The sequence below is a fragment of the Vigna angularis genome, chromosome 10 (genome assembly GCF_016808095.1).
Source record: "Vigna angularis cultivar LongXiaoDou No.4 chromosome 10, ASM1680809v1, whole genome shotgun sequence".
In the NCBI taxonomy this organism is placed as follows: Eukaryota; Viridiplantae; Streptophyta; class Magnoliopsida; order Fabales; family Fabaceae; genus Vigna; species Vigna angularis.
Genome location: NC_068979.1, coordinates 9,510,782 through 9,625,748, shown reverse-complemented (window position 1 = coordinate 9,625,748; position 114,967 = coordinate 9,510,782). Strand labels below are relative to the sequence as shown.

Below are 114,967 nucleotides of genomic sequence, written 5' to 3'. Positions count from 1 at the left end.
AAATTCCCCAAATTTATTTTGATTTCCCTGTAGAGAGAATGGAGCTTTCAGCACAAAGTACAATAACATTTCCCAAACTTGTCCTTTCTTTAATTAATTTCAGCACAAAGTAGAATATCTTTACTTAATTCTTTAATTCTAAATTTAAAAAAATCGAATTCACACACGTTTTTATTGACACGTGTATTTAAATTGCAGTGTCACCAAGCTACGTTCCACACTCATTAACGTCGTTTGATGAATTTGACAAAAAGACTTTATTTGCATCAAATTAACAAAAATAACGACCCAATTGAGACGCCAAAAAAAGCCTGGGACGTATTTCAAATTCTGGACGAAAATAAGGACCAATTGACACATTAAACCAATATATATAAAATAAACTTTTAGAATAGAATATTGTTTTCATACTCTTTTGAATTTTATTTATTTATTTATAATGTTGCTTGCGAAATATTTTATCATCATAGCAAGTACCACTATTGTAATAATTCATTATAAAAATATATGTAGTGTGAATTAAAATAAATAATAACACATAAAGTATTAATTTCACCTTATAATCATGCGATTAAAATATGTATAAAAACACAAATTTAAAAAAAAAGAAACAGTATCATTAAAACTCATTACATTGTTCCTTGAGTCAATTTTTGTTACTTATAGTACTTTTTCAACAGGGATAATATTTGTTCATAACAGCTATTTAAGAATTAACAACACATAATTTGTTTTACAAAAATATTAACAACACTTGAATTTTAAAAGGAAAGGGGTTTATGTGATTGAAGCCATATGAATTACACAATGGATAAAGTGATTGAAATAAACTAAGAATGAAGTGTTTCCACGCCACTTCAAGGTGTTTCAAGATGAGTAAGGATTGAATTGCGAAAAACACATGTTTCTCATTGCGTCATTGGAATCATTATTCGAGATAAGTAAATCTACTATTCATCATGTTACTCACATCTCTTGTGAGATAAGTAATCACCGAAAAATGGAAATGTATCATCACCATGTCACCCATAGCTGCATGAGATAAGTGGAGGATTTGTCACTTGAGCCACTAGTTTAAAATGAAACGCATGCACACATATACTAAAATTCACATTATAATGTTTCAGCATGTATGTTCCAAATTTGAAAAAGAGTACAAATGTAATTCTCTATTTGTAGGAAATTGTAACATCCCAAAATTATACAGTTATCAACTATATAATAGAATAGTCACATGTATTAATATGACAAAACAGTCTTACAATAAAAGAGATAAACTTCGCAGTTGACCGAACGGCCTTACATAAACAAGTAAACTTATGAGCGTTCAAAAACAATAATGACGAACGGTGTACAAAAATAAATACCGAACGTCCAACTATACAACTATAGCAAAAGGCGCTCGTTCTAAAACAGCCGCTAACCTAACTATACTAACAGCTCACCGAACGTCCTACTGTTCGGCCTTCACTTCAACTTCTACAAGATTCTCTTCAGCAATGAAACCTTCTTCAAGCGCTTCTTCCAGAGATGCATCTCCCTCTGCTCACATCCACACGGATGATCATTGCAAGGACAAGACGGACGTACAGATACAAACAACACAAAGGAAACGCAAGGGTAAGCTTATTGAATTTAATCCAAGTAAATCAAGCATTTCATACATATCAAGCACATCAAATAATTATAACACATACATTCAACTCATTCATTAACTCAATCAAATTCCTGATACTAGACTGACTGTCCGGACTGTATGAATTCTGTGTAGCTACGACGTCCGTGCACCCAGGTGGGATAGCTGTAATACTCGTCAGCAGCCACCTGAGGTTAGTCCGTTCTGTCCAAGTTACAGTTATGGACTAAGACCTCCTGCCATTCCCACACATGACATACTCCTCTCTACTTGAGAACGAACACTCACGGAATATCAGGATGACCCGCCAGCTAAGCTTACCACATTCATACTTTACAAATCTCAATTTCCATTCAAGAGTCGTTCCCCCCTAGAACGCTCGTTCAAAAACCACAATCATAATTTCAATTCTTATAATGTTCGCACATCTTAATACTTCCTTTTATTTATATTTTCATTCTTTGTTCCACTTCCATAAAAAAAACGAGCGTCCAATCCTCTTCATAGTGAGGACGAACGTCAAGAGTGAGACCGAAAGATCTTCTTTTCCGAAGGGATAAAGCTGACACTTTTTCATGACGAACGTTATTACAATTTGAATCAGTTAAATGAACTGACTCTAGAACAATTCCACTTATACTTAGAATATTTCACTTGCCAAGGTTTCAGAGTCAATTCAACTAAACGAAGATATAAAAGACGAGTACTAAATGCACTAAGTACAATTTAGTTAGAATAAACCGACTGTCAGTAAATGACCGAACGCGGTACGCGAATTCACTAAGGTTTAGGACGAACGTAATTTAAGTTTTTGGACGAACGCTTATGGGAATTCAGGACGAACGCTATTTCAGCTCGTTGATAAAGAACGAACGTTCGGTATAGGATCGAGCGCTACTTATTACTTACGCTTTGGGACGAGCGTTCGGTATAAGACCGAGTGCCACTTAGGACGTATGCTTTGGGTTGATACCCATCGTTGATTCAAAATCTTAGAAATAGGATTTCATATAAGTTGTAATGATGAAGTTACGTGTTTAACAATATGACTAAGTGTCTGAAGGTGTATTCTCAAGCTTCTCAAATCCTCACACAACACTCAGGATATCTACGTTTGGCCGAACGCTCAAACGTAAAGTTATTTATAAGAGGGCGTTCGTACTCAAATAGAATCCTTTCCAAATGAAAGGGTTCGACTATTTCAAAGAATTTACTGAGAATACCGAACGGTCAAAGACCGTTTCGATAACGAACGTTCATTATCATAGATTTCATATTCAAATTCAACTTACAGTAACACATTTTTCAGTATAAACTTTCATAAATTAAATTACTCATATCATAGTACAATCCATACTTCTCATACATCAACTCATCAACAAAATCATATGCTAAAATCTGATACCATAGATCATAATTAACAAAATTCATAGAACATGCATCCAACACAGTACAACTTCACAGAACAATCATGCAACACAGTATAACTCAAGAATTAAATTTAATAAGCTTCCCTTACCCGGATTCGTACGCAACTTGTCCTAATACGCAAGATTTTGGCTTCGCCCGACTACCGTTTTTCTATCCCCAATAGTCACTTAAGTTCTTCTACTAAATCTACCCAAAAGAAATGCAGAAGAAATTAGCTTATGCCCTTGCATGCAACTGAATCTGGGTTCGCAGTAAATCCAGAAACGAGCATCTAGGTTGGAAAACTTACCGGTTACAGAGCTGGAAGTTGTTCGGTCTAAAATGAAGCTCACGGTGCAGGGGACGTTCCTACGGTGCTGAAACGTGAACGGAGAAAAGGGTGGTAAGTTGCAGAAGAGAGAAGGAGAAAGGTTCTAGAGAGAAGGAGGAGAAATGGAGAATCTGAGTTTGGAAGGGGAGAAGGTGCGCGTGAGAGAGAGTAGGAGATTTTTCTAGAAAATTTACTTTTGTTCAAATCCCACTGTCAGACGGACGAGCGTCCCTCTCGTCGACACCTGTACCCCACCACTGACTTCAGAAGTTTCCAATTTGACAAGTGGCGTACATGCATGGATCGGAGGTGGATTTTTAATGCACTGAACGCGTGGCACGGTGCATTAATGGAAGCAAAGAGGTGATTCAGCACAGTAATAAATGAGACGTGACAATCCCCCTAACTACAAAAATTTTCGTCCTCGAAAATTAAGTCTTACCAGGGAATAGATGAGGGTATAAGTCCTTCATGGCATCTTCCACTTCCCAGGTAGAGTCGTCCGTCTTTTCGTCCCATACAACTTTCACCAAACGAACGTCCTTTCCCTTGTATAACCTGGTGCGAACGTCTTCCACACTAACCGGCTTCATTTCCAGCGTTCGATCTTGACGAAAACGAACGTCCTCTAGCTTCATTACGTGCGAGGGATCTGCTACATATTTCCGGAGTTGAGAAACGTGAAAAACCGGATGAAGGTTGGACAATTGGGGAGGTAAGGCTAGCTCGTATGCTACTGACCCAATCTTCCTTATGATCTGATACGGCCCCATGAACTTGGGAGAAAATTTCTTGGATCACATCGCTCTGCCTACTCCAGTGGTTGGATTCAGTCTCAGAAAAAACGTGATCGTCAGCTTTGAACTATAACGGCCTTCTTCTCTTGTCTGCATATGACTTCTGCCGGCTCCTTGACGTCTTCAGCCTCTCTTGAATTAACTTCACCTTTTCAGTCGTTTGTTGAGTGAGTTCCGGTCCCGTAAATACGTTCTCTCCTTCTTGAAACCAGCAAAGTGGCGTGCGGCATTTACGTCCGTAAAGAGCTTCAAAGGGAGCCATTCCAATGCTGGACTGGAAGCTGTTGTTGTAGGTGAACTCCACTAACGACAATACTTCATCCCAAACGCCCATGTGATCTAGGACACACGTCCTCGAAAATCAAGGCATACTAAAGGGTAAACGGGGTTACTTTGTCCCTGCTTGCAAATCTTCAACTTCTCTCGTAATGTCGTCATTCTTCTCGTTCCAGACCACTCTCACCTATCTGATGGATTTTCTCTTGAAACACTTGGTTGGGGTATCTCCAATACGTACTGGTTGGATCTATACAAATCGGTATCCCTAAATACGAACATCTTCTAGCTCTAGCACATTAGACGAGTCTCCATTATACTTCCAGAGTGGTGATGCGTGAAAACTAGATGATGATTAGTTAATTGAGGAGGCAATGATATCTTCATACACTACTGTCCCAATGCGTCTACGGTCCAAGAACCTTCGATAGCAGCTTCCTAGGACGAACGACTTCTTCCCGCACGCACGTCTTTAGAAGTTCTTCAATGTCAACTGGTTTCAACTATAACGAACGGTTATGTTTGGGTAAGGACTAAATGCTTATGGGAAAAATAGTAATTTACAGGAGAACCCTGAAGTGAGGAACCGGTCGATAACTTTTAAATAAAGAGACATTGGCTTTGAAAGGTTAACCGATCGGTAACATAAATACCGAAAGAGAGAAATTATTATTAGGAAGAGTCACAAGTCTTCCAAGAGGAAAAGAATTAGTATGGAAGTTTATTACTATTGGATTAGAGTGTGAAACAGAGAAATAGAAGAAACAGAGAAACATAGAAACAGAGGAGAGAAAACATAAAAGAATAATCTGGATATCCCGGAATAAATTTATTATCGAAAACCAAGACAAGTATGTATATATATATATATATATATATATATATATATATATATATATAGCTAATCCAAGTAAAGGACATAAATAACGAACGTTAAAGAACGAATGAAACCGAGCAGTCAAAAGACCCTAACGTTCGTTCATATCCGAACGCTTAGAAAGAATAAATTGTTTGGCCACAAACGATTAAACGAAAACCGAACTATTACTCACAAGAAACAAAATGAATAAAATCAAAAGCTGATTCTAACGGACAGTTACTGTTTGAAGAAGTGAGTATAGATAAATTCCCAAGTGAATGAAAAAGAGTATCAACCATCCTAGGTTTAGGCAGAGAATGGATTTCTTGGAGAAAACGAGACTTCATCTCTGACCCCTCGTTGAATCAAAGCAAACATTTGTACAGATATGCGAACGTCAGAATCGATCTATTCATCAAGTCGTTCCTCCAGAATGATAACTGAACAAGTCTTCAACTGGTTGCCCAACTTACTCTTCAATGATTGTATAGAACAAAAATGAATTGGAAAAACTTCTTCCTAAATTACTACTAGATTGCATCCTAAGCAATCCAACCACTTCTCTATTGTAGAGTTGAACAAATCCTTATCATTAAGTTCTCAAACTGATGACTATAAAGTGAAAATTCTTGGTTAATTTACTCTCAGTAATTCTAATAGTATCTTAGCCTTTTGACCGTTCATGAAAGTTGATGATTCTATCGAATGGTTCACTCTCTACTTCCAACTGAGGCCCTTAATGACGTTCATATTCTCACTTATAATATTAATTCCTGAAACTCTCAACGAAACCCAAATTTCGGTTTATCATTGCTTACACCCGCCTTAGTGTTTGCATATTGCTTATCCAGTAATTCATACTTCGAACGATTCTACACCTAACTCTTATTGTTTCTAACATTCCTAGCAATGCTCTCACATGTTTGACTCTGACTCATCCTTCTTGTATACCAAAAAAAACGAGAGTACTATATAATGAAATGTTCGATTCAATTAAACTAGTTCTTGAGTTCCATCCACTCCGCAATTGCTACTTTGCAATAAGTTAATGATGTTAACCTGACATCTGGTATTAGCGCAAAAAGAGATTCAACTTTAGATAGCCTGGGCATCTCTTCCGGAGAACTCTATAATTCAATTGTTTACTATTACCTTTCGGTTACCCCCTTACTACCGAACGATCTAATTTAATAGATACGAACGTCGACACTCTAGTTTTATGGAGTATATCCTAGATTAGTCCATTCTAGTAAACAACACTCCCTAAAATAATAATTAACATCTATTTCACAGGTTAGATATCCAACTAACTCAATTGTTGATACTTTCATCCCTAGATCAAACGACTCCCTTATCACAACAATTTAAAACAATGTACGGCAAGGCCGTTCATACAATAAGTAAGTGTGGTTGTTGAATGTACCTAAACTTGTTGTTCCAGCGCCTGTCATGGCCTAATCCCGACCGATTGTCTGCTCGACCACGCCCCTTGGTTGATTTCTTTCAGCATCTAGAGGCGTCATCACTGCTCGTCCTCCCATATTACACTCGCGTTCTAGATGTCAGTTTCTCCTACAACGAGTGCATAACTTTACTCCCAACAACTTAGGACATGATGATCGGTAGTGTGGTCCTCCACACTGAAAACACTTCACTGCCCCTTGTTGTCCAGACCGATTGGCAGCAACCAACGATTTTGCCTGAGACCCCCTAGAAGTAGATGGTAATCCAGTACGAGCGTAAGGCGTCCTCCTTGTCCTCCTTGAATTAGTAATATTCCTTGAAGATTTGGGTCCTCTCATTACCTGCTGTTGTTGCTTCATGTGTTGCTCCACTTCTGTCACGTTCTTCTCTAATACATTAACTATCTCCACCTCATCAGGGAGACACTTCTCATTGAACTTAGATGGATGATGTTGAAGGAAACTCTCCAAACTCCACTCGGTCCGTTTATTCCCAGAGGAAGTGGATGCTTCGGAAATATTCCTAGTGATTTCTAGGATCTCCACCAGCTGTCTTTGGGTTGCTTCAGAATTGGCACGTGCGGCTTCCAAACTTTGTAAAGCGATCGTAATCTGCTGCACTAATGCAGCGTTCTGCTGTTGAAGCACTTCTATTACTGATTCCAATAGCCTATTGTGATCAGATGCATCACGCTCGGTTGGTTGAGGTTGAGAAGGAGGTATTGGTGCCATTAGTTCTCTAAGAAGCAGAGAAAACAATCATTAGCAAATTTTAAGGAGTTTGAATCATTCATCAAACGGACGTTGAGCACACAACAAAAGCATAGTATGCTCATAACCTACAGTGTTCCTTAAGGAACAAAACTACTCTGATACCAATAATGTAACATCCCAAAATTATACAGTCATCAACTATATAATAGAATACTCACATGTATTAATATGACAAAACAGTCTTACAATAAAAGAGATAAACTTCGCAGTTGACCGAACGGCCTTACATAAACAAGTAAACTTACGAGCGTTCAAAAACAATAATGATGAACGGTATACAAAAATAAATACCGAACGTCCAACTATACAACTATAGCAAAAGGCGCTCGTTCTAAAACAGCCGCTAACCTAACTATACTAACAGCTCACCGAACGTCCTACTGTTCGGCCTTCACTTCAACTTCTACAAGATTCTCTTCAGCAATGAAACCTTCTTCAAGCGCTTCTTCCAGAGATGCATCTCCCTCTGCTCACATCCACACGGATGATCATTGCAAGGACAAGACGGACGTACAGATACAGACAACACAAAGGAAACGCAAGGGTAAGCTTATTGAATTTAATCCAAGTAAATCAAGCATTTCATACATATCAAGCACATCAAATAATTATAACACATACATTCAACTCATTCATTAACTCAATCAAATTCCTGATACTAGACTGACTGTCCGGACTGTATGAATTCTGTGTAGCTACGACGTCCGTGCACCCAGGTGGGATAGCTGTAATACTCGTCAGCAGCCACCTGAGGTTAGTCCGTTCTGTCCAAGTTACAGTTATGGACTAAGACCTCCTGCCATTCCCACACATGACATACTCCTCTCTACTTGAGAACGAACACTCACGGAATATCAGGATGACCCGCCAGCTAAGCTTACCACATTCATACTTTACAAATCTCAATTTCCATTCAAGAGTCGTTCCCCCCTGGAACGCTCGTTCAAAAACCACAATCATAATTTCAATTCTTATAATGTTCGCACATCTTAATACTTCCTTTTATTTATATTTTCATTCTTTGTTCCACTTCCCTAAAAAAAACGAGCGTCCAATCCTCTTCATAGTGAGGACGAACGTCAAGAGTGAGACCGAAAGATCTTCTTTTCCGAAGGGATAAAGCTGACACTTTTTCATGACGAACGTTATTACAATTTGAATCAGTTAAATGAACTGACTCTAGAACAATTCCACTTATACTTAGAATATTTCACTTGCCAAGGTTTCAGAGTCAATTCAACTAAACGAAGATATAAAAGACGAGTACTAAATGCACTAAGTACAATTTAGTTAGAATAAACCGATTGTCAGTAAATGACCGAACGCGGTACGCGAATTCACTAAGGTTTAGGACGAACGTAATTTAAGTTTTTGGACGAACGCTTATGGGAATTCAGGACGAACGCTATTTCAGCTCGTTGATAAAGAACGAACGTTCGGTATAGGATCGAGCGCTACTTATTACTTACGCTTTGGGACGAGCGTTCGGTATAAGACCGAGTGCCACTTAGGACGTATGCTTTGGGTCGATACCCATCGCTGATTCAAAATCTTAGAAATAGGATTTCATATAAGTTGTAATGATGAAGTTACGTGTTTAACAATATGACTAAGTGTCTGAAGGTGTATTCTCAAGCTTCTCAAATCCTCACACAACACTCAGGATATCTACGTTTGGCCGAACGCTCAAACGTAAAGTTATGTATAAGAGGGCGTTCGTACTCAAATAGAATCCTTTCCAAATGAAAGGGTTCGACTATTTCAAAGAATTTACTGAGAATACCGAACGGTCAAAGACCGTTTCGATAACGAACGTTCATTATCATAGATTTCATATTCAAATTCAACTTACAGTAACACATTTTTCAGTATAAACTTTCATAAATTAAATTACTCATATCATAGTACAATCCATACTTCTCATACATCAACTCATCAACAAAATCATATGCTAAAATCTGATACCATAGATCATAATTAACAAAATTCATAGAACATGCATCCAACACAGTACAACTTCACAGAACAATCATGCAACACAGTATAACTCAAGAATTAAATTTAATAAGCTTCCCTTACCCGGATTCGTACGCAACTTGTCCTAATACGCAAGATTTTGGCTTCGCCCGACTACCGTTTTTCTATCCCCAATAGTCACTTAAGTTCTTCTACTAAATCTACCCAAAAGAAATGCAGAAGAAATTAGCTTATGCCCTTGCATGCAACTGAATCTGGGTTCGCAGTAAATCCAGAAACGAGCATCTAGGTTGGAAAACTTACCGGTTACAGAGCTGGAAGTTGTTCGGTCTAAAATGAAGCTCACGGTGCAGGGGACGTTCCTACGGTGCTGAAACGTGAACGGAGAAAAGGGTGGTAAGTTGCAGAAGAGAGAAGGAGAAAGGTTCTAGAGAGAAGGAGGAGAAATGGAGAATCTGAGTTTGGAAGGGGAGAAGGTGCGCGTGAGAGAGAGTGAGAGATTTTTCCAGAAAATTTACTTTTGTTCAAATCCCACTGTCAGACGGACGAGCGTCCCTCTCGTCGACACCTGTACCCCACCACTGACTTCAGAAGTTTCCAATTTGACAAGTGGCGTACATGCATGGATCGGAGGTGGATTTTTAATGCACTGAACGTGTGGCACGGTGCATTAATGGAAGCAAAGAGGTGATTCAGCACAGTAATAAATGAGACGTGACAATAAACTGAATTTATCAAGTAAGCTAATTATCTTTTAATAAAAGATTTAAAGAATAGTACACTACAAGTTATCATTGATACAAAGGTCATGTCATCTTGCTTTAGTGGTATGATAATGTTTGAAGAAATCCAACCAGTTATGAAAAACAATTTCTTTGTCTTTTGACACTTGAATCTTCATCCAACATTTTAGCACCTCAACTATATAAGTCATATAATTCCACACATTTACACCATTGTGTCTATTATCTTAAGATCACGTTCAAGAGATCAAAATCAACACGTGAACCGCAAATAATAACATTTAAATGTCTCTTGATATGCTTATATAAAAAAGATAATTATTTCAACATCTCTTTCACTCAAACTACAAGGTATTGCTTTTAAGCAACCAATTAGATGGTTAATACAATTTACGCACATTACTTAAGTCTCTTATAAACAACATTACATCGCTTAAATGATACTTAACCTAATAAACTTTTAACCATTTAAATTCAGAAATAATGTAAGAAATAAAAGTTTAACTTCCATATATTCATAAACTCCTTTGAAACAACAACAAAAAAGTAGCAAATATGTGTTTTACATAGAAGTTTTAAATTAGATATTATATGGTGTAAATACTTATAGTTGGTTTTTTTTTAAGTACATGTGGTGACATCCATGTCCATCTCCTTCTAGGCATTGGGCTTGGACCTATCTTCTTGGATTTCAATGTGGAAACCAAAAATTATTTCATTTTCCTTTCTCCATCACATGTTATCTACATCCTTTTTGTGTCTTCAAGTGAAACATCAAAATACCCCACTCCATGTGGCCACTGAAAAACAGACCCTCATGTAAATGAAGCATCATTTACATAATTTCTTACAAGGCAATTTGAAAAAGAAAAATTCAAAACGTGCAATTCATGATGATACTTTTATACTCTTGATAAATAAAAGCTGATAAAAGAAAACTCTTGATTAATAAAAAAATTAGAAGAAAAATATGGAAGTACGTAAAGAAAAGCATGACGTGTAGAAAGAAAGAGCCTCACTTTATTAACAAAATTTACTAAATGTACTCTATATATGTTGAAAAAACCCATCTGAAATTAATGCAAGTTGACCCCAAAAATTAAAAAAAAAAAAAACTTACGTGCAAAGAGTCGAAACCTTGATTTAATTGTTTGGTTGGTGTCCTAATGACACACCACCGACTTGATTGAAAGGGCAGAAAAGAGAAGGAAAAACCATAAAGTACAACAATTTCGAAAATTTTGAGTGATTGGTCTTATTTTTGGAGGTTTGGTTCAAAATGGTCCTATCTTTTGAAAAAGTTCAGTAAGCTCTCATATTTTGTTTAAAAATATTCAATTCGATCCTTTTCGTGGATGTGGTTAAAAACATAATGGTGTTGATTCCACTCTGGCCAAATATGAGTGAAATGTTATGTTAGAAGTGAAGTGTGTGTTCTTTTATTAAAATCAAAGAAAATTATAATCTAAAATCCTAACGTTTTAAGAACTCTAAAGTGGAAATTAGAATGAAAAATCCTAAATTGAGAAAAAATCCCAGAGGGATACAAACAAGGCTGCAGGTGATGGGTGTGTCAGTTTTCCCAATCAGCTAGCACACTTATTATCCAGTTGAAGAGTCTTATTCCAGAGCTGAATTCAAATCTGAAGGGTTCAATGTTCGTTTATGTAGATGTGTACCACATATTAGAAGACATGCTCAACAATTACCCAGCATATGGTGTGTATCAGAGGTGACAAAGAAAATGTGCAGGAAGCTAAACTTGGCGTGACATTTTTGAACTAATTAGACCCTTATGTTTTTAATGTGGCAGGTTTTGAGAATGCATGTACATCTTGTTGTTCCATGGCAGGGCGTTTTGGAAGTTTGATTCCGTGTGGTCCGACTTCGAGCATTTGCAGGAACAGATCCAAGTATGTTTTTTGGGACCCTTGGCATCCCACTGATGCTGCAAATGCTATCATCGCAAAGCGCCTCTTAGATGGTGATCATAATGACATTTTTCCAATGAATGTTCGCCAACTCATTCAACGTTTAATCTGATTTTTCTGTTAACGTGAATGTTTGAGGAGGTTTTTGAGATACTCAGATAAACTGGTTTTTGCTGCAGGGTACCCCTGATGCTAGGAAATGTTCAATGTTTCTGGCTCGTGATTAATAGAACATTATTTGATAGTAAAGATGAAAGGAATCATAATTAACATTACTGGTTCATAAATAATATTGTTCTATTTCGAGAAGAAAATAAATTTAACTGATGTTAAAAAATAATTACGACCAACTTTTCAACTTAAAATAAACCTGAAAATAATTGAAAAAAAGGTGTACTGAGTGACATCAATCAAGTTGCTAAGCTCAACCTTATGTATGCTGTTAAATTCTAATTGAATTCAAGCGAATGATGTTCCAATCTTGGTCAAACTGATATCGTGAAGACCAAATTGAAAATACAAGGAGTAAATAAGAGACATAAATATAAAAGAGAAAAAAATTATAATTAAGTCAATACTTTTTAAATAATATTTAAAGTTTTGTAATTGTAAGCAGCCAAAGTACTCCAACAAATTTTAAAACTTCTGTTTTTATTGTAATAAATATTCAAAAAATATTTTGTAACATAAAAAATTTCTTTTTTTTATAAAAATAAACTATCTATAAATTTAGTGAAATACTTTCGCTTCAGAATAAATTAGGAAGATTATGATAATTTCGAAACTGCAACGCATTTCCTTATCAACCTATTGACTAAATAATTTCCTTCACGGGCAATGCCTTCGTTCTCAGGACAACGATTTTGATGCTACAAAATGAAAAAGAGGAGCAATGTTTACAGACAAAGATGGTTTTTGGCCCGCCTACTAAAAAGCAAGCTCATTTTCCACACAATATTATGAAATTTCTTGGTGGGTCCACAATGTTCATCAACAAGAGTAATAGTACTGGAAACTGTTTGGGTGTTTCATCTTAATCTTTGTCACATTATAAAACTCATTGCATACCAAACCAAAACAGAGTCCCTGCTTCAACATTTGATACAATTATATATAGTATCCTCTGATGTTAGAGGGAAAAATCCCCAAGTCATAGGAAAAAATCCCCAATTTAGAGTTTCTGATTCTAATTTCCACTTTAGGGTTCTTAAAACATTAAGGGTTTAGATTGAAATTTTCTTTGATTTTAATAAAAGAGCACACACTTCACTTTACAGTGCCACGTAATTATCCAACATAACAGCTCACTCAGATTTGACCACAGTGGCATCTGCACCGTTATGTTTCTAACGGCGTCCACGAAAAGGACCAGATTGAACATTTTTAAATAAAATATGGGGCCTTACTGAACTTTTTCAAAAGGTATGACCATTTTGAACCAAACCCCCAAAACTAAGGACTAAATGATGTATTAAACCTAGAATGAAAAAAAAAGTTTAATAACCAGTCCCTCAGTTTGTAGGGTGTGTTCAAAGTTGTCCTCCTTTTTTTCAAAAGTTTACAAGCGTCCTATATTTTGCAAAACCAGTTTAAATTGATCATTTTTGCTTACGGCATTAAAAGAGTAACAACAAAGTTGCTCTGCTGGCCAAAATTAAATGACCTGTCCAATTAGTTGGCAAGCTCAACCAATAAGAGACTACCACGTTGATGATGCCCAATTTAACTTGTTAGCCGTTGCTAGGACTCGGGTTCAATCCCCAAATCCTTGGCAACGGCACTAAAAACTTGTTAGCTCAAAAAATACTTGTTGGGCTCGATTTCGGCAAGTGCACCGAATCGTTCAAGTAATAAACCGGTAAGACCGGGTATCGTTTTCCCAAGAGACTCGTAATACTAGAGAATTGTGCGATTAACAACTCATATAGACTCAATAACATAACATCAATATACAGAACAAGTGCAGGAATGTAAATTCATACATAATTACAAGGTTGGACTTTGGTATTGAAGGCACTTGGAAATGAAAAAGACAAGAAATGGTATGAAATGACATTGCTAAGGTTAGTTTTCACCAATGCACTCTTGTGTATGACCGATTTTATCTCCTCTCTATCAATTTACTAAAGTCAATCCACTAAAACACTCTAGCCCTAATTCCTTAGGTGAAAGAGCCTAGGTTTTCCTTATCAAACCCCAATTCCTTGGCAATCTAACAAGCAAAACCCGCATTAAAGAGCTGGGATCTAAGACAACATGTGAATCATCTTCCATTCCTAGAATCAATGACCCACAAGGACTCCTATTTCAGTTCAAGATTTCATCTTACGTTCCCATAATCCATAAAACCCCAAAATCAAGTCATGAACGTTCCCATTACATGCAAGCTTTAAGATTGGAAACAAGAATACTAGCAATTGATAGAAAAGGCATATATATAATCAAATCATTCAACAATTACACAAGGATTCAAAGGCTACAACTAATCCCAAAAAAGATGAATTTGGTTCTCCATTTCCATGGAGAACCCTAAAGCTTACAAACATGGAAGATGGAAGAAGAAGGAGACCCAAAGGAAGAGGAGGAGATGTTCCCACAAGCTCCTCACGCCCTCCATGAGCTCCAGCCGTGAAATTGCGCCTCCAAATGACCAAAGACCCTAACCCCATCGCGTTTCTGGGTTAAGTAAGCTGGATCTGACACATCAGCAAAAGTCGCGCCCAGGCGCCCTCTCAGTCGCGCCCGGGCGTGAGCCTCTCGGAAAAAATCACGCCTGGGCGCCCCATTTCTCACGCCCGGGCGCAAGCTTCTCGCAAAAAGTCGCGCCCGGTCGCCCCTTTTTCACGCCCGGGCGTGACCAGCACACAAAACTGGCACCTGGTCACTTTTCTGTGCAGAAACTGGCCCTGGTGCAGTCGCGCTTGGGCGCCCCTCAGCCAGGGGGGGCTTGGGCCTGACTTTTCAGCACTGCATCATTTTCACTTTTTCTGCAGATCTGCTTGCTTCTAGTGGTTGGTTCAGCCTTAGACATTGTTGGAGAGTCTTCCAAGCTCATTTTTAGCTACAAAATAAGGGATTATTGATGAAAGTACATCAAAGTAGCCAAAAACACAATTATTTAGAAAACAAGACAAAACAAGAGGATTAAGCAAGTTATAAGTAAGAAAGGAGTTGATTTTGCCACTAAAATGATGCTTAAAATATGGTATAATTTAGCATTATCAAAATACCCCCAAACTTACAACTTTGCTTGTCCTCAAGCAAAAGTACTTCTCCTAGCAAACAATTCAATCACAATGGTCTAGCAACTTTAAGCACACTTTCAAACAAATAAATAAAATCAATCATGCTTGCTCAACTTATAAATCACATTCAAGGGAAATATAGTCTTAGCAAGCTAAACTTCAATCATGGTGCTAACAGTTCAAAATCAAAAGATAGATGCAAATGATAGATCAACAAGCATGGCAAGTTGTTTTCAATGAGTGCATGGAACCAATCCTCACCAAAGAAAGTGTTTCACTCAAGCACAATGGTGTATAAGGATGTGTGTCTAACTCTCAAATATCACAATGTTACACAAATCAACTTTGCCTTTTGTTTCAACAATTTCAAACACATTTACAAGCAAGTTACATCACAAGGACTTTGATTGGCTTGTATTGTGGCTGGGCTAAGAAGAAAAATTGGTTTTTCTGGACAACAAAGCACCTTGAGATAAGAGAACAAATAATTTAATTCATGCTATAGCATAGTATCTCTTTTTCTCCAAAATTGAATAAACCACTCTCAACTTATTTCCCAACTCTTTTTTTTTATTGAATTCATTTTTCTTTCTCTTCTTCTTCTTTCTTCTTTTTCTTTCTTTTTAACTCAACTTATTGTTTTTCTCAATGCTCCCCTTTTGACAAGAACTCCCCCAAACTTAAACCATTCTCCTCATCCTAACATATATGTTCATCTCTACTCAAGGTAAGGAGGTTAATGATTTTTCAATAAGCTTAAGGTTTCGGGAATGAGAAAGTTTTTCTTCAAGGTTCAAAGGTTATACATTGGCTTTTAGGTTCAAAATGTAGAAGAGGTGGAAGAACAAGATGGCCTTGATCATTTGTAACATGCAAGTAACTAGTTCAAATAGAGAAACTTAGGCAAAATCAACTGTGATTCCAAAGTAATATCATTCATCAATAAACTCTGAGGCACAACATCTCACAGGTTTACTCAGGGTTCCCGAATTTGATAAACATCATGCCAAGAATATTGATCACAATTAAAACTAAGCATCTATCTCAACAGATACAAGCAACCACAATCTCAGTTCAACAAGCTCAACCACATAATCTCAATCAGATTTTCAAAACAATTCTCATGGATAAAGAGCAAGCATAACAGATTTGTATTCAATTCAAGCATAACTAATGATTCACTCAAATCACCAGACCAATTGCACAAGAACTATCCACTAGGCAAGTCAAAAAGAAATCCAAATTCAAAAACTGAAAGCAAATAAGAACTGGAAATTAAAACTGAAAAACCGATTAAAATGGACTCTTTGCAGCTCCAGCAGTGTAGGAGACTAGCTTCACTTTCATCTGCAACATCTTCCTCCAACAGTAGCTTATACTCCGCAACTGCTCCACCTCCCCCATCAGTAGGGGCCTGGCCCCCAGGCCATGCTACACGAGCAGCAAAATCTTCATTTCATATGGTGCTCAACTCACGCATGCCTCAAAGGTTGGCCACTGGTGGTTTTAAACTCTTTAATTCCTAAGGAAGATCTTATCCTGTAACAAGAAAGCTCAAAGCAAAATTAGTATCCCATAGTCGACAACTGAAGAGAAGAATCCATAAAACAAACTTAAAGAAAGATGCACAAGAAAGCAAAGAAACAAGACAAAGAAATCCAAAACAAACAAAGACAAAAGTACAAGAACAAAGAGGGAAGTCTTAGAATTAAGCTTCCCAAAGGTACAACAACACATAAAGGTATAAAAACACATAAAAAGGAGTGTGTGAAAGAGTGCAAAGCAAGAGAAAACTCAAAATCAATCAACAAAAACAAAAGACAGAACCAGAAATTTTTTGTGCTGGACGCCACTGGTGCAGGTCGCGCTCGGGCGCCCCTCAGCAGGGGGCGCTTGGGCGCCACTCAGTCAAGTTGGTGCAGGATGGCCCTGGTGCAGCTCGCTCCCGGGCGCCCCTCAGCAGGGGGCGCTTGGGCGCCATATCAGTTTTCTGCATAATGCAGATTTCTGCGAAATTGGCCACTCACCGTGTGATTTTTGGTTCTAGACCTTCATTCAATGCACTCACACACCAAACAAGCTAAAACTAACCTAATACACTTATACAAACCACAAAAACAACATCAAAACTCAAAAATCACAACAATGCAAAACTACACAAACATGCAAAACATAAGCCAAGAATGCAAATAACACAAAAATCACACAAACACAAGTAAAATAGGTAATAAAACTGGGTTGCCTCCCAAAAGCGCTTGTTTAACGTCATTAGCTTGACGGATTACTCAATGAAGTGCAAATGTTGATGTTGGTGTTCTCCTTCCACCAACTCTTCTTGAACAACTTTCTAGCCACCAAATCAACTCTCAAAGCTTAATTCTCTTCATCTTAGTCCTTCCACTACCTTGACATCTTTAAATACTCAATCCTCTTGATCAACTTTGGCTTGCTAGGCTTGAGTTCCTTGTCTCTCATCAAAGGGTGGTGGTGACTAGAATTTCTCTTTTCCTTCTCCCTTTCTTCTTCATCTTTCACTTAGCATTTGGAGCATCTTCAAGGGAGGAAGAATTTGGGGCAGCTTGTGATGCTCAACCTAGTTGTCTCCTTGTGTCCTATAATTTCCTTCAAACTCAGGGTCTTCATGATGCTTTTGAGGCTGCAGTCCTCCATGTCTGAACATCTCCCTGCATATACACTTAGACACAACTAGGCTAAAGCCACAAATTAGCCCAAACAAAACTAAAAATCTATTTACAACAAAAGAGTTAGTTATATAAACAAATCAAGTCTACATAAGTTAGAAACCTCACAAAATTCTAGTATTGACACGAGTCCCCGGCAACGGCGCCAAAAACTTGATGATGCCCAATTTAACTTGTTAGCCGTTGCTAGGACTCGGGTTCAATCCCCAAATCCTTGGCAACGGCACTAAAAACTTGTTAGCTCAAAAAATACTTGTTGGGCTCGATTTCGGCAAGTGCACCGAATCGTTCAAGTAATAAACCGGTAAGACCGGGTATCGTTTTCCCAAGAGACTCGTAATACTAGAGAATTGTGCGATTAACAACTCATATAGACTCAATAACATAACATCAATATACAGAACAAGTGCAGGAATGTAAATTCATACATAATTACAAGGTTGGACTTTGGTATTGAAGGCACTTGGAAATGGAAAAGACAAGAAATGGTATGAAATGACATTGCTAAGGTTAGTTTTCACCAATGCACTCTTGTGTATGACCGATTTTATCTCCTCTCTATCAATTTACTAAAGTCAATCCACTAAAACACTCTAGCCCTAATTCCTTAGGTGAAAGAGCCTAGGTTTTCCTTATCAAACCCCAATTCCTTGGCAATCTAACAAGCAAAACCCGCATTAAAGAGCTGGGATCTAAGACAACATGTGAATCATCTTCCATTCCTAGAATCAATGACCCACAAGGACTCCTATTTCAGTTCAAGATTTCATCTTACGTTCCCATAATCCATAAAACCCCAAAATCAAGTCATGAACGTTCCCATTACATGCAAGCTTTAAGATTGGAAACAAGAATACTAGCAATTGATAGAAAAGGCATATATATAATCAAATCATTCAACAATTACACAAGGATTCAAAGGCTACAACTAATCCCAAAAAAGATGAATTTGGTTCTCCATTTCCATGGAGAACCCTAAAGCTTACAAACATGGAAGATGGAAGAAGAAGGAGACCCAAAGGAAGAGGAGGAGATGTTCCCACAAGCTCCTCACGCCCTCCATGAGCTCCAGCCGTGAAATTGCGCCTCCAAATGACCAAAGACCCTAACCCCATCGCGTTTCTGGGTTAAGTAAGCTGGATCTGACACATCAGCAAAAGTCGCGCCCAGGCGCCCTCTCAGTCGCGCCCGGGCGCGAGCCTCTCGGAAAAAATCACGCCTGGGCGCCCCATTTCTCACGCCCGGGCGCAAGCTTCTCGCAAAAAGTCGCGCCCGGTCGCCCCTTTTTCACGCCCGGGCGCGACCAGCACACAAAACTGGCACCTGGTCACTTTTCTGTGCAGAAACTGGCCCTGGTGCAGTCGCGCTTGGGCGCCCCTCAGCCAGGGGGGGCTTGGGCCTGACTTTTCAGCACTGCATCATTTTCACTTTTTCTGCAGATCTGCTTGCTTCTAGTGGTTGGTTCAGCCTTAGACATTGTTGGAGAGTCTTCCAAGCTCATTTTTAGCTACAAAATAAGGGATTATTGATGAAAGTACATCAAAGTAGCCAAAAACACAATTATTTAGAAAACAAGACAAAACAAGAGGATTAAGCAAGTTATAAGTAAGAAAGGAGTTGATTTTGCCACTAAAATGATGCTTAAAATATGGTATAATTTAGCATTATCACACGTGGCAGTCCCTTTTCCACTCAAAAGCTTTATCACACTTCTTCATCTTCTTCAATCACTGTAATCATCTAAAGTGAGGGAGAAAAACCTTTAGAGGGTAAAGACCAGCTTTGAGTTCATGAGATTGTTGTTCTTTGGTTTCTTTGTTGCTTGAATCAAGTGTCGACGCTAATTGAGAAGAAGCATCTAAAGTTTGATGAGCATTTTCGGGGTTATTGGCGTTGTTGTTCTCTGATTCCTTCTTCTCCGCTGTGAAATCCATAATCGCACGCTGCTTCCCAAACCCTAATCATGTTTTCCCCTTTTCCCAAACCTAATCCCCTTTTCCCCTTTTCTCAAACTCTAATCCCTAATCGGACGCGGCTTCAGACATAATTTAATCTATTTTTTATTTATGTTTATTCAATTTTGTTTTACTGGGATAAGAAACCTCACTATCTTCCAATCCTAGTGTCTCACCATTGCCGTAAACCAACATCGCCGCCGTCCCGTGCACCTCTGTTCTCTTCACTACTGCGCCACGCCCCATCTCCACGCCCTTTCGCACGATTTTTATTTGCAGCTCCTGACTTATAAGATGAAGTAGCGGAATTCATATGCTTGGTTTAGCAGATGATGAACAAACCCCTGAACTATTATGTGTATATGAATAATTAAACAGAACAGTGAAAAATGTCTGGTTGTGTTTATCCCTTTTAATAATTTTCTCCCATGTTAGAGAAAAAGGTTCTCAACATTTTCGGTTAGTGATATGTAGAGACCCTACAGTTTACCGACTTCCGGTGTTCTAAACTATTTCATAAATATTTTGGTCAAGAATATATGAATGAAGTTGTATTTGGTAATCTTTTAGTGCTATCAGCATTAGGTTTTATTCATATTTTCATGGATTTTGCAACTTTGAATTGTCTAAAGATAGGGCGTAAATTTAACCTTGGTATATTTTAAAACACAAATTCAGAATTTGATTTGTTCCGGCAAGGTGAGGGTGCAAAGGTAAGAAGAAATGGTGGAGTTTGAGGAAGTGGAGAGAAAAAGTTTGTCCACCAGAGAGAAGAGAAGGAGAAGGAAGGTGTAGAAGAGTGAGAGAAATGCAGATTGAAGAAACTAAGAATGTCACGTAATAAATAAACTCTACAGCTCATTCAGGTTTCGCCACGTAAGCAACTTTGCCGTTAATTTTTTAACGCCGTAAGAAAAAAAGGACTAACGTGCATCATTTTTGCAAAATATAGGACGATTGTGAACTTTTATAAAAAATGAAGACAACTTTGAACACACTCTATAAACTAAGGGACCAAAATAAGTATTAAACAAAAAAATAAAAAGCAAACGAATAAAAAATGAAAATCTCACATTTTTCTTCCTCAAAAGTTATGAAAAGATAAACAATAATCAACCAAAAGTGGTAAGATAAACTTTAATAACTAATTACATTTTATTTTTAAACAAAATTATCTTTAAAAATCACTTGAGAAATTAATTATATATAAAGATAAGTGTGTGTGAGTGTATAGTGCTTACTCATTTATGTTTGTCATTTTTCTTAGTGTATGAATGGGCAAGTACTTTTAGAAGCCTAAATGCTTCAATCAGTCACCCTCCTCCAATTGCGTAATAGCATAACTAATAATATAACTGCTTATAAATTATTTGTATTATATCATATGATTGTTTCATCAACTACAAATTGAATAATCAATTTTTATTTACACATGTGAGATTGCTACCATAAGAACTAAATTAGGGAAGTGAACTGATACGGTATTAATCAAAATAATTAATTTTAATGTTAATCATTTTAGAAATAAAATATGATTACCCACAACTATGTCATAATTAAATCAATGCTAGTAAAAAACTCATTCCAAAATTTATAAATATAAATAAATAAAAAAATAAATGATTTGAATTTATTTAGCATTAATACTTAAACTCTGGATGTTAAATTAACTTTGGTATGATAATGTTTTTTATATGAATGATTTAGAAAAATGATTACAAGATAACTTAAATTTCAAAATAATTTTTGAACTCCACATGATTTGCTTGACATTGGATCGTTAATATCAATCCTACATACATCCCGAAACACGTACCAAACATTTTAGTTTCGAAATAACCGACATATTTGATGTGTCAGTAAAACGATAGTACCTGGACTTTGGCAAAAAATTCGCACGAATCTGTCAAACCCAACTGGTGGTGGAGTTATGTACATTTTATTTGCTCGGCTACTTGTAAAGGGAGAGTAATTTTATCGTACTTGTTTTAATTACCAAACAAAAAGCGTACTGTATTGTTCGTATAAGAAACATTCAAAACTGAAAACTAACACAGTAACCATATAACATCATTTCTTCCACAATCACACAATTAAAGGGTTAACATAATTTCTTCCACAACCACATAATAAAATCTTTGACAAATAATAATCAAGTGGTGTTGCATCGAATAAGAGAAAACATTGCAGAGCTTATATATTTATATAGATTTAAAGAACATAAATAAATATGGATATTATTTTATAAGTTGATTTTTCTAAAATTAAATTAAACTTAAAATTTATTTTTTAATATAGTATTAACATTTCTAAAATCTATCCAACAAAATTTATTTTTTATTGAATCTATTATATTATTTATTATTAAACTATTATTAAATTATCTATTAATACTAGTTTTATATTTAAAAAATATATATTTTGGTGTAAAAAATATTTAAACATCTCACATCAACTATAAATAAAATAGATAATGTGTATGTAAATTTTATCTCATTTTATAAAATTAAAATATACTTAAGAAAAACATTTATATAAAGGGAGTATAACAATCTTTATCTTTACCGAAATCAACCTTACCCAAAACATGATTCAAATCAAAACCAATTTGGCAAAGTATATATCGAATGCTACAAATCATGAGTATCCAATTAAATAAACAACACCTTTTCCTCCAGGAATGTGTTGAGATTATTCCTGCATGATTCATTGTTTGTTGACAATCAATGCAATGCATTGTAAACTTCAAGTAAAACTATCCTCACATGGCTTCAAAGGAATTTTTAATCATTTCCAACACATATATTTTTCTTCTAGTTAGTTGCCAAAAGTTTGCCTTTACCAACAACTTTGGTTGATTTTGATCAATATCATTAGTTTGTTTGATGTGTGTTACAGCAATTTGGACCACTGAATTGCCCTGTAAAGGATCATTGCTCTCAACTTTCTCATGTTTATCTTTATTGCCGAGAGACAAAGACAACCCTAGCTTGGTTGTTGGGTGTAGGGTAACTGCAAAAGATTTCAGTAACTTGTCAATATTTCGTTTTCTGCAATGAAAACAAAAATGCTTAACTGTTTGCAGGTGCAAAATGTAGCTGAAATTGGGTGTCAAATATTCATTGAGTGAACAGTCTCGTGAATGTTATAACTGCATATTAATTGAACTCATTCATTTCTTATCATCTTCTTGCAATATCTAGAAACTCTTGTTTTTCCTACTTTATACAGGCCCTAGCCGGCATACTGATCTTACATGTTTTTTTTTCATGGATATGCTGCTAATACTTTAAGGTTTCACTTGATACTTCTATATTATCACTTGTTAATATGTTTATTGGTGCATGATTTGCACTCTCCAACTATGAATGGGTCCATTTTTGTTTCTTTGTGTTTTCATATATTTGTTTTCTTTTTTGTTTGCTACATAATAAATGTGAATGTGTATGGTTCTGTCATTTATTATTATTGTAATGCAGATTTGGATAGCTTGACATTATTAAGAAAAAGTTAGATTTTCTAACAAGTAGGTGTGTGATTGTCAGAAACATTTAAAATTGTAACTTTAAAAGAAGCTAGATCCAGTGAATTACTAGTGTAACTGGTTATATTTCTAATTATAAGAACTACGTTAGTTTTAATGTATATATATTCATCATTTACTAATTTACTCTTGAATCTTATTGAATAGTTTTGATCAATCCACACTTCACTGATTAACTTTAAAAATTAACAGAAAGGTTATACTCATAAAAATGGTAGTAATAATAATTTTTAATTAAATAATATACTATAATATTTATACTATTAGTGTATGCTAAAGAACACATTTTTAATACACATCTATTAAATTAGGTTATCAAAAGAGATTAATATATCGGTATAAACCTTTGCCAAATATTATAATATAAAAAGTTAATATCGTTGATTCAATTGTTGGACTATAATTCCATATTAATTATCCGTGTCAAAGATATTATTAAAATTAAACAAAAATATTAAAGTGGACAAATAATTTAATACATTTTTTCAAAATGTACAATGTGTCAACTTTGATTTATGTTATAATTTTTTTAGAATAATATAAAATTTATGAAAAATAAACTTTTCAATTTAATTGTGAGTTTAAAAGAAATATGTTTTATGTTGAATAACATTTCATGAAAGCTATGTTGATGGGATCTAATCTTTCTCCCACACATATAGACATATTATGTGTGTGTAAAAAGTTACCTTTTTTTACGGTGTGACTTGATAATATATATATATATATATATATATATATATATATATATATATATATATATATATATATATATATATATATATATATATATATATATATATATATAATACGATTATTTTATTTTAATTACCCAAATTTACTACTTGTTAAATTAAATAATTTACTATTTCATAAAATAGATTACGGTACAAACTTTTATCGAAAGTAATTAAATAACGTGTCGACTTTTATTATTATAATTTTTTAAAATTTTCTAAATCATATTATTTTAGTATGTAAAAAATAAGATTAATTTAAAATATATAAATGAGAAATACCAAATCAAACATAACTTTGACTTAAATTTGATATTTTACTTTTAATATGGTATTAAAACTTAATATAGTATGGAAGTAATTCATAGTTTTATTTTGATTAAGATATTTTAATTTATTTTGACTTTCGTTATTATATTGTTCTTGATTTTTGGACTCCATTCCTTAGGAGAATTGATGGAAATATAATGTGAATTAGAAATAAGATAAACTTATAATATATAAACTATTTTAAATTTATGTTTATGCACGAATTAATGTTGGTTTATATATTTATTAAAAGATAATTAGAAATTGAGAAAAAAAATATTTTTAAGTTTATAATTAAATTTTTGAATAAAATCAACTGTAAAAATAATTTATAATTTAAAAATTAACATATAAAGGATAAAATATTGCAAAAATATAATTGATTCTCTCAAAGTATAAAAGATATACTGAAATATATAAAGTTAACTTGTTAAAAATATTACCATATGAATAGATAAATGTAATATGAATTGTTAGACTCGTCTAATCAATGAAAAACTATGTATTGTTAAACTCGTTTAATGAGTGTGTGGATACATTTATTTAATGTTAATTATTAAATTCGTCTAATTAATATATAAGCTAACTTGCATGATGTATATTGCAAGACTCGTTTAATCATATAATGGATAGAGTCGTCTCATTTGTATTAATTGATTAATTTAATATGGGTATGAATAAACTCGTTTAATGTATTGTTAGATTGTGTAATCAGTGTATGGAAAAACTCATCTAATAGGTGTTATAAAACTCGATTTATCACTGTATAAACACACTCATCTAATATGTATTCTTAAACGCATCTAATTAATGTATCGAATGACTCATCTAAAATGTTTATAATCAATATATGTATAGATTTGACTGATATGTATTATTAGACTTGTATAATATTTTTTTATTTTACTCATTTAATTAATGTGTGAATAAACTCGTATAATATGTTTAAACAGTAAATGAAAAGATTTGTCTTATATTTATTAAGAGACTTGTCTAATTTGTATATAGTAGTATAATAAATATATGAATTACTTATCTAATGTGTATTGTTAAACTTATTTAATCAATAGATCGACAATCTCATCTAATGTGTATATTGTTAGACTTGTATAATGTTTTTTATTATATTTGTCTAGTGTATGTTGTTAGACTTATTTAATCAATATATGTTTAGTATATATTTGTAGACTCAAGCAATGACAATATAAATACACTAGTGATATATTCTAAAACAAATAATGTTAGTTTTTACTCTCTTTTTTTCAATCTTACTAAAGTTTCAATTAAACTTTAGATTTTCAAGTTGAAAATAATAAAAAAGTGAATTTAAACAAGATAAAACATAATTTATAATATTAATAAGTATGATTTTGTTATTACAAATATCTAATTTAAAACATTTGAAATGAATTATTAAGTACAATATTCTAATTTATTTAATTACAAATATAATTATTTAAAATCTTATGTCATTTTCTATGTACATACTAAAAATATGACAAATACTAAATAATAAGATTATTTATGTTATAAATTAAAATAAAAAAAATAAATATAATTTGTTTAAGACAAAAGTGTTAGAATCGCTGCAGCGGAATTGTTAGCGTGGAATAACAAACCAAGAGGGTTTTTAATACGAACGTGTGCCTTTTAATTTCTACTCAATTAAACTTACCAAGCAAATAATAAAGACAAATAAAGAGAGTAAGGTTGAGAGAAATTTGCACAGATGATTTTATCCTGGTTCGGATCTTACCAATCCTACGTCCAGTCGCTTATCTCAAACAAGATAAACCTTTTTTTCTAACACAAAACAATTACAAATTACAATCACAAAGAAACACAATTTGTAAAAGTTTAGAAACCACCTCTCTTGATACCACAAGAGATGAACCTACACCTCCTTTGAGTCTTCACAAAGGATGAACACCTCATCCGAATACTTCACAAAGGATGACTCTCTTCCGAACACCTCCTTAGACACACCAAGGATGAACCGGTTATTTCCTCTGTCACCGTAGCAGCACTTCACCAGCTCCACAGACAAGAGTTTCACAAGCCGAATAAGAGCACACAAGTCTCAATGATTTCTGAGTACTAGAGCACAAGGGAAAAGTTATTTTTGAGATAAAGAGTGAGCCATTTTATAGACTCAGCCTAATACCCTTCCATTCTTCGAAAACGGGCCATCTAACACATTTAATCGATTAACATAAATATTAATCGATTAATAATGAGTACAACGGCTAGTTTTTCAAATCTTAAACCCCCAACGGCTAGTTTTTCAAATCTGAAACCCCCAACGGCTAGTGTTAATTGATTATTCTCAGGAATAATCGATTAACTAATCGATTATTATTAGTTTTAATCGATTATTACAGGGGCAATTGGGTTTTCAGTGTCAGCCTCGTTTTAATCGATTAAAACTGGGTTTAATCGATTAAAACAGCTTGTGGATGATTCTCAACAGTAAATAAATCAAATATAAATTACAAGAATCAACCCTAATACATATTTGAGCACTATTACATCAACTTTGATTATTATAAAAGCTTTATAAAATACAGAGATCTTCAATTTGTCTTTATGGATTTTGACTTGTGCAAATCTGTTCATCATCAAAACTTCATCTTTGATTTTTGCTAACAAAAAGCATTACATTTGAAATTTATTTTATATTATAGTGTAAACTATTTTTTATTATCAATAAAAATATATTATTTTAAGAAATTAAAGTAAAATATTTCTTTTTGAATATTATTTCATTAAATGATCAAGTAATTAGATATCACAAAAGGATAAAATTAAAAATGAAAAAATAGTATAATAAAAAGTTTAATACTATATTATAGTGTGTGTTTTTATAATTGGTTTAGTGTTTGTTGTTAGACTAAGATAATCAATGTACAAGTTTTAACAATTTGAAGTTAAAGTAAACAAAATGAATTAGGTTAATATAAAACTGAATTTATAATATTAAAAAATGAGATTTTTTTTATTACTAAACCTTTGAAATTAACTATTAATTAGTACAATCTTCTAATCCACCTATAACAAATATAATCATTCAAATGGTTAAATATCTTTTTAATCTCCAACCTTTAACGCAAAACTTAAAAAATGAATAGATATAGTCCTTATAATTTAGTTGTATTATTTTTTTACGCGTCAAGTGTCATTTGAGTTGTTTATATTTATTGACATATTCTAACTCAAATGTCAATATTAAAGGCAGTTTAACAAGTAAAAATAATAATATTGTTTGATTAAAATAATTATATCTATTCATTTTCAAAATTAAGGAACTAAAATGTATTAAAGTTTCAATCATAAACTAATTCTAGTTTTACTTTTAACTCTAAAAACTAAAACCATACTTAACCTTTATTTAAAACTTTTTAGGAATTTATATATAGATACATAATTCATGCTATTTTTATTTAAATAATATTAGTTCAATTTTTATATAATAAAAATACAAAGAATATTTAACAATAAAAATATTTATATAATAATTTAATATAACAATGATAAATATATATTTTTTATTAACAATTTGTTTATAAGATAAAACTATTATAAGACAATTTTTTTATATTAAAATGTAATACTTTACACTATTAATAAATCTATATTATTTTTATAAATAATATTATTTTAAGATATATAACTAAAATTTATTTTTTCTAAATTTAATTTTATTATATTACAAAGTAATAAAAAAATCATAAAATCATAAAATTAAAAATTAAAAAATAGTATAAAAAATTAATATATTAAATAAAGTTAATCATTATTGATAACTTATGACTAAACAATTAGAAATCACCAAAGGTAAAATTAAGAATAAAAAAAATATATGATAAAAAAAATTAATACTTTAAATATAAGTATTAATTATGATTAATGTAACATTCCAGTTATACACAGAACGAGATACGACTTATGGCCGAACGGTCTTACATAAATATCAGGGGATTTAAAAAGCACGCTAGCTACTACTACTAGACCGAACGGTATACAAACTATACTAATATCGCACGGTCCTTACAAAAGAAAGGCCAACAACAGACCGAACGCTCTCAAGGTTCGGCCTTCACTTCCGCTGCGTCTTCTAACACTTCTTCTAGCAGCTCTTCTCCTTCTGCTCACATCCACACGGATGATCATTGCAACAGGACAACGACAGGACGCACAACAAAGACAAAAATGATAAATAGGGTAAGCTTATGTAATTTAATTTCTTCTATAACAACATACAACAATAACCACATCATAATTCATACGTCCATGCATGCAAATAACAACCACATGACTCTGACTGTCCGGACTGTATGAATCCTGTGTAGCTACGACGTTTATGCACCCGGGTGATGTAGTAACTGGGATACCCTCAACAGCTGCCACCCGAGGTTAGTCCGTTCCATCCAAATTAACCATAAGGACTAGGACCTCCTGCCATTCCCACACGTGACTTACCCCTCTCTACATGAGAACGAGTAATCATGGAATATCAGGATGAACGCCAGCTAAGCTTTGCCCACATTCATACTTTACAAATCAATAACCACTTTCTGAGATAAATACTCGTTCATAATCAAATATTTCATACACATCACATCTCAATTCTTCTCATACTTAATCATCCATACATTCACATGAAAAGAGATTATACACTTTTATCATAGCCCAAGTACGACTAGAATAACGCTTCTTAGAAACTAACAAGACTGAGCTACTCATCTACTACAATAAACAAACTCCTAAGAGTTCAACCGGACGCCACAAGGCCTAGGCCGAACACCTTTCAAAGACCAACACTAACTTATACTAAGTAATAATACTGACGAGAAATTATGAATTAACAAACGGTATCTAGTTTGAATAAAGACTCTGATTTTAAGCACAATAATACTATATTACAGAAAACAAGACCCAACGCTTGGTTTAAGACCGAGCCCTGTAGAAACCAAACACTATTGAACGAGTTCTGGTCCAAGACCAAATACTTATCAGGAACGAGCACTACTAAGACTGAACGCTTGATCCAAGACCGATCACTAATAAACTCATATAAAGCTGTTTTGGAAGTCTAAAGAAGGACTACACTTAAGTCGAACACTCATTATACATATCTATTATTATAACACGAACTCCACTAATGAAATTCCTTGTAGAAGAAGAACTTAATGTAGACGGACACTTAAAGAGTAACAGAATGGTTAATATGAACTCTAGGTCACAATTTAACTAATCTTATATAGTATTACAAGAAGACTCTTATACTCTATCCTCAAAACATGAGAACTAAGGTAAGACCATGCATTTTCAACAAAACCGAACGCTCGTTAATGACGCTCGACCATGTTAATCCCCTTTGCTCAGAATACTACGGTTCAAATATTAAACGCCATCCCAACTCAGTTCACAGATTTTATCATACGTTCATCCACAAATCCAAACCAGCAGTACAATCATATTTCATACTCATCAAATAATCACACGTATCATGCAAGCATACAAACATTCCACACAACAAGCTAAATTGAATTATATAAGCCTCCCTTACCTCTTAACGTGACCGAACATTCACAGCTTGAACATAATAGTTTACCACCAATCTCTTAGAAGACTACGATCGTGATTTACGAAACTAATCAAATGAAAGACCAGAAAGGCGTTCAAAAAGGGGTTAAGAACCTCATGCAACCGAAATCTGAGTTTGCATGTACCAAAAACCACTCGGCTGAGAGAGATGAACTTACCAGCCTAGAATCCGAAACTGATCGGTTCAAACGGACGCCCTCGACGCCGGAAGAGTAGAAATGGTGCCTTAGTGGTGATCGGAGAAGAGAAAATGAGTGTTTCTTAGAGAGAAGATGAAGAAATCTGGAGAGAAGGAGGAGAAAATGGAAACTCAGAAGGTTGAAGAAGATGGTTGCATGCAGAGAGTGGCGTAAATTTTTGAAACTAAGTTTTACTTCTACCATCCAAAATCGAACGTCCAATCTCCTGCAGCTACCTGTTTTCCACTTTCTGAAATTCTAAACTCTCTTCTCGACACTTGGCTTCCACTCAAATGGGTTTTGGGTGCGTTTTAATGGGATCTAACAATTAATACATTAAAAACATTACATAAAAACTTTTAATCATGATTAAGCGCAGATGTGGATTCCTATATACCCACTCGTGCGATACTTCATTGTGCGATATATATAAGATCCATCTGTATAGATATCATCATCTACATCCAGAAAAGTCGTATGCTTTGTAAGAAGCTTGGACAGTTTAAGAAGATGTTTTGATTGATAAAAAGAATAATCTACTTCAATCGTTATGCCCTTAGGCACGACCATACATAACATAGAAATCACACTCATAAATGGTGGACAATTAACTAGAGTTGGTGCTTAACGAAACTAATCGCAAAAGAGGGGAAATCAGCCACATTAAAATTACCTTATGGGGAGGTCCGTTTGATATCTAAGATTTAAATTTAAAAAAGTAATTATTTATTTATTTTAAAAATTGATAAATTTTTAAAATAACTTTTAGAAATGCCTATGATTATTTAAGTTGATTAAGAAAAACATTATATCAGAAAGAGTTTTTTATATGGCAGTATAAACTGTTTGTATTGTTAATAAATATATATATTATTTTTTAAACAATATTATTTTAAAAAATAAAAGTATAATATATTTTTATAAATTTAATTTTGTTAAATGATATTAGAAATAATAAAGGGATAAAATTAAAAATGCAAAAAATACTATATAAAATAACTAATACTTTAATATCAATTATTCTTTAATAATTTATTAAATGTTCAAGTAATTAAAAATTATAAATGAAAAAAAATAAGAATGAAAAAAATTGTATAGAACAAAGGAGTTAATATTTTAAATAAAAATTATTCTTTTAATAATAAATATACTGAAAATACATTAGATTATTTTTAATGACGATTAAAATGTGTTTAAAGATAACAAAAATTTAAAATAATATTTAAAGTAATCAAACTTAAATAAAGAACTTCCAAAGCTTTTATCTATAAAATCAACACAACTACTTTTTCAAATCACTAAAAGAAGTTATATTCCTTATTTATGTATGTCAAGTAAGTCTCTCGTACTAAAAGAAGAAAAAAGAAGAAGATAAAATTAACAATATTCTTAAAGACAAAATTAATGTACTTTTTACTATTTATTTCAAAACATATTTAATCATAAAAAGATAGGCACCTGATAATTTTTTTTTAAAAGTTGTAAAAGATTTAAAGTTTTAGAGAAGTATTATTTAAAAGAAATAAGAAATAAGAAATAAATTGTTTAAAGTATATTTATAAAAAATTTAAACCTTTTTTTTTCATTCTTCATTTCACTTTAAACCTTTTTTTTCAATTTTACATGTCCTAGAGAGTAGATATGCGTATGGTACTAAGATACAAATATGACAAGTATGTATCAATTTTTACAAATTAATTTCACCTTTAGGATAATATACAAGTTAGTCAGGAGGAAGGCGAATTTTTAATAAAGAATAATATGTGTAATTGATATTGATTTCAAGAAATCACTTGTAACGGTCCAAAAAAGAAATTTAGTATCGGAACAGTTTGTCAATCACTACAAAAAAGAAGATATTATCGAAAGTCAGAAATCTTCGAAAACAGGACATTACCGAAGGTTAGAAGCCCTCGAAAACAACCAAAAATCGTCGGTAAAAGATAATTACAGACGGCTTGTCATTGTTTTTTAAAATGATAAAAGTCACAACAATGCTTATGAAAAAAGTTAAAAATGATTTCACTTTTTTTTTCTATTTTAAAAACGATGACAAAATTTGCAACATTTTCGTTGATTATTCGTATATTTTAACTAAGGCTTCAGATTTAAGTGTTAAGGTGAAAAAACTGTATATGGAACAAAAAAACCTCACCAAAAATAATATTGGTTTATCGCAAATGTGAAATTTATCTCTTTCTATAAAGTGTTTTTTTATGCATGAGTAAAAAATTCAATATCTAATAATAACATGTTTATAAATAACTCAAATTATTTATCTCCAATAAATACAGTTTGTTAATATGCGTTGTTGAAAACTTGCTATAAAAAAAAATACCTATTCAAGTCTTACCATCTAAAAGATAAAAGATGATTAATTTTTCTTTCCAATGAAACAGTGACATCTTGTACTTAGTTTAATGATAAAATAACACACATTTATATTCATTTAAAGATCACAATAATAAAATAATTATAAAAGATTTTTTTTACTTTTAAGAAAAAATAAAAAATAAAAGAAAATAATGTCAAATTAATATAAAAAAGTTATGTATTTTTACTTGTTTTACATAATAAATGCATAACCATAAATAAGTTAAATATTAAATAAAAATTAAAGTATAACAGAAAACAAATAATCAATATTATCTTGAATTTTAAAAATAACGAACAAATAAAAACCATTTATTCTAAACAAAACCAAAAATTGAAAAGTAATGGTGGAGTACACTATCAATAGTTTGTCCACAAAACATACCCCAGAAGCATCCAAATGTTCCAAAATCTTATCCCAAAGACATTGAATTCATGTGCAATGCTCTGAAAGCTCCATGAACAAACAGTACTTATAAATAACAAGTCTCGATAAGAAAAAAAAAACTTAAACAGAATCAGATATTTTTTCAAATATTTTATTTAGAAAAATAATATTAATTTTTTATGTTGTAATATTACAGTAGTATTAATTGTTTTATGGTGTAATATTACACTAAATATTCATCAATATCTATTTAGGAAATATTTATCTGTTAGCATAATTATAATTATAGGATATTGAGTATATTATTGTTTATATTTAAACAATATATCACCAATACAAATTATGAAATTCAATATTATTTTTTATTTTGGTATCAAAGCTTTAAAAAAAAATAATTTTTGATCTATAACTACAACTACTAGGACATTGTTGTCCGTCAGAAAAATGACCTACCTTCTACAATCTTTGTTAAGTTTAACAAAGACAATTATCTACTATGAAAATTTTCAGTATTGTCGGTGATTAAAGGATGTAAATTTTATGACTATATACTAGGGACAATAGAATGTCAAAACCAATTCATTGTTGCAAAGAACATGATAACAATAGAATGTCTACATGTCTCTTAAAGAAATTTGACATAGAAAACCTGGACATCCCAATAATAAAATTCTGAAAAAGGTCTTGAAAGAATGCAATGTGAAAACATCATCTAGTGACTCATTCACATTTTGTGAAGCTTGTCTATTTGGAAAATTGCATATGTTATCTTTCAAAAGCTCTTCTTCACATGCTAATGAAATTTTAGATTTAATTCATATTTATGTTTGGATCCTACTCCAATTTTGTCTTCATTTGAGTTCAAATATTATGTTTATTGTATTGATGATTTTAGTAGGTTCACATGATTTTTTCCCCTTAAAGTAGAAATAAGAAACTTGTGTCTTCACCCTCTTCAAAGTTATGGTTGAAAATCAGTTTAACAGAAAAATTAAAGTCATTTAATGTGATGAAGGTGGTGAATTTAAACATGTCCAAAGGATTACCTCAGAATTAGGAACTATTTTTAGAATATCTTGTCTCTACACTTCTCAACAAAATGACAAGCCTAAGAGAAAACACATACATGTTGTTGAACTTGGCATAACCTTGTTAGCACAAACCAAAATACCCCTACACTACTGGTGGAAAGTCGTCTAAAGTGTTGTTTATCTAATCAATAGACTACCATCATCACTAAATCCAAACAAAAGTCTGTACTCTCTGATTTACAAGAAAGAACCTAACTATAGGAACTTGAAACCTTTTGGTTGTGCTTGTTATACAATAAAAAAAAACTTCAGTTTCATACAACTAGGTGTGTGTTTCTTAGTTATAGTAACTCACACAAAGGATACAAATGCATTAACTTTCATGGGAAAATTTTCATCTCATTAAATGAGAATCACTTCCCCTTTCATGAAGGTTTCATTGATAGAAGAAATTCTTTAAAAGAATTAACTGAACTTATATGTTAATTTTGCTTCCAAATTACTCTGAAGGTACCACTATCAATAATACTTTTAAACCAGAAAACAATACTAAAAGTCATCAAGAAGAAGTCATAAGTGATAGTTCTACCAATAATAATACAAATGAAGGAGATCTTGGTGAATCTTTTATTGACACATCGAGAGAAATTAAAGAAGAAGGTTCAACATCAACAAAGTCAGTAGAGAACAACAGTCAAGCTGAAACTGGAAGCAATTAACCTAACACCAACACCCATTGGATGGTGACCAGAAGCAAAGCTGGAATTTACAAGTCTAAGCAACCATACATTGGATTAACAGATGTTCGTGAAGATTAAAAAGAACTAGAAAATGTCAATGAAGCTTTAATCAAGACATAATGGAAAGAAGCCATGGATGCAAAATTCAAGGCTCTAATGTCTAATCAAACTTGGACATTAATACCATTCAAGGGTCAAGAAAACATCATAGACTCAAAATGGGTCTTCAAAACTAAGTATAAAGCATATGGTTCTATTGAAAGAAAAAAAAGCAAGACTTGTTGCAAGAGGTTTTCAGCAAATAACAAGCATAAACTTTGATGAAACTTTCAGTCCCGTGGTCAAGTCTAGCTCTGTTAGAATCATATTAGCCATTGCAGTACATTTCAATTGGGATGTTAGGCAACTTGACATAAATAATGCCTTCCTAAATGGAAATTTGAAGAAAACAATTTTTATGCATCAACCTGAAGGCTACATAGTCTCGACCAAACCAAATTATATATGTAAATTGTCCAAGGCCATATATGGTTTAAGGCAGGCACCAAGGGCTTGGTTTGATAAACTAAGAGACACACTTTTGAATTGGAGTTTTCAAAACACCAAAAATGATTATTCTTTATTCATTCTTAGAGGTACAAATCATACCACGTTCCTTCTCATTTATGTTGATGATATTATTGTAACAGGAAGCAATTACCAATATTAAGAAACATTCATCAAACAAGTGAATGTTGCTTTCTCACTTAAAGACTTAGGACATGTACACCACTTTTTTGGCATTGAAGTACAAATGAATGACAATGGAATGTACATAAGGCAAATGAAGTACATAAAAGATATTCTGAAGATGTTCAACATTGAGACAATTTCTACCTATCCAACACCCATGGTGGCTGGTAAACAATTTACTATAAAAGGGGAACCAATATGACCAATGCTACTTTGTACTGACAAGTCATAGGTGCATTGCAATGTTTGACCAACACAAAGCCATACATTGCTTTTACAATCAATAAACCTAGTCACTACGTGACCACACCTACCATGGATCATTGACAAGGAATAAAAAGAATACTAAGATATCTTCAAGGCATAATGAGCCTATGTTTGCATATAAAACCTTCAAATGATCTTGATATAATGGGGTATTCTGATGCATATTGGGCAATTAGTACTGATGACAAAAAAATCTATGCTAGGACAATGTATTTCTTGGGGAAGCTCTTGTTTCCTGGTCTTAAAGAAAGCAAAAGGTAGTGTCACGATCAACCACAAAACCAGAATACAGAGTCCTGATTGATCTTGCTGCTAAAATAGCTTGGATAAGATCTTTGTTGACAGAACTAAAACTACAAATGCTCAGGAAACCAATCCTGTGGTGTGATAACCTAAGTGCCAAGTCAATTGTTTCTAATCCAATCATGCACGCACAGTCTAAACACATTAAGATAGATGTGCACCACATACGTGATCATGTCCTACAAAATGAAGTAATTGTGGCCCATGTTCCTATTACTGATCAAATTGAAGACTATTTGACTAAACCTCTCAATCATACAAGATTCAACTTGCTAAAATAAACTTGACATAATCATGTTACCACCAGTTTAATTTAAGAGGAGAGTTAAACAAAATCAAATATTCTATTAAATATCATATCATTTATGACTATTAATTTTGGAGATTTATAATATTAATTTTCTTTTACTTTATAATATTATAATAATTATTGTAATTATTCATCAACATCTACTTAAGAAAGTATTTATTTCTATATTACCATGATGATTAGAGGATCTTATTATAGATTACTGCTTCTATTTAACAATATATAATTAGTGCAAAGGATGCCATTCAATAGCATTCTCTATTAAAAAAAAATTAGAGTTGATACGGAGAGAAAAAAAAGAGAAAAGAAGCTCTCAAGCAGCAACTTTTTGATTGATTATAAGATTACTTTTAGATTTTATTTTCTTAATATCAAACTTTAAACTTCAACAGAGTTTACAATTTTATTTCTAGTTATATATATGTTGACAAATATGAATTATTAAAAAACGAAATAATCATATAAAAGAATCCCTTGTAGCTTTTTACAGATTGTATAAGATTCTTTGAATTTTTAGGACCGTTCTTACTTACTGAGATTAGTGGGGCATTAAGAAAGACAGAGATTTGGTATCCAGCGACTAAATAAAACTAAAAAAACTGTTTCCAATGAACGGTCTCTATACTTTTATCCTCAAATCAGTTTTTTAGCTTCGGACACCGAATGAAGCAAGTGAATTATTTGGTGAAATAACTGATTTTAATTTTCTATTTTGTATGATAAATTTCACCCAAAGTTTATTGCTTTAAAATATACAAGTTGATGGTTTGAATAACTTTATTAAATCAAATATAAGATTGGACCCACAGACGTTTGTGCTGGAAAGTGGAAAGGGGAGTGTGAGAGAAAGAGAAAGCACAAATTTTTGGGTGGCCTCTTCCCGCCGGAGACAGACAGGGACAAAATTTGCACAAAGACTGTGGGTCCCACTTTACCTTGTTCAAATTGCCTATTCATTGTTTCCACATTTTATATTCTCATACGGCAAACAAATTTAAATAAATATTCTTCAAAACATAAAACTAAAATATGCAATGTATAGCTTCACAGGGTAAACAAAAGGCTATTTTTCAGAACATTGATTATTAGCTTGACCAATTTAATGGAAGTTATTGTGTGTTAGCATTAACAACTGCAATGAATATTGAAATTATTACATCTCTGCAATTATATGGCAGGGGGAGTTTTTTGTTTTTATTCTGTCCATGTGTTTTTGCAATGGCATACTTTTTCAAAGGAAATATTTTATAGCTGGGAAAATTTTATAATGAATTTCATTTAAATAAACATTTGGCATTTGTTTATGGAAGCAGAAGAGTTATGGTAAATGTTAAATGATACGAATGTGGCCATGTGGGTTGTGTGTATCTCTCATTCGTGTTTGTCGTCTAATCGTTTGTGTTTTGTTTATGGGAAGGTTGTTTTATGAGTGAAGAAGAAGAAAGTAGAAAGGTGTTCGAGTTCCCAAAAAGCCTTGGTGTTTAATAATGCTCCCGTGACTTTCTCTCACTTCCATTTGTCCATCGGTACAAGCTTCCCTCTCGAATCAAGAACACCCCTTTCTCTCATTTGTAACCAAAATCCACTCTCATTGACTTCACCCCAGATCTCTGTGTCTCTCTCTCTTACCCAACACATCTCATTTAGTTTCGTTGCTGTTGCAAAGGTTAGATTTTCCCGTGTCTTTTGTTTTCAATTCTTTTCCTTTATTATTTGAGTTGGTGAATATATATAGTGAGGTCCTTGGAAGTGCGCAAGCTTCTGACTTTTTCCCATCTTGCACCTGCTGGTTCAATCTTGAAGCATTTCGGTTTCTGGGTTTGACATGTTTTTGCTGTTTGTTGTTTGCTCTCCGTTTTTGAAAAAAAAATCAGGACTGTTCATTCGTTTTGATGGTTTGGTCCGTTTGTGTTTGCTGATTAGTGTGGTTTTAGGCTGCAATTCAGAGGCTTTTTATTGTTGGTTGTGTTGCTATTCCGTGGGAGGTTTTTGGCTCATTAGTTGTCACACATTATCATCTTTTATCTGATTTTATCTCACACTTATGCTTCAGTTTTTATCGCGCAGCAGAGGACATAAAGGGGAACATACTTTGTTGTTTTGACTAGTTTAGCTTTACTTGTCGGCAAGCAAAATGACCATTGACGTGCCACCATCCAGTGCCCACAGTGTTAGAACAAACAGATTTTCCTTTGGTTCTAGCAATGGCAGTGAGGCGACTCCATTACACAACTATGCATCTGTTAGCAATGTTGATGGCTATGATAGTGATGGCTCTAATTTCGCACCACCGTGAGTATCATCTTTTCTTTTGGGTATATATTGGAGATTGCGCAAATAAGTAACTTGGTATTCTATTTGCATGTTGCAGTACACCAACAACCCTATCAACTGCTATTCCAGCAGAACTCGCTGGAGCTGTACCCTTGATTGATAAATTCCAGGTTGGACTATATATAGGTTTCTTGAATAATTTTGCTTCTCTAGTAATTTGTGTCTCAATGAGTTTCGTCTAAGTTTCTGCATTAAGGATAGTTTTTACTTTATTGATTCAATTAACTGCATGGTCATTTCTCATCACCAAGTTTTCCATAATGTTGTTTGTTATAGGTGGAAGGATTCTTAAAACTGATGCATAAACAAATTCAGTCTGCTGGAAAACGTGGATTTTTTTCAAAAAGATCCGTTGGCCCCCAAGTTCGAGAGAAATTTACATTTGAGGACATGCTTTGTTTCCAAAAGGTAATCAAATACCAGCATTTCTATAGTGTATGGCTAATTTTAGTTTTTGGAACATGAGAAGATAACTTGCTAATTCCTGCAGGATCCAATACCTACATCCTTGCTTAAGCTGAACAGTGACTTGGTCAGCCGAGCAACAAAGTTATTTGTAATAATTTTGAAATATATGGGAGTTGATTCATCTGACCGTCTAACTCCATTAAACTTAGATGAACGAGTCGAGCTTGTTGGTAAATTATACAAGCAATGTTTGAAGCGTTCAGAACTCCGAGACGAACTTTTTCTCCAGATATCAAAACAAACGAGAAACAACCCTGAGAGGTATGTAAATTTATTTGTATTGTGTGTTGTGCTTCATGTGTTATGCAAGTAACTAATACCTTTTTGGTCTGAAAAAACAGGGAATGCTTGATTAAAGCATGGGAGCTAATGTATTTATGTGCTTTGTCCATGCCTCCCGGTAAAGACATTGGAGCATATCTGTCAGAGTATGTTCATAACGTGGCACATGGTGTGCTTGCTGATCCTGAGATTCGAGCCCTTGCTTTAAATACGTTAAATGCTTTGAAGCACTCTGTCAAGGCTGGTCCTAGACATATAATACCTGGACCTATCGAGATTGAAGCCATGTTGACTGGGAAAAAGCTTACAACTATAGTGTTCTTCCTGGATGAAACATTTGAAGAAATTACATATGACTTGTCAACAACAGTTGCTGATGCCGTTGAGGTTCTTTGAAACCTTTGAATGCTTATGTGATATATCTACTGTAGGATTTAGGCATGCGGCATACATTTCTAACTGATGCAAATGAACATAACATATATGGAAGAATGAGGAAATTGAAATAGGACTGTAAAGTTCTTAAAAGAAAATTTTGTTTACACAGTATGAATTTAACTATGATTATGACTTTAACACCCTACTGCTTTGCTGTCTTAGACATAGCTCTAGTTTGGATAAACTTCTCCATAAACATTTATAGGATTTACGGGGAAGAAATAGAGAGTTAAATGAATCAAACTTCTCCCAAGTTCAGTCCAACTTATATACTTCAGTTTTGGAGAAGTTAAATGGGAGAGTTTTTAAAAAAGGTAAAGTTTTTAAGTTTCTTTTAAACCTATGACTAAAATTTTTTCACCACCTTATTTTCTTCCTTCGCAATGGTTGTTAAGAAGTTTATCCAAACTTAGTAATAGTCTCTTTTCATCTGTGTTTACTCTATCAAGTTTAATATCCTTGATCCATTAACTTTCATTTGTTTCAGGAACTTGCTGGGATCATTAAATTGTCAACATACTCGAGCTTTAGCTTGTTTGAATGTCGTAAAGTTGTTACCGGTTCCAAGTCGCCTGATTCTGGGAATGGCATGTTTTCTTCTACTACGTGCTTGTTAATATCATTATTCTTACCGAGATCAGTAGTCTAACAGCTTTTTTGTTGTTACTCAGAAGAGTACATTGGATTAGACGATAATAAATATATCGGGGATCTGCTGGCAGAATTTAAGGCAGTTAAAGAACGAAGTAAAGGAGAAATTCTGCACTGTAAGCTAATATTCAAGAAAAAGTTATTTCGTGACTCAGATGAAGCTGTCACAGATCCAATGTTTTTGCAGTTGTCCTATGTACAAGTATGGCTTTTTTGTCTCAGTTGTATGAATGAATTAGATTATATCTAGTTATTATTGAATACAATTACCTTAAAGATATTGATTGTTCTGCGTGGATGTGTTGTTACAGTTGCAGCATGATTATATTTTGGGTAATTATCCTATTGGAAAGGATGACGCTTCCCAGCTTTCTGCACTGCAAATCTTGGCTGAGATAGGATTTGTTAGAAGACCAGAATCATGCACGTTAGTGATTTTCAATGTTCATTTTGTCATAAGCTTTATTTCGGAAGTGTTTAGCTTCTCATGCTTAATAATGTTACGGTCAGGGACCTCTTTTTTCTCTCTCATGATTTTATCAGATCTCTGAGATTTTTGTATTGATCAGTGACTGGAATTCATTCCTGGAGCGATTTCTTCCTAGACAAATTGCAATGACTCGAGCAAAACGGGAATGGGAGTTGGACATTCTTTCTTGCTATCATTCACTGGTATGGGTCTGAGATACTTTCCAAGGGCCAAACTCTTCTGTTTATTTTTCTTTAACCTTTGATCAGTGTTGAGTATGATCAATTTATTGCTTTTGTAGCTTGTTATTCATTTTATTTCAAAACCATTCTCTGAGCATCTAACAAAGTCATTTTCCACTTATCATGGAAATCAACATTTGCTTGAAGGAAAACTTTACATTTGATGAAATAGTATGGATATTCTCTTTTGTCTGATTTAAGATGTTGCTCCCTTTACAGGCGCATGTAACTAAAGATGATGCAAGACAACAATTTCTCCATATATTGAGAACAATTCCTTATGGGTTTTCTGTTTTCTTCAATGTTCGCAAAATTGATGATCCTATTGGACTCTTGCCTGGAAGAATTATTTTGGGAATCAACAAAAGAGGGGTATGAGAAACAAATGATTAAATTATAATCTTATAAGGCTTAAAACTTCATGTTAAAACAAGTTTTAGTTTAATTGAATGTTTTTTCATATGAATTATTATTAGGTCCATTTTTTCCGTCCTGTTCCGAAGGAGTATATGCACTCTGCTGAGTTGAGAGACATAATGCAATTTGGAAGCAGCAATACTGCAGTATTTTTTAAAATGCGAGTTGCAGGTGTTCTTCACATATTTCAGTTTGAGACAAAGCAGGTATTGGCATGTTCTTAACTTCTTAGTTTTGTGGTGGACTTGGTTCATTCTTTTCCTCACTAAATCAATGTCATTATATCATTCTTTTGAAGGGAGAAGAAATTTGTGTAGCCCTTCAGACACACATAAATGATGTTATGCTGCGCCGCTATTCCAAAGCTCGATCTACCGTGGGTGGTTCTTTGAATGAGGACACTTCTACGAATTTTAAGCCTTCTAATATGGAGTTATATGAAAAACGTGTTCAAGATTTATCAAAACTTGTTGAAGAGTCTCAAACAAATGCTGATCAAGTAAGTCTAAGCTTCTAAGACATGTTATTGGCTTAATTCAGATAAACTTTTCTATTAGTTCTTAGAGAAGAATAATAAAATAAAATGAATTGAACTTCTCCTATATGTTAAAATCAAGTTATGCACTTCAACTTTTTGATAAGTTAAATGTGGCTTCCGAAAAAAAGTGAGATACAAGTTGGTTCTAACTTTGAGAGAAAAATTGATTTATTTTTTATTTTCTTGTTAGTAGTTGTTGATAACTTTATCCGAACTAACTCATAGTATGTTGCTTAGGACATAAAGTAGACTCCAAACTGAACCATTAAAACTAAAGGTCATTTCTTTTGAGTTATTTCATAGTAAAAGAAATCCATAGGGTTTATTTTCTTCTATTTGAAGGGTAAAGAATATCTCTCATCCTAATTTGGCTTTAGACTTTAGAGCTATGGCTTGTTTGGACGAGCTTCTCAATGACTCTTTAGGAGAGAAAAATAAGAAGGCAAAATGATATTAATTTCCCAATAAGCTAAAATTTGCTTATGCACAAATTAATAATAAAAATTTAGAGAAATTTTAGCTTACGGAGAAGCTAATTTTTCTGTTTTTCCTCTTATTTTTTTCTCCTAGAAGGACTTTATGAAAAATTCGTCCAAATAGGTCTGTAGTACAAGGCTCAAAATTGAGCTTTACTTTTTGTACATAAAGAGAGGGACCAGTTTCTTGCATGAAATTATGTATATACATGATATATTGGAGGCACCAATCTTTTGATTTAGGGTAACAGTGTTTGTTTCTGCTTAAACTTTGGCAAATCATAGTCTGTTTTACCCTAAAAGGGCTATCGGAAAGTTGTCAAAAAAAGTGAATGTTTCTTCAAAATAAGGTTAATCAAACAAACATTCATTGAGCCACCCATTTACTGTTGAGCTGTAAAATGCATGTTTCAACTATTTGTTGTAATATTTTTAAATCCTGTTGAAATAGTTGCTAGAAAAATTGCATCAGAAGCAAAAACAAGAAGAGGAAATGCTGGAAGAATTAGATGGCTTAAAAAAGTCTTTAAAAGCTGATAAGCAGAATCTTGCAGAAGTTACTGATGACCGTGACAAACTTAGGTCTTTATGCCATGAAAAAGATAAGGAACTTCAGGTAAAGGTCTTACATTTTCACGGAAGCAGTTTTATTTTAATCTAATCATTACTGACCTGTCTTAGTGATTATGCAATCTACTAGGCTAAAATTCAAGAGAAAAGAAACATGGAAGCACAGATGGCCAAGCTGAGTAATCTGGTTACTGAAAATGCCACCAAAAAGGACCCGCTTCAAGAAGATAACCAAGTAAGATGCTTGATGAAACTGGCTGGTTATTCATTTGTTCTTTCCTTCCCGGACAGTATAGACATTGTCACTTCAATGTATAATTTTTGGACTTTGATTGGTACCTAAGGTGTCGCAAAAACTTGAAGATGACCTAAAACTATGTAAAGGCGAGCTGCTTGAAGCTGAAGAGACTATCAAATGCTTGAGAAGTGAAAAGTTGATTCTGGAACAGAAGCTATCTGAGTTTGAGAAGAACAGTGAAGAAGAGGTAACATAGAATATTGGATTTCTCTATTTTTCTAATTAAAATCCTTGTTTTTTAATCTAAGATGATGTTCAATCAATGCCTTGGTGGTGTCTGTAATGCAGATTAGTTCTCTACAATGTAAACTTGAGAAAGAACGCAAGAATTTGAACTCTCAGGTGTATGACCTTGAACGAAAACTGGAGATGTTTAGGCAAGAAATGACTGTGGCCAAGTCTTCACTTTCGGTCAAGGACTCTGAATTGGCTGCTTTGAAGAACAATTTAGATGAACTAGAAGAATTGAGAGAAATGAAAGAGGTTTTGGTGCTCTTATTTTATTTTCATTTTTGTTAGAATACTACTGGCATTCACTTTAGGTGTATAAATTTAATTTTTTAATTTATAAATTCCTTTTTGCTACATTTAGGACATTGATAGAAAGAATGAACAGACAGCTGCCATTCTGAAGATGCAAGCGGCTCAACTAGCTGAAATGGAATTGCTTTATAAGGAAGAGCAGGTTCTAAGAAAGAGATATTTTAATACCATAGAAGGTGGTGTACAGAAAGTATCTATACAGCAATTATTATGCCAATGTGAATGTTTAGATTTACATATGTAACTGACATAATAACTACATTTGGATTTGATCCTTTATTTCAGATATGAAAGGCAAAATAAGAGTTTATTGTCGGTTAAGACCTCTTAGTGAAAAAGAGATTGCAAATAAAGAAAGAGATTCTCTTGCTACTGTTGATGAGTTTACTGTTGAGCACCCATGGAAAGATGACAAATCGAAACAGCACATATACGACCGTGTATTCGATGGTTATGCCACTCAAGAAGATGTATTTGAGGATACTAGGGCAAGTATTACTATAACAAATTAAAGACCATAGATGCTCTTTGTTTTAGATAATAGATACATTGAAATAGATTTAACAATTTGATAATTCCTTACTTATGTTTTACTTTGGACATTTTCAATGCAGTACCTAGTACAATCTGCTGTAGATGGCTATAATGTTTGCATATTTGCTTATGGTCAAACTGGCTCTGGAAAGACCTTTACCATCTATGGAGCTGAAAACAATCCTGGACTCACCCCTCGTGCCACTGCAGAACTTTTTAGAATTTTAAGGAGAGATAGTAACAAGTATTCTTTTTCCTTGAAGGTAACAATGGTGAAATGTCAACTAATGAATATTTCTGTGTTTTGTAAATGTGGTGTCACTAAATCCACTGAATGTTAATATATTTTTTCCTTTTGTCTTTCAATGTGTTTAATGTTGAGCAACGTAACCACAACACAACAGATCATGGGTTTTGCAAAAGTCTGTTTGTTGTCTGATGTTGACATGTTTTGTTGTATCTTTAATGCAGGCATACATGTTGGAGTTATATCAAGATACACTTGTAGATCTCCTGTTACCCAAGAATTCAAAGCGTTTAAAACTGGATATTAAGAAGGATTCAAAGGTGATTTTTCCTATGTTGTGAATGCAAATTTCAATTTCTAGATATTTTACTCTTCAATGCAAATAATTCAGATTTGATATCTTTTAAGGGCTTCGGAAGGTGTAGGATTACACAGTGTATTATATTCATGGATTTCATTCCCTAATTGTAATTGTTTTATTTTACTCTGATCTTAGGGAATGGTAGCAGTTGAAAACGTAACAATTGTGTCCATTTCTAATGTGGAGGAATTAAACAGCATAATACAGAGGGGATCCGAGCAGCGACATACATCAGGAACACGAATGAATGACGAAAGCTCAAGATCTCATCTCATACTATCAATTGTCATTGAAAGTACCAACCTTCAAAGCCAATCAACGGCAAGGGGAAAGGTATCATTATTCATTACCTTCAATAGAAGTATAAATACATCAATTATGGAACAGTTTGAAACATTAGTATTTGATGAACTTGAGTCATTTATAGTTGTTAATTTTGTTATTTGGATTTATCATACAGTTAAGTTTTGTGGATCTTGCTGGCTCAGAAAGAATAAAAAAGTCAGGCTCAGCAGGTAATCAACTTAAAGAAGCTCAAAGTATCAACAAATCATTATCAGCACTAGGAGATGTTATCAGTGCTTTGTCTTCTGGTGGTCAACACATACCTTACAGAAATCACAAGTTAACGATGTTGATGAGTGACTCACTTGGGGGCAATGCCAAAACTCTCATGTTTGTGAATGTATCTCCAACAGAATCAAGCTTGGATGAGACACATAACTCTCTCATGTATGTATATAATCTTTTTAATCTGTTTTCTTTAGTTAAACTTCAAAAGAAAAAAGGTTTCCATTAAAAAACTTCAGTAGTTTTGGGCCAATAACATGCAGAAGATTAAAAAAGAACATGATTAAGCCAAGTTTTACATGGCTAATATTTTCTTGTGTTTATATTGTATGCTATTTTAGGTATGCATCACGAGTGAGATCAATTGTGAATGATCCAAGCAAAAACATTTCTTCAAAAGAAATAGCTCGACTGAAGAAACTGGTTGCATATTGGAAGGAGCAAGCAGGTAGGAGAGGAGAGGATGAAGAGTTGGAAGAAATTCAAGAAGAAAGACCAACTAAAGAGAAGAGTGATGGGAGGCATTCTATGTAGTAATTCTAGGCAAATAGGAACTCACAAATAGCTTCTAGACAGGGTTGGCCATTTTCTGCAATTCAGATTTCAGACAACATTGCACAGGCTTCATAGGTTGTAATTTATCTCAGATGCAACATGTATAGTTAAATCATGTATATATATATTTTAAATATTTTAACTTGTTCACATATAAATATATACATTCTGCAACAGGTTAAATCTTCTCAAGAAGATCCAGTTTTCAATGTCTGTAGTCAAATTTAGCAGCAAAGGAGGATGTCAGTATTGAGGTTGAATGGTTTATGATTGAATTCTCTGATGGGATTAAACATTTTAAAATTATAGATCCTTAGCTGATGAAAAGATTTCAAAATGTGACATTAATTAATTGGTTATCTCTTATTAATACATGTCTACCATTACTAGTTGTGTTTCGGTAGTACGAACAAAATTGATTTTTTAAAATTTATATTTATGATTATGTATTTATTCATGCTTATATTTTTTGTTAATTTATGTATTTATGTTTTGTTATTTATTTATTTATTTTGTATTTAATCAAATAGTTAGACTATTTTGTATTTATGTTTTATGTTGCAATAGTCGAACATTTTTATTTAAAAATGTATATAATAGCAAGTGGGCTTATTGGTTAAATTAACGGTTTGACTTCTTAGTCGGCACCGAAAATTGGAAATTCTTTCCACGCTGACACGGTGCCCTTTTTAATTTCCCAGATGACACACTGTATTTTAATTACATAAATAGCATTGTTTTTAAAATAAGTTAGAATTCAGTTTTCGAACTGTTTTTTTTTTATAAATTAAAAAAAATAAAGAAAAATAAGGTAAAATAGAAATATTTATCATAGTAATATCTTTTTCTAGTGTTATATTTTTTGAAAATAAATTTAAAATATATCTTTATTTCCATAAAATAAATTACTTAATAATTTTTGGTGCAAAAAGTTAAAAAAAGAAAAAAGAAAACAATATGATTATAGTAAAAATTTGATGAATTTATTTTTGAAGTTATGACTGATTTAAATTAAAGTTAATGATTAGGAAAAAAATTACTTAGTTATAAGTTAAGATTATTTTATGATAGTTGTTTAATGAAGATGTGAGAAGAACACCAGAGAATAAATAATACAAAAAGTAGGAATAATAAATTTAGTAAAGTTACTTGAAGTTTAAGAAAGCATAGCAATTAGAAAAAGCGTTTTCCTTTTTAATTCCTTTCTGCATATGCAAACGATCCATCGACACAACATCGTGGGTTGAATCTACTTCCTCGTCTTAATGACATCGAATTTTGTTATTTTCTAATAAAATTACACATTAATTCCAACATTAACACGAACCACTAGCCAGTAATATTTTTAGTATATATTTAAAAACGGTTTTGTTCAATTATATTTAGTAAGAAACCCAGAATTATTTAGTAGCATGTATCTAATTGGGATTAAAAGTAGCGAAAAAAAAGGAAAGCTGCTACTCCCATGTTTCCCCAACTTCTGCAATTTCCTTAAAAGCAGTGAATAAAGACAGTGACCTCACCTAACACAAATAAAAAAAAAAAAGAACAGTTACATATTAAACAAAGTACTAACATTAATTAACTTAATAAATGAAATATAACAAAAAAGAAAAATACTTTTCGCCACAATAAATCTATTTTAAATATGTATATATATAAATAGGCCTCCTGTTAGAGGAAAAGTGTGTGTGGGGTATATCTGTTGTTTGTTCATCGTTGTGATCTGGACAGGGATAGAAGAATGGAAGAGAGCAATATTCCAGTGATTGATATGGAGAAAATTGACTGTGAGGAAGGAGAGTGCAAGAAATTAAGAGAGGCATGTGAAAGATGGGGTTGTTTCAGGATCATCAACCACTCTATTTCAGAAACTCTCATGGCTGAGATGAAGAAGGTGAATGAGGCTTTGCTTGATCTTCCTCTCGAGATCAAAAAACGCAACACAGAAGTCATTGCAGGCAGTGGTTACATGGCTCCAAGTGCAGTCAACCCTTTCTATGAGGCCCTCAGTCTCTATGATTTGGGTTCTTCACAAGCTATGCACAATTTCTGCTCTCAACTTCACGCTTCTCCCCAACACAGGTTACTTTTCTTTCATTTCTTCCTTTCTTTTCTTTATTATTCACTGCTTTAGATTGAGATAGGTTTAATGTTGAAAGTAAGCACATTCTGTTATCTTTGGTAGGGAGAATTTCCCATCTGGAAACGTGAACTATTGATTTTGACAGGAAAATCGTGGAGAGATATGGGGAGGCAATTCATGGTTTGGCAGTGAAGATAGGAGAAAAGATGGCTGAATCACTGGGCATCGTGGTTGATGATTTCAAGGATTGGCCATGCCAGTTCAGAATTAACAAATATAACTTCACCCCAGAAGCAGTAGGGTCCACTGGAGTTCAAATACACACAGATTCAGGCTTCTTAACCATTCTTCAAGATGATGAAAAAGTTGGTGGTCTTGAAGTGTTGGACTCTTCTGCTTCGTTCGTGCCAGTCCCTCCTTTCCCTGGGACCCTCTTAGTCAATCTTGGAGACATTGCTCGTGTAAGTTAATAACACCAACCAAACAGAAAATAGACTCTGCTCTGACCCTTATTACGCATGAAGTTGAGCATGCAATTGTTATGCATATGCAGGTGTGGAGCAATGGAAGGTTTTGCAATTTGATACACCGTGTCCAATGCAAGGAAGCCACCAAACGTTTTTCTATTGCTACGTTTATGTTGGCACCAAGGAATAGGAATGTTGAGGCTCCAGAGGAATTGGTGAACCATGATCATCCTCGTTTATATCGACCTTTTATTTACGAAGATTATAGGAAGCTGAGAGTTAGCAACAAGATGCACACTGGTGAAGCCCTGGAGTTGTTGCGTTTGTCCTAGTCATAAGAAGGCAACGAGGTTTAGGAAAGTTGATGCTACACTTTTCGGAAATTTATGTATCTGTTTGTCAACTGGGCCAAATGCTCATAGTTAAACAAAGTTACTCACTCCTAATAACTCCATAGAACTTTCATACAAGTCTTCGTTACTATTTGTTTCAAATCGTGTTCGTTATTTTAAGCTGCAACTTAATGTGATATCAGAGTTTTAACAGTTTTACTCTGATTGATGATGTAATATAAGTAGATAGAAAAAATATATTTTGACACGTTTTTTTAATAATATTTTAATATAATACACGTGTGATTTTTTTGTTATTATTTGTTTGTTATTGTGTTAATATATTTTAAATTTAATAAAAATATAATATATAACTATATTAACATATTGTAAAAAAATCTATAATAATATATCATTATTTAAATAGTTATTCGGTGTGAATAGAAAAGGAAAGTAGAGAAAGAGAAATAAAACTTTGATTACAAGGTTGGGTAGGAAAGTAGCATAAAAAATGAAAGATGCTTTTATTTTTGACAAACGAGGTTATTTATGTTGACGTTTGCTTAATTTAAAGAAGAAAGTGATGTGGCAATTGGAAGACAGAAGGGATTCCTTTTGAATTTTGTGTGATGAGTGAAAAAGATGAATGATATTTTTATACACAATTTTTTTTATACTATTTTGATATTATTTTTTACTTTTTATCTTTTTTAAATGTAAAACTTTTTTAATGTTTATTTTATTTTTATAATAAGGGTTAAATGAATGTGACGTCTGAACCTATTATTAGTCATTGAAAAAGGGAACAATTTTCATTTCACATGCTAATAACAGATGTTGTTTTGTGGGTTGGATTTGGTTTCATCTCATATTGATAAAATTATTATTTTTTATTGTGGGTTCAATTTCATAGTTAACACACAGTAACAAGTTAAATATATTTGTAAAGGAAAAATGTTTAAACTCTTCTCATTGTTATTATTAGGTTTAATACCTACTTTGATCCCTCTTTTTGTAGAGTCTGTTCAAAGTTATCTTCTTTTTTTTCAAAAGTTCACTAACATCTTACTTTTCGCAAAAACAGTTTAAGTAGATCCTTTTTGCTTAGTGCGTTAAAGAACTAACGGCAAAATTGCTCTGCTGGCCAAAATTAAATGACATGTCCAATTAGTCCAATTAGTTGGCAAGTTGAGCTAATAAGAGACTGTCACGTGGCAATCCCCTTTCCACTCAAACCCTAATTTCCTTTTCTCCTCTGCACTACTACACCGCGCCCTATCTCCCCGCCCTTCCGCACTCAACAAACAAACAGTTTAGAAATACAGTGCAGGGAGGGGCGAAAAATCCCTCCTGCGGCTCCCCGCCCTGCTGCTGCCCAAAAGCAGATTGAAGACTGCTTCAACTGCAAGAGACATTGATTTGGATTTTGAGTGATCACATTGGGGTGAAGCAGGACCTTGATGATAGCTTTGGATCTCTTGAACAATCAATTTTGTCTAAATTCCATGGAATCTCACTTGATGTTGCAGGACCTCAGTTACAATCTCCAACTGGAATCCAAATGCGTTCAAATATGAACCAACAGCTGGGGGGCTATTCCTCGGGCCTTTCCACCTCAAACATGGTTGGATCAAGATCTTTCAAGGTTGATCCATCTGTTGAAGGAGCCTCGGTGGCTTTGAATCCAAGAGCTGCTGCTTTTGCTAAGCGTAGCCATAGCTTTCGAGCGAAGCATGGTGGACCATCATTCTGAGGTTCCTTCTCCAAAACTTGATTGGACCATAAATGGAGATGAGTTGAATAAGCAATGAATCCATTGGCTTTCATGATGAATAAGCAATTCAATTTAACACGTCAACCAAAACTGTACAACTCATCAGTTTTTTGCCAGTTGGACAGCTGTGCCGTTAGTCTTTTTAACGCCGTAACCAAAAAGGACTAACGTGCATCGTTTTTGCGAGAAGTAGGATGTTAATGAACTTTTGAAAAAAAGGAGAACAACTTTGAACAGACCCTACAAAAAGAGGGACCAAAATAGGTATTAAACCTTATTATTATTATTAGAGAATTTTAAGTAGGTTTTCATATATGTAACAGTCTCAATTGAGTCTAAATATTTAAAAAATTGAGTCAATTAAGCTTTGTTAGTTAAGTTTCCACATACGATGTTAACTAATGTTGAACTGTAATTTTGAATAGAGGGTATGTCATTGTGCATTAAGTTTTGCGGATGATGTGTTTTAGTAACATCAACGTGGATTTCTGCCTGCCCAAAGTCACTGGTTTTGTGCCCCAAATCCCCTTTTGATACTCTCTCGATTTCCAATCAATAATCGAATTAGGGTTTTCAAAAAGTTTTCCCCTTTTTTCTTTGTATGTGCCTCTTTGATTCCTCTTAGGAGCAATCACCTTAGCGTGTATGTCCCCTTAAACCATTCAATTCCAATTTCAATTTTTTCTTCAAAGATAACAATGTTTTTTTATGTCTCGTGAATTTTGGGTTTTAATTGGGTTTTGTTGTTTTGATATCAACAGGTAGATTGTTCACGGGGGGCAAATCCATACCAAATTCTAACTGCTTGCATTTGGGGTGTCTTTTCAAATTACATTCTTTTTGGAATTTGATATCAATTGTATTTTCTGAATTGAGCTGATAGAATATAAGCTCATGCAGTTGTAGTTGTAGCCTCTAAGGATTTTGATTTGGGGCTTGTGGCTTGAAGAAAGTGCACTTTTAGATATCGGATATTTTCGCACATGGCTCCAAATCTGAGGCTAAGATTATGTTTTCCCGTGTTTTTTTTTCTTGCTGGGTTTTCTCTTGAATTCAAATGGCGAATTGAATCATCAAGTTTCACTTAAGGTCATAGCTGCTCCTCGTAAAGATGTAGGAACTAATGTAATTGATGGCACTGGTGTAGAGAATGCCTTTAATTTTGAGAATGGCAATAGTGCGGTGGGTAGTAGGAAAGGTGAATGTAATAAGGATTCAGTTTCAACTCTTGTTTAATATTTTTCTTCTCCTTGAGATTTGGTTTCGCAGAGGAAGATGAAGGCGCGATTTAGGGTTTGCAATTTTGAGATTCTTTCTTACAAGAGGTTATAGTGATTATTATGGAGGAGACGTCAGGTTCGTTGATGGTGGTGCGTTGATTGTGCTGTTGGTGGTTCGCGTTTTTGTGTCGTGATTTGGGTTTGTACGATTTGACTGAAGTTGAAGGCAATTTGGCTTCTTTTAAAGGTTTTCACGGTGCTGGTTCGCAAAGAGAGGTTGATCATGGCTAGTGATGGTTGACGAGATTAATGGAAGATGAGATATTCTCTGGGTGACAAGGAATGAAGCTTCTAGAGTTTCTTTGGAAACATTTTCAGTATATGAATGGTGCTTCCATAATCTTTTTATTTATTTTCTTTTTTTTTACTTTACTCAATTGCATGTCATAATTTAATTATTTTCACGTAATAAAATTTTCACCTCTGCATATTTATTTTCATCACATTTTAACGTCGTATGTAAAAACTTAACTGACAAGGCTTAATTGACTCAACTTTTCAAATATTTGGACCCAATTGAGACAATCACAAATACGATAACCCACTTGAGATTTTTTAACAAATACGAGAACGATCCGAGGATTTAAACCAAAGAAAAAAATATATTACTGGAGTGGATCCGTCTAAAATATATATTCGATTTTTTTTTTTGAAAAATTAATAAATCATATACAAATATACATTTTTAAAATTTCACAACCCAGTATATTTGCTGACTCCCTAGTGAAAGTACCTTACAAGTTAAAATTAACACTATTTTGAGCACATGGCTTCCACGATTTTAAATTAATTTTGCTACAACATTTTTTGCCAAATTGCTCCAAATGGGCACATCACATTCATCATTGTTACGAGCTAGATTGAGCCCAAAATAATTGTATTAAGATCCCTCAAATACCAACATTTCAATTCATATGGTGTTTATTCTGCACCTCTGACCCTTTCATCTTGCATTTCCAAACTTTAACAAAATTCCTATTTTGCCCCTAATTAAAAGCTATTTTAATTTTTGTAGGAAAAAAATCTAATCAAATATTCTTATTTCAAATTATTAAATAAAACTAATTAATTATAGTATAATAGAATATTTAATATTCAAAATAACCACTTTTTTAAATAATTAAAAACAATGGCAAACCACACACTTAATTTTATACAACTAAATAGTATTAAAAATTTATTTTACTGAAATATTATAAAAATGCTTTATTTTGTTGTCAATTTTAATTAAATTATGTCTTATGTTGCAGACACCAATTATTAGAAAATTATATATAATTAGTAATATCAAAATAACCCCAAAAGAGATAATAACATATTAATTTGATTTAATATTTGCACTGCTTTTACAGTTCTTAAAAGGAATCACTGTTTTGTTTCTTCGACTTCTAAAATATCACTCAATCTGCTTTTAATTATTTAAAATTAAAAATAATTCAAAAATTTATTATCTAAATTTTTTTGATCAAAAATAGTATTAATATTTTATGCGTAAATTAAACTTATGTTTTATTTTGTTTTTTTTCTCTCTCATAATCTTTTCTCAAAATCACCATAAGATATATTATAAAAAGAAAATTAATTTCTTAAAAATTTATAAAAAAATGAAAATTTTAAATAGACCTAAAGTACTAAAGAATGACAAATGTTATAGTGTTTCAATTCTTTAACTAACACATTAAATAATTTATTTTTAACTTTCAATTAGAACACATAACATAAATGTATGTTTATGTTTATGTTTATATTTATGTTTATGACATTTAAAATGTAAACATTTTGAGTGAGTAGTAAGACGAGATTGAATTCTATGGGCGAATACAACTTCAGTCTGCACAAGGTTTATGAGTTTTTTCTTTTTATTTATTATTTTTGTTATGAACATGATTTGTTGAGTATAAAATGAAAAAGAAAATCATTTATATTTAATTTCTTTTTCAATAACTTTCTAAGAAAACAAAGAAGCCTATTTTTTTTTAAATTAAGAGCTTCAATTAGAGAAAATCTTCTCTTAAATTTCAATTAGGATAATTTTAGATAAAAAGTTAATTTCTTACTTATAACTTAAAAAAAGTGAAATTAAATATTTAAATTTCAAATTTATAAAATGATCCTTTAATTATATACTTAGAGAATCTAACTCAATAAATATTGTCATTTTGCTTTTGCTTCTTGATTTTAGAACTCTCCTCTTATAAAAGTTTTAATTTATTTTCTATAGTAACTATTTTTGTAACAAATTAGAAGTTAATTATATTTTTTCTTTTATTCAAAATGAACATTTTTTCTCAAAAAAAGGCCCATGGATTGCCCTGGCCCACAGGGCTTTTGAAGATATTTTGGTCCCATGAGCTTTTTCTATGAGGGGCTTTTTGGCCTTGTGGATTTTTTTGGCCCCAACCCACGTGGGTTAGGGCCAAACCATGTAAGGAGGGCCATATTGATAGGTCTAGCAAATACTCAACATATGTGAAATGAGATCCAAGTCTTCTAAACAATATATTCAAGGCTAAAAAAAGCTTCATTTAATAACACACAATTTTTCAACAAATCAATTTTAATGTATAATCATATCTATTAATTAAAGAGTATTTATGAAAATTGGAGATACAAGATGAAAATGTTGGAGGTGTAAGATGAAACACTCCAATTCTTCATGTAAGAATAAATGTCTATATTTGTGAGATTTTTTTTCCAAAATAAATCCATTTAAATTTTTTACCCAAATAAATTTATTTCCACATTAATTTCTAATTAGATGGTTAATTTTTTTTCCTTTTCACAGAATTTGGTCATCAGAACACTAAATTTAACTTTTCTAACCGAATTCTCAATGTGTGAAAAAGAGTTTAGTTTGAGAATTAATTAATGTTGGTATATGTTTATTTGGATAAATTTTTTAGTTTGAGAAAAAAAATCATGTTTATGATGTCATGGCATGTAAGAATTAAAAAAAGAATAATGGCAGATGAAAATAAGTTAAAATGTTTAGAAAATTTTGTTTTTCTAAATGACGAAATTTATTATTATTTTCACATATATTTGATATTTTTGTTTATGTTTATTTTTTATTTAAATATTGGTAATTTTCACTTTATTTCTCATATTTAATTTCATCTACCTTATTTTTCTCTTTTACAATAGATATCTAGTATGTTTCCATAACAATTTACAAAATAAATTTTTCTATAAACTAATTTATCGAAAGTTTCTAATATAGATTTTATAGATTTTTATTTTCAATTTAATTTTTTTCTCTCTCTTAAAACTTACAAGAAAAAACTCAAAAAACATTCGGAAGATGTCCGTATTCAACTGTAGCAATACAAGTACAAATATAAGTGAAAAAAAATTTCAACATAAATTGATCAAAAGAAAAAGAAAGAATATGAGTATAAAAAAAACAAAAATGTTTTAACAACCAACAAATTTTTATATCCATCAGATATATATCCTTTATTAAACTTTGTTTTTACAAATACAAAAGCTTAATTGTTTTTTTATAATTATTTTATCCCTTCTATTAAGTAAAAAAGGAAAAGACAACCCATCCTTTATCTTCATAGAGAACAAACAACGACATGCAGATATGGCCCCTACCACGAAAAATATGAAATAGAAGAAAAAAAACTAGTATAAAAAAAAATTAACAAAAAATATCTATATAAATATATGTGTGTAAGTGTGCAAGTGTTGTCCCTAGCTATGGCGGAGAAGTTCCCAGTAGTGATTGATATGGAGAAAATTTGTGAGGAAGAAGAGTTAAAGAAACTAAGAGAAGCATGTGAAAGATGGGGTTGTTTCAGGATCATCAACCACTCTATTTCAGAAACCCTCATGGCTGAGATGAAGAAAGTGAATGAAGCTTTGCTTGATCTTCCTCTCGAGATCAAAAAACGCAACACAGATGTCATTGCAGGCAGTGGTCATATGGCTCCAAGTGCACTCAACCCTTTCTACGAGTCCCTATGTCTCTATGATTTGGGTTCTTCACAAGCTATGCACAATTTCTGCTCTCAACTTCACGCTTCTCCCCAACACAGGTTACTTTTCTTTCATTTCTTCCTTTCTTTTTTCTTTATTATTCACTGCTTTAGATTGAGATAGGTTTAATGTTGAAAGTAAGCACATTCTGTTATCTTTGGTAGGGAGAATTTCACATCTGGAAACGTGAACTATTGATTTTGACAGGAAAATCATGGAGAGATATGGGGAGGCAACTCATGGTTTGGCAGTGAAGATAGGAGAAAAGATGGCTGAATCACTGGGCATAGTGGTTGATGATTTCAAGGATTGGTCATGCGAGTTTAGAATAAACAAATATAACTTCACCCCAGAAGCGGTAGGGTCCACTGGAGTTGAAACACATATAGATTCAGGCTTCTTAACCATTCTTCAAGATGATGAAAAAGTTGGTGGTCTTGAAGTGTTGGACCCTTCTGCTTCATTATTCGTGCCAGTCCCTCCTTTCCCTGGGACTCTCTTAGTCAATCTTGGAGACATTGCTCGTGTAAGTTAATAACACCAACCGAACAGAAAATAGACTCTTCTCTGACCCTTATTACGCATGAAGTTGAGCATGCAATTGTTATGCATATGCAGGTGTGGAGCAATGGAAGGTTTTGCAATTTGATACACCGTGTCCAATGCAAGGAAGCCAACAAACGTTTTTCGATTGCTACGTTTATGTTGGCACCAAGGAATAGGAATGTTGAGGCCCCAGAGGAATTGGTGAACCACGATCATCCTCGTTTATATCGACCTTTTATTTACGAAGATTATAGGAAGCTCAGATTTACCAACAAGATGTACATTGGTGAAGTCTTGGAGTTGTTGCGTTTGTCCTTGTCATAATAGGAACTACCTAGGATTGTTTGTTTGAAGGCTCAGAGTTAACAAGAAGATGCCACACTTTTCAGAAATTTATGTATCTGTTTGTCAACTGGGCCAAATGCTCATATTTAAACAAAGTTACTCACTCCTAATAACTCCATAGAACTTTCATAGAAATCTTCATAACTATTTGTTTCAAACCTTGTTCGTTATTTTAACCTGAAATTTAATGTGATATGAGAGTTTTAACACTTTTACTCTTATAGGTGATGAAATATAAGTAGTTAAAAATATATTTTTTGACATTTTTTATAATATTTTGATATAATATATGTGTTATTTTTTATTTGTTATTGTGTTGATATATTTTAAATTTATTAAAAAATGATACATATATTATATCTAAATATTGTAAAAAAATAATTTATATTAACTTATCATTATTTAAATACTTATTTTTTTTTAATATAGATATGATTAGAAAAGGAAAGTAGGGAAAGAGGAATAAAACTTTGATTACAAGGTTAGGTAGGAAGTAGCATAAAAGAAGATAGATGCTTTTATTTTTGACAAACGAGGTTGTTTATGTTGACGTTCGTTGTTTAATTTAAAGAAGAAAGTGACGTGGCTATTGGAAGACAGAAGGGATTCCTTTGGAATTTTGTGTGATGTGAGTGAAAAAGATTAATGAAACTTTTATACACTCTTTTGATATTATTTTTTACTTTTTATATTTTTTAAATGTAAAACTTTTTTAATGATTATTTTATTTTTATAATAAGGGTTAAATGAATGTGACGTCTGAACCTATCATTAGTCTATTGAAAAAGGGAACACTTTCCATTTCAACATGCTAATCATTAGGTTGTGTTGTGGGTTGGAATTGGTTTCATCTCATATATTGATAAAATTATTCATTTTTTTATTATGGGTTCCATTTTCATAGTTAACACATATTAACAGTTAAATATATTTGTAAAAGAAGAGGTATTACTGCAGTGGATCTCTCCAAAATATATATTCGAATTTTTTTGAAAAATTAATAAATCATATACAAATATACTTTTTTAAAATTTCACACCCCAATATTTTTGCTGACTCCCCAAGTGAAAGTAGGCGTAAAATTAACACTATTTTGAGCACATGGCTTCCATGATTTGAAATTAAATTTGCTACAACATTTTCTGCAAATTGCACCAAATGGGCACAACACATTCATCATTGTGACTAGCTAGATTAGCCCCAAGCCCAAAATAATTGTACTAGGATCCCTCAAATACCAACATTTCAATTCATCATGTACGAATAAATGTCTATATTTGTGTGATTTTATTTTTCTAAAATAAATCCATTTAAATTTTTTACCCAAATAAATTTATTTCCACCCTCATTTCTAAATTAGATAGGTTATTATTTACGCTGAGAATTCGGCAGAGTGTCCACTTCCTTTCTTTTCTCAGTTTTAAAAAATACTTTTTTGTTTTAAAAAATCCCACTAGAATTCCGTTGGTTAATTTTTTTTTCTTTTCACAGGGGTTAATATGTTGAGAATTTGGTCATCAGAACACTAAATTTAACTTTTCTAACGGAATTCTTAATGTGTGAAAAAAAGAGAGTTTAGTTTGAGAATTAATGTTGGTATATGTTTATTTGGATAGTTTGAGAAAAAAATTCATGTTTATGATGTACTTGGTGGCGTGTAAGAATTAAAAAGAATAATGGCAGATGAAAATAAGTTAAAATGTTTAGAAGATTTTTTTTAAATGACGAAATTTAATATTATTTTCACATATATTTGATATTTTTTATTTTTTTTATTTAAATATTGGTAATTTTCACTTTATTTCTCATATTTATTTTCATCTACCTTAATTTTCTCTTTCATAATAGATATCTAGTATGTTTCCATAACAATTTACAAATTAAATTTTTCTATAAACTAATTTATTGAAAGTTTCTAATATAGATTTTATAGATTTTTATTTTCAATTTTATGAAAAAAAATTCATTTTTTCTCTCTCTCAAAACTTACAAGAAAAAACTCAAAAAACATTCGAGATGTCCGTATTCAACCGTAGGAATATAAGTGAAAAAAGTTTCAACATAAATTGCTTCAAAAGAAAGAAGAACATGAGTATAAAAGAAAACAAAAATGTTTTTACAACTAACAAATTATTATATCCATCAGATATTACCCTTTATTACACTTTGTTTTTACAAATACAAAAGTTTTTTTCTTTTTATAATTATTTTATCCCTTCTATTAAGTAGAAAGGAAAAAGACAGACCCTGACCCACCCTTTACCTTTATAGAGAACAAACAATACACATGCAGATATGGCCCCTACCACGAAGAATATGAACTACTACAAAGAAACTAGTAGGAAAAATAACATAATAACTACCACGAAAATTATGAAATATAAGAAAAAAATCTATTACAAAAGAAAATTAACTAAAAATATCTATATAAAGGTGTGAATATATGTGTGTAAGCGTGCAAAGTGTTGTCTCTACCTATGGCGGAGAAGTTCCCAGTAGTGATTGATGTGCAGAAAATTGGTGAGGAAGAAGAGTTAAAGAAACTAAGAGAAGCATGTGAAAAATGGGGTTCTTTCAGGATCATCAATCACTCTATTCCTCCAACCCTAGTGGCTGACATGAAGAAGGTGGTTGAAGCTCTGCATGATCTTCCTTTTGAGACCAAGAAACGCAACACAGAAGCCATTGCTGGTGGTGGTTACGTCGGACCAACTCCACTCAGCCCCTTATACGAGGCTATAGGAATCTATGACATTTCTTCATCACAATCTATGCACAATTTCTGTTCTCAGCTTCATGTCTCTCCTCAACAAAGGTTTGTTTTCTTTCTTCATCTCTCTCTTTCTTGGAACCAATTTCTGTTATCCTTTTCTTTTTTGGAAAATTTCAGCACTTTCAAAGTAGAGGTTAATAATGGTTTTACATTTAATTGAGAGTCTTGTAAAGTGTGAAGTGTTGTTGATAATATCTTGCTCCTCCTAGGCAAATAATGGAGGCATATGGGCAAGCTGTTCATGGTTTGGCAGTAAAAATAGGACAAAAGATGGCTGAATCTCTTGGTGTAGTTGAAGGTGCTGATTTCGAGGACTGGCTCTACGAGTTTAGATTTAACAAATATAACTTCACGGCAGAAACAATAGGGTCCCCAGGAGTTCAAATACACACAGATTCAAGCTTCCTATCTGTTCTTAAAGATGATGAAAATGTTGGTGGTCTTGAAGTCATGGACTCTTCTTCCTCCTTTGTGCCAATCCCTCTTTTCCCTGGGACTTTTCTTGTCAATCTTGGAGACATTGCTCGTGTAAGTATACACAAATCATCAATTAAACTCTGAACCTTCAGTTGCACAAAAGAAAATTTGTTCTTTATTGCAGAACTTGTTATATATATAAAAGAAATTCATTGTCTTCAAATTTTGAGTTAAAAGTTGTATTAAATACTTATGTGAGATAAGACTCGTGTCATATATATAAAATCTCTGACAAAAAAATAACTTATGATATTGCTGATACTGTAGATTCTTTGTCTGAGTAATATCCACTTAATAGGATATTATATCTATTCAGAGTTTGAAAATAAGTTATTTAAAGAGAAATTTCATGGTATTAGAGAGAGATCACAAAGCAGGTTATTTAAAGATATGGAAGAGAAGGAATCCCCTTGCATGAAACTATAAAAGCAAATGTACTTATGCTGGTATTGCTGATAAACTGTGACCATGCAGTTGGAATTAATATAAATAAATGTATGCATATATGCAGGCGTGGAGCAATGGGAGGTTTTGCAATGTGACACATCGTGTGCAATGCCAGGAAGGGAACCAACGTCTTTCAATTGCTACGTTAATCTTAGGACCCAAGAACAGGAATGTTGAGGCCCCAGAGGAATTGGTGAACCATGATCACCCCCGTTTTTATCAACCTTTTGTTTATGAAGATTATAGGAATCTCAAAGTTAGTAAGAAGATTCCCACTAAAGAAGCCCTAGAACTGTTCCGATTGGCCTAGACACTGGAACTATGATTAAGGAATAATTGAAAGGAGTCATGTTTTCAGTAACTGATACCTGGTGTTTATGGATATTCAGTACACCAACTGATACCTGGTGTTTATGGATATTGACTCTTGACTTTGTGTGAATGTTGTTGTAAAATAATAATTTGGTGAGTTTTTGCTTATGTTTAGCAATAGTTGAATATGTATTATATAAGAATGAAAAAGAAAAGAACATACAGAATATGTATTATTTCACCAAAATTTACAAACTCTGATTTCATTCCTTTCCAATCAAAATTAGAAATTACAAGAGAATCTATACTTGATCACTGAAAAATCAAATCAAATTAAGATTAAAAAAGGGAAAAGTCTGAGGAAATTTTGCTTCCTTTAGGAGGAGAAGTTAACTAAGGGGAAGGGCTGACCAACAAACAGATCACGAAAAACCAAAGGGAAAAGGTTGTCTTGAAAGAGGGGATGGAATTGGAATGCATGCATATATGGTGTTTTAGACAAGAGAGCCACTATCTGAGAAATCAACATGCAAAGAATGTGTGGTACTGTTCATGGGTGTGTACTCGGTTGTTGTCATGGGTGTGTACTCGGTTGTTGTGGTTTGTGTGAGGTCACTTGCAAGGCTTGATAGATCCATAGCTGGCCACACAAAAGATGGTTTGAAAGGTGGAACACGAGGCACAGGCACAGAACCAGATATGATCTGAACAATTGTTTGCATCTTTGGTCTTTCACTGGCAATGGGGTGAGAGCATGCTAGTCCTAGTTTCAGAATCCTCTCTGCCTCTTCAGCCACACAGTCATTCCCAAGTCTTGGATCCACTGCATCAAGTATCCTTTGCTCACGATGCAGGTGCCATACCCAATCCACCAAGCACTCATACCCCTCATTCTTGGTCCATGGCCTTTGGCCACACACAACCTCAAGGACCACTGCTCCAAACCCATAAACATCAGATTCCCTTGTGGCCCTCCCAGTGTGGAAGCACTCAGGTGCAATGTACCCCATGGTGCCATGCACTCCTTCCAACTCTGCATACGATGTTTTATCATTCTCCAACGCACGAGCCAAGCCGAAGTCACCTAAACGAGCATTGAAGTCTGAGTCCAGCATGATGTTGCTGGCCTTAAGGTCTCTGTGGACCACTTTCTGATCATACTCGTTGTGCAGGTAGTTCAATGCAGAAGCCACCCCTGCTATGATCTTGTACCTCAAAGGCCAACTTAGTGCCGTAGTGTTGCTCCCTTCCTCACGGAAAATGTGGTTGTCCAAGCTTCCATTAGGCATGAAATCGTACACTAACAGCAACACCCCATTTCTGTGGCACCACCCTGCGTTTTTTTTTTAATTAAATTTTGAGTCAGATGCTTATACAGAACATTACATAAATTATAATAAGATCACAAGGACAGAGTCTTGTTTGATTTGTATTACATCAGTCGGAAATGCTTGTAAGAAAAGGTAAACGATTTGGATAATGACTTGCGCTCTTATATTATTCTAAAAGAGTTTAGGCCGGCTGAGTGGTTAATTTTTTATGACTTCCGCTTGAGTTATATAAGATAGTAAATTCAGTTGACCTTGGAATAAGATTAGGTTTGTTACAGAAGAAATGAAAATTACGTGGGCACTTTTGGATAGGGTGAAGAAACCTTCAATGAATCATCATCTTTGGATGGGAGCAAAGGACAGAGAAAGAACATCACTCAACTAAGAGCTGTTAATGTTGACTAAGGACAGAAGGTATAACAATTAAGGTCGCTATCGAAAATAAAATGATGAAACACTCCAACAAAAATACCCTAAGTGGAGGACACTTTTCGATTCGGGTAGTGTTCTTCGGCTTTGTGCAACCACGTTGAATGCATGAATGCACAAAGATGGAGCGAATTAGGTTGGGACGCCAACAACTGTCGCCATAGCTGGTCAACGTTGCCAGCGAAGACGTGTCAGACAGAATTTTAGCAATTATTGCTTGGCTCCTACCATGATGATCTGGACAGAACAGAACCGCTGTCGGATCTAGATCCTAAATCCTAATAGTAATAACTGGAATTTATGTTCGTGGAAGTGATAATTGAATCAATCTAAAGAAACAATAATAACGAAAAATTAATTAAACTGACTGACCGAGTAAGCGAACAAGGTTTTTGTGACGAAGGCGATTGATGATGGTGAGTTCAGACAAGAAATCATCTGTGCTTTTCATCTTATCTCTGGAGAACATTTTGACGGCTACTTCCAACTTCTCTTTCGGAAGTGTTCCTCTGTATACGACGCCGTATCCACCTTGTCCAAGCTTGTGCTTCTCATCGAAATTATTAGTGGCTTTCTTCAATTCTTGATACCTAAATTCTCTGGGAGTTCCAGGTAAACTCTTGAGAGTTCCCAAAATCTGAGTCTCGCTTTCTCTCTGCTTTCTCCACAACCAATAAACCCACCCTACGACACCGGCTACAAGAAGAACCACCACAGGCACTCCGACACCCAACCCAATCTTCAACGCATTTCTGATCCCCTTTTTTTTGGGAAAAACTTCAATAGAAATGTTCCACCTCAGCACGCAGTTTAGTTCAACGTTGTCACCGGTCGAAGCAGAGAACCCAAAATAAGAAACCCTGTTCACCACTTGTTTCAGATCGATACCTGAACTCAACACCGGCTTAGCCGGTTTCGGCACTATGGGTGCATCCTTATCAGGCTGCTCCGCGATGTACACGTCGATCACCTTCCGGTCACCGTCATACTCCACCCACAGCACGTGGAAGCGCGTGACGTTGGGCACGATCTCGAACCCCAAGGGAGTGAGAGACACAGTGACGTTGGACCTCACGCCGTTAACGTCCAGGCCGAGATGGTTGTCGTCGGGGTCGAAGTCCTGCTTCACGGTGTCAAGTTCGACGGCGAGGATTTGGTTGGTGCGGTTGCCATCGTTGGAGGCGTTTGTGAGGCCCAGAAACTGGCCGTAGCTGTTGGGAGGGGGGGCGGAGGTAGAAGGGGCGATGAAGAAGGTGATGCCCTCGCCGGGAGTTTCGTTTTTGGGACGGTATACGTTTATCAGAAAGGAAGTGTTGAAAGACACGGGCTTTTCGTCGAGGCTATCTTGGTCGTTCCAGAGAGTGAAGGGGTTTTTGAAGAAGATTCTGCCGGAGCGGTTGGTCAGGGACACGTTGCCTGTGCTGTCTGGTGTTACTTGGAGCGCTTCAAGGTTGATGGCGGCGCTGGGCAACACCGCGAACGTGTTGAAGTATGATTGGTTGAAGGGGCCGAAAACGTGAGCTTCTGTGTTGAGAATCTGGGCCTGAGAAGTCGGCGGCGGGAACAAGAAGAGGATGGTGGTGATGACGGCGATGGCGGCGGAGTAACCACCCATGTTGTTGCATTGGAGGGGAATCATGAAGAGATTTGTTTGTTTGTTAATTTTTGTTTAAGTAATGCTATTTTTCTCTGCTGGAGGAAACTGAGGCTGGAATTGTGACGTTGTCTTTAGAAGTTTTGAATTAGGTGCTCTGAGCTTTGTTTTCCATGAAGTTTCTTACTTCAACTACGTGTTTTTTTTTTGTTTCTACGCTGAAACATTATAATATTCAGAATCACCTTCCTCTATAGCTTTTTTATTTTCCAAAATATTCACAGATGACACTCAGTAAATACATATATAAATAATGGAATACACTAATCATGGTTAAGTCTTGTTCTGTGTAAATATTTTAATTATTTATCAATAAATCAATTAGTCGAGAAATTAAAAAGTAAATGTTTTGATTTTTTACGACAGATTTGATTAGAGTCGTGAAAATGGGTTACAATCCGTGGATCAATCTGAGTTGGGTTGGATTTGAAAAAATTGTATTTTTTTTATGCGAGTCAGATTTCAACCTGGCTCATTTAAATCCGACTCATGCGAATTGAATCCGTAGTGGACTGAATTGGCCCACCAAACTTACCTACCTAATTTTATTTTATTAAAATTTAATTTTAATTTTATAAAAAATATTTATTATTTTGTTTTTGCTTAAAAAAATATTTGAATTATAAAAAGTTTGTAATTTTTTTTATTTAAAAAAATGTAATTAAATAAGTCAATGAGCCAACCTATTTACCCACCAATCCGTGGTGAGTCGGACCGAATTCAAATTCTTTTGACTCTTTAATAAATGAACTGAGTTGGGTTGGCTCACCAAGTGATCAACCTGTGATGAACGCGAGATGACCCGTTTTTACAGTTATATTTGATAAACACAACACAATCTAAACTATTGCCACCCTGTGTTTGTCTTTTTTTTCTTCTCTTTTGAACAAAAATTGCTTTAATGTCAAAAAGAGGCATCTGATTTGAAAAAACGTTTGATTTAATATATCGTATTGTATTTGCATTGCACGTGGCCTTTGTCCTTTCAGCATGTGGTCTAACCTAATACAGTTCGCAATTCGTGATAAGCTTATAGAATTAATTTCATTTTCTTATTGGCCGGGGCGCAACTTGCTCATAATTTAATCTTTAATGGACCGTTCACACTTTAATACGTTTATTTATATTAATCTAATCTTTTACTTTTGCTTTTATTTTACTTTCGAACAAAACTACATATATTTTTTTTAATGAAATCAGGTTGTCTATTCACGTTTTTATTTTTAAACAGATTTCATCATTTGGGGAATTTTAAACAAAAATCATAAGTATTTGTATATAAGTATGATAAGGTGTTGGATTCTATTTCCATATCTCTTACTCTTAACGACAATTTCTTGGATTAATTATCTCATTGGTCCAACGCGATGACGCGTCACGGGGCACATTTGGCAATGGCTTGCCTTTAATGTGAGAATATTTAATTAGTATGATAAATGGAGGACTTCATCAACGAATTTTAAAGCTATACTTAGGATCAATTAAATTTTACAGTATAAATAAAAATAAAGTATGTAGTTGTTATTACTGAGAGTCCGAAATTTCGGGAAATATATTATTACCACTTGATTTTGAGAAGTTCAAGTGCGTGAAAGAAGCAAAATGTTAGAGTTCTTGAACGGCGAGGAAGGGGGCGAATGTCCGTCGCCGGAGCAGCCGGCCAGGCACTAGCCGGAGAATGTCTCTGATCCTTCTCACATTGATTTTTCTCTTGGAATCTCTTCCTCTTTCAAATGTAAGAATAAGCATAGTTTGGAATTTTTTTATGCTGCACCACGTGCTACTTTGGAATATTTGGAAAGAAGTTGGGATGCTTGAACGAGCTTCTCCATAGGCCATTTTAGGGAAGAGAAATTAGAATAGAAAAATGAATGTGACTTCTTTATAAGCTAAATTTAGTTTATGCATGAGTTAAAAATATGAAGTTAGAGGAACTATGATAAAGGTTCTGCTAAGTAACATATGCATAAATTAATTTTAGTTTATGAAAAGACTAACTTCAATTTTCTTCTTATATTTCTCTTTTAAAAGGAGCTTATAAACAAGCTCATCCAAACAAGATCATCCATCATGTTTACAAATGAAGAACTTTGAATGAAGGACCTAAAACAAGATGATTTAATTGTTAAAGGACAAGTAAATACTTAAAAAATACGTTGATCTACTTACGACATTTAAGACTAATTATTAAATTTATCAACTAGACTCTTTGAAATATCATCCTTTCTTTCTTTGAAAGAACTACACAAAATTCACTTAAAATCAATTAAGAACAGAAAAAAAAATTAAATGTACCTTTATTTTTACACTACGGCACCGTGTTGGAGAATGATTACACGTCTTAGGACAAAATTCACTTAAGATGTACTAAGAATAGAAAACAAATTTAAGAAAAGAGAAATATATATATATATATATATATATATATATATATATATATACCTTTATTTTTACAATACAAAACCGTGTTGGAATGGAGAATGATTACACGTCTTGGAACTTTTTGTGTGCTAGTTTATTGCCTTTTCCTTATATAGTTCAGTAGTTACAAATAGAAAACAATTTAAGTACTGGTCCAAATATTATTGTTAATTGTAAATATTTATTATATTATAAGTAAACTATAGTTATTTTCCTAACTTGTTGTTATAGACCTTAATTATTTTCTTTATTTGTCTTTGTGCATTGTCTTTATTTGTTCATGTTCATGAGTGTAGTTTTGAATTTTTAAATTGCATTATGATTTGGTTTTTAAGAAAACAAAATATATAAAAACATAGTAACTTATAGGTTTTGGTTGCAAAGTGTAACATCCCAAAATTATACAGTCATCAACTATATACTTAGAATAATCACATATATTAATAATTCAAAACAGTTTTAAACAAAGGGCACGACAATAACGAAAGAGGCCGAACGGCCGTTAATGTACATAAAACAACGAGCGTTCACAAAAAGATAAGGACGAACGGTTTACAAAACAATGACCGAACGTCCAACTATTTACAATTCACAAAAGAGCGCTCGCTCACAGCCGCTCGCTATACTAACTACTATAATTAAAAACCGAACGCCCTTACTGTTCGGCCTTCACTTCTACTTCTACGAGGTTGGCGTCCTCCAAATTTTCTTCTTCCAGCGTTTCTTCCAGTAACGCCTCTCCATCTGCTCACATCCACACGGATGATCATTGCATAGACACGACGAAGGTTCAAGGACGAACGACAACACAAGAAAGAGACACAGGGTAAGCTTATTGAATTTAATTCAAAACCAAAACATATATTTTATACATATCAATTCCAGCAAGTAAGTTCACAACATATACATTCAATTCATACATAAATTTCATCCAAAATCCTGATACTAGACCGACCGTCCGGACTGTATGAATCCTGTGTAGCTAAGGCGTCCGTGCACTCAGGTGGGGTAACTGGAATGCTCATCAGTAGCCACCTAAGGTTAGTCTGTTCTGTCTAAGTTACAGTTATGGACTAGACCTCCTGCTATTCCCACGCATGACATGCTCCCCTCTACTTGAGAACGAGCATTCACGGAATATCAGGATGGATCACCATCTAAGCTTACCACATTCATACTTACAAATCTCAACATCAAATCAAGAGTCGTTCCACCCTGGAACGCTCGTTCAAAATCCAAAATCACAATTTCAGTTCTCATAGTGTTCGCACATCTTAATTCATCCTCTTAAATACATTTTCATTCTATGTTCCACTTTCTTAAAAAGACGAACGTTCAGCCCCCCTTCATAATGAGGACAACCGTGGAGAACAAAACCGAAGAATTTACTCCGTTCCAAAACAGAATAGAACCAATTACCAAATAGATGGATGACCTGTATTAATCAAGGTTACTCGACACTGTCGGTCGACACAGATGGATGATCTGTAGTCACAAGGGTGATCGACACAGTAGGTCGACACAGATGAATGATCTGTAGTAACAAGGGTGATCGACACAGATGGAAGATCTGTAGTAACAAGGGTACTCGACACTATCGGTCGACATAGATAGTCGACCTGTATTAACAATGGTTCTCAAAACTGTCGGCGACACAGATGGATGATCTGTATTCTCAAGAATGCTCGACACTGTCGGTCGACACAAATGAAGGATCTGTATTATCAAGAGCTTTTCCAGAAAAGAGTAAGAGCGCTTGGTGTAAGACCGAGCACTGCCCAATACGATTACTATGTGTAAGATCGACATTGCTCATTATGAGCTCTAAGTAAAAGACCTACATAGCTCATGCTCGACCATAATCCTTCCCAAATGAAAGTATTCCAATTCAAATAAAGTTTACTGGAACATCAAACGGTCGAGAACCGTTTAATGTCGGACATACGTTATCCTAAGGAAGTTGATATTCAAGTTTCACTTATGTTCACTGCTTCTAAGCATGTATATTTCATATTCACACGTATCAGACATATCATACATTTCGACCAACATATATCATGTTCATGCAGTACAGCAACGTTCGATCATGCATACTCAACCAATATACATCTCATACTTATGATCATATACCAACAATCAGATAACACAGTTCATACTTCACGCGACACACGTAATGTTCATACAGTACAAGACAAACGTAAGAATTAATTTTAATAAGCTTCCCTTACCCGGATTCAGTAGCGAACGTCCTAAAGGGTGGATCTTGACTCGTCTAAAAAGGAATTCTCTCAACGTTCTCTTAAGCTTTCCCACTAACTAATCAAAAGAAAAAGAAGGGCTTAGCATACACCGCTGCATGCAACTGAAACAGTTTACAGAAACTCCAGGGACGATCGCCCAAGTGAAACTTACCAGAATTGGAAGTCGTTCGGTTTGAACTGAAGCTCGCGGTGCAGGGAACGTTCCTACGGTGCTGAAACGTGAACGGTGATAATGGTGGTAAGTTGCAGAAGAGAGAAGGAGAAGGGTTCAAGAGAGAAGGAGGAGAAATGGAGATTCTGAGTTTGGAAGGGGATAAGGTGCGCGTGAGAGGGAGTGGGAGATTTTCCAGAAAATTCAGTTTTGCTCAAATCCCCGTCAGACGGACGAGCGTCCCTCTCGTCGACACCTGCACCCCACTACTGACTTCAGAAGTTTCCATTTTGACAAGTGACGCACATGCACGGCTCGTTGGTGGATTTCCAAACGCTCAGAACACGTGGCACGGTGCATTTATGAAAGTACAGTGGTGACGCAGCACAGTAATAAATGGGACGTGACACAAAGGAATTGAAACTATATATATTTTTCCGATTCTCTAATTTTTGTTATTATTTTAATTGTTTTATTAAGCGAGGAGATTTTGCTTTGGTTATATAATAACCAAAGTCATTCATCCTTTTTTTTGTTGTGATTCCTCCTCAGCAACCGAGGTTGAAATTTATGCAATTTTTTTTTAAAATGTTTGCTACTATTTTAATTAGTTTAGCTTAATCGGGGAATTTGGTTTCAGTTATAATAACTGAAGTCATACATCTTTTTTTGTTTTGATTCCCCCAACAATTAAAGTTAAAAGATGTACAAAAATTCAAAATTTACGCATTTATTTTAATTATTTTATCTTAGCGAGAAAGTTTTGTTTCGGTTATAATTGAAGCCATACATTCTTTTCTACTTCTGTTTCTAAAGAATCAAGGTCGAAATGTGTGCAAAAATTTTCAAAATCCATTGTTCTAGTTATCTGCAAACGTCATTTTGTTACTATCTTCCATTGTTCTCGTCGTCAAGTGTCACCATGTCGTTACTTCGACGCTGATACTCTTTCACTCCTTCATTCTCCTCTCTTCCCTTCCCTTCCACGTCCCCAACTTCATTTATTTTATTTTGCTTCCATTTTGAAATCACATGTAGAGGTTTGTTCAAGGTTTTTCTTTCTATTTTTTTTATTTGAAAGGTTAATGTAACTACTTTTTGTTCAGGTTCTTCACATTAGACACAATTTATCACTAGGTACTCCAAAGATTTATGAGGCTCCTAGTTTTAAATTGTTTTGTGTTCTTAGATTCATGAAAATTTTAATTTTTTATAAATATGTTTTTAATATTTTTTGCATATTTATGATAAAGTATGTTTTTTAAATGTTTAATGCATTTTTTTATGTTTGATATATGTTGCAGTAATATTTAACACATTTACTTTTGTAAGGATAATATATCCTTGTATCTAGATTCTTACTTATTATGAGTGTGATAAATATAATGTGTTGTTTATGTAATGAATATGTTGTATTTTGTGCATGTTTAAGCTTTGGTTATAACATAAAAGAACCCAAGCCTAATACTATTTTTGATTAAAAATATTATTTAATTATAAGATTATTTGGATTTGGTTTGTGAACAAATCAAGACTAATTACTCTTAAAATTAAATAAATTTTTTAAATAAAAAAGAGTTTAGATTTCGATTTCTATTTGAATCAAAGCTCAATTAACTTTTTTTTTAATATTTTTTTATTATTTATTTATAGTTTCATTGATTTTTGTTGTGAAGAAACCGTAATAATAATAACAACCTTAATACTTCTATACCAAACAACGACTTTTGTTTACTTCATCTAAATATACCTATGTTATAAAACCAAAACCTAATATCCAAAATAACAAATACCAAAACTCTTTCATGTATTAGTGGTTTCCCATTTATACAACTAAATTTGATAAAATAAATCTTAATAAAACACCATCTCACCCTTCTAAATATGAAAAAGAAAGTTGATGTTTTATTTCTACCTTTAAAGTTTTAACTAAAATAAACTTTTCCATAATTTAACGAAATTTATAGCACTAACACTACAAAAATAATTAATTTTAAGAGGGGTTATTTTCCGGCGGTTTTAGAAACTCCGAATAATTTCCGGCGGTTTATGTGTAAAATCGCAGATATCTTTATTTTTATTATTTTTTTTAAACTTTCCGACGGTTATTAATAATAACCGCCCCTAAAATATAATTTTCTTTTTTAATTTTATAATACTTACTACCCATATCCCCTACCCCGTCTTCGTTCATTCCATCTATTCTAATTTTACATACTTTCGAACCCTAAAACCTTTTCCCCGTCTTCATCAAAATTTCCCCGAACCCTACCCCGCACTACAATCTTCTCTTGCTTGGCTTCTTCTTTGGCTTGGCTTCGTGTTCGTCTTCTCCTGCGAGGTGGAGCGTCGAGATGGAGGTGTCGAGGTGGAGGCGTCGAGGCATTTGTGAGTTGAGCGAGTTCGAGGTGCTCTGGCGCACTCCTGCACTGACCGTCAAGGTAAGACTATGTTTGATCTTTAGTTCTTCGGTTTTGGCTCTCGTTCTTTGTTCGATCTATTGACGTTCGATGTTTTTGTTGTAACTCAAAACATTGTCTCTGGTTTGGTCTAACACTTTAATAACAATTTTTGAAACATTGAACTCCACAATCTAACAAGGCTCGCGTCTGTAGAAGTGATTTGCAATGTGGTCTATAACCATATAACGGTATCTAGGTTCTTCTAAATTTCAAAGCATCTGTTGATTTTGTAACATCACTGTGGCTAGAATTCGAGGACTCCTCTCTTTCTTTCAACTCTCTTTGTGATTTGTCTTCCACTGGTTTTTCATATTTCATTTCTAGTGAATTAGTGACCTTATCTTTGTGGTTCATAAAAATCGTGTGAGAATGAGATCAAACCAGAGGAGTTTGATCTAAAAGGGAGTTGCTCAACGGGAATGACATCAGAGTGGAAAAGTTAGCAGAGCAGTGAATTTGATTTATTTAAACCTAACAAGGAATGCAATAAAAGAAGCATTTAAGATTGGAATGAAAAAGAATGCCATAAAGAGGGCTTTGAATTATTAATAAAGGTAGGAGGATGTTGAGTTTGCAACTTTACTGAGTGGTCCAAAGTGGACAAAACGGGATTAGAGGGTATAGTATCAAAATACAAGAAATATTTTTTTTTAAATTGAAAAAATAGTTATGGTCATATAACTTCAATATTATCTCAATTAATATAATAGTTATACAATATTTTTTTTAATAGTTATACAATATTATCTTTACTAGTTATAAAATAATAAATGTTATATAATAGTCATTTTCAAAAGAGATAGTAGTTACATTAAGAGATAAAATTGTCAAAAAAGAAAGTTATATAATAGTTATTTTCAAAATTGAAGATAATATTAATTATTTTTATTATTTATAGTGCACATCTTTATTGACAAATGTGAAGTGAAGAAAGGAAACAACTTGTCTCTCATTCAGATCATCATTTACACATTGTCGTACATAGTTATGGAAAACAAATTAGAGTATTCTTTCAACAAAAAGACATGTTATTAGCCAATTATACAAATGTATACAGGTTATTTTCAAAATGGTTAGATGATTTCATACTGTATTTTCACATCAAAATATTATGCAATCTTAAATAAATTAAGCACGGATATACTTTTAAAAAGCATTTTTTAATATTAATAAAAATTCATGAAAAAATGTTATGAATGGTTTATTTTATTATGAAATTTTAATTTAACAACTTTTATCCTTTAAAAACTGTCTTTACCTTTTGCTTTGTCAACTCAACTCATTGTATTCAAGATAACATAAAGCACTTTAGTTGATGAAAAGATAGCATTAACTCAAACTTTTAATATCTTAAAAGTAAATAACTATTTTTTCCAAAAATATTAAATATATTTTATTTATTTACTTATTTGTAACACCTTAACATTTATTATTTCTAATTTTTTATTTTAAAAGAGTGATTTATTTCAAAATAAATAACAAACATACAATTAAAAAATATTTGACTTATTTTAAAAGTTTACATCTTTTAAGAACAGTGACTACAACTATTCCGTAATGGTTTATTTTACATATTTGACTATCAATAGAAGATTGTTATTGGCATGGGATATATATGTATTTCCTTAACTATTTTATATTAATATAAATCATTTTATTATATAATATATATATTTTAAATATGAAAGAACACATAATTAGGTAGATTTTTAATTTTTTTAGTTTAATTTAATTAAGTTTTTAAAAATATCTAATTGCGATAAATTTCTCTTAAAATTTATATATAAATTTACTTATTTTAAAAAATAAAAATAAATTGAATATTTAGATATTTGTTTAAATAAAGTGATTTGATATATTTTAGATAGAGTAAAAAAATAAGGACTTTAGCATTTATATTATGTACGTGCCAAAAAATACCAGTAAAGCACTGAAAGAAAGCATAAGGATACCCTCAACTCGATTTGTTTCATGTACTACCTACCAACCCCGTCCCCAACGTCTCATTCCTCTGTATTTCAAACCCTAATTTGGTTTGCCTCTTAAACTTTGAAGATCTCGTTTTTTCGTTGCCAAATCAACATTTATAAGAGAACACTTTACGCAATCGCCCTTCCAAGGTTTGTCTTTCTGTTTTCCTCTATCTTCCTTCCGCTGTAATCGCCCCCAAATTTTTTGTTGTGGTATTATTTTAATCAGGATTGGATTTCGGATTTCGGCTTTGAGAGAAGGGATTTTGAATTTGTCTTAATCCAATTATTATTATTTTCTTCATACTGGGTGGCTGTACGTTTACAACGCGCGATTTTTTTTTTATGTATTGGACGAGTAGCAAAAAGTCTGGTCATGGAAAAACAATTAATGAACATGCATTTTTGGTATGTTTTATTCCAATTCATTAAACTTAATGCGTGTTGAGAGGCATTTCATTGGAAAAGCCAGTAATTTCTTATGTTATATTATAACTGAGTTTTTGTTTTGATGTAAATTTGATTTTTTAGTATTTTACGTTGGTGATGAATCTGTTTTTCGCTTTAAATAATTCTTTTAGTTCTTATTCTGCATGAATTATGGTTTTTAATTTTTAATTTTTATCCCGCAGTGACTTTGAGTGAGAAATGCAAGATCCAAGGATTCCTTTGTCAGAAGAGATCATGACTAATAAACCAAGGAAGAAGAAAAACTTAACCCAAAAGACTTTGTTTCAGTTGAGAGGGAATGATGTCAAGGAAGATGAACAGACATCTCTGTCTTTAAAATCGACACAGAAGGGTTCCAAGAGACCACTGATAACTGAAGTTTCTCCAACTTTTCAGAGACAAGAAGGTTCTAATTCAGATTCATTGCCTGACTCCTCTGCAACTGGGAATGAGTATCGTGCGTTGAGGCGGAAGTATTTACTACTTGAAGATGAGAGCTTTGCATTGGGGGAAGAATTAAAAGAGGTTGAAGATGAAGTAAAATCCCTTGAAGATGAAAAAATTGCTTTGCTGGATCAGCTTGTTGTGATGGAAGGTCTTGTTGATCCATCTATCCGGTCTTAGGAGTATGCTGCTGTGTAATGCTAAGAAAAAAGTGTTGGCTCCTTTTGTCTAGCTCTAGAATTTCGATGGATAATTATCATATTACAAAGTTTATGTCAAAATCTTATTGTCTAACTGGCAGTAGAATACTCTAATAATTTTATCTTTAATCATAGTGAATTGTTTATATATTGCTGGTTTTCTGTATACGAGATTGTTTATATATTTCTGGTTCACTGTATATATTGGAATTAAATCCTATGGTTTCTTATGAATTATGAAACGCTTTTAAATTGTCTATGAAAAATAAATGTCTCAATAGACTATTAAGCAAATATACTGTCAAAAGAAAGGGTGACTTGTTATCCGACAGGAGAAAGACATGCACTACCATGCCTGTCAGAACTCTTAAAACCCCAAGTTAGTGGAAGACAGGTGTCAATGAAAGGGTTCAAGACCGATAGATTTGTGCAGGAGGTATATAAGTTGAAAATTTGAAATTTGGTCTCACTTTCTGCATGCATCTTTCTTCTCCAAACTGCTGAATCTCATTTTCTTCTCCTTCTCTCTAGATTCCTTCATCTTCTCTCTAAGGATTCTCATCATTTTCTTCCTCCGATCATCATTCAGGCAACGTCTGAGCTCTCCTAGCATCAAGGACTTCCATTTAGACTGTATTGTTGATTGATTGTTGAATGAATATGAAGTATAGTTGTTACTGCATTTTTGGCTATATGATTGTATGAGTATAAATGATGAGAAATTGGGTTGATATGAGGTTTGATCTTAAGTTTGTAGTTTTCTGTGTAATTCCGTGTTTGTCACTGAAAGTCATTATTGACCGTTTGGTTTTCCGTTGAGCATTCGGTCTGGACTGGATTCTTCCTTTGGGAAGAATTTCAGTTGATGACCGATCAGTTTTTATCTTAGTATACTTGTAAATAAGTGTAGTTGTCCCTTTATATTTGGTAATAAGCCTAGGACAATATTCAATATTACTTAAGCATATATTAGTATATTTATCCTTCATTAAAAACAAGTTATTTGTATCTATATTATATACATACAAAGTCTTTATTCTATAAGTTCAGTAGTGCTTGGTCATAAAGGCGCTCGGTCTCGTTAAATAATCTATTATTATTATTATTTTGAAATAAGAGTGTTCGGCCAAACTCAATAGTGTTCGGTCTCTATAGTGCTCGGTCTCTATAGTGCTCGGTCTCATACTAGCACTCGGTCTCTTTAATGTTAGTCTCAGACCAAAAAGCTAAGTATTATTAGTGCTCGGTATCATACTAACTCTCAGCTTCTTCATAGTATCTAGTATGTTACTAGTATTCGATGTCAAACAATATTGGTCTCAATAAATGGTGTTCGGCTTAGAGTCTTAGTATTCGGCCTAGGCTTAGTAGTATTTGGTTTACACTATTAGGAGTTGGTTCAGTGAAGTGGTTAAATTGGTAATTAGCGTTCGGTCCTGTTAGTTACTAGGGAGTGTTATTCATTCGGTCTTTTTCTTAATCATGATAATAACCCTTTCGGTCCTATTCCGTGTATAAGTGGAAGACCGCTCGGTCTTACACTAATTGTCCAGTTGTTAGATTAGAAAGTGTTCAAAACGTTCGGTCTTGTCTCTGGGGAAAGGTCATTGTTTAGTTTTGATTTCAAATGGAATCCGTTTCTATTGGTTCGGTTTGATGGTATATGAATGGAGTAGTATGGAAATGAAAGAGTATTCCAGGGAGGAATATCTCATGATTGATTATTGAATGGTAGAGTATGAATGTGGATAAAGCTTAGCTGGCATTTATCCTGATATTCTATGATTATTCATTCTCAAGTAGAGAAGAGTAAGTCATGTATGAGAATGGCAGGAGGTCCTAGTCCATAAGGTGAACTTGGACGGAACAGATTAACCTCGGGTGACAGCTGTTGAGGGCATCCCAGCTATTACATCACTCGGGTGCAAAAACGTCGTAGCTACACATAATTCATACAGTCCGGACAGTCAGAGTAAAGTGGTTGGTCATTGCATGCTTTGACTTGAAATTTTGATTTGAAGTGCATGATTGGATGTTACCTGATTCCATATTGAATTATGTTAGATTTATTTTAAATGTATGTTTTACTGAATTAATTAAATTACATAAGCTTACCCTATTTTTCTGTCTTGTCTGTATTGTCCGTTCGGTTGTCTTTTCCTGTTGCAATGATCATCCTGTGGATGTGAGCAGAAGGAGAAGAGCTGCTGGAAGAGGCTCTGGAAGAAGTGGAAGTGAAAGCGGAACCTTAGGACTGTTCGGTCGTTAGGGTGGGTTTTATTTTCTAAAATTGTTCGGTGTAAGCTTAGTTTTGAAACCGTTCGGTCTAGACTGTAGTGCAGTAAAGTTTGAAATCTGTAGTATTTTCGTAAGGCCGTTCGGCCATATATGTACTCCGTATTCTCAGAACTGGACTGTAATATTGTTAATAAGTGAATATTCTATGGTATGGTTTATACTGTATTTTTGGGAGGTTAAAATGCCTGTGAATATGCATATTTCTATCACATTATTACTATTTTATTTTTATTGATTACTATTCATACACCAACATGTTAGTAAGTCTTGTATTTCACAATGCACTCCCACTTAGCTAAATCTAACTTCTCCCATGTCTACATCACAGGATGAAAGTGTAGTCTATTATTAGTAGGCCCCAAATTTAAGTTTTGCTTTACATTTTTTTTCCCTTCGTTTGACACATCAGGAGGGACAGCTTGAGTATCTATTTACATTCCAAACACCAAAAAAAATGTGTTAATTTGCCTTTAAAATAATAGTTTCATTTTGAATGTGTAATAAGTATTTAGAAATAATATATAAAAACAATGATCACACTTCCTCAGCATCCTATTTCAGTGGGATAAATCAATGGAATAAAAGATGACCAGCAAACTTTTGAATAGCAAATACTCTTAATCTGGTAGTAATCACAAATGATAACTTGACAAATAATGATAATGAATCTGAGAGAGTATGATCAGGGCCTTAAGATATCATTTATTCAATTGTGTGTTTATTATTGCTGGCTGCATCAAGCCTATGACTACAAGAAATGCTTAAAATGATCATTTTGATTGCCTTAGCATTTGACCAAGACTGGTAATGACTGTAAAGCTCCTAAGCTTATATACATAATTACAAACACTGTTATCTAACCAACCCAAGATTTGGTGGTGCAACCCGGACAACTAAAGGACTTGTGACCTGTGATATTCCGTTTTTCCATAACAAGAAACCAAATGCATAGCCTTTTGAGGGAGCAGCCACTTTAAAATTTACACTGAACTTGATTTTCTGTCCTACACTAGTGAACACTAATCGATTTGGCACAACAGTAACATTAACTCCAGCAGGAGACAACACTACAGATCTATATACACTTCTTGCTTTTCCAACATTAGTCACAACTCGGGTTACTGAAAAAGTGTCTTCTAGATTGGGGACTGCAATAGATGGATAATTGAGTTCCGATGGTGTTTTGAATGCCCTTTCACATGTGCTGTTGTCTCTTGTCACAAGGCGGAGTGATCTATCATCATAACCAAGTGAACATAGGAATGCAACAAAATCATTTGGATGTGAATCATAGACAAGACCTGGATCCAAAACTCTGGTAGGATTCACAAAGCCAGATCCATAATCAAAAGCATTAGCCCTTCTTTTGTCAGGATCCGCTCTAATGGGTTGGTGGTGCTTATCAAGAATTGTTGCTGCGTAATGAACTTAAATATTAGTTAAGAGTGGTTACGCTCAGCATCTATATTTAGGCATTAAGTGACATAAAATTTTATCACATAAGAAGTTTTATTTTAGTGTCTGTTAAGAAAAGTGAAAAGAAAACACATGACAGATGTGAAAACCAGATAATACTATTGTAATACCAGTTGTCATGATCGCAGATTTTATAGCAGAAGGAGACCATGAAGGATGCACAGCTTTGACCAGAGTTGCAATTCCAGTTACATGAGGACAAGCCATAGAAGTTCCTGATAAAATATTGAACTTCATTCCAGCTGCAGTTGGAGACCATGCTGCAAGGATGTTCAATCCAGGAGCTGTAACATCCGGCTACAATACAGCAAGAAACCATTAAGGATTAAGTTAAAATACAAAGTCGTTCAATGAATTAAGTGACAAATATATCTTGCAATGGTAAAATGAATCAAACATGTAAGTGAATGACATATCCACTTTAGGTTTTTTTAAAAGACGTCTGATTTAACTTTTCCAAAACTCAAAGTACTTATTAAATATGCTGCTACAAAATATCACCTTCAAAATTTCTGGGGTTAATGCATTTGGACCTTTAGAAGAAAATGCTGCTACACGGGGAGCGGGCTGTGCTCCTAGTACTGTCTTTGCTCTGGAAATCCTTGACATAGGCAAGCTGTTTACCATAATACGATGCTGAGTTAGAGAATAGAAGAATAGCAGCAGAACATAAAAAATTGTCTGTTCTATTTCTATCAAATATAAAACTACAAACCGTGTGTTGTTGATATAAGATAGAATCCGTTCTCCAGTTTTCGTTCCAACAATGGCTGAAGGTATTACAAATGGGGTGGCAACACCTTGATTTGCCTCATCAATGAGTATCATCCCAACAGCACCTGCCTCTTTCGCAATCCTACTCTTTTCCAACTTTGACTCCGATGAATATTCTGCATGTCGACACACAAGAACCTTCCCTGTGGCCTTGGTCTTATTTAGGGAACTATCCACACAGTAACTGCAGAAATGTAGAAAAGAGGAGAACATTTAACTTAAAACCCATCCTTTACATTGAGATTAGGCTTCTTCTCACTTTTGAGTACCTTGTGCTTCACCTGGATTGATAAGGAGTAAAGTACCCTGCAAAGGCTTCCGATGCATCAATCAATCTTGTAGAGGCATTCATTCCCAAGAGACTGAGACTCTCACCCTGTTTCCATTATAGAGAACTAAATTGTTGAGGTCGATACGTGACTAAATCACCCTCTCACACACTCACAACAAGCAATATATTAACAAAAGAATGGAATTGAATGAATCTCTAAACAATAACAGGAACATAACCTCCTTCGGTCAACCAATAATTGGGAGTATAACCTCTGTCAATTATCCTGAAGTATAACCTCTTCTACAAAACTCAATAATCCAAAGCATATCTTTAACTTTAGACTCTAACTTTATTTATACTAATTATTTTCCGCCCATCTCTTATTAAATATTTCCCTAAAATATATCTGCATTTAATATAAATATCCCTATATTTAATATAAATATCTCTTCATATATTATCCTAACATATATCCTTAATTATAAATATCTTATATTAAATATTTCCCTTAATGTATATTTATTTATTCTAATTAATTTATACTATATTTATTTACTCTAATTCACTTATAATGAATATTCTCTCTCCTTCTTTTCGGCTTTTACAGTCGATATTATTCGGTCTCACTTCCTTCTTACCTTTCTTCTCCTTCTCATTACCTCCCACCTTATACCCTACATAAATAGAGTCCACCAAGTGAACAAAATATACACCAAAACACAAAGTGAGAAAGCTTTACCTTGATGTTAACACTATTTCCTAACGTGATATCAGAGATAAAATCCCTATCTGTTGAGCTAGCACCAACTGTGATCACCCATGGTGCAAGGTTGGTTGCAGAACCAGGATTTCCTTCATTCCCGACTGATGCTACCACCAACACTCCACGTCTAGCAGCATGGAATGACCCCACAGATATAGCATCACTGAAATAGTCACCTTGGGGGGCTTCAGGACCCAGAGACAAAGATATAATGTGAACACCATCTCTTATGGCATCATCAAAGGCTGCTAACAAGTCCACATCATAGCAACCTGAGTCCCAACACACTTTGTACACTGCAATCCTAGCCATAGGGGCACCTCCCCTTGCTCCTCCATTTGCTAGCCCTTTGTAATTCATGTTTTTCACGTAGCGTCCTGCGGCTGTAGAAGCTGTGTGGCTACCATGACCGGAGCTATCTCTGGCAGATCTGAAAGAGACTTTTCTGTCTGACCCTTCTTCTGCTTCATGTCCACTCATATAGTATCTTGCTCCTATTAATTTCCTGTACCATAAATGATTAACCAATGAAGATGACACAGCTGGGAGCTAATGCCAATGAAGTCAAACTTAAAAAATCACGAGGATATGATTCAACAAGAAACCTGTTGCATGATGAAGCATTGAATGCTTCTCCTAATTGACAATGACCTTTCCATCCCCGAGGAACTGGGGGCATGTCGGTGTCTCTAAAGCTCGGGGATTCAGGCCAAATTCCTGTTGAGTTGGGGCAAATGATTATGAATGAAATCCATTATGATCATTCTTTCACTCTATGAACAAAACAAATTCTAAGAATTATTGAGTAAATCACTTTTCACTGCAATATTTTCATCTTTAAGCAATTGTAGTCTGTATAAGCAGTGGAACAGGAAACAAATAAAGCATATTCAGGACCAACTTTAACTCTTCAGAGATGGTTTATTTAATTGAAGGAGTTTCCGTAAGCAAGAATGTGACTACCACATTGATGTCATGTGAAATCCATTATTTTCAATCATACTGTTCTATACCTGCTATTCCTAAAAGAAGTGGCGTAAAGATATCATCGATACATAGTTTCTGCCACTAAAGAAATAAAATAAAGTTTGCAAGTCCTTATGAACAGCTAATATATCATATATGTATTCACGGGACTTTTAAAAAAGGGTGCATGTTATACGTGTTGGTGAAGAGAATGCTATGAAAATTATCGTAAAGGCTTCAGCTTACTGTAAAAGTACGACAGCTCACCCGTATCGATGAAACCAATGATGACATTCTCTTGGTTTTTTGTGGAGTACCCATGAATCTCCATTGATTCGTTTTTCGAAACTCCCATGAAGTCCCATGAGTGAGTGGTGTGCAGCTTTCTTTTAGAATTGGGAAAAACAGATATCACTCCTGGCATCTCTGATTAAATTTGAACACGAAAAAAGAATGCAATATTCTATAAATATCAAAGTTTAAGGAGTGAATGAGCATTGTTGTATTTGTTTATCTGCAAAGAAAAGGAGAGAAAAATGGGGGGAATTTTCACTGACTTGAAATTTGGTGAGCCTGTTCATCAGTCAACTTGGCTGCAAAACCTCTGAAACCATGTCTATAGCTATAAACATGAGAAGCTTTGGCTTGTTCAATACTGTTAAAGATAAAGGGATAGAGAAAGGAAAGAAAAGGAAAAACCCCATATAAGAAATATGAAAAAAGGGATAAATTTTCCAAAAGAAAGATGGCATAATTCTGAGCTCTGACCTTCCACTGTGAACAGCTGCAAGCATTTGATGATTGTGCTTCAGAATATCATCTGGGTCTTCTCCAGTTTTGCTTCCCATGTACACCACATAAACCTGACAGTGCCACAACCAATCTAGATTCCATAATTTGCTCTCACCACACTCTAAACCAAAATACTTGAAATAAGTCATACCTTGGCAGAGAAGCAAAAGCTAGATTTTGCAATAAACACTGCAAAAAACAGACAAAAAAAGGCACTTCTGCTTCTAGCATAACTGGAAGAAGACATTCTCAAGTCCCAACCTTTGTCTAAAAGTACTATATTATTACCATAAAGTGATAGGCAAAAAGACGAAATGAGAACTACGAAGGCAAAGGGACACAGATAAAATGGCTAACTACTTCAGAGTTATTAATATATCAGAAAAGAAAACCCAGATGGAGTCAGAGCAGAGGTGGAAACAGAATCATTGTTGCAGTTGTGGCATTGGTATCTGTTACGTAATGTAGGTGTGTGTCATATCATGTAAATACAATGAGATTGTCTATATATTACAGCAAAATGAAAGGAGGAAGGAAATGACAACGTGGAGTGGTAGCGGATACAAGGTTCTTAGTGGTTGGCAAACGTTGAGATGACAATGACATATAGAGAAAAAGGGACAGAGTTGCTTTTTGTACATGCCAAAGCAACCGCAAATCTCCCATATTTCTGTGAAACCGTTAAAAGCAATGTAATATGACACTCAACCTCAGTCTATATGGAGCCATTCACCCATACAAAAATATATAATATTAAAACGAAAAACCTTATTTAATGAATGCAATGTGTCTTTGTCTGATTGGCTCAACACCAAGCATGTTGTAACCACCCTTATGTTTTCCTTTCACAATTCATTCATGATTTTCAGCAGAAAAGGAGATATATCCAATATATGGTTGGCTAATCTTAATTTGTGGGTTACTGCTGTTGTTCCTGTTGCTGATTGTTGTTACTTCAATCAATAAGTTTGGTTATGTCAACATCCCAAAGGCTCGTGTATGCTTAATCCATGACTTCTCCATTATAAATATTATAGATCTGAAAATAAAGGAACTAAACTTACAATTTAACCTAATTATTCGTTTTTCTATTGTTGAAAGTATTACATCGATTAAAGTGAATGCAAAATTTACTTTACAAACTGCTGATTTGATAGGATTGAAATTTACTTTTTATATTAAATATTATGAAAATGTTTTATCATTCCATTAAAAAAAGTGATTGTAACAACACTTATAATACTAATATATGGTGGGTAGATAGTGATGGCCGCCATACATGTAATTAGTGATTTAACTATTATGTTCACGAGTATTAAAGAGTATTTATTATTATTAGGTGGTGTCATTAACTCGTTAAAATGGTTATCGATAATTTTGTGGTTAGGGTTACAAGATATTTTAGGTTAAAAAAAAGATTGAACAATCTTTGTATATACATATATATATATATATTTAAGAGTTATCAACCTATTAATATTTTAATTACTCACTATAGATTGAGAAATATTAATGGGTAAGAAAATTATAAATTTATTTTCCTTAGAAAAGTATAAATTTGTTTAGTTGATACACATTGGGCTTCAGTGCTTTGGCCCAACTCTCTCTTAGCTACTATTTTGCTTTTGTTGTGAGAGAATTAGCATGACAAGATTACATAGAGACATATCATTAATTACCATTCCCAACATCTGACCACATTCTTTTACATCAGAAAACAAAAAACTGCATTCATTACAGAAAAATAAGCACAATTATTGATGTTATGGAATCTTGGTACCAAAATTCTACTATGATATCATGCAATTAAGTAATTTATGGAACCATAAATCAGATAGTTGCATAAATACCTTACAACCACCTTAAGCGACAGCTTTATCTGAACTAATTTTCATACAACTTCTCAAAGAAAATAGGTTCATTATTTCAGACACAATTTGAGTTCATCCTTGAAAAAGAAAAACATGGCGTGTTGGTGTTCATTATCTTCCTCACGCAAGAAACTCTTAGAAGGCATTCCATTCAGCTTCATAATTAACAAATTAGGGATTGCGAATAATGTTAGAATAGGTTGACCATTACGGAAAGCAAAATGGGCATATATATATATATATATATATATATATATATACATCAAAATTAATCAAAACTTTATAAATTAAATACTGATTGTGTTATTTTTTTCTCTCTTCCTTTTCTTCTTTTCAATTTAATCCTTGTATTTTTCATCTAATTTATCTATCATTCCACGTAATGTAGATTCCTCCTTATCAACTAAATTATCATTTGTTCCAAGTCTTAAAGAAAACATGAATGTATGTGAGAAAGTGATTGATTGAAAACTATGGAATTGATTGATCATTCATGTATGACATTTGGTAATATATATTCACCCACTTCATTGAACCCACGCATCATACACATAATATAAACTAGAAAAAAAATAGTTTGATACCTTTTAATAAAATGCTCTCATTTAACTAATCTATTTATTCTAATTTTAGTTGAAAAATTTTAAGTAATTTTTTTTCCAATTAAGTGACGGTTTTTGAAAATTGATTTAGTTAGGTTTTTTCTTAATAATGTATCAATGACATTAAAATATGTCAAGTGCTTATTTATAGTATATTTTAACTTTTTTTAAAATTTAATTTAATTTTTTTAAGTTATCCACTTTGTAGTGTATAATTGACAGGTGTTGTCATTTTCTTATATTTAATTTAGTCTCTTTTTTAATGGCACAATATTATTTCTTTCTAAATTTAAATCAAATTAATTTAATTATTTGTATAGATATTATACTGAAATTTTTATTAAAATTGACTTTTTATTAAATATTTATTAAATTATTTTTTATTAAAAATATATAATCATTTAAATTGTTAATATCCACAAATTAAATTATACTTATAAGAATAAAGTAACTTAAGGTCTAATTATTTTAACTTATTTAATTTAATAAATTAATTAATTTAATAAAGAATTAAAAAATAAAGTACTAATATGATTAATCATATATATATATATATGTTAAAATAAAAACTAAATAAATAAAAATATGAGTATAACATTTATATAAAAAATAATTAGTCTCAATTTGAAAATGGACAACATTACTCTATTTAAAAGAAATGAGACTGACTTAAATAAAAATAAATAAATATATAAGGATTGAATTGAGTATAAAACAATAACACTTGATACTAACACGTGGCATTAACATTGATCCATGACACTACTATTATCACGTGACACGTAAACCAAATTTTTAGAAATAAAATAAAAAAATTACAAAAATATTGATGATACAGTACTAATGTAAATGACTTAATTGAATAATTTTTTAAACATTAAAACTTAATAGTACATACAAGAATTGACTTGAATAGAAAAAGTAACACTTGCCAAAAAAAATTAGAAAAAGATAAAAAAAAATTACAAACTTACATATAACATACATTTAATATAATATGCATTTAATTTGTTGTTACTACAATACTAATAAAAAAAACTTAATTGAAATCAAAAATTAAAACTTAATTAAAATAAAAGAAATACTAACATAAATGATTTAATTGGATCACTTTCAAAAATGAAGACTTAATTAAAACAATAGAAAAATAAAGAGAACTACTTGAATTTTTTTCAACCAAAATTGGAACTAAAAGCTAATTAAACCTAATATAATAATATACATTAGAATTTTAATTAAAAAATAAAATAGATAAATTAAATATTATTATTTTGGATTTATTCGGGAGATATCAAAATATCATCACTTGAATTCACCATTTGAATTTATAAATTAAGAAATTTTTTCACAATTTAATAGCTTTTTTTTAGAGGAGTTTATTATTTAAATTGGTGTTAATTAATATTCATAGAATACTACTACCGACAATATGGTTATCAGATAATATTAAGAATATAATATTATATTACTTTATATGGAGCGCTAAGGTCTAACAATATAATATAAATTTATAGATTTTTAACATTAAAAATATACATAACAAATTCAAATAAAATATTATATTTTAATACCTAAGTTTGACTTTCGATAATACACGATAATTCACTGAATTAAAAAGTTTATATTTTAAAAAGTATTTTAGAATATTTCTCACTTTTTAAGCAAACAGAAAATAATGATGCGTTTAACATTTAGTATGAAATGTTGTAATTTTTATCAATCATCCAATTATTTAACTTATTACTATTTATTTCATGGTTTATTTAAACTGATACTTGGTTGACCAGTTTATTTAAACAGAACATTAATTAATGACATCATTATGTGAAACAGTTCATGAGCCCTTCGATCCAATCTTCAAAATCTCAATAAAAGTTACATAATTTTCAAAACGAAATTATTGTATTTTAAATTGCAGCTGCTTTGAATGAGCATGACGTTAATAAAAAGTTACATTGTGACATAGGCATCATTACGAATTACTCCCTTTACAGTGTAGTCTCCAAAATTGCTTTCATTAATATTCCTTTAACAAAATCAACACATAATCCTTCAATAAATAAATAAATAAAATTATTTTATTTTATTTCTTTCAGTCTAATTAATCATTATATTTTTTTCGCTGTTAAATTTCCGTGAAAGATTGAATAGAATATTATAGATATTTTATCCAGTGATAAAGTTAACAATCTTTTTTGGTGAGTATATAAATCAAACAGATAGAAGCTATAATTGCGTATATAAGAGAGTTACTTTTGTTACCAACAAAGCTCTATTATTTTGTTCATTATGTCTCATATCTAGTGTTGTAGGTTTTTCATCAAAACCTTATCCAGAAAACCATGGGAATGTTTTGACTAAAGTACTAAACTTTTTTTATTTAACTTTTTTTTAAAGAAAAAGTTGGAAATATAGTATCATTAAGGTAAAAATCTATGTGGATAATTATACATTAAATTAAGTATAATATTTAGTTAAAATAAATTATTTTATTTATATTATATTTTCATAATAAGTTCAATTAATTTTCACTAGAATGAGTTCTTAATAATTCTAGCTAATATCATTTTAGAAAATGGATGAAATTTAAGTCTAATTTAATTTCCAAAAACTAGTTTAGTTTTATAAAAGAATATTTGCATAATTTATATATTATATATTATACTTTGAACATATTTTAAGTTGATGTGGAATATTTAACTAAGAAATGATTTATTTGAAAATAAAAAAAAAATCTCTAAAACGACCAATAATAATAATAAAAGGAAAAAACTTACAAATTACATTCTTTTTCATGAAATAATTGTAATTTCTCAAAATTTATTGTATAAAGACCAAATAGAGTATAAATTGGTTAAGGATAATATAATAAAGACCACTGATAATATTTTTCAATGTTATGTGTATATAAAACAAAATGTGAATATTGGAAGTTTTCTTAACTTTCTTTAATTAAAATAACTACAACAAATAATAATAATAATTACACATTAGTTTTTCTTTAATTAAAATAAGTGCAATAAATAATAATAATAATTAAACATTAATCGACAAACTCTGGAAGAAGGAGAATAATTCTGGGAACTTGCACTTTGCATCATAAGTATTGTCCTGTTTCTAAATTCAAAAGGTGCCTAGAAAGAGGCATATGCTTGTCCATAACGTTGTTGTTGTTGTTTTTTTTTACTTCTACATTCGTATAAAATAATATTCTATACAAACCGCACCTTGTTTTGTCTCCACCCAATCTAAGTATGTAACAAATCCTATACATTTTTTTTTCTATAAATTAATGCTTATTTAGGGCATATGATGCTAAAGTGAATGGACAAATTAGTCTCATTTTTTTAAAATGTTTAATTAGAAAAATATCTTATTTTTATTTTAAAAAATAAGAAGATGGAAAATTGATTTATGTTTGAATGAGACTGTGTAATATCCCAAAAATACAATAATAAACTATATAATAAAATAATTACATTTAATAATATTTCAGTTCAGTCTTACACTAGGAAACGTACGGTTCTGGCCGAACGACCTTATAGAAAGAGTTACAAAGTTAAATTGTGCAGCGGTACAAACTATCCGAACGGTTTTTAAAAAAAACAACATACCGATCGTCAAACATAACAAAAAGGGGAAGGTGATCGAACGACCACCTTACTACAAAAACTAAACTACTGACCGAACGTTCTACTGTTCGGTCTTAACTTCAACTTCTATCAAATTTTCTTCTTCCAGCGCATCTTCCAACAGCGCGTCCCCTTCTGCTCACATCCACACGGATGATCATTGCAACGACAAGACGGACGTACATAACAAGACAACACAAGAAAAACACAGGGTAAGCTTATGTAATTTAATTCATGTATAACATACATTTTCAAACCATCAACACACAAGATAAATTCAGCATACGCATCATACAAAACCTATTACTAGACTGACTGTCCGGACTGTATGAAATTTATGTAGCTACAGGCGTTCGTGCACCCGGGTGATGTAGTAACTAGGATGCCCTCAACAGCTGCCACCTGAGGTTAGCCCTATCTGTCCAAAGTAACCCTAAGGACTAGGACCTCATGCCGTTCCCACACATGACCTACCCTCCTCTACATGAAGACGAGTACTCACGAAACATCAGGATGAACAGTCAGCTTAGCTTACCCACAGTCATACTTTACAAATTCCAATATTCACACATGAGTCGTTCCTCCTCGGAACGCTCGTCCATAATCCACAACATTTCCATATCATATTTTCTTCATCTTTCATTAATAATCATCTCCTTTAGCCAACTCGTACAAAGATTCATGAGATTTATAAATATCGAACGTTCAACCCAAACTCAGAACTAGACCGAACATGTAGAGTGAGACCGAGAGATCTCAAAGTTAAGAGTGGATTTAAGGTCAAGGGGTTGATATCGGGTTGAGAAAGATAACGAATACAATCATAAATCACCAGAAACTAATGGAACGAACGTCAATTACAACATTGAGCCAATTAGGTGAACTGACTCTTAAGAATTTCAATTAAACATCAAAAAGACCAGACCAAGAACGAAGACTCCAAAATGAAACCAATGAATAAGGATATTTCAAGACATTCGAAACTAATGCTTATAATGATTCACATGAAGGAACCGAACACTTGTGAATACTTAGATTAATTGAATTTAGTATCAAGAAATCCCAATGTCTGTCAAAGACTGAACACTATAGTGAGTGAGCCCTAGAGAGCTTGAACGAACGCTCGTATTAGGAAGTTTAACTTAAGGAGATAGAACGAGTGCCTGGTGTAAGACCAAACACTTGTTTAGGACGAACACTTGGTATGAGACCAAATGCTACTAAACTGACAGAGAAGAGGCTTGGTAATTATACCTAGATACTATTGGGATATTGTTTACGAATAACTACAATATACAATTACACACACACACACACACACACACACACACACACACACACACACACACACACATATATATATATATATATATATATATATATATATATATATATATATATATATATATATATATATATATATATATATATATATATATATATATATATATATATATATATATATATATATATATATATATATATATATATATATATATATTTATAACAGGACACCGAGACACAACTATACTTGGCCGAACGCTCAAGCATAATGACTCGAAATGCAGACGCTCGTCCTCAAATAGGATTCTTTCCAAATGAAAGAATCCATCACTAACCAAATTACTAGAAAACCGAACGGTCAATGACCGTTCAGTAACGAACGTACACTTTCTTAGGGAAAATTCATATCATGATCATTTATATTCCAACTCATTTATTAACATATAGTTTCACAACTTTATACATTCATATTTCATACCACTCAAACATAGAGATTTCATACATCATAACATAACTTAGTCATATTTCATTTCCACTCATTAAATAAACGAACGTTCATGTACTGCAATCATATCAACCATCATGCATCCAATTCATTCAATCAAATACGAACGTTCAAACATTTCAACAACATACAAATTAAATTAAATAAGCTTCCCTTACCTTTTAAGGTAGTCGAACGTTCACAGATACGAACTAGAGTTCTCCTTCTAACAGAGGCCTTAACGTTCTACAGCACGTTTTAAGAACTATAACCAACATAAAACCAGAAAGATACTCAGAATGATAGGATCAATTCATACGATCAAGAATCTGGGTTTGCATGTTACAAAAAACCCACGAATGGAGGAAGGATGAACTTACCAGTTCAGAATCCTAAACTGATCGATGCAAACGATCGTCCTCTACGCCGGAAGAGTAGAACTGGTGCCTGAATGATGATCGGAGAAGTGAAGAGGTGAGAATTGGTAGAGAAAAGGAAAAGCTTTTTAGAGAGAAGAAGGAGAAATGAAAGATCAGAGTTTTGAAGTAGAAGGTGCATGCAGAGTAGTTGTTGTTGTTATTTTTTTTTACTTCTACATTCGTATAAAATAATATTCTATACAAACCGCACCTTGTTTTGTCTCCACCCAATCTAAGTATGTAACAAATCCTATACATTTTTTTTCTATAAATTAATGCTTATTTAGGGCATATGATGCTAAAGTGAATGGACAAATTAGTCTCATTTTTTTAAAATGTTTAATTAGAAAAATATCTTATTTTTATTTTAAAAAATAAGAAGATGGAAAATTGATTTATGTTTGAATGAGAGTGAAAGTAGGAGAAGAGAGAAATTGTGAGAAAATGAGTGAAAAGTAAACTTGTTTGATGGAGAGAATGTGAGAAATGAAACCAAATGAATGAAATGGTAGAAGATTTTATTAACTTAATATAATATTTTTTATTAATATATTTACAAAATAATTTATATACTAAATTTATAAAATAAGTTATTATAAAAGTTATAAGTTAAATTTAAACAAATTAAATTAAAAAAAATTATTATAAAATTTTCATAAGTAAAAATTATATTTAAAAATAAAAATATATTAAAATATAAAAATAAATTAAGATTAGTTTACAATCTAATCAAATTTACTTATAATTAAAATTCAAATTTACTTATAATTAAAATTCATTTCCAAATGGGTTGAAAAGTAAACATATAACATCCCATAATCTCACACTTGATAATTCATAATTTATATATTGTAGCATTACATTTAAGATGTAACATCCCTTAATCTCACACTTTGAAAATTCATAGTTGATATATATATACATATATATATATATATATATGTGTGTGTGTGTGTGTGTGTTTTAAACTCAGATTTCAACTACAAACTCATAAATATAACTCAAATTCTTCTAATTTATTCTTCTATCTCTTTCTTCATTGGCATTGGATCAGACGACATTCCTCCATCTGCTCCCGTATAACAAATTATACGATCATCGCACATACACAAACACAAACAAGTAGGGTGAGCTAACATGCAACCAATCATTTATAAAACATGCATAATTACTTTGATACACTCAACAAACCTCATATAATAATTATGTCAAACACCCTCATACCATCATACAACAATCGCATCATAGATACTCATCCCACAATACCACAATGGACACTTGTTCCACAATACTCAATAGACATTCATCCCACAATACCCAATGGACACTCATTCCACAATACCTAATAGACACTCATCCGGATGATACGTTGATGAGCGGTCATGGGAGGTTATGCACTTGTGATGACTTCTACTTCTTCTTACAAATACACTTCCAAAATACTCCATACCATTCACAAGGTTAGTCCTCAACACTATGTCCAAAACCGACACATAGACCAGGACCTCCTGCCCCTCTCACCACATAATTCATCCTTCTCTACTTGAGACTGGATGATTATTAGAGTATCAGGATAACCTCCAACAACAGGACCCTCAACATCAACATATACACAAATACCATATCATTACAGAATCTCTCCACGAGACTCATACCATGCTCATATTCCTCAACTCATACTATACCATTACAAAATCTCCCCATAATACTCATATCATGTTTAGATGCATAAATTCAAATCCAATATAATAAAATACAATCATCACAGAAATCATACAAAATGAATATATCACAAAATAAATTAACAATACTAAAATATCACCATAAATGGTCACCGGAGAAGAATCAAATGTTTGACGAATCAAACTCACCATAAACGCCAGTGCATATGACTAGTCACAACTTACTGGATTGGACCAGGGCTGCTCTATGATCAGGGATGTACCAACACCGGTTTTTAAGATTCCTCTATCCTACCATCACAATTATAATTCATAATTTCGTATCTACCACAATAACATGAATTCATTCCAACGAGATATATTGCAGAATAGTTTAACAGTACATAATCTGTTCAACAAGATTTAAGTTAAAAACTTGTCGAGTAGACTTCCAAGAAAGAGAGGTGTGTCACAATGGACAACTTAAGTACCAAGTCTTTCCTTAGCCAAAGTTTTCCTCAACTAGTTTTAACAAATTTCTTATTTACAGATTCAAAACAACAACATATAATATTAACACAGAAATTCAATATAGATAGATATACAGTAAGCATTAACAGTATTCACACAGAATTTCAAGACATGAATAGCAATAAAACAGTACTAAATCATAATATAAAAGCTTAGAAAGGTTAGCTCCCCTACCTCATTTCCAGACTTATTTTCTTGACCAGAGGTTGTTCCGAGAAATCTTCCAAAATCTCTACTCTAAAATTTCTTCCTACTCTAAAAACTTCCTAATTTCTTCTTTTTCTACTAAATTTCTCTACTTCTTGGTGAAGAATCAGCCTCCCCTCCTTGCTATTTATAGGCCAAAATTTTTGCACTATTTAAGTTTTTTTTTTTACTATTCACTATTCAGTTTTTACTATTTCCTTTTTACTATTTACGTTTCACTATTCATTTTTCTTTTAAAAAAATCCTAAATAAGTTATCAAAAATTTGAACCTCTCCTTCTAGAATTACTATAATTTTATATCAAAAATTTTAATTTTTTTACCATAATTTTCTATTTTATTATATTTTTGATCCATTAAAATTATTATTACTAATAAAATGCTAAAATTTACTACTATAGATATTTTTCATGGGTCTTACAAAACATGTCAAAATGAATCATATAAATTTGTTTAACTTATCAGAAGAATTTTTCCTTTTTTTTATGAACTAAAAGATGTTTGATTAATCATGGATTTCATAAATTCGAGCATGGTTTGACTTGACCTCAAATTCCCATATATTTTAAAAAAGGTTTAATAGCTTATTTTGTTCCTAGTTTTGCTGAATTTTGTCAATTAAGTCCCTCTTTTTAAAAGTGTGTCAAATTGATCTTACTTAGTAAATTTTGCATCAATGTCGTCCATTCCGTTAAATATGCACAAACGGTGTTAACTTTTTTCTCTCTCTCCTCTGCTCTTATGTAACACAACAGACCTTTCTTTTTCTTTTGTCAATGCTATCTTTTCATACTTTTGCAAATTCCAAAACCTTTTCATTGCACCACTACCACTTACCACTGCTGCACTTTTAAGAATAAAATTATTTGATAATCTAAATAATTGCAAATTTTATTTTATAACTTATTTATATAATATATTGAGTTAAGTTTAAATATATTTTAACATAGTATTACACGAGTATTTATCATAATGAAATTAATGATATTAAAGTTTATTGTAATGAAATTGGTTATTAACTAAGTTTAGTTTTACTTGTTATTTGGGGTATGATATTAAACATTCTTTTTCATATTAAATATTTGACAATTTTATGTTTATTTTGTAGGATTTTTTTATATAAAAATTGTTTACAAAGTTTGATAAATTTTTTACGTTATCAAAATGTTTAAAAAAATTTATAATTTTTTTTCTCAATTCTTGTATTTTTTTAGTCAAACACTTTCACTCTCACTTTTCTTTTTGTAATTTTTCTCTCATTTTGAGTCTTCCAAATTCATCTCTATTAATTTTATAAAATAATATAAAACTTCTTCGTATATCAACAATAATATTTACGTATAGAAACAAAACAAATGTATAATTAATTTAACTAAAAACGAAATATAGTTTTCATAAATAATATAAATATGAAAAATATATTCTTAACTAAAAATGTAATCATACTACATAATCTATATCTATATCAATATTATAATTATAATTTCTTATCAATATTATAATTATAATTTGTTATCTTTTTCTACCTTTTAGTTCTTTTGTTATATACTAAAACTAATTGATCAAAGCTAAAAGATTTTTTTTTAATTATACTATCCTAAATTCATTTTGTTTTTTTATTTAGTTATATTATCTCAAATTAAACCGACATACACCAGTATTATTTCGTTAAGATAAATCGTTTTAATTTTAGCATACGTTTTCATATTTCTTAAAATTTATAATAATAAATATTGTTATTTTTATTTAATAACTAAGTGGAATAATGAAAGAGCAATCTCAAGTATAATATTTAAAAGTTTTTAATTTTAGTTTAACAATTTTAATCATGCATTTAATGACAATACGTAGTATAAAGGTAAGTTGAAAAGTGATAAAAATGTGAAGAAATGTTTCTCTATGTGATTTAGAAGGAATGTATTGAACTACAACTTTTTTTGGTATTGCAAAAGTATGAAAAGAAAACACTGACAAAAGAAAGAGAAAGGTCTGTTCTGTTACAGAAGAGCAGAGTTAACGTTGTTTGTGAGTATTTAACAGAAGGGGCGTCATTGAGACAAAATTTACTAAGTGAGAATTAATATGACACACTTTTAAAAGAAATGACTTAATTGACAAAATTCCGGAAAACTAGAGACAAAATAAACTATTAAACTTTTAAAAATACACTCTCTTAAACTGAAACCCTAGCTTTTTATATGTTTCATCCAAGTTCATTTGTCATTCCTCCCCATCCATGTTTCATGACCGCTTACTTTAAAAGGATTAGAATTTCATAATGTAATTGTTGACTTCACAAGAACTCCAACAACATTTCTTCGTCTCTCACATAACACTTATTTCTCTAACATTGTCCCATGTACTTTTTCACACACTAGTCTCGACAAAAATAAAAATGACTTAAAAAATCTTTAAAAGATTAGTTATTTTACACTTTATAGAGATAGAATATTAAAGAAAAATAAAATAATTTAATAATATATATAAATTTTAAACAATAATATATTTATTATATTTTAATTTATATTTTTTCACTTAGACTATGAAACATGTTGTTATATTCAAACTATTTAATATATTTTTATAAGAATATATTTATATCAAAGTATGTGTTTATGAAACAAATGTTGAAATATAGATTTTTTTAATTTGAAACAGTGTTTTTAAATTCTAGAACAAATATTAAATTCACTCCCAATTCTATGGACTAAAAAGTTATGTATATTTCCTGGTTTAAACCCTATTAAGTCTGCGTTTGGGTTGACGTTTGATATTTTAGGCTGATGTTTTGGATAAAAAAAAATGGAAGTTAATCACAATGGTTTAAATGCAGCTGTGGATATGTGGCGTTTAACTTGATCTAATGTCAATCATGCATCAAGTAATAATAACGTAAATAAAATAAATATTAATAGAATCTATGGATGATTAAGTTTGTGTTCTATCTACAATCATATACGTTTGGTATAAAAGAAGTTGTTTTATAGCGTGTTTAAAAAATGTTTTCTTCAAAAATTAAGAAAATAAAAATAAAACGTGTGCCATGGACTCTAGATGTTTTGCTTTTATAACAGCATTAAATAATCATTTTTTAATTAAAGATCCAAATTATTTTCATCCAAAGCGTTTAATATGTATTTTTATTGAGATTATCTCAAGTTTGTTAAAGCAAACTTATTTCCTTTTTTATGTATTGAAGTTAATTTATCAATTTAACTTGTATGTTATTAAGTAAGAAAGAAGAAAATTCTTCTTGAAGATAGTTGATTAATGAGGGTAAATTTGGACTTACTGAAATAAATTTTTATTTTGATGATCGAGACTAGAAATAAGAAAAGGTCAAGTCGAATACAGATAATATCTATCTACAATTCGATTTACAAAATAAAAATTTGACCTGCAATCCATTTACTACTCTTGTGAATATTCATTTAAAAAGTATCTGCGTGTATTTTAACATCTATAAAAACATGTAAATACATTTTATACATTTTTAAAATAAAATTACAAAAAATATATAATATAATATAAATTAAATTTAATACAAATTAAAAATTAATTTTAATTAAATTAATCTAATAAAATATAAATTAATTTTATTTTTAATTAAATTTAAATTAAAAAATTATAAATTAAATTATTATTATACGTAATGAGTACTGCACGTGAAATAAAATAATATTCGTGTTTAAAAATAGATAATAATTAAAATATCTATTACTATTACTCACGAATAATAAATATTCCTCACAAATTTTATTCATAAATATTTATATAAGCAAATTTTTTTACCATCTCAAACCGAAACTTAGGACTGGTCTAAAAATCACATCATATTCCAACTTCAAATATTTCTGTCTTGTTGTCCCAATCTTGGTCTTAAAAATGTTTAATTAAGTGAAAAAACAAATATAATTAAAAATTGATAATTCTCATGCTGCTAATGTCAACATATCATCATCATATTGCTAACGCCGCAATGCACCATAATTACCTCTAAAATCACCAAGGTAGTAGCTATTAATATTACTATCATAATATCATTATGACAATTGTACTTTTCAACACTGTCATCATTGCACAAAGACACTTTTATACTACAATTTTATAATAGAATATAGAATTTCTAGATTAAATTTATTTTGAAACTAAAATTCAAAGAGAACAAAATCAAATTTTTAAAAACTAAAAATTTATTATAATTAAACTTTCAACTAAAAATAATCTTTTAGGATTACTTGTTCATCAATTTAGTCTTTTGAACGTTTATTTCTTATATTTGGCTTTGAGATTTTGAGTATCTCATGCTCATAAAAAACCTGTAAGGAAAGAAGATGCCATAAAATCGAGAAACAAGAGAAAGGAGAAGGAAACAAAATAAACATACTGAGATTCTTATGGTTTTTATTTTATCAAAACACACACATTCTTTATTTATACATGGAACTTCTTCCAGTGCATTACATATATATATATTTATATATATATGATAATTAAGTATTTTCTAGAAAAGAAGCAATCAGAACTGAAGTGACTGCTATTATACATGGAAATATAAGATTGATAGAGCATGCATGCATGCATGCATGTTTACTGATATAAGAATCATGAAGCTAGATCTGTTCATGATTTTTTGGTGGTGTTTTGCAGAAAATCTGTTGTATAGTGGGAGGTTTTGCAGGCTGGGAGCTTGAATGTTTTGGTTGTGGTGGTTTCGAAGGAGAAGGACAAAGGGAACTTTGGATAGTGCCTTTTTTGGGTGTTTCCATGGACACTACACTAACTACACTTGTTTAGCTAACACTGTGTTTTGAGAAACTCAGCCTTCGATAAACCGCAATTTATAGACACGTCAGAAGCCAAAACCATGTGACCTGTTTCTCCGTTTTATATTCTTCTAATATTCTCATGCATGCACTTATAAGTATATCACCTCATAATTGCATCTTTTATCTTTATTTCATTTTAATTTATCTTTTTTTACTAAATTTATAACTTACGATTTGATACGTGTCAAATCTATGTTCCTCCCTTTAAAGTTATTTTTCATCCTATTGTCTTGTAGGAAGGTGGGTTGCCTGACATGTCATCAATTTTTTACTTTCATTTTATTAATTTTATACTCAATAATTTAATTTATATTTTAATTAAATGCTTTAATCTAATACACATTATTATATTTACGGTAGTTATAAGGGTGTAAAAGGGAATCCAGTGCTCTCAAACATTTTGCCCAATGTCTGATGTAACATCCCAAAATATAGTAATTACTATAATCAGAATTAATTACATTAAGCAAATAAAACAGTGCAGTCTTTACAATTCTGAACGAGCGGTAAAAAAAAAATCGAACGGTTTAACATACAGAAATAACGAACGCGATAAAGACAGAAAGTTTAGAGACGAACGGTCTTACAAAACTATGACCGAACGTCCAAAAATAAAACTAACGAACTAAGAAAGCAAACATGCGAGCGCTCTAAGGCTCGACTTTAACTTCCACTTCCACCAGATTGGCGTCTTCCAAATTTTCTTCTTCTAGCACTTCTTCAAGTGACGCACCTCCATCTGCTCACATCCACACGGATGATCATTGCAAAGACAAGACGAACGTACATAGACAATAGACAACACAAGGAAAAACGAAAGGGTAAGCTTAAGTAATTTAATTCATACGTCAACACATTCACTAACATTTCAACTCTTTTAAACACATAACTCAACATATAACATCATCCAACATATTTATATATATATATATATATATATATATATATATATATATATATATATATATATATATATATATATATATATATATATATATATATATATATATATATATATATATATATATATATATATATATATATATATATATATATATATATATATATATATATATATATATATATATATACTAGACCGACCGTCCGGACTGTATGAATCTGTGTAGTTACAAGCGTCCTTGCACCCGAGTGGTGTAGTAACTGGGATACACTCAACAGCTGCCACTCGAGGTTAGTCCGTTCTTACGTCGCCCATGTTAACTTATGGACTAAGGACCTCCTGCCGTTCCCACACATGACTACCCTCCTCTACATGAAGATGAGTATCACGGAACATCAGGATGGACAGCGAGTCCTAACTTATCCACAGTCATACTTTACCAAAATTTAATATTTAACATATCTGAGACGTTCCTCCTTGGAACGCTCGTTCAAATTCCATAATCGTATAATCATTTAATATAGTGTTCACACTGTAATTTCTTATAAATTATCATCATTCTCATCTTTAGATTTAAGAGTATAAAAAGACGAACGTTCCGTCCTTTGAAGGATTAGGACGAACGTCCAAATAAGGCACTGGATGGACGAACGTGACTATCTATTTGGTCAGTTAAATGAACTGACTCAATTGAAGGTGTACTGATACTTAGAAAAATTTCATAATAGAGATCTTGGACCAGATTTAATATAAGAAGGATGTTCAATAATACTTAGAAATTTTCTTTGAAGAAGTTTGCATATGAAAAACCAATACTAGTATTTGAACGAACATAGGAAGATGAATATTTTAATACTTGAACGAACGCTGTTTTATCCAAGTGATTATTCAATATTACGAGCGCTTGGTATGTGACCGAACACCGATTATGACGAACGCTAGGTAGATGACCGAGCATCAATTATGACGAACGCTTGGTATAAGACCGAGCGCTATTTAGGACGAACGCTTGGTATAAGACCGAGCGCTATTTAGGACGAACGCTTGGTATAAGACTGAGCGCTATTTAGGACGAACGCTTGGTATAAGACCGAGCGCTAGGACGAACGCTTGGTATAAGACCGAACGTTACTTATTTCAATTTTATTCAATTTAAGGTGTACGACATTTCTATGCTGAGCCGAACGCTCAAACATAGTAATTCTAAATAAGGACGCTCGTTCTCAAATCGAATTCTTCTCAAATGAAAGAATTCTACTCTAAGTAATTTTCAGGGAAACCGAACGGTATAAGACCGTACGATGACGAGCGTAATTTATCATAGGGAATTTATCATATCCAGATTTTCAACTAAGTTAACTCAACCTTTCTCATGTGATTCTTACTTTGAAAATTCATATCCATTATCAATTCTCATGCTATACAGATTTCATTATATTAATAAATCAAACTATACTATAATCATACACCTTTCATACGTATCCAAATCAACATGCATTTCAAACAACAGAAAACATATTCAATATCAGTGATCGTTCATAACAGCTAAATCGGCATACTTTTCATACATCCAAGTCAAATCATACAACATGCAAGTATAAATTAAATATATAAGCTTCCCTTACCCGGATCAGTATGCGAACGTCTTAAAGCAAGGGTATGGTGCGTCCGCTAACAGCGTTCTACCCTCAGTTTTACTAAACACTTTCACTTGATCTAAACACCAAAATCAGAGATGACTCAGATATAATTCATGCATGAACCCAGAACTTGGTTTCGCATGAAACCCTAATGGACGAACTACTAGAGAAGAGGACTTACCAGCTTAGATTCTAATTCTGTTCGGTCCAAAATAACGTCCGCGTCTCCGGGAACGTTCCTACGGTTCAGAAATGTGATCGGAGGAGAGGCGTGAGATCTACAGTAGAGAGAAGTTGAAGGTTTTTAGAGAGAAGCGGGAGAAAACGAAAGGTTGGGTTCAGAGGAAGAAGATGAGTGGTGCAGGTGACAGAGAGTTTTTCAAAAACCCAGTTTTGTTAAACCCACGTTCGTTCGAACGAACGTCTCTCAAGCCGACACCTGCACACCCACTTCTGAATTGGAAGCTTCTCTCGCGACAGGTGGCGTGCGTGCATGCGGTGCAAAGTGCGCTTTTAGTGTTTCAGTGGAGTGACGTGGCGCGTCTTTCAGTGCAGTAGTGGGTTTTAATTACCCTGAGCAGTGACGTGGCGTGCGTATTAATGGTGATGTGACAAATAATTTGCAGAGTTAATTTTCTGGGTCTCACATTCTCCCTAACTACAAAAATTTTCGTCCTCGAAAATTTGAACTTACCCGTAAATAAATGAGGATACAAGTCCCTCATAGCATCCTCCACTTCCCACGTTGAATCACCAGTCTTTGCGTCCCACACCATCTTCACCAGGCGAACGTCTCTTCCTTTGTAGTATTTGGTGCGAACGTCTTCAACACGGACTGGTTGCAACTCCAGCGTTCGGTCGAAAGTATAAAGACTATTGTTAAGATTGAACTAATACTTATATTTTGTCAATAATTTAAAAAATGTCAACATGTTTTATAGGTCTCGTTTTTTAAAATATAACTTATTATTAGATTCGTGATGCCTTTTACATAGTTTGACGAGATACATGTGAATTGAGGTTAGAAAAACTCAGAATCAGGAAGTCTCCATAAAAAAATCCACAAGATCAAACTATTCACAAAAATCATATGGGTCAAGACCAGTCTATAAATCTTTTTTTTTTAAAAATATTTATTTTGAAAAAAATATAATTAACTTCTAGTTTATTGTAAATATAAGTATTTTTAATTTGTTTTTAGATATACATATATATTTAAAGGTATATGGCGTTTTTTATAGGCAAGTATACTACTTTTATAATTTTAAAAGGAAAACTATCCAATTTTGATATAGTTTTTGAGAGAAAGAAGGAAGATCAGTATTCTTAATTATAATTTTGTTATTTAAAACATTTTAAATGAGTAAATTTTCTACATTGTTGTATGCTTTCTGTTTTTCATTTTAATATTACGTAAACTTACTTTAATAATAACAAATATAATTTAAAAAAAATAGAGAATTTATTATTCATATTTCTTAATCTATACAATATATAATGTTTAGTATTAATTTTCAATATTATTGAATGCTTTAATAACATAATAAAAAATATAATATAAAAATATTGATTTAAATATAATAAATATGATAAAATAACTTAAATTATAAATGAGTGGATTATACATATAACGAAATAAATATCAATTTTAAAACAAACAACATATGTATTAATTTAAAAGTTTTTTTCATATTGTTTAATTGGTTATTAATACTTCATAATAAAGTTTACTTAGATGTGATGGATACATTTATTTTTAAAAGAATAAAAGGATAATATTGGAAAAACATAATTTGACCATATATAATATTTTGGTGATGTTTGATTAAAAATACTTGAACATATTGTATTGGTGTTATACCTACGTATATTGCCAGTAGGTAAAATTAAAAATATACAAATTCATATATTAAATGAAAATTTTATAAACTAAACAATAAAAGAAAGTAAAATTTTGGTAAAAAAAAAAATTTAATTTTAATTTATATAAAATCAATATTTATATATTTGTATTTAATTAAAAAATATATTAATAAAATATCATGCAAAATTTAGAAACTATTAAACTTGTAAAGCAAATAAAATAAATAATTAAAAATGTATTAAAAATAAATTAATTTAGTTTAGGACTAGCTCATCCTAATCCTATCCCAACCCACTTTATGTGGAGTTTTGGGGGTTGAAGCTTTTAAAAAATCACCTGTTAAGTGGATTAAAAAAGTGGGATTTGATTTGATAAGGGATTGTCAACCTATGGACTAGAGGCTCAAATGACACCTCTACTTATTATGCATAACTGAATGTTTTTTTTTACATTAGTGTATGTTGATGATATGTTAATCAATATTCATGACTTCATGACATTACATTATTATATTATAGTAAATGGGATTTTGTTATACTATTGCAATGATAATAAGTTAGAAAATAAAAAATAATTATATAAAAAAATATAAGGCAATATTTTACATAAGAAAAATAAATAATAAATAAAAATATTATGTAAAAGTATAAATGATTAAATCACTTTAAAAACAATTTGATAAACTATTGAATAAAATTACATAAAGGATAAGGATATGATGTGATAGAAAAAATACATATCTAAATAAAACTTTTCATATAGCAAACTAGCTCAACTATTGAGAAATAATGAAAATTATTTTAGCAAAATAAAAGATTTCTTCAAATGAAACAAAAATTAAGAATAAAAAGATATAAAAGATAAGTTTTTATATTATATTGTAAACCAAGTGTTTATACTATTAACATATATCATTTAAACATAATTGCATAAAGGTTGTGATAAGAGGAAAATATCTTAGAGATGAAAAAAGATTTCTTGACAAACCAAACAATTATATGAGAGAAACAAAATGTGAATTATAAAATTAAAGACTAAAAATAATATATATATATATATATATATATATATATATATATAATATGAATATTTTAATAATTTAAACAAAAAGAGTGATATTTATCCAATTATCTTATTTTCATATTCAATTAAAAAATTTAGATATTATCTATGTTTACGCTCGTACTTAGTTAATATGAATATTTTTCATCAAAATCTGCAAGAATAAGTTTATTTGTCATCATAATATTTACATTATAGTTTAATGTATTATTAAAAACCCAATTAAATTATTATATTTTTGTAAGATATACAGCACTTCGTTATCGTTTAATATTAATATTTTCCTTTAAGCATGCAATTTTAAATTTTATAACCGTAGTACCTTTTGAAGAAAAAATGTTACAAATACGAACATGAATTAAAAAAAAAAAAACTTTTATATATGTATTAAAGACATAAAAAATATATAGTAGGGTAAAGTACAAAACTTCAGATATCAAAACACCAGAATCAAATATTAAACAAACAAAAAACATGTTGACTGTTATAGTTGAAACATATAATGATGCTAATAAAGTGGCTGACAACTTTTAACAAGAAGACGCGAAATATATTCGATAGTAATCTTGCTTCTAGAGGAACCTTTGCCTTTATAATTTGACTAAAACAGTTAATTAATATTAGGGTTAATTAGGTTATCACGATTCTAAATTCTTCACACATAGCTAAAGTGAAATGACATAGATCCGTGGTGTCTAAAAGTGGAGCAATAATAGTTCATAAACCATTCATTATTTGAATGTTTGTTATATATATATATATATATATATATATATATATATATATATATATATATATATATATATTTTTTTTTTTTTTTTTTTTTTGGTATCATACTGTCTATCATAATTGTGTGTACTGAACGACTTGTCTTGAAACTAAACATTATTTAAATTGTTTATCTAAATTGTTTTTTAAATTATTAATTTTTTTTAGATTGTTCATCTATATCATCTTTCTATATAGTTCATTTAGATAGTCTTTCTAAGTCGTATAACTAGACCGTTCTCGATTATTTATTTTAAGCTTTAAAGTTTTATATATACCTAATTAGAATGAGTCTTTTATTTATTTATTTTATGTTTAGATTTTTTTATCTTAAATAAAGATTATTTTTATTTATTTTTACACTTTGTTTAGAAATAAAATAAATTATTTTGTAAAATTTAGTCTTTAATGAGATGAATGGATGAATGCTATAAAAAAATGTATATTATTAATAATTATTATTGATTGGTAAAAATAAATATTTGTCAATGAACATCTATCAATGAATTATCAACTTCTTCAATAAAAAAAGGTTATCGATAAACTTTACATATTTAAATATTTATCAGTGATTATTAATGATTTCAAATCTCTCAATAAAATACGCAATAAGGTCTTTAACAATTTTAACCGATTATCACCCACGTTACCAATGTACACCACCAACAAACCTCTAGAGTTTAAGTTTTATTTTATCAACGAATATAATATTTATCTAAATTTGTATGTAATATCTCTATATAACTAAACATGTATTTTATGTAAGGATTTAATTAAAATTATTTGTAGATATATTCTTGCGAAAGTCATGCTTATTTAATGACTCAAACCTTTTTTACGGATATAATCCGTGGATTAACTAATTTTATTACATACAAAAGTATCCGTACATAATATCTATTAATATACATAGTTAAATCGATAAGTAAATATTCGTGATGCATAAAGTTAATTTTACCTACGAATCTAAATTTTCATTAAATAATTAATAGATAACTCAGTAATATGTTATATTGTACAAAATTAAGTTGATAATTATAATCTCTATAACTTACGAAAATAATATAATTATAAAAATAATTTTCTATGAATATGAATTCTTGGTTCCTAACAAATGTGCTATCTAAAATATTTGTACATTATGTTTTCTCTCTTCAATGAATAGTTGAAAAATCTCTATTACAAACACATTTTCATTGGATGGTAGATATCAGTATTATTCTTAAATCAAGTAATGAATTATAATTAGTTAGTGAATATATAAAAAACTTATTTAAGTTATACTTGAGTTCAATCATAGTATTATTATTAAATCAAGTTATTAATTATAACTTTTTAGTGAATATATTTATTTAAGTTATACTTGAGTTCAATCATGATTATTGAAATGTTTCTTTTAAAGGACAGTTCTATTTAATGGTATTTGAGAGTAAAGAAGAATTATTTAATATTTAAAGCTACACAAATTTTAATAAATTATTTTTTTTATGTGTAAGAAATAGCTTCCTCTCAAATACGTGAATTATAAAATTTATAGATTGTTATTATTATTTGCAAATATTATTATATGGGATAAATAACTAATTTAATATAATAAATATTAATATATTTTATTTAAAAAAATTACCGTGATAATGTAAAAACTTTAATTATATATTGCATAAACTTCATTCATGATTAATATAATTAAATATATATTTTATTTTTACAAATTATCATATGTATTTAGTAAAGAAAACATTAATATTAATATACAATTATTAAATTTTTGTTATTAATAAATATGTCACAATTATTAAATATTAAATTCATAACAGAGTTTACACAATATTACAGTTGACCTAACAGTGCAATATTTTTTACTACATTAAACATTAAATATTGACTTTGTTATACCGAACCAATTGTTTATTTTTATTATAAAATTAAATATGTTTTTAGTTTTGTGTGAAATTGTAATTCTTGATTTAAATTTTAATACATTTTTATTCTTAAATTTTAAAAATAAATAAATAAATATATAGTTTTTTTAATTATTAATTTCTTTTTCTTTGTGTTAAATATTGTTTGGGAAAATTGTTTATATCATTTCACACAATTTAACTCAAATATCAATTGTTTAACATTTAAAAAGTTATTGGTTGCAGTTGTGATTCGTCCAACAAATCAAATAGGTTTCTTAAATATAGAATTTATACTAAAACATATTTATAGTTAAAATGAAGTATCAATTTGCTCAATAGACTAAAAACTAGGTACACTAAATCAACTCAACCACTCAAAAGTGTCTAAACTCAATTCCACACTTTCTAACACAAAACTTGGCAATTTAAGGATCTAAACAAGTTATAATTGACCCAACAACAAACCCCAAACCCGCTACTTTAACACAAACCCTCTACTTTAGAATTTCACTAGTTAAAATCCTCAAAAATAATTAAAAAACCATACAAATTCAACCTATCCACAACCAATCAGTTCTACATCAGATTTCACTTAACTCAAAGCTTAAACAAGTTTCAAATGACTATAAAACAGACTCAAAAACACAATTTTCCCCATTTGACCATTACCTCAACTTCTCACCTATCAAAACCTCATTTTCAAACTAAAAACCAACTTATAACTCAGTCTACTCTCTACTTCTCAATACTAGATCAATTTTATACCATTTATACTTCATAACAACAACATTCACAAGCTCATTTGAGTCCAAATCAAAATCATCAATGTCATCATGCATCCAATAACCAAACACACTCATCAAAACACAATTAACACTAAGAAAATCATTTCAATTACAACCAAATCATCATAACAGTATTCCTCACAACATAGCAAACATAAACTCATGCATCATAACATGAAATTAAGGAAACGACCTTAAAGAACCACAAACAATTCCCACAAATCAAAGGACACTAATTGTGCCTACAAACAAATAATCAGGGTATGTTGTTAGGACCATTGATCAACAAGAAACTAACAAGAGAGGTTGAATGACCCTTGCGAGGAATCCCCTTTGCATGTGTCTTAAACTAAAAACTAAAGAAAAGGAGCAGAAATTGACTTACTCTATATGAAATACTGATCGGTTGAAAGTAGAGAACTCACTATCGTGATTTTCTAGGCACCTCCTAGCGTGGAACAGATATTTCATGAGTTATAATTCTTAGAGATAAGGGAGAGAGAACTCAGAGAATAATTTTAAAGATATTACGAGTGTTTTAGATAATGTGAAGTGTTTATGAAATTTTATTTATATTATTAAATTATTTCAACATTAAGATACTATATCTCATTATTTTAAACACTTATAAGTTCTAATATTCCATTTTCTAAATTATTAGATTATTGAATTAAAAAAATTACATAAGTTTGACACAATAACGAATGTTTTTTGACTGAAAATATACTTAACTTTATATATTGTTTAAATTAAATGAAAATAAGTTTTTATTTTTAAACTTTTAAAAGGATGATGATATAGGAAGTCTATGAATAGAGATTATTTGAAGAACTTCAAGAATTTAGGGATTCAAACCTGAATCCGAACCAGAGAATTTGAGAAGAAGAAGGTTGTTTCTGTGGTAAGAATCGTGTGTCTCCTCCCCCTCTGAGAAGAGTATTTATTTGAAAACCAAAAGGGATAACAAATTCTACTACCTTCTAACAGAAATGCAACAGAAGTAATTAAAGTATTGACTGCCACATGGAACCACGTGCCTTTTATTTAAATCCCTATATCAATTCCCCTGCCTTCAAAAAAATTCTTGATCTCAAGGATTAAAATTCGGATATTTCTTCTTCAAATCAAAGAAGTATTCCCAAGTGGCATCTTCTAACAATTGGTGCTTCCACTTCACTAAGACTTTGGTTACAGCTTTGCTGCCCCTCTTCACAGTTGTTCGATCTAGAATTTCCTCAAGTTCTTTGCCCCCCATAACACCGTCAAACTCTGCAGGAAGTGAGTTGGAACTAGGTACGTGACCCACCTTTCTTCTAAGCTGCGAAATGTGAAAAACATCATGAATTTTTGACCCCTGCGGAAGCTTGAGCTTATAAGCCACTGCTCCAATCTGATCCACTATTTGAAATGGGCCAAAATATTTAGGTGCTAATTTGGCATTTGATCTAAATGCCACAGAAATTTGGCGGTATGGATGGAGCTTCACATACACAAAATCACCAATATCATAGGATCGGTCACTCCTCTTCTTATCAGCCAATTGTTTCATTCTATCTTGCGCCCTTTTCATGTGAAATCTGACTAGCTTTAAGGCCTCCTCTCTTTTCTGCAAACTTCTGTCAATGATTTCCACCTTTGACCCCCCCTGGTAAATAAGGAAGGTAAAGTGAAGGGGGTTGTCCAAACATCACCTCATAAGGACTGCACTTTATGGCAGTATGATGGGTGGTATTGTACCACCATTCGGCTAAAGGAAGCCATTTAGCCCACTCATGGGAAGTATCACAACACATACAACGCAAGAACGTCTCCAAACATCTATTCACAACTTCAGATTGGCCATCGGTTTGGGGATGATAAGCGGATGAAAGGTGCAATTGAACTCCCTGAAGTGACATCAAATCCTTCCAGAATTGACTAACAAAGATGGGGTCTCGGTCACTGGTGATAGAATCTAGAAAATCATGCAATTTGAACACGTTGTCTAAGAAGGATTGAGCAACTTCAGTAGCACTATAAGGATGTTTTAAGGACATGAAGTGAGCAGCCTTGCTTAATCTGTTCACCACCACATATATAACTTGTTTATCGTTGGATGTTGGTAAACCTTCAATAAAATCCATGGTGATATGCTGCCATATCCTCTCTGGTATTGGTAAGGGTTGCAGCAAACCTGGAGAAGCAGATGTGTCATATTTGCATTTTTGACAGATCTCACATGTTAGTACAAACCGACTAACATATTTGGTCATACCTTTCAACCGTTTTAATGTAGCATCCCTACCAGAGTGGCCACTAGTAGAACCTGCATGTACCCAATGCAATAACTCATTTCTCAAGGCACCATCTTTCCCTACAACCAATCTGCCCTTCCTTCTAAGTTCATTTTGAGTCCAAGTATAATGTTTATGTGAGGAAGTATCTTTTTGTAATTCCTGGAGCAGTTTTTGAATGCTCACATCATTATGCCAAGAAGCTATAATTCTAGTCAACATGTTGCTTTCAGGGATGAGAGTTGTGATAGCTTGGCAGTCCACAAATTCTTGTCTAGATAAAGCATCGGCTACTACATTTTCCCTGCCTTGTTTGAATTCAATTGTAAAATCAAATTCCATTAATTTCACCAGTCATTTCTGTTGGAATGCTGTGTCAATCTTTGACTCAAGATATACTGCAAGCTTCTATGGTCTGTGCGGATAACAAAGTGTCTATTCAACAAATAATGCCTCCATTTTTGGACTGCGAAAACCACTGCTAGCAATTCTTTTTCATAGGTGGAAAGTGATTGTTGTTGCATATTGAGAACCCGGCTAATAAAAGCAATTGTGTGGTGATCTTGCATCAGGACAGCACCAATTCCCGAACCTGAAGCATCCACCTCAACCACAAACACCTTAGAAAAATTAGGTAATGCTAATACTGGAGATTGGGTCAAACAATCCTTGAGAGATTGAAATGCAACCTTGGCCTCCTCAGACCAATAGAAACTATCTTTCTTCAACATATTAGTCAATGGCCGTGCAATACTACCATACCCCCGAACAAAACATCGATAGTACCCGGCAAGTCCCAAAAATCCTCTCAATTGTTTCAAGGACGTTGGAATAGGCCAATTCTGGACAGCTAAGATTTTTGCAGGCTCGGTGGATACACCCTCCTTTATGATAAAATGGCCTAAATACTCAACTCGTTCTACACCAAAGTAGCATTTGGATTTCTTAGCATACAAAGAATTTTGGCGCATAGTCAAGAATACGCTATGCAAATGCGAAAGGTGATGTGGAAGATCCTTGTTGTATATTAATATATCATCAAAGAACACCAAAAGAAAGTGTCGCAAATAATCCTTGAAAACATCATTCATGAGACCTTGGAAGGTGGCTGGAGCATTAGTTAAGCCAAATGGCATAACTAAATACTCAAAGTGACCTCCGTGGGTCTTAAATGCAGTTTTATGAATATCACCATCCTCCATTCGTACTTGATTATATCCGGACCGTAAATCAATTTTAGAAAACACCATAGAACCATGTAACTCATCTAACAAATCATCCACTAAAGGAATAGGAAATCTATCCTTAATGGTTTGTTTATTAAGGTCTCGGTAATCTACACAGAGTCTCCAAGAGCCATCTTTTTTTCCAACCAAAACAACAGGGCTAGCAAAAGGGCTGCTACTTTGCTGTATGATACCAGATTTAAGAGAGTCTTGCACCAATTTGTCAATAATATCCTTCTGCTGTTTAGCATACCTATAGGGCCGCTTGTTGATAGGATTGGCGCCTGTAACCAAGGGAATTTTGTGATCATGACCAGGTCGTGTAGGAGGCAGAGTGGTAGGTTCTTGAAAAATATCATCAAATTGCAACAATAATGCCTCTATAGAGTTAGGAATGGGCTGGCAGTCCGCATGTGTAGTCAAGGAGTGGAAGAGAAAATCGTTATCTTGGTCACACAATTGCAATAGAGATAAATGAACACCACCAGTAATTGTTTTCTGCAATTTTCTTTTTCTAGCAGTTTTCAGCCCAATGTCAATAGGATCTCTCAAAACCATCATCTTGCTCTGGACAGAAAATTGCATAGTCAACTTATCAAAATTCCAAGTAATGTACCATTCAATTCCTAATACCACATCACAGCATCCTAAAGGAATTAGAAGCATATATGAGGTAAATTCCCTGTTCTGCATTGTCCAAGGAAAATGTTTAGCAATGGCAGTGATGTTTACTCGAGCCCCATCAGCCACTGCTACACTTAAAGGAGAAATAGCAGTGATGATTACAATAATATTGTTAACATGTATATGAATGTGTATCCCATACTACTCTTAAATAACCTGATACTTTGCATCTCTAAAATTATATAAGCTATACAGCTGTAACTTTTTATTAGCTCTATATTCTGTTTGATGGAATCTTGGCTTACAGCTAGAGAGTGTTGCTATCTTGGACAATCTAAAAAAGATCAAGTAATCAGAAAATTACTCTGTTTCACAATTTTTTTTTTCAAAACACCTTTTTATTTTAAAAACACAAGGCATAAGGTAATTGTTTGTTTATAAAAGTGTGTTCAAGTCACTTTTTCCAATATAATAAAAGACTAAACATAAAGTTCTAAAACTTTAGCCATTGGTCTTCATTTCTCCATGATTCTCTGTACTTACGTTTTCATCAAGGTCATCTCAGGGTAATATTTGACATCAGATTATAAGATATTTTGTATTGTTAGAGAATGATGGTAATAAATTTTAAATTCTACATCTCAAATAAAACTTTAAATCATAAGAATAAAAAAATGTTTTTACAATAAAAATAACTTTTCTTTCATAAAAATATTCTATAATATAAATATATGATTAAGTATAAGTGTAAAAACATATCCCTAAACTAGGTCTTGTAAAATCTTTAAATTAACAAAAAGTGAATGTAATATCTTAATAGGACCACAAAAAAGTGAAATTTAATCAATACCATGACTTTGTGATAAAGATATTCTAAGAGCATAATGTCTATAAGATATATCCATTGATAAGTATTTCATATATAATATAAATATATTTATAGTTTTTCAAACTTTTAAAAATATTTCAAAATAATAAGGATTTCAGATATAAAAGGAAAAAAAAATGGATATAAACATGTAAAATTTAGGATAAAAATATAACAATGAATCGTTTTTAAAACAGCTGTAAAGAATTCAAAGAAAAAGTAGTTTGAGAATTTTAAAATATAAAATATATTAAATGACATAAAATCAGTTATCACTTGAAATTTTGTATCAGCCTATTAAACCTGCTTATTTTTTTAATATAGTTTTATTTTATGCCACTCAATATATCACTTTTAAATAATATATATATATATATATATATATATATATATATATATATATATATATATATATATATATATATATATATATATATATATATATATATATATATATATATATATATATATATATATATATATATATATATATATATATATATATATATATATATATATATATATATATATATATATATATATATATATATATATATATATATATATATATATAAGGCTGGGAGCATAAGGAACAAACTAAATTGGGTTGGGAAAGTAAAAGGAATATAAATAATAAAAAAAATAAAGAAGAAAGTCACACAAATTTTGTATCTTATTTTATTAATATATTTATAAATATAAAGTGGAGATTCGTTATATAGAAAAAAGATAATAAACATTTCTTATTTGCACACTTTTTAGATCATATGCTTATTAAAAGAAACTACCTAATTATTTTCACACGAAAGAATCGTATAAAAAATAACGAATATTATGTCCATCTCATTTCCTATATATATATATATATATATATATATATATATATATATATATATATATATATATATATATATATATATATATATATATATATATTATTGAACCTTATTATAGAAACTATGCTAAAAAATACTAATACTTATAAAGTCTTTATTTCTCATACATGGTTTGATATTTTCTTTTTTTTATATATATAAAAGAATTTATCAAGAAACTTTTAATTAAAATTTTGATTTCAATGGACAGAATTTTAACAATGAGAAAACAATCGTTCAGTTAAATAGCTTTTATTGACAGAATTTATTGACTTAAAATTTTAAATTAGTAAAATAAAATTTATTGACAAATTTTATCAATAAATTATAATATTTTAATTACCTATAGAAATACAGGTCACTAACAAATTTGTTTGTAAAATTTATTGATAACATTTTGTTAATAATAAATATTTTCATCCATAAATTTTGTTAATAAAATAGGTGTCAAAAGGTTCTGTTTTAGCTTTGGTCATATCATGATAAAATCTTTTGATGAATCATTTGATAATAATTTTTTTTCTTAAAATCGTCAATAAATTCTTTGGTAATTAATTTTTAAAAAAATTATCGATAAATTCATATATAATTATATTTTTTTAAAAATTTTCAATAATTTTGACAATAAGTCTATTTAGTGAAATTAATGTTAATTTTTTATTGAAATTGACGAAATATTTATTATACATTAAATGGGATAAGTGATGAGAAGAAGAAGAAAAATGAGAAAAAAAAAGAGAGTAGAAGAAAAGGAAGAAGAAGACCAAACAATTGATATTTAACAATAGTTATCTATGAATTTGTCTATTTGTCGATAAAATTTAATGACAAGCATTTCACTGACAAACTTTTGGTCATTAGTAATTTATTTATATGTTTATTTGTTCGATGAATTTATGTTATTATTGATAAATTTTAATTGTCAATAATACTAAAATATCTGGTTATGCAGATATGTTAAAGTCATAATATAAAAATCAATTAACATTATAAAGGTATTATTTACTTTAAAATTCATACTACTATCACGACTTTATTCTTAAAATATATTTGAATTATATCATTAGTCTTAATCTTAAACTATGTGAAAATTGTTGAACATATTAAATAGGTTCCTTAGTTGATACATAAGAAAAACAGAATTTTTTCTTTAAAATCACTTTCTAATCACAAACTATGTACATGTTCAAATCTTAAGTTTTTTTAAGACATTATTGTCCGTTTGTATTTGAGATATTATTATTTTTATAAATCAAAATCTTGTCATGATTTTAATGAATGAATATATATTTGAATTGTACTCATTGTCAACTTCTAATTAAATTAGATAAAACTATTAAACATATTAAAATAAATCTATTTGCGTACTATTAACAATTTAGATTAGTGCTTTAATTACACTAAGATGTAAAACTTGAGGCGATATAATTTTCCATCCTATTGGCTTGTACAAGTTTATAACCTGTGTTCAAAATAAAAATTTGTTATTCTTAATCTTTTATTTGTAAACCAGCGAAATTCATCCACAACATACATAATAATGGTTTATCACTTATGTTCCTCTTATTATAGCACCACGTAAAGAGTCTCCCTTTTTGTGAAATTTTAAAGAAACTTTATTTATGATTAGAAAATAAAAACTACAAATTAAAACTTTGAAACTTTTACATTAAAAAATGTAAAACTAAGAAACATCTAATTAAACACCACCTTTTTTAAATTTAATTTACCATTTAAAGCATTATGTTAATGATCTAAGAACCTAGTTAGAAAAAATTTAAACTACCATAAAAAGGTAATTAAAGAATAACTTACTTTCTAAAACAACCAGCTGAGTGAGAAAAAAACTATAAAACATAACACTACTTAAATGTCTCCAAAAGAAAATAAAAGACAATTTTATGAAGAAAAAGGAAATAATGAGCATTATATATTACATTTAATGTGTCGTTGTGAACATATTACATGTTCATCTTCTTCAACCACATGAAAACTCACATTATTTAGCAAACTATGGGCAATCACAAAAACTATATTATAAGGTGATTGCTATTACACATGAAAATCTAGATAGTTGAAAAGTCATGATTTTTAATATAACACCGGA

General features: G+C 31.9%; 9 protein-coding genes across 9 annotated transcripts; 6 read left to right on the top strand and 3 right to left on the bottom strand.

The window, feature by feature from the left end:
* Positions 1-1,453: 1,453 nt before the first annotated feature.
* LOC108334834 (uncharacterized) lies at positions 1,454-4,150 on the bottom strand. Its single transcript, XM_017570767.1, has 2 exons — positions 3,820-4,150; positions 1,454-1,542 (listed from the first exon to the last, which is right to left on the bottom strand). The coding sequence occupies exons 1-2, from the start codon at positions 4,148-4,150 to the stop codon at positions 1,454-1,456; spliced, it is 420 nt and encodes a 139-aa protein (XP_017426256.1).
* A 7,623-nt stretch (positions 4,151-11,773) lies between these two features.
* LOC128194375 (GDSL esterase/lipase At4g16230-like) lies at positions 11,774-12,309 on the top strand. Its single transcript, XM_052869962.1, has 3 exons — positions 11,774-11,827; positions 11,877-11,985; positions 12,080-12,309. Exons 1-3 carry the CDS (start codon positions 11,774-11,776, stop codon positions 12,307-12,309), a joined length of 393 nt encoding a protein of 130 aa, XP_052725922.1.
* Positions 12,310-37,728: 25,419 nt separating this feature from the next.
* Positions 37,729-46,907, top strand: LOC108335842 (kinesin-like protein KIN-14I). Its single transcript, XM_017572017.2, has 24 exons — positions 37,729-38,285; positions 38,673-38,911; positions 38,991-39,063; positions 39,230-39,361; positions 39,444-39,682; positions 39,763-40,090; positions 40,629-40,728; positions 40,813-40,994; positions 41,104-41,219; positions 41,362-41,464; positions 41,723-41,875; positions 41,980-42,126; positions 42,219-42,419; positions 43,386-43,550; positions 43,635-43,739; positions 43,849-43,989; positions 44,091-44,285; positions 44,395-44,521; positions 44,631-44,833; positions 44,960-45,142; positions 45,351-45,446; positions 45,623-45,820; positions 45,948-46,219; positions 46,399-46,907. Exons 2-24 carry the CDS (start codon positions 38,754-38,756, stop codon positions 46,589-46,591), a joined length of 3,810 nt encoding a protein of 1,269 aa, XP_017427506.1. The 5' UTR covers positions 37,729-38,285; positions 38,673-38,753; the 3' UTR covers positions 46,592-46,907.
* A 1,373-nt stretch (positions 46,908-48,280) lies between these two features.
* On the top strand, positions 48,281-49,635 carry LOC108335742 (2-oxoglutarate-dependent dioxygenase DAO). Its single transcript, XM_017571869.2, has 3 exons — positions 48,281-48,697; positions 48,844-49,159; positions 49,252-49,635. The coding sequence occupies exons 1-3, from the start codon at positions 48,357-48,359 to the stop codon at positions 49,495-49,497; spliced, it is 903 nt and encodes a 300-aa protein (XP_017427358.2). The 5' UTR covers positions 48,281-48,356; the 3' UTR covers positions 49,498-49,635.
* Positions 49,636-56,170: 6,535 nt separating this feature from the next.
* On the top strand, positions 56,171-57,561 carry LOC108335413 (2-oxoglutarate-dependent dioxygenase DAO-like). The gene is made up of 3 exons (XM_017571425.2): positions 56,171-56,594; positions 56,743-57,061; positions 57,154-57,561. The coding sequence occupies exons 1-3, from the start codon at positions 56,224-56,226 to the stop codon at positions 57,403-57,405; spliced, it is 942 nt and encodes a 313-aa protein (XP_017426914.1). The 5' UTR covers positions 56,171-56,223; the 3' UTR covers positions 57,406-57,561.
* Positions 57,562-59,846: 2,285 nt separating this feature from the next.
* Positions 59,847-61,601, top strand: LOC108335743 (2-oxoglutarate-dependent dioxygenase DAO-like). Its single transcript, XM_017571870.2, has 3 exons — positions 59,847-60,241; positions 60,409-60,727; positions 61,188-61,601. Exons 1-3 carry the CDS (start codon positions 59,904-59,906, stop codon positions 61,431-61,433), a joined length of 903 nt encoding a protein of 300 aa, XP_017427359.1. The 5' UTR covers positions 59,847-59,903; the 3' UTR covers positions 61,434-61,601.
* A 44-nt stretch (positions 61,602-61,645) lies between these two features.
* On the bottom strand, positions 61,646-64,964 carry LOC108335741 (probable L-type lectin-domain containing receptor kinase S.5). The gene is made up of 2 exons (XM_017571868.2): positions 63,568-64,964; positions 61,646-62,768 (listed from the first exon to the last, which is right to left on the bottom strand). Exons 1-2 carry the CDS (start codon positions 64,832-64,834, stop codon positions 61,930-61,932), a joined length of 2,106 nt encoding a protein of 701 aa, XP_017427357.1. The 5' UTR covers positions 64,835-64,964; the 3' UTR covers positions 61,646-61,929.
* A 9,094-nt stretch (positions 64,965-74,058) lies between these two features.
* LOC108335373 (uncharacterized) lies at positions 74,059-75,343 on the top strand. Its single transcript, XM_017571383.2, has 2 exons — positions 74,059-74,264; positions 74,747-75,343. The coding sequence occupies exon 2, from the start codon at positions 74,763-74,765 to the stop codon at positions 75,186-75,188; it is 426 nt and encodes a 141-aa protein (XP_017426872.1). The 5' UTR covers positions 74,059-74,264; positions 74,747-74,762; the 3' UTR covers positions 75,189-75,343.
* A 2,859-nt stretch (positions 75,344-78,202) lies between these two features.
* Positions 78,203-83,106, bottom strand: LOC108334683 (subtilisin-like serine-protease S). Its single transcript, XM_017570590.2, has 11 exons — positions 82,703-83,106; positions 82,528-82,622; positions 82,317-82,414; positions 82,027-82,185; positions 81,399-81,510; positions 80,770-81,298; positions 80,038-80,132; positions 79,698-79,940; positions 79,484-79,598; positions 79,093-79,279; positions 78,203-78,921 (listed from the first exon to the last, which is right to left on the bottom strand). The coding sequence occupies exons 1-11, from the start codon at positions 82,796-82,798 to the stop codon at positions 78,359-78,361; spliced, it is 2,292 nt and encodes a 763-aa protein (XP_017426079.1). The 5' UTR covers positions 82,799-83,106; the 3' UTR covers positions 78,203-78,358.
* Between the last annotated feature and the right edge of the window lie 31,861 nt (positions 83,107-114,967).

What these genes read in the sequence shown, in the direction of transcription:
- LOC108335373 (XM_017571383.2), top strand. Translation starts at nt 74,763, where the DNA reads ATGCAAGATCCAAGGATTCCTTTGTCAGAAGAGATCATGACTAATAAA.
- LOC108335741 (XM_017571868.2), bottom strand. Translation starts at nt 64,834, where the DNA reads ATGATTCCCCTCCAATGCAACAACATGGGTGGTTACTCCGCCGCCATC. An exon ending in AAACCTTGTTCGCTTACTCG is followed by an intron (nt 62,769 to 63,567) that starts GTCAGTCAGTTT and finishes AAAAAAACGCAG; the next exon opens with GGTGGTGCCACAGAAATGGG.
- LOC108334683 (XM_017570590.2), bottom strand. Translation starts at nt 82,798, where the DNA reads ATGTCTTCTTCCAGTTATGCTAGAAGCAGAAGTGCCTTTTTTTGTCTG. An exon ending in GCTTTTGCTTCTCTGCCAAG is followed by an intron (nt 82,623 to 82,702) that starts GTATGACTTATT and finishes TGGCACTGTCAG; the next exon opens with GTTTATGTGGTGTACATGGG. An exon ending in CATTGGTTTCATCGATACGG is followed by an intron (nt 81,511 to 82,026) that starts GTGAGCTGTCGT and finishes CCAACTCAACAG; the next exon opens with GAATTTGGCCTGAATCCCCG.
- LOC108335742 (XM_017571869.2), top strand. Translation starts at nt 48,357, where the DNA reads ATGGAAGAGAGCAATATTCCAGTGATTGATATGGAGAAAATTGACTGT. An exon ending in CACGCTTCTCCCCAACACAG is followed by an intron (nt 48,698 to 48,843) that starts GTTACTTTTCTT and finishes TGATTTTGACAG; the next exon opens with GAAAATCGTGGAGAGATATG. An exon ending in ATCTTGGAGACATTGCTCGT is followed by an intron (nt 49,160 to 49,251) that starts GTAAGTTAATAA and finishes ATGCATATGCAG; the next exon opens with GTGTGGAGCAATGGAAGGTT.
- LOC108335842 (XM_017572017.2), top strand. Translation starts at nt 38,754, where the DNA reads ATGACCATTGACGTGCCACCATCCAGTGCCCACAGTGTTAGAACAAAC. An exon ending in CAGTTGCTGATGCCGTTGAG is followed by an intron (nt 40,091 to 40,628) that starts GTTCTTTGAAAC and finishes CATTTGTTTCAG; the next exon opens with GAACTTGCTGGGATCATTAA. An exon ending in ATATTAAGAAGGATTCAAAG is followed by an intron (nt 45,447 to 45,622) that starts GTGATTTTTCCT and finishes CTCTGATCTTAG; the next exon opens with GGAATGGTAGCAGTTGAAAA.
- LOC128194375 (XM_052869962.1), top strand. Translation starts at nt 11,774, where the DNA reads ATGAAAAATCCTAAATTGAGAAAAAATCCCAGAGGGATACAAACAAGG. An exon ending in GGATACAAACAAGGCTGCAG is followed by an intron (nt 11,828 to 11,876) that starts GTGATGGGTGTG and finishes CTTATTATCCAG; the next exon opens with TTGAAGAGTCTTATTCCAGA. An exon ending in CAACAATTACCCAGCATATG is followed by an intron (nt 11,986 to 12,079) that starts GTGTGTATCAGA and finishes TTAATGTGGCAG; the next exon opens with GTTTTGAGAATGCATGTACA.
- LOC108335413 (XM_017571425.2), top strand. Translation starts at nt 56,224, where the DNA reads ATGTGTGTAAGTGTGCAAGTGTTGTCCCTAGCTATGGCGGAGAAGTTC. An exon ending in CACGCTTCTCCCCAACACAG is followed by an intron (nt 56,595 to 56,742) that starts GTTACTTTTCTT and finishes TGATTTTGACAG; the next exon opens with GAAAATCATGGAGAGATATG. An exon ending in ATCTTGGAGACATTGCTCGT is followed by an intron (nt 57,062 to 57,153) that starts GTAAGTTAATAA and finishes ATGCATATGCAG; the next exon opens with GTGTGGAGCAATGGAAGGTT.
- LOC108334834 (XM_017570767.1), bottom strand. Translation starts at nt 4,150, where the DNA reads ATGGGGCCGTATCAGATCATAAGGAAGATTGGGTCAGTAGCATACGAG. An exon ending in ATACCCTCATCTATTCCCTG is followed by an intron (nt 1,543 to 3,819) that starts GTAAGACTTAAT and finishes GGATGTGAGCAG; the next exon opens with AGGGAGATGCATCTCTGGAA.
- LOC108335743 (XM_017571870.2), top strand. Translation starts at nt 59,904, where the DNA reads ATGGCGGAGAAGTTCCCAGTAGTGATTGATGTGCAGAAAATTGGTGAG. An exon ending in CATGTCTCTCCTCAACAAAG is followed by an intron (nt 60,242 to 60,408) that starts GTTTGTTTTCTT and finishes TGCTCCTCCTAG; the next exon opens with GCAAATAATGGAGGCATATG. An exon ending in ATCTTGGAGACATTGCTCGT is followed by an intron (nt 60,728 to 61,187) that starts GTAAGTATACAC and finishes GCATATATGCAG; the next exon opens with GCGTGGAGCAATGGGAGGTT.